This window comes from Quercus robur, chromosome 8, assembly GCF_932294415.1.
Source record: "Quercus robur chromosome 8, dhQueRobu3.1, whole genome shotgun sequence".
Taxonomy (NCBI): domain Eukaryota; kingdom Viridiplantae; phylum Streptophyta; class Magnoliopsida; order Fagales; family Fagaceae; genus Quercus; species Quercus robur.
The window spans coordinates 25471019-25589297 of record NC_065541.1 but is presented as its reverse complement, the minus strand read 5'-3'; the positions used below and the strand labels follow the sequence as shown (position 1 = coordinate 25589297).

The following is a 118279-nucleotide window of genomic DNA, read 5'->3' as shown; positions in this document are numbered from 1 at the left end:
TCTATAATTACTTACTTCATTTGTCAATTTTCTTGTGATTACAAGTATAACTATGATCTTTTTTGAATCGTGCATATCAAGCACTCAAAAACATGAGAACTAGTACATGCCCAAACAGTTTCATATTTTTACAAGCTGGCTGTTACTTGTACTGTGCAAGGACCATGGTTACTTGCAATGCATAAGCAAGGAAGTGGGAATTAACCTTGTATACTGATAACTTTTGCGGAAGCAATATAAAACAAAAATTATATTTTTCATTTAAAGATCGTTGTACCACATAACCATGGATTTTAAATAGAACAGAATTACGTACCTCTCTTAGCAACCCAAGCGTGTTACCTCCCAAGGTATTCACGTCTCTCTCTCTATTTCTTTTGAGTTTTCAGAAGACTACAGTATCACACAGTAGTTCTGATGGCCAACCACTAAATATGATATTATAAAATCTTATTTTATAGTAGACTTCTAAAACCCTAGAGAGAAATTGGACGTGGGATCCTTAGGGATCCTAATCTTCAACCGTAGGATTTTATCAATAGCCTTTTGAACGTTATTGACTTGTCTTGAAACACTTTCCAAAAATATTTCTTAATTTTCTCAACCATATTAAGAAAATATCTGAACTTCTACATATTGCAATAATGTCCATCAACACATTGCAATTGACCCCTGAAGATTAGAGAATTACAAAAAAGGTCCCATTTCATACAATTTTATATCTATGTCCTTCCACCATACTATATTCCCACAAGCCACTAGGATTGGATAAATATCATTGTCATGTCCCTAGCTTATGTGACCCTTAATTTCTTGATTTCATAATTTCTATTGGACTCCAAAATATCTTTAAAAAACTCTTTAAATATATATATATATATATATATATATATATATATACACACAATATTATATATATGAAAAACATTTTTGAAAAATGTCACCGGACGGTTTTGTTTTGAGTCCAACTTCAATATAAAAATCAACTGAATATACTATCTTCTTTAGAGACTGGTGGATCCATTGTTGAACATTTATATATTTTACTCATTACACACATAACCCAATGTGTCTGTATATAGCCTTTAAAATTGGCATCACCAGTTGACATTGTCAAAGTTATGTGCATAATAAATAAATATACACAAACCCCTCATGTTTGAGGACAATAGAAAATTTGTGATAGGACAACCTTTTAATTAACAATGATCACTCCATAAGGTGTCCTTGATCAGATCCAATTCAGTGTATGTACTTGTTACATTACACCCACTTGTTTGCTTAAAGTCACTACTTCAATGATGGAGTAAATCATCCTATCATATAGCAGCACAACAAGTGTATGTTTCAATGATAATATTCAATTAATATCCATAGCCTAGAACAATTTAATAATATATGAAAAATCATTACTCCCTGTCTTTGGTTCCTTAACCATTAACATGATTTTTCCTATAGAGGTGACATCACATGCCACATTTAAACAATGAAATATACCTATAAAAGTTATGAATGTGAAAATAGAATTTTATCATCAAATAAAAATGCATAGTATTGTTTTTTAGGGCACATAATTCTAACATATACAATTATGTGAAAAAGGTTTAAATAGCTTGAATGTGGACAAGTACATGAGCAATCCATCCACCGAAGCAAAAGCAATATAATGGGTGCCAAATGACTGTAAACCAATTTCATTTGAAGGCAGGCACGACCCTTCCTCTTGGAATTGAAGCTGCCCTGCACTCATATTCAAAAGATCAACTAACCAAATCTTGGTCTTTAATTCAATGATGCATTACAAGGCTCAATAGCAAATTCAGATATATATATATATATATATATATATATATATATGTATGTATGTATTGATGGTAATGGCCTTTGAAATTTGAAGGGTGTGGTCTAACACAAAAGTTACAGGTTTTTCAGCAAGTTATACATTTTCTTGCATAAACCAAACACTTTTGATCATAAAACAACAAAATTTACAATAATTCAAAGCTGAGCCAAAACTTTCTATATATACCAATATTCCCAAGTTCATGACTTATTTTCAGAAGTTCCTAAAATGCATGTAGCATTTAAAGTACAAACCATGTTATCCAGAAATAGGGCAATCTGAAGTGCATTTGGATACTCCTCAAATTTTACATAAATCATGTAGGCAGTATCTAGAACCAACATGTCATCAGGTCCAGGGAGGTATCTACATTATGTTGCAATGTGAAATGTCATCGAGGGGGGAGAGAGAAAGAGAGGTGAAATAAACAACCCGAGTCAAAAGATTGTAGGTTGCTAACTAGGAATCCTGAAGCCATATATTCTTTCATCAATTGTGATAACACTAATCAAGCTAAATTTCAAAAGAGGCATGTGGTAATGAGATACACACTTGAAGTCTTGTCTTCACAACCCAAAGAGGATTTGTAGCAATGGTTGTTGCAGCTCCAGCACCAGAAGCAGCTAACACATTAGCACCAATTGGAAGATGATGATTCTCATCTACAATTGAAGCACAGCCAAAAACATCACCACACACTTAATATGAAGATACAGCATAGTAATAAGTTAAAGTTATAAAAATGAGAAGGAAGTACAAATGTTCCTAGGAAAATATTTGAACATGAATATCCTTAATTTCATCAGGGAATATAATGAACTAACCATCAGAACAAAGAATGCTTTTTAGCTGCTTATATATTGTAAAATAAACCTGCAAAAGGTATCATTTGAGTTACCTTTTTTGAACCTTACGCTGTCTCGTATAATGAGGAGGAGGTCATGCATGTCCTTTGTCAGATACCTCGGGCCTAGCTTTGTGTCCATGTTTGTGCCCCCTTGTCCCACAAGGAGGTGCCTTTAATATGTGTTTCGGTCGACCTTCTGGCACTGTAGGTAACCCAACAGCTTGCTCAACCTGAACATGTGGTGGGTCGATACCCGAAGAAGGGCCAGTAGACATACTGTGGGAGGGTGGCTCCTGTTGCATCTCAGGAGGGGTTGGATCAATACCCAGGTCAAAGGATGGAATGGGTGACAACTCAAGAAATGACTGTGGGGTGGGTGGACGTATGTCAGACTCAGGACATGGATGTGGGGTGGGTGGAGGGATGGTGGGGCTAGGGGATGGATGTGGGGTGGGTGAAGAGATGGTGGGGCTAGGGGGTGGATGTGGGATGGGTGAAGGGATGGTGGGACTAGGGGATGGATGTGGGGTGGGTGAAGGGATGGTGGGGCTAAGGGATTGATGTGGGGTGAATGGAGAGGGATCGGGGGTAGGGACAACCCAAGGGGTAGCAACAAGCGGATGTTCGGCAAGAGCTGTGCTCGTGCTTGGGCTCTCAGTAGTGCTTGGCCTCTGAGTAGCCCCTGCCGCAGGAGTAGATGCATCCTCATTTGGGGCCTCAGGGTCTGGAGGTTGTACACGACCAATGTTGTACACGGCCAATCTCCTACACTGCCTTCAACACATCAATAATGTCCTTGTGGTCCTTCGTGCCCACTGGGTGACATCTCAACAAACGAAAGTATCCTTCAATTTGCACATGGAAAAACCAAGTATATTAGTAATGCAATACCAAATCAACAATGCCAATCAATAATAAAATAAATGTTGGTTCTAAATTGGTTCTGCTAGTAATAATTGCAAATTATAAGAAGACCAAGTGTTACCTTTGACTAAATTTAAATTATCTTTTCTATTAAAGATGTAGTTAGCAGATAGCATAGACAAAAATGCTAATTAAAAATTCAAATGAGTAGAAAATTAAAAAATAATAAAAATAGGAAATATGACCTTAGAGCATCTCAAATTAGATTTTTAAATCAACAAAGTTCTCTATAAGGAATCTTAAGCAGACAACAGCTTTAAAAGGGAGGTTTGATGCTAAGCAGACATTGGACCACATATATTATGTTCTCTAAACAGTGGTTTCATGCTAAAAAGTACAGTAAGATGTAGAAGACATGGAGAAGTTACCATTAGAATCACTTTAGCATCGGGGACATCAGTGAACCTCCAAGTTACCCTTCTGAACCAATCGAAGTACTCATGCTGTGGAGGCATATCACCAAGCATTCTTCATAACGCCGTTGAAGGTGATTACCCCACTCCATGATATGTACAGCATGTTTCCGCATCAATTCAACACCGACCTTCCCCCTCAAATCAATGGCATGAAGCACTGAATCAATGTCAACATCGCGGGAAATTTCTTGGATCATCCCAAATTGACGAACGACTCGATCCGGTGTATGTTTCTCTACTAGGTGGAAACATACAAGCGGCATCGTTGCCATCCACACGACCCTCCCTGCAACGCACCACGGTGAAAGGTCCTCTAATTCAACTTCATACGGTTGCCACACCACTTACAACAACCCAAAAACAAGTATGCAACACATTAGGCAACTATGTTTATATTTCAAAGTTCACCAAACGTATATCTTCTTCCTAAACATGTTAAACAAAGCATTTTCATACCTGGCCTGGCAACATTGAAGCTATTTACTCACGATACCTGTCCCCGAAGATGTGGGCGGGCCTGTTTTTATTGTTTGGGACCCACAACCACCTACAACAATCAAGAACAAGAGATCAATATCTAAAACTTTCCTACTAAGATAATGTTATGATTAAAACTATTATGTAATCACATATAACTACTAAGATATTCTTATAGATATTTACTCAATTAATAATATCACTAGAATAAGAAACAGTCCTTATAAAAAATAGAGCACATACAACCCACATGACAGTCACAAAATTAGAGTATATTAACGTAACCATATATATTGAACCTCTGTTTAAATTTTTTTAATGTTGACATAAATAATTCCTAGAAGCCTTTAAAATAAATAAATAGAATCAAGTTACGTGATTGTGGGCTTAAGTAATGATCACATAATGTATATGACGTGTATGAGGTAAAGACTTACTTCAGAGACAATGGACCTTGCACTGGAGGACCATAAGCACCCACTAACGGGCCACGCTCAACTGCTGGGCACAAATAGGAGAACCTGGCCCATGCCCAATACTGGACCAACAGTAAGCACCCACCAATCTAATTGGCGTCCTTATCGCTTGCCCTGCATAACTTTCGGTACAACCATGTAAGGCAAGCACTTCCCCAACTATACCTTCGTGGGTTACGAAGGTCTTCCAACTACTGCACCCACATTAGATGCACTCTATCGCCAGATTTGTCCATGAATATTGTGTCCCCCAGTAGCGCTAGGATGTAGCATCGTGCGTACTTATGTAGCTAATCCTCTTCAGCATTAGGCGGCAATGGATCAACAACTTGCTCCAAAAGCCGTTTAATGAAAATCCTCTAGCCAGTAAGTTGCTTATGCTCTTGATTTATAGGTTGAAAGCCAAGAACCTCCACATCCTGCAATGTGATGGTAGCCTCAACATGCGGCATGTGAAAGGTGTGAGTCTCGGACTGCCATCGCTCCACTAAGGCCATTATCTGGCCATGGTCAATCTCTTTACCCAGGGTTGATTGGAGAACTCTTCACTACAACTATGGTAGGTAAGGGACCCTAGATCTTGTATAAAACAGAACCATGGATTAACATATGACAGCAAGTGCATGTACATTGTATGAATTAAATGCGTGTAAATTCGTTAAATCTTTAGTGCTATGTTTTACTTGCCCATTCCAAATAGTTTCTGACCGATGCTTGGTTTGCAAGGTCAATACCAACTGGTCAATGGGGCCAGGCTATGCATGGTCAATCTATCTAGCATTTGTAGTAGCCATACTGCACAAGAATGATAAGCAATTAACACGTAATAGACATTATTGAAAACAAAAACAAAAACAATCTAAGAAATATTCTCAAAAAACAAAAAACCATGTTGTATACAATGGTTATCAAAGTAGAGACAATTGATGGCAAAATGAGGCAAAAGTTATTCAAAGAGTTTCTAGGTAGTTATTCTTCAGAACATGATAAAGTTCCAAAAGATAATCATTCTGGGATTCCTTTCTAATTTAAATAAGAATTTGTTCTTGGAAATCTAAGTGTCAAGAGTTTAATTACAAATTTACAAGGCTAAAAAAGACATTTCAATAAGACTTTGCAAATCATAAATTTACTGCGAATTTTTGAAGCACTCTTAATGGATCCAAGTACATGATCATGGCTAATTAGTAAATTATGCTGATTAAAATCTGCCATTGGATTCTCCTTTGCAAGAAGGCTAGTGTTTCAAAGTAAGGAGTATAAAGGCAAAAACACCGCAGCTCTCTTTTGTCAAAAATCTACTTTCAATGATCCAAGAGTGCAACTGACATTAGTACAAATGACATTGAAACCAAAATTTGAACAATTTTCAACCATAGGTCAGAATACTTTTTAAAGACCTTAAAACTAAGAAAGCCAACTTAACAAAGAAACAATAATAGAAATAACTTTTGAATGATAACACCTATAGAGACGGTAATAATGTTCTGCTCACACCAAACAGAAGAACAAGACAGCTTCCAAACTTTTAAAAACACCTTGCTCGAGGTTAAACTGGACAATCATTTGGGGAAGGGAAAAACCATCAAAGAGGAAAGAAAACTAATTTTTTTGTAGCTTTTTTGACAATGAGGAGAAAAGTTTGAAACAACTTGTAGTAGCTACCATGTAAATGTGGCTTACATAATGAGTGAGCCAAATGAAAGATGAGTACTTCACAACTTTAAATAAATACTAATCCTTTTTCACTTTGAATGAAGGCCTAATATGCACTTAGAGAGCTTACACAACAGAAAAGCAAAGCACAAACTTGAACCATCAATATTTGCATTCAATAGGTGGCAAAGAAAAAAGAAAAATCATTAATCTAGTTTACATACAACAACATAATTCTTACAGTACACACCCCTTCAGTCATTTATAATATTAGAATTGATCATACTGCGAAAATTCAAGGAGGCAAGGCTTGGTCAGAGGATGAGATCATTTATGCTATTACTTGAGATGTTAGATATAGATTGTTCTTGTGTAAGAATGTAAGAGATAGTATTAAAAACAAAGTGTTGTGTAGTTTTTGGGGGAGTTCCTTTGTCTTTTTTTTTTTTATAAGATGTAGTTTTTGTTGCAGCTTTGTTGTCTGGTCTTACTTATTCAACAAAACAAAACAAAACAAAACCATAAAAAAGAAAGTTCTAGTTGCAATATGTGGTGATGCAAACTCAATATGAGGGACTAATTCTCAATGACTTGTACTTCCATGTGAGAGTTAATTAGATACATAACATCTAGTAGTTAATGATAAGTGCTTAATGGTTCAAAATCCAAAAACACCAATACAATTTGGGACTCCTAATCATTTTACTAGGTAAAAGTCTTGTTGGCCATTGGTGCATTAATGCAATATAACAATACAAGGGATCTGCATAGTTTTGATATATTCTATTACTAAAGTGAATGTTAAGGCATCACTATTAAAGATCGGCATGGCAGTGTCTATAATCCATGCATAAGACTTGGTAAGGTCTTGGACTTGATTAAGGCATTTACTTCACTTGCTCCCACTAGAAGAAATTTTCAAAAACCCAAACAATAAAGAAGGCTTTAGGTTGAGGTTGCTAAAATATGTTCTGGTAGAATAAAGAATTAAGAGTAGTTGAGAACATTGATGACTAAAGACACACATTAAATATATAAAACTACAACCTTTGACTACTTCTATTTCCTATTTTTCTCTCTAGGATACATTCATTGGACCCTACTTCCTCAAAGATTCGAGCTCAGTTGTGGTTGGGTCAAAAATAGATACAAAATTATTATCCCTTTTGGTCTTATCTGTATTAGTTGTACAAACTACAAACGTAACCTTCACAAAAAGTACTTTGTCTTTCTGTTGTTTAAATTAAGTTTATTTTCATTATTCTTGACTAATAATCCTTTATTTGTATAGTTGTACTACAAATTAAGTTCACCTTTTTTTTTTTTTTTTTTTTTTTTTAGCTGAACATGACATGATTTACATTCATGTTAGACAATACTAATTTTAGAGAGAAAGTATATATATTACTAACATCTCTAAAATTACTAAATCAAAGTATATTTTCTCCAACAAAGGACTAAAATTAAATCCTCAATAACCTAGCAAGCCAATGTTACTGCAATTGTTAAAAAAAAAAAAAAAAAAAAAAAAGGAAACCAAAGCACACAGGTAGTGTACTAAGGGATTAAAAAGAAAAACAAAAAAAACTATAAAGCAAAGAAATTACAACTATTTAACAAAGAATTAAAAGTAAAAACACCCAAAGCATTTTGTCCACTCTAGCAAAGTTTAGAGAAAGAGCACTAAATCAGAGTAAATTTTTTCCATAAAACAACTAAAAATTAAATCCTCAGCAACCCAACAAGTATATTTTTTTTTTTTTTTTTTTTGGTAAAAACAAGTATATAAATATATATGTATCTCCAATTTCTCCATTCTTAGTAACAATTTACCATAACTGACCAAATCAAACTTAGATCAAAGTAAATTTTGATCAACAAAGCACTAAAATTAAATCCTTAGCAAATATAAACAAACCCAGAAACATAATCCGATTCCACAAACCAATTCAATCGCAAAAACAATAAAGCTTTGATCTTTTTTAACAGTTCTATTAGAAATTCAATACAGAAACCAAAATAGAAAAAAACGAATTGAAACCAAAGTTTTTTTGATTTTCCCACCGTTTCTCAGCAACCAAACGGTGAAACACACTTTGCATAAAGCGACTCACCTTTCTTTAGTTTTGAGAGACTGCGTAGACTGAAGGAACTCAAAGCTTTGTGAGTGAGAGTGGAGACTTTATCAAAGCTCTGTACACCTCGCTGTGGCTTTATCAAATCTTTCGGTGAAGGTGATGAATGTGAAATAGTGGAGACTAAGAGTGGAGACTGAGTGAGAGTGGAGAGGGTGAGTGAGAGAGGCGCTTAGAGGTTCTGTGTGAGAGTGAGAGGGTGAGTGAGAGTGTGAGACTGGTCTGTGTGAGAGAGAGGGTGAGTGAGAGTGGAAAGTTAGAGTGAGAGGCGTTAATTTTGAAAAAAACCCCTATTTGAAATCGAGTCTTAGAGACTTGGTTTCCAGGTCTTCCACGTGGATCAACCACGTCATACCAGATCGTCACGTCACATACAAATCAATGCTTAAAGGGTCAGCTTATAAATCAAGTCTTAGAGACTCAATTTCTAGGTGGACGCCACGTGGGAAAAAGCCACATCAGATCTGATCAGATCATGAAAACCGAGCCTCAAAAACTCGATTTATAAGTCCAAAATCGAGTCTTTTAGACTCGAGATGTTAGTAAGTAATATACTTTTAAAACCGTGCCTACTAACTAAATAGTTGGAAAATCATGGTTAAATTCCAATTTTGGTCCAAGTTTACACGTAAAGTCAATTTGAGACAAATTGACGTTAGGGGAAACACCAACTACATGCAGCAGTATTCCCAAGAAGGCCAACTACAATGATGGTCTGCGTAGACCCAAACCTACTTTAAAATACAAGTGTACCCATCAAACCTAAGTCTTCATTAGTCTTTGATATTCTTTTAGTAATCCACTTGCTCCTTCCATGATAAGCCAAGGGTGGTGTACATGCTCAAAGTAGTATTTGTTCCTTGCGTTCCATATGGCCCAAGCCATTACTACCCATTTTTCCAGTTCTAGTGGGTCTAGTAGCTTACGCATACGTTCAAACAGCAGGAACAAATTAATTGCAACTTTGCTGCATTTTTGGGTTCTTCCTTTAAACAAGCTCTAAACATTCCTCTCAAAAGCACACTCCCACAGCAAGTGGCTGATTGTTTCTGGTTGTTATTGGCAGATTTTGCAAGTGGCCTCCACTCTTACCCGTCGTTTGGAGAGGTTATCTCTAGTTGGCAAGCAATTTGAGCAGGCCCTCCACAGGAAGGTTCGGACCTTTAGAGGCATGTTAAGCTTCCAAATCTTACCCCAAGTTGTACTGTGGTGTTAGGCTGAGGAATGTTCCGCATTACTGTGATTCTTTAGGCAAAGAGCAACTTGATAGGCAATACGTAACGAGAATTTGTTGGTTGTATTCTCCTTCCACACTAGTACATCTCGAGAGGCAAGGTTGTTTAGCGACAAAGACAAAATCTCCTCGCATGTCTTGTGGGTAAATGTAGCAAACAGTTTTCCCCTATCCCACTGTCTAGTATCCTCATGAATTGGTTCGCATACCCTCATGTCCAGTGAAAGTTCGTTTAGGAAGGGCATGAGGCAGCCAATCATCCTTAGCTACCATAATGGACCAACCATCTCTAACCTGCCATTGTGACCCCTCCTTAATAATATCCATTGCTGCCAAGATTGAACGCTAAACAAAAGAAGGGTTGCATCCTAGTTCTGCCGTCATAAAGGAGCACCAAGGGATGTATCTTGCCTTATAGACCCTCTAGAACAAAGATTGGGTATTATAGATTAGCCTCCAAGCCTGCTTTGCTAGCATAGCCAGGTTAAAGGCATTTAGGTCCCAAAACCCCATCCCTCCTTTCTTTTTGTGGGTACACAATTTATTCTAGTTGATCCAATGCACTTTCCTCTCCTCATGGTTTCAACCCCCACCAATATTTGGCCAACAGAAAGTTGATTTTATCACAAATAGACTTTGGAAGCTTAAACAATCTCATAGAATATGTTGATATAGCTTGTGTTACAATCTTGATAAGGATTTCCCGCCCTGCCTTGGAAATAAACTTCTCCTTCCATCCCATCACATGCTTAGTTATTTTTTCTTGGAGCTCCTTGAAAGTATTCATCTTGGATTTGCCACAAGTAATCGGTAAACCAAGGTATTTTTCACAATCAGTCATTACTCTTGCCCCTAGCATCTATTGGATGGCATTTCCCACTTTCGGCTTGGTATTCTCACTGAAGAAGAGTGATGTTTTTTGTCTATTAATGGCTTGGCTCGAAGCGGCTTTATGCTTCCCCAAAAGATTAAGTAATCTCTAGCATTCCTCCATAGTTGCTCGACAAAATAAAAGGCTATCATCCGCAAGTAAGAGATGGGAGATGCACACCCCTTGTTGGCTGGACATAATGTCTTTTATACTGTGATTTGCCTCAGCTTTCCTTAAAAGAGTAGACAACCCTTCAGCACAAAGTAAAAACAGGTATGGGGAAAGTGGATCCCCCTACTTTATCCCTTGTGATGGCTTGATGAAACCTTTTGGCTCCCCATTGATCAAGACTAAATATGAATTTGTAGTAATTGTCTCCATAGCCATGTGAACCCATCTAGGATCCAAGCCAAGCTTCAACATTATCCTCTACAAAAACTCCCATTCCTCCTGGTCCTAAGCTTTGCTAATGTCTAGTTTAACTTCCATTTGCCCCTTCTTACCCTTTCTTTGATTCCTCATCCTGTGTGTTATTCAAGATATGTTGTAATTTGTATAGTTTTCTTATTTTACATATAAAATAAGTGGCGACTCCATATAATCTTGAAAAGGGAAGGTACCGAAGCCTACATCCTATTTTGAGTGTACCCCATAGGTTTTACCGCGGTCTCTCACATTTAGGATTTCTTTTAATTTTTTTTAGTAAAGTTTGTTGGGTTTGTGATTGCATAAGAATATGCATAGACCATGATCACACATCTTAATAAGTGGTGTTGTGGAGACACGCTAAAGTAAGCAAAAACACGACAGCATGACCATGCATAGATAGATTAAGGGTGTATATGAGTTGGGTTGAAAAAATCCAACCTAACCCAACCATGACCATGCATAGATAGATTAAGTGTGTATATGAGTTGGGTTGAAAAAATCCAACCTAATCCAACCCATTACAAATGGTCCAACTCAACCCAACCCAATTGGATTGGCAATTGGATTGGACCCAATGGCGGAGCCAAAAATATTTTTCCCAGAGGGGAAGTTAGATTTGACAATAATTTTTTAGCTCTCTCACTTACCCTTATCATAATTCAAAATAATTATTTAGATACAGATGTTTAGATTTTTTAATATACATAACTAAAAAGTGGTTGATAATGAATGGTATATTATTACTATTCAACAAAATCAAATAATTGCACATAAAACTTGTGTCTAGCATCTTTTGCTTGAAATTATTTATTTATATTTTATACAAACTTAATATTATTTATTAATATTTTATACCAACATAAGTACACTTTTTTGAGAACATCAATGCACAAGTACCTATAAACTATTCACATATTTAGACGCATAGCGTTTCTCATTAGAGCATCCACAGCAGATGTGCCAAATGTCAAATATTTGGCACATTTGGCACACCAAACACCAAAAAAACACCTCACAATAGATGTTTTAAATGTTGCAAATATTTGGCATTTGTGTGTCTGTACCATTGCAATGCTAAAACCAAAATAATGTTTTTTATTTGGCTTTCTCTCTCCTCTCACTTCTTTAATTGATTTTTTCTCGCTCTTTTCACATCAGATTCCCAACTCCTCCCTCAACAGAGAAAGAACAAAAAGACACACTCCACATCTTCAAACAATAAGCTCCGAGGCAAAGGTGGCCATTATCACCGAAGGCACAAGCGGCATGGGCGAGGACACGGCTCACGAGTTCGCCACTCACAGTGCACGAGCCATCGTCATTGCCGACATCCAAGACAAGAAGGGCCAAAACGCCGTTGTGTCTCGCCGTCCAGGTCTCTCCGATCTCGCTTGCCACCATCTCGTCGTGATTTGGGATTTTGGGATGGTGCTGTGGATTTGAGATTTGGGATGGTGCCGATGGGTTTGAGATTTGTGGTTGTGCCGATCTCTTTGGTTATGTTTTTTTTTTTTTTTTTTTTTTTTTTTAAATTTTTTTTTAAGGTGGCGTTGGTGGATGTGGATTTGTCTCGGTGGTGGCTGGCCGGTGTTATTGCTGTTGGTGGCCGTTGTTGTGGTAGTGGTGGATGTGCCGTTGTTGTTGTTGATGGTGATAATAGGGAGGAGATAATATATTATTTTAATGTGTAGTAAATATTATTTTAATATATAGAATTGAATGATAAAACATATGATAAAATAATGATGTAGTAAAATAATAAAGTAGGCTTTTGGTGTGTTAAAATTTTTTTTTTTCAACAGCTGCTACGGATGCTCTTAATTAAAAAGTGTTTATGTTATAAAAAAAAAAAGTGTTTATGTACTATACATGAGAGAGAGTGAGAAATCCAAAGAGAGCTCACAAAGAAATCCAAAGAGAGATAGAGATAGTGAAGAAATCCAGAGTGAGAGAGGGAGAGATACTAGTAGTGGTTGTTGGTGGTGTGTGTTGGAGGTTAGGGCCGTGGGGCAGCAGTGGGCAGCCTCCTTGTGGTCCGTAAGAATGATTTGGTTTGGATTTTTTTTTTCTCTCGTATTTACCATTTGAATTCTGGAATTGTTAAAGGAGAAAAAGGTTTTCCATTTGGAGGGGCCATGGGCTGAACTGTTGAGAATGGGCTTATGGGTATTTTTCTTTACCAATTTAATTTCTTAGGGGTTTTTCTGGACTAATTCAAAACTTTGAGGAATTATAAAATTGTAAGGCCTTTTTTGTGGGATTTTTTTTTTTTGGACTTTTTTGAGTAGTTACGGCCTAAATTCTAAAGTCGACCCTGTGGGCCCCCCCGAGGGGGGGGGGGGAATAAGTGCATTCTTCTGTAAACTTGTAATTTTATTTTATTTTATTTTAATTTTTTGTGATTTTCATACTATCTATAATGGAAAATTGAAAAAGTCAGGCCCTAGCTTAGTAGCTTTGCCAATGATTGGACCTATGGATTAGAACAATACTAATACAAATAACAACAAATTTATAACTTAATAGACCTAAGCATAACACCAAGTCAACATAAACAATTTTGTTAGTGGTTCAAAATTAATAGGATATCATACCGTTCTACTCTAACACAGTTGATAAAGAAAAGGGTAAATAATAAATTATATAATATATTTTTTAGATATATATATATATATATTAAATATAGGTGAATCAAATCGAGCTAGACAGATTTGTGAATTTACTAAATCGCACACAACCCGACTCATGTAAATTTTATTTTGACAATCCAATTCAACCTACCAATCCCTAAAAATTGATCCAACCTAGCGGGTTGTGATGGATCGGGTTAGTTTTAGAGGATTGACGGATTGAGTGCACACTCTAAATGGAATAGTGACCATATGATGAGCTTGTGATGAATACTTAATGTGGTAGGAGGATGATGAATGGCTGCAATATGATGAATGGATGTGATGCAATACAATAATAACACGTTGGATCAGCTGTGGTGTAATGCTAGAGCGTGTTGTTCAGGGCCTGGACCAGAAATACTTAGTGAGTTACGGGGAGTATATCAAATCCTTAAATGGGCTTGGACCAGAAATCTACCGCAAAAACTGGGCCCAACTCGGTTTAAACTTTTAAACTTAAAAAATGGTTGGTTTTGCTGCAAAAGTTTGAGAGATAGAGTGTCAGTGAGAGCACGTAAAGCCATTTCCTCCCTCCCTTGCTATTGAAAATTTCGAATCCACAACCGAGAGATTCTCTCAGACTCAGAGCAAGAACTTTTCGCGCCAAATCTTCATCCCTAGGGTTTCGCTGCGTCTCATCATTTACACAAATTTCTCTCCTCCTTTTCTTCGATCCAAACAAGCTCAACTAAACCAAAACAAAAATTCAGAATTTCTTTTTCTGCTTTCAGCAACAAATCTCAGAGACAGACAGAAAGAGTGTTTCAGAGGTAAAACCGCTTGAATTCTCTACTTCCTTCTAGTGCTTTCGGATTTTTTGTTTCATTGTTGATCGTACAGGAAGTTCTTGACCGTATATTCCGCCTCATTCGCAGAATTTTAAAGCTTTTTTAGTGTTTCATAATTATTTTCAGAGCTTGAAGTTCGATATTAGCTGAGAATCATAGTCAGTTCACTTGTATTTTGATCTTTTAATTTCATTTTGCTAATATTTTATTGTTCTTCCGCGAATTTAATGAATCTGGTGATCCTCGTTTTTTTGTATGAATTTTCAGAAATAATTCTGAGCATTTGATTGAGAAGCAAGGGCGTTGAATTTTCGATGCACAATTTTCTGTCAAGTTTTCAGGTATAGCTCTAAATTACAAGCATACTGACTCTATTTTACAGCACTTGGTTTCTGAGAAAATGTAGGAAAAGAAAATAGTTTGAACTCCTGAAGCATGGATTATTTGCCGTTTAGGACCTGAAAAAAAATATAAATTGCTCATTTAATAGAATACAGCTGCTCTCTGGCTGCTTTGTTGAGTCCACTTTCCCTTTTTGTTCAGTTCAGAATTGATGACGAATTTGAATGAGATTTTATATATATATATATATATCCACACCTCACTGATATTAATTTTCACATTGTCATTATAGGACAATATCCCTAACGATCTTCCCTGAATAAGGAATCTCCAGCTTGATTGATCTGAGGGCATTCTGAGGTATTTTCATGTCGATTGTTTTTCCATTGCATTCTGTTATTTATTTTAGTTCTCTTCAACTATAATTTTCTAATCTTTTAATAATAATGAAAAAATAAAAAATAAAAAATCGTAGATTGATTCAAAACCTTTTCTGGAGAAGAAAAGCAAACTGTATGCTTAGAAATTCTGCTAATGTCCACATATGTGATTCATTCAGTTTTGAGACTTATTGGTTGTGGTTTGGGTTTGTATAACCTGATAATGCTAAGGGTATAATTATTTATAGTTAGACTTGCTTTAATGAAAATTGTTACCAATGTCAGTTATAGCGGATCAAGTTTCATTGAGATAGAAAAAAGCTTTAAAAGGAATTAGTTACCTTCTAACAAGTGAGACTTTAGTTGTTATTTTCCAAAGTATGGTTGTGGAAGGCCATATGGATTGTTCTTGGGAAGATATCTTTTTGGAGAATTCATGTGTAAAGAAAGTCTTCTAGTTAAATTCTTATAATTTACATAAATAAAATTTTCCAATGTGTTCAAGTTCATATGTTTCCTCCCTTTTGTACAAGAAAGGTGAAGGCTGCAGTCATGGTTTCAACCCACGTGTATGCGTAACTTATCAATATTAATAATAAAAAAAATAAAATCAGGAAGTTCATGGATGATGTTTGTTTCTGGTCAAATTGTGTATTATAGTAACAATGGAATTTTCAGTGATAGAGGAGGCAGTACTACTTTTCATGTGAAGTTTAGTAGGGTAAAATGAAGGTGGAGACAATTTTTTCATTTAGAATTATATACAACTGTGGCATTGCATAAGATTTCAAATTCTATGCTGGCCTAGAATTTGGGGCAAAAAATTGCCATCAGAGTTCATCTTTGCTGAAGTTCTTTCCTAAAACACCTCAATACCTCATGTACTTATATGCATGCATGATTTGCAATTTCTGAATTTTCTGGTGGTATTTTGTGAGTCTTAAAATCTGTTTTTATCCTGACATTGCAAGTTATTACTGAGTTTGAGAGGCTCTAAATCTAAAATTTGTAATTTAGGCACATAATAAAAAGAAAATAAAATAAAAGAACAAAAAAAAAAAATCCAGTGACCTACTTTTTGACCAAAAACGGTCCTGCAGCAATTTGATTTTCTTGCATCTTTTTAATTTAAGTGCTCAACTGTCTAGCATTGACAGCTACAAATTTTAAATGTGTTATTGTGTCTGCTTCTATGATGAACCTTTAAGTGGATGAACACCTCCTTGTAGTTGTCACCATGGCTGTTTTATGCTGTTCCCAAGTTTGCAATCGAAGACATTGATGATTAAAGCTCGCTTTAGTGGGACATAGCTTTTGCTTTTCTTTGCTTATTTTGAAACAACACTTGCTGGCTCTCTTGTGGAACTTAGAATAGGAGGGGCATAACTTTTATTTGAAGATCTCTGCCCTGTTTTTATTTATTTATTTTAAATTCTTAACAGGTCATATGAATCCCCATATATGGCACTAACTTAAAGATTATATATGACAGTTGAAATGAGATGCAATGCGTGCTGGCGAGAACTGGAAGGGCGAGCCATTTCCACCACATGTGGTCACCTTTTATGTATCTGGATGCATAAAGAAAATTTACCTTTTGTTCTTATTCTTCCTTTTGGCACTTTTGCATAACATTTCCTTAACAGTGTAAAAGGCACGGATGATGCTAGCAAGATCCTCAGTAATGATGGAGCGTGTCCCATTTGTGACCAGGTGCTATCTAAAAGGTAATATTTTAATGTGGTTTCAATATTTTATTCTTCATAAAATCAATTGCTTAAATGAACTGGAACGCATCTGCACAGGCATAGTTACTGAATAGACTGAGTTAGGTCATCTTTAGGAATTAGTGGCCCAATCTAGATTTATTTCCCCTTAGTAACATGTTCAAGGAATTCAATGGGAACCACAACGAGCATGCTGCAATATCATTACATTTGTTATTGATAATAGAAGTACCTAGCTTATCATTAGGAGTGTCATGGACTGCTTATTCTTGTTTCCAACTTACATATGTATAATCTTATTTCCTCTTACCTTATTATGGTTTTCCACTTGTCAGTCTTATGAAACCTTTGGATATCAATCCAAATGATGAATGGACAAATGTAAGCAATCGTATCTCTGTAATTTTTTTGTCTATGTACACCTGTTTCGATCCTCTCAATCTCTTTATTCAATATTTGATGAATTCCAACCAAGCTCCTCACTCTTCCTTTTCCTTTTTCCTTGTTTACCAATTGCTCGTTGCTAATGTTTTCAACATATTCTGTTGCAGATGGCCATGGTTGGAATGTCTCCACAGATATGTATCCTTTGATCAAAATTTTCCATTAATGAGAAAGAGTTGTGTCTTGTTAAATGTTATTGAGGATATGTTGGCTATGCATCTTTCCTTGAACAAACTCAGTGATGAAAAGTTCATACAGAAGTGTGATGTTCTATATTGGGCAAAAGGAATTGGAATGGCAGTGCAAGATGAACAGAATAGTTGCTCAGTGCCGGCAGAAATGTGAAGCAATGCAAGAAAAGTTCACAGAAAAGCTGGAGCAGGTGCATACTGCATACCAGAAAATGGCTAAGAGGTGCCAAATGATGGAGCAAGAGATTGAGAGCTTGTCAAAGGACAAGCAGGAGCTCCAGGATAAATTCTCAGAGAAATCCAGGCCAGTTTATTATTACATTTTCCTTGCCCAATGTTACCAATTATTGATACTATATTTAGGTAATTTGGTATTTGACCTTATACAAAATATTATTTTAATACCAGGCAGAAGAGAAAACTAGATGAAATGTATGACCAATTGAGGGGTGAGTACGAGTCAGTCAAACGAGCAGCCATCCAACCTGCAGCCAACTTTTATTCAAGAAATGAGCCTGATTTGTTTGCTAACCCTGCCAACATGATGGATAATAGAGACCCTATCAGAAAAGGTAATTCTTTTTTTTTTTTAATAAAATTTTTTATTGTCACCAGAAAAGAAATTTTCTTACTTTTGATGAATGAAAACTGAATTGATCAAAACATACCTTAACAAGTTGCATAAGCAACAAAACAAAAACTTAGGTCCAGATTACCCAACAAAAAAAATGCCAAACTGACCCCAAAACCCAGAGCAAACCCAAGCTAAAAACAAGAAGCAGCAAAGAGCAGTTTCCACCTGGAACAAGAACAAGCAAGAAGTCAGCAAAAATGATGCTTGACCCACAACTCAAACTTTACAAATAAAACCAAGCCTAACATCAACTATCAAAGAGTAAAGACATCAAAAAGGTATCACCAAAGACTGCAGAAAACTCTATTTTGAATGGTATTTCCGGCATTCTTGTACAAGATAATCTGCCTCTTACATCAAAAGCACTTTTTGCACCAGTTGGCCTTTAGAGCATATTCTTCTCCATTGATTCTAGCATTCCTATCAGTCATAGGTGATAGATTACTCCAGACTAAGCAAAGAATGTGTGATCTCTTGTATCCATTCTGCTGCACAAACAAAATACAGCAAATACTTGAGCATCACATCTAAGTGGATTCTCTAAATGCGGCAAAGAACACCAGAAAAGAAGTTTTCTAATAATATTTGAAAATTTTCTCTTTTCATTGCATTTTTGCTTAAATATCTCGAAAATTGGTTGACTTATTTCTTGCAGATCGGTCGCTTTTCACTCCTGACACTCCAGGGCCTAGAGAGGATGTATGGCCAGCGAGACAGAATAGCTCAAACTCAGGTCCCTTTGATATCTCTGTTGGCTCACCAGTGAAACAACCAGTCATCTCAGTGGATGCTGGGACAAGAAGGGTTGCTGCTCACCCTGTTTTTGGAGCTGGAGCTAGTAACCACCCCTCAATGACTTTAAGGAACTTGATACTCTCCCCAATTAAGAGGCCTCAGCTCTCTCGTAACCGCCCTCAGATGTTCACGTAAGTGTTTGATTGCAATCTACCAAGTGTTACTTTGATACCTACTTCTGAGATTTAATGAATTCTATGTTTTATAGGTTTTAAGCCTGAAGTTGAGGGACTTGCCATTTGCCAGATCTTAGAGATGTTGGATAATCTGTTTCAATCATTGTCCTCATTTTGACCCAAAAAGGAAAAAACAAAAATTTAAAGTTGCAAAAGGAACATGAACCAGCATATAATGTTCTATTGTAATTTCTGTTTCCTTTGCTGATATGCTATGTAGAGTATTGTGAGCTTCCTTTGGGTTAAGCAGCTGCCTGTTAATTAGAAATGTTGATTGATCTCCAAACATTTGGGGAGAGTCTGGACACCGTAGGAAATAATTTGATCCCTAATCATGGGAAGCAATCTCCCTTTACAATTCTTTTTGTCAAATAAGTTCTACAACATTTTAATACTTTATGTTCCCCAGTTATTGGGGTGATATTAATGATGCACTCCATTTTGTCTAATTGTACGAGGAAAACTCTAGGGACACCCAAATTCATGTGTAACGCTCTTTTTGTTTTGAAGTAAAATATTTTTTGAAAAATGTTCTCATTTTCAGATGTTTGTTTGTAGGTAAAATGTGGTCAAAGATTAAACTTGAAAAATATTTTTTGTTGACCGAAAAATGCTTTATAAAAAGTTGTAAAATGTTTTACCTTTAAAATTTTGGTAAAATATTTTACAAAAACACAAAGGCTTCTCTCACCCTATATGGTAGCTAGGTCACCGGTCCAGTAGATTAGGCAGCTAGTTAAGCGGTCAAAGCCACTACTCTGACAATTGGTGTCAAGGGTCTAGCCATTGGAGACACCGTTTTTGCCGATAGGTGTCAGATGTTCAATAACCAAAGCCATCGTTCCAGCCACTTGTGTTGGCAATCTAGTGGTTGTTGAATCCACTGTTCCTCTAGCACTAACGGATCTAATGGTTGAGCTATCAGTTTTGGTGGTTTGCTTGAAAAATTTTACTTGTCATACTAAACAAAAGGGATTTTATTTTTTAGCTCCCTAATCATAAAAAATCCTCCCTTAAAAAAAAGGATTTTATTTTTTGTCCATGCTTCCTAGAATTCCTCTCTCATTGTCACCATCTACATCAAGCTCTAAAAGAGCAACTTAGTTGACAATTATAGCAATTTCCTTCAATGTAATTAGTCAATTCTAACTCTCTCTCTCTCTCTCTCTCTCAAGAAAATCTTCAGTATGATCCATTAGAGAGGCTCGACTACCTCAAATTAGTCAGAAATATTGTTCCCAGTTAATTTTTGTTTCTGTTTTGGATTGATATAGGTGGATTTTGCAGTTTTTCTTATTGAATCGAAGTTGTTTCAATTGGTGGTTGAGGAAGGGGGGAACTTTTTCTCCCTTAAGATTTTTGAACAGGGGAAGTATTTCATGCAATCAGTTTTTATAGGTAGGAATGCAGCACGTTGGCTAATGCAAAGCTTGGAACACACGGTGATTGGGGTCTACCCCTAAACACTTCTTCACGCTCAGGGAAGGAGACACCGCATACACAGTGCAATGGGGTTCTAACTCGTTTGAGCAATATTTGTTAGTAACAGAGTTAAAAGTTGGCGGGATGAGAAGATTGATCATTATTCCTGCAGGCAAGGCACAACAAGGTTGGAGGGCCTTTGGAATTGAATTAAGGAGAATGTTGGAACCTTTTCATTATGCGTTGGGTGGTCCAAAAGCTTTACCATACAAGTCTAAGTTGGGTTTAGAGATTCACCCTTCTCGGTCCTTTGTTGAAACGGTAAAAGCGTCTGTACAAGTAAGGAAGCATTCGCACCTGCCCTCCATTAGAGAGACAGAGAAGATTCAAGTAGTGGAGAACACAACGCTGCCTTCGAGAGACAAAGCTGGGATTCAGGTGGTGGCTTTTGAAGTTCCGGTTGATAATGTTATACCGATTGCCGTGAGTGGTGTGGAAAGGAGTCACCGTGGTATTAATGTTTGAGATGCTAAGTTTAAGGAGAAAATCCCGAAACAAAATAAATTCAGATTGAATAATTTGAATTTGAAAGATGTTGATTCTGGTAGGGAGAATCAAATTAGGAGGTCTATCTGGTTAGGGAAAGGTTTGATTGTGGAAGTAAATGAATTTGGTAAGAGGCGGGTGTCTTGGCAACGTTATAGGGGTGATAAGCAAGCTGTAAAGTGGGTGGCACGTGAGGACAATTCTGCCTAGGTTGTTATTAAGGGAATGGACAATGAGCCTTCGGAAGCCCATGCACCTTGGTTGGGTAATGTTAAGAGTTGCTCAAGCCCTCTATTGCCTAGCCCTTTTATTTTTGAGGCAGGCGCTTGCTCCAAGCATTCCCAAAATAAACCCAGCACGGGTATTACGGGCCTAATTGTTGAGAATGGTAAGTTAGAGTCAAGCACCTCCGGCCCGAGCTCAATCTTGAATGGTGTGAGTGCTAAGGTGTTCCCCGCGAGCTAGGTGTTTGATTCTCTACCACCAAGGAGGACGGCAATGGCTCCGATGGTCACCTTGGGCTCAATTTCTTCTATATCGGCACCGAAAGTTCCTGGCGGGAGTGGATCTAGCGTTTAGGTGAGCTCGAGCTGGCTTACCCAGTCCCCCCACCTTGTCGATATTGACAGCAGAAGTGGTCTAGGCTACATGCGAGCTAGGTTCATCACCCTTAGCTCCGATATGTCCTTCGTTGGAGCCGGCGGAGACGAAGGTGTTGTCTTCAAGGGACTTGATAGAAAAACTGGTGGAGAAGTCATCATCTCCGATGGCGACGAAGGATGAGGATGATGAATTATTGGGTTCGGAGGTAAAGGCGACGGTGCATGAGGCTTTTGATTGTGAGGTGGTATTTAGTTCTTCTCCCACTATTAGGGAATTGGACAGTGATTTGGACAAATCATGGGGTGATTCCAAAGAGTGGATGCTACAATTGCGGATGGTCGACAAATAGTGATTTCACTATCTCTATATCGATTTCCAAAGAGTGTGTCGGATTGCTCAGTCACTGATGTAGAAACTGTAACAGGTAATGATTCTTTTATCAATGACAGTCAGATGGTTAGCTGGGCAGAGGACTGTGATGGGTTAGTTGATTCTTTGTCTATTGTTAATGAGGCAGAGAAGGAGATGTGGGATTTTGATGAGAGGTCGATGGCTTGGGAGTGTAGTGGCAAGCCTTTAGTTGTGGTACCTTTGGCCACAGAAGTTCCTTTGGAGTTGGAGTGTAGTTCTGAGTTGGGGGTTGGGTGTAAGGAGTCGGTTAATGGTAATAATTTATCACAATGGGTAACAAATCGGATTAAGGCTTTTAGAAAATCAGTGGGCACTTCTTTGAAAGGTTTTGAGGAGCAGATTACGAGATTGCTGCTAGCTATAGAGGCCAGGAAAAAGAATAAAAAGCTTAAGGTAGTAGATGATCAAATGAAGCACAACAAGTCAAGGCAGAAAGGTCAGCGGGAGTTGAAAAATTTATTGACCTCTATGAATGTCGAGGTTGGTTCAACGAAATCAAGGAATGTAAGTAAGGAGCGGGTTGTGGTGGTTCATTAATGAATTTGAAGATTATTTCTTGGAATGTTAGAGGGCTGAATGATTGGGATAAAAGGCTTCAGGTTCGTAATATGGTCAGGAGATGGGGGCCAAATGTTATTTGTCTTCGAGAAACTAAAATGGAGTTGATAACTAGAGCTGTGATTCGCAGTTTGTGGAGGGGTCAACATGTTGATTGGTCTTATCTAGGCTTTTGTGGAGCTTCTGGAGGGGTGCTATTGATGTGGGATACACGGGTTGTGAATAAAGTGGAGGAAGCTATGGGGCGGTTTTCGGTTTCTTGTAGATTTACAAGTGTGTTAGATCAGTTTGTCTAGACGTTTACTGGCGTTTATGGTCCTAATTCTGTGAGAGACAGAAGGTTCTTATGGGAGGAATTATTTGGTTTAAACAGTTGGTGAAATGTTCCATGGTGTGTGGGTGGTGACTTTAATGTGGTAAGGTTTCCTTCCAAGCGTTCTGGTTCTACCTCTTTTACTGCTGCTATGCAGGAGTTTTCCAATTTTATTTTTGAGCAAGGCCTCATTGATGTTCCGCTTCAAGGGGGATCTTTCACTTGGTCTAATACTTGTGAAGTTGCTTCAAAGGCTAGGCTGGACATATTTTTGTTTTCTGCAGATTGGGAGGATAAGTTTCCATCTGTCTCTCGACAACACTTGCCTAGGCTGTTATTTGATCACTTCCCGATTGTTCTTGAGGGTGGTTCCTTTCAGAGAGATAGGAGGCCGTTTAGATTTGAGAATATGTGGCTTAAAGATGAGGGTTTCATGGAGAGGGTGCGATCTTGGTGGGAATCTTATAATGTCCTAGGAGCTTCGAGTTTTGTTTTGGCCAATAAATTGAAGCTCTTGAAAAATGATTTGAAGAAATGGAATGTGGAGGTTTTTGGAAATGTTGAAGAACGGGTGAGAAAATTGTGGCAAGAGCTTAGGGATTTAGAGATGATTGAGGATAGTCGAGCTTTATTGGAGGAGGAAAGGTTGGAGTTGGAGAGAGTTCGAGGTGAATTAGAAAAAGTTACTTTGATGGAGGAAATTTGTTGGAGGCATAAGTTTAGAGTCCTTTGTATTAGAGAAGGAGACATGAATACTAGATTCTTTCATTGTATAGCTAACTCTCACAGAAGATTTAATTCCATTGATCGGCTTTGGTGGATGGAGAATTGTCTTCAGATCCGGAGGCTATAGCAGGTTGTATTTCTCATTTTCATAGGTAGCTATATGCTGAAACTGTAGCTCATAGACCTTTATTAGATGATGTGGGGTTCTCTTGTATCTTGAAGGAAGATGCACTTTGGCTAGATAGGCCATTTGATGAGGAAGAGGTGTTTGAGGGTGATTAGTGATTTTAAGGGTGATAAGGCTCCTAGCCCGGATGGCTTTTCTATGGCGTTCTTTTAGTCTTGCTGGTGTATTTTGAAGGCTGAAATTATGGTAGTGTTTCAAAATTTTCATACTCAGGCTGTGTTTGAGAAGAGTCTTAATGCTTCTTTCCCAGCTCTTATTCCTAAAAAGGTGGAAGCTATGCAGATTAAGGATTTTCAGCCTATTAGCTTAGTTGGGATATAAGATTATTTCTAAGGTGTTAGCCAATCGTCTTAGAAGGGTGGCACATCGGCTTATTTCAGATTCTCAGAATGCATTTGTGAAAGGTAGACAGATATTGGACTCTTTTTTAATTGCTTCAGAATGTATTGATAGTAGATTGAAGTTAGGTGTTCTAGGAGTGTTGTGTAAGTTGGATGTGGAGAAGGCATATGACCATGTGAGTTGGGGTTTTTTAATTTATATACTTCAGCGCTGTGGGTTTTCAGAGAAATGGAGAAAGTGGATAATGTGTTTCATCTCTACCGTTAAATTCTTCATTCTGATCAATGATAGTCCTTCTAATTTTTTTGGTAGTTCTAGGGGGATTCGGCAAGGGGACCCATTGTCTCCGTTACTATTTGATATTGTTATGGAGGGTTTAATTCATATGTTGGATGTGGCTGCTACTACTAGTCAGTTCTCAGGCTTCTCTATAGGTAATACGGCAGGTAACTCGGTGATGGTGTCTCATCTTTTATTTGCTGATGACACTCTTATTTTTTGTGATGCTGATCCTACGCAAATAGCTAGTTTGAGAGCAATTCTGGCTAGATTTGAGGAGGTCTCAGGTTTAAGGATTAACTTGGGAAAATCTGAGTTGGTTCCTATAGAGGTGGTGCACAATATGGATGTTCTGGTGGGAATGTTGGGTTGTGGGCAATCCTCTCTTCCATTGAGATATTTGGGGCTACCGTTAGGAGCTAATTTTAAGGAGTTGTCAATTTAGAATCCTATTTTGGAGAAGATGGAAAGGAGATTAGCAGGGTGGAAGAGGGTGTATCTATCTAAGGGGGGTAAGGTAACTCTTATTAAAAGTACTCTTTCCTCCTTACCTACATGCTTCCTTTCCCTTTTGCCTTTACCTGGGAAGGTGGCAAATCATATGGAGAAGTTACAATGAGATTTTCTGTGGAGTGGTATTAATGGTGACTCTAAATTACACTCAGTCAGTTGGGCTCAGGTTTATAAGCCGCTGCAGGTTGGAGGGTTGGGTATTAGACGATTGAGGAGTTTTAATTCTGCCTTGTTAGGAAAATGGTTATGGAGGTATGGCATGGAGACCGATGCTCTATGGAGGAGGGTTATTGAGGTGAAATATGGGAATGATTGGGGTGGTTGGTGCACGAAAAAGGTGACCAATGCTTATGGTGTTAGTTTGTGGAGACATAGGAGTGGTTGGATGAGTTTTTCTAAACTACTTCTGTATGATGTGGAGGATGGTACTAGAGTGAAGTTTTGGAAGCATGTATGGCGTGGAGATCGTACTCTCCAAGAGGCTTTTTCGGAACTTTATTGTATTAGTAGAACAAAGGATTCTTCAGTAGCGGAGGTTATGTGTTGGTCTGGTGGGAGGATTCATTGGGATGCTAAATTTCGTTGTCCTCCACAATATTGGGAACAAGAATCCTTTGATCTGTTTATGGATATGGTCTACTCTTCAATGGTACAGGGATTGGGTCCGGATCGGGTGTGTTGGAAGCCAACAAGGAGTAGAGGTTTTGAGGTTAGAGTATTCTATCTTTCTTTCTACCCTCCTACCATCTTATCCTTCCCTTGGAAGATATTTTGGAAATTGAAGGTTCCTCCAAGGGTAGCTTTCTTTTCATGGTCTACTTCCTTAGGTAAGATTTTAACAACAGATAACCTTCGCAAACGACGTGTGCTAGTTCTTGATTGGTGCTATATGTGTAAGAATTGTGAGGAGTCAGTGGATCATCTTCTTCTTCATTGCCCCATTGCTTGTGAGTTGTGGTCGTTAGTGTTTTGTTTGTTTGGAATTCATTGGGTTATGCCTCAAAAGATTATTGAGTTGTTTGAGTCTTGGTAGGGTAAGTTTGGATCACATAGAAATATAGAGTTGTGGAGAATTGTGCCTAATTGCTTGTTATGGTGTATTTGGCGTGAAAAGAATACTAGAAGCTTTGAGGGATGTGAATGCTCTATGTTAGAGATTAAGTCTTCTTTTTTACACACTCTCCTCGATTGGAGTGTGGTCTTTTTTCATTTTTCTTATTCTTCTCTTCCTGTTTTACTTGATCGTTGTAATCTTGGTTATTGATTTATGCCCCCATAGTACATTTCCAATATACTTGGGTTGGCTGTTTTTTGTTTTTTAATAAAATTTTTGTTACTTATCAAAAAAAAAAAAAAAAAAAAAAAAAATTTTTTTGAAAATGTTTTACACAATTTTTTACCTATAATTTTACATTTAAAATATTTTATTTCAAAACAAGTAGGGCGTTAGTGTCAATTAGTGATTGGTGTACTTAAATCCACTTTTTCACTAAATACTTTTGGTGGTCTTGTGCAAGTGTTGTATTCTAATTACAAATTGACATTTAAACATATTGTAGCATACACGTAGACCGAGATTTGTTTAGAGTCCCCCCCCCCCCCCTCCTCTTTTACTTATTCATTCTCTATTTGTCCTTCCTGCTTATGTCATTTGTATCATGTAATCCCTCGTTCTTTTTCCCCCTCCGCTGTACTTTGTATTTGATAGGTAATGGTTTCTTTTTTAGGTGATTTGAACAATTTGAGTGTTGATTTTCCATCAAAACCAAGAGCCAAAAATTGGCATTTTTAGGGCTGCATACGTGATACAAATAGCGTTTAAAAAAAAAAGCAGTTTTTTCATTACGTTGGGCAGAGGGTGAATTAGGTTGGGACTGACCTAGCAAACAAACTGTAACGCTAATTAAAAAAATAAAAGAGATGTACATGAATGATCAAAAGCTTCCCAGATTATCAAATGTCTGAAATTGCAACAAATTTTCAACCAACCATCATGTGCCATCTAAAATCTAAATTCCAAAATATGTAGTTCTTATAGCAAAACAATACCCTCTTGCTATTTGAGCTAGAACTCATGGGCCCCCTTTTCTTTCTTTATTGTTTTCTTAATTTTTGTTTTTATTCCCAGCATCATATTGTTAGGGTAGGAATTTCTTCAGAAGTATCAGTAGTATATTTGTTCAATTGCATATTTCTCATACAACCAAGGTTGTCAAAATCAGGATTCTACGTAAGATCATTAAAGGTAAGTGGGATCATAGATCGTAAAATCGGATCATGAATCGTAAGATTTTACACATTTTCAGATTTAAAGTAAAAAACACATTGATAATAACTTAGTATGTTGAATAATTACGTAAATTATACACTCATCCATAAAAAAACTAAGATTTGCATCATATGATGTAATTTATATGTCATACATCGCTAAGTCTATACTAACGAAACAAATATATTTAAGTTTTGACCCAATGTATCTAAAAAGTTTATTAAATGTTTAATTAACAATCAAATACCAAATATTTATCAAAACATATAAAAAATATTTTCCAAGTTCTAAGTTCCAAATTTGAAACCCAGAATAAGTTAGCAAATGGAAACTAGCTAACTACAATATGAATATTAAGGTGAAGTGAACAATTAATTATTCCCATTCTAAGGTTTTTATAACCATTATCCTAAATTACTAATCATCATCATCTATGTAGGCATTATATATTTGTATATTAGAGCTGTAAAAGACATCAAGATACAATTTTACACTCAACTATTCAAGTTATACCACTCAGCAACAATTAAAGAGCATGCTCAAAAAAATCAATCAATCAATATACAAATATAAGCATAACTGATAAAATTATATATAAAAAAATATTCTAGTAATATTAGAACACAAATTTGTATATTGATTAAACAAATTTAACAACGTTATAGCTTAAAAGCAGCAAAGCCAACATCAAATTCTTTATTTAGAAATGATGAAGCATTCCTTCATTTTGATTACAAGTGAACTAGAAACTAGAAAACATTTGCTTAGGTTAATATAATTTTATAAAAATAAAATATAATAAAAAGTCATACTATTACAACATGAAAAAATAAAAACCCTTTATGCTTTATCAAAACAAAAAATTTATCCCATAAAAAAAAAAAAAAAAACAAAAATTTATGTTTTTGGTAGGATTCCATACAATCCTATATGATCCCACACGATCCTACGTATGATCCTATTATTTTTATGATCCTAGTGCAATCCCAAACGTTTTGGTAAGGTGAAATTGTAAAATCGTGCGATCCCACGATTCAGATCGCGATTTTGACAACCATGCACGCAATCCCATCACGTTAATGAATAGGATACCTTATAGAGACTCAAAAACTGTACAAACCAACTAGCTGCAAACACAATCTTTGGTTTTATAGCATTTGATAGATTGAAGTTTAAAACTCATGAAAGTTTGGTTGTACTATTTGATTTGTCTTAATACATTATTTGGTTCCTTCAAAAATTCCAAGTAATTGTATTGGACTGAATGCAACATTTCATGGTTCATCAACCCTACAGATTTACTGGGATTTTTTTTTTTCTGGATGGCACATTCATCAATTAAAGGAGACAATTTCATTATGAATATAAAAACTCAACATCAATAATCAAATCCATTTAACACTAAGAAAAAAAAGATTTTTTATTTTATTTTATTTTAAATTTACTAGAGTAAGAGCAAACTGAATAAATTTTCATGTCAGACATGGTAGATGTGGCAAGGCTCCAAGGTCCAGACAATGCCACAGAGATCAGCCCTAATTTACAGAAAAACAACTCAAAGTCCAGATTTCAATGTTTCCAAAAAGCAGCCTCACGTTGAAGGGGGTGCCTACTGCCTAGCCAAAGCATCTTTCCATCTCAAGAGGGAACTAAAATTGGCCCAATATTTGTCCACTAGAGGAATATTAACAGAGTCAGGACTATATACCGTACAATGGCTCCAATCATGTGAAGAAAAGCCAGATCTATCGGATTAAAACAGGTTCTCTTAGCAATCCAGGATTCTTGTAGTGCTAAGTACTTGTAGCTTAGGTCACCAACCCATGTTTTAGTCTTGCAAATGCAAATCATGTTTCTGTGTACAGTTCTGTGATAATAATTGGTGAGGCAAAAATACTTTCAGAATTGGGGCTTTAGAAGATATTTCAATGGTATCCCCATTTTGGACAGAATAGCAAACATGAGAACCATCAATGTATATCATACCCTCTTTAGAGAACCATGTGGTCTCAATATACTGATCAGATTTGATTAATCCATGCACCAAACTAGAGGCTGCTCCAGGAGAAATTGGTTCTCTTACCATATACTGGAGATCCTGAGATAAGATGGGCATCGGAAATCCACCAGCTGAGAGCATTGCAGCAGTTGAACCAGAAGCTGTTGAAACTCTGAGACCACTTGATCGACAGTTTACCAAAGGGGAAAATGGCTGGTTCTCCCTCTTAATTCTGCAGATAGACATTTCTTTTTAATTATTTTGGGAGAGAGAGAAAGGAAAAAAGGTGTTTTTTTTTTTTCCTGTGCCCCGCCCCAAACCCCTCCCCCCCCACACAAAACAATGGTACCCTTACTTGAATGAGAACCGAGAGAGTGTTGCTGGACATGGATGTGCAATTAAGATATCATTAAGAGCATATGTTGACAGCAGTTGTGACTTTACATGTACTGATATCCTTGATAATTTGGAAGGAACCTTACGACCCTCAAGGATGTCATCAAGCACCTGAAAGAAAGTACTAACATGTATGTAACATAACCAGAAATTTGCCTGTTATCAAAAGATATTTGTGCTTTATGCTGAAAAACAATGCAGAATTTTTAAAATCAGAATCTACAATCTGAGGTCCAATTCTGCCGTGAATATATTGATGACTCCAGATATTCAAATCATAGGTATAAGATGCTTTTAAGTATTAACGGAAAAAAGGTAGAAATGTTGATTCTAACTAATGAAGCATATTTATATAAGTGTCTTATCTATGGAAGTGGCATATAGGCATGAGACCTCCTCCTATAAGAGCAATGTGCAAGGTGAGGTTGTGAGTTCAAGACCTAGTGAGCAAGTTATAATAATAATAATAATAATAATTATTATTTTTACAGTGCCTTAGTGTTCGTCTTTGTTCAGGAATATATGACTTGAACACCAGACATACCTATCTCTGTGGATGCCTTAAACACCATACTGCATGCCACTGCAGTTGAACACTAACCTCCTTTGAAGCAAATTAAACTAAAAATTTGAACATACATTAAAGTTTGTATTGAAGCTTCATTATTCCCTTTAAAGCTGCTTCCAATACACTCTAAAACAAGGGAGATGAAATACCAATTATATTTCGTCAAAGCAGTGAGCTTGTCTTACCTGTTGAAAGTTGTTGACTGTTGCTGCACAAAGATGGCCTGTGCTTCTATTAGCATCAAACTCGTTGCTAAACTGTTCCACCTATGCCGAAGAAAATATGTCAAATAAAATTTCCTCTGAGATCTCTGCCCCGGAAACTGTTATCTGTTTATTTGAGAATGACAAAAAGAACCCATGGAAACACATACTTGATATGAAGGTAGCTTAAGCAGAATCAAACTAACCTCTTCAATTTGTGTGGGATCAGAATTCACTCCGACAACTGGAACTGAATCATCCATGAAATGGCTGGCCTGCAAAAGAGTGCCATCACCACCAACTGTAATAACCAGGTCCACATTACAGATAGGCTGTGATAGATTGTTACGTAATATGGGTTCCCAATCAACTGGCTTTTGTTGCAGAATATTCTGACAAAATTTTATGGTATTCATGTGCTCCTTACGCCTGTTCTCCAAGTGATGTAACATCTGCAATGTCTTCAAAAGTAACTATATCACAATGCCGAAAGAAATTGACAAAAACACTAAAATATAAGGTGAGACAAAAGAGAACATAGCTAAACCAGAAAGTTCACAAAAATCAAGCATAACATTAATCTCCTAACCACAAGTTTCTCAATCAAGAGAATGGGTATCAAGCAAGTTTTGAAACTTGATTTGAATATACATTCTTGAAGCACTGAAAATGCACCCACCACAACAAAGAAAAAAAAAAATTGCTGGTGTGCAAGCCAATATATGTCAAAACTTTAAACTGTAGAAAGTTTGGAAATGGTCATCCTCATATCACATTTTCCATAATTTAAAAATTTTAATTATTGACATGAAAGGACTATTGTTCCAGAGGCCGATTAGCATTGTGGATTGGTTCATGGGGATAATGGTTCCTCTGACCATCCAAATAAATGAAGCCTTGAAACCAAAATAAAAATAAGTAAATTTCTATGTTAGAATGAAAAAGAATGATTTTGAAGAACAACATTTTCTTAGGGGCATCGATAAAGCATATAATATATTCAGAAATAGTGGTAGAGTGGGTCTAAGAGGGCAGTTGTGATATTACTGTCTTAAATTTAGAGCACTAAATTATTGGAAGCAAAGAGATTAATTGAGTTGTTAGAACCTATCCGTTAGGTGTTGCAAGCAAATCTGGAGTCTAAGTTTCACTCAACTAGCAGGCACACAGTTCTAACAAATGGCTTTTAGGAATCAGTTTTCAAACAAATAAATACACAATTCTGATCTAGAGACAGAAAACTAGATCAAAAGGGTTTTATTTATTTATTTTTAATTTTTATTTCTTTTTTTGATAAGTAACGCTAGGTCCTATTTTTTACTAGGTAAGTAAAACAAATTTTCAAATAAAGAAGTAAAACTCATATACACGGAGAGTATATCAGAGCTTCTCCGAAAGAATTACATTCTCAAATTTAAAAGATCTAAAAAATTAAGGAAAGACATGGACTATACACTGTCTAAAACAAGATCTAATGAACTCAATAAGGGAGACTAAATTTCATGCCAAGGATGCTCAACATCATCGAAATCATACTTTTACTCTCCAAATTGTCCACATGACTTAACTTTCCAATATTTTTACATTTATGCTGGCCAAACTTCCCTTGTCAACAAACGAATTGCTGAGTCACTTTTTTTGGCATTACCCATGTGACACCAAATAATGAGAACACAAATGACCAAACCTATCTTGGCACCGAACAATGAATATCAATAATTATGCTATTGTTTATTTCAATGATAAAATTTTCTAGCAAAATGTTTTCTTCGTTTTCCAGTGTTTGTTGCTATGGAAAATATTTCCTGAAGTTAACAGAAAATAACCAAAAGAGGCAGAGAATGTTGTTTGCTTTAGAGAAGCGGAAATCACTTTCGGCCATTCCCTTATGCTCTCACCCTCCATTCCTTTGCGCCACCACCACTGCTACCACACTAACTTCAACATTACCACCACCATTGCCCACATTCTCACACTGGCTTCACTGCAGCAATCACCAACACCACCCCCCCCCCCCCCCCCCCAAAAAAAAAAAAAAAAAAAAAAAACCATCTCCACTACCACCGTGCCTACAGGAAATATTAATGATTTTACATGCAAGCCAAATGATGGAAAATGACTTCGAGATCATTGCAAGGTTGTAACCAAACTAAAGAAAACAAGTCTTGTGATACCCAGATTGTTTTGATAGATTGGATAAGTGTGAAGTGTGTGGGCAACTAGGAATGTGCTAAGACTCACATGTGGTGATTAGTAGGTCGACTAGGCTACATAAGTGATTATGAGGCAGAATTACTTTGATCAAGAATTACTATGGTTCTGTGTGGGGAGGTTGTTGTACCGATGCAGTGAATGGGCCTTATGGGGTGAGCATGTGGAAATATATAATAAAGGGATGAAGAAGTGTGGTGTGGTGATATGCCTTTAAGAGAATCTTTTCCCAAGTTATTCTAGATAGCAAGAAATAAGGAAGGTCTTAGTCATAATTTACATGGAATTTCATAATGACTCGGTTTATTGGGCTTTGAATTTTATTAAAGTGGTGCAGGATTCTCTCAACCTTTTTGGAATTGCTCTACTCTATTTCAATGCGAAGTCAAGGGGAGGATACAATCTGTTGGACGCTGGCTAGTAAGAAATGTTTTGAGGTGAGCTCTTACTATAGAGCTCTAGCCCCTGGTGGACCTGTAAAGTTTCCATGGAAGAGCATTTGGAAAACCAAGGTTTCTTTGCCTTCTTTGTTTGGGCTGCATCTTTGGGGAGAATTTTAAGAGTGCATAATCAGAGGAGGAGAAATATTATTTGGTGAGTTTTTGTTGTAAGTGTAAGAAAGACGGGGAGACGGTCCCTCATTTGCTTTTGCTTGTTCTTTTGTTAGAGAATTATGGGATATGGTTTTTGGGCTATTTTTTAGAGTTCATTTGGTGATGCCTAAGGATTTTGCAGATTTACTAGCTTGTTGGAAAGGCCAAGTTGGAAGATGTAGAAACAACACAATTTCAAAGGCTATCCCTCATTGCTTGATGTAGTGCATATGGCGAGAAAGAAATGCTGGAAATTTTGAGTGTGAACGGTTTATCTTAGAACTGGAGTTGTAGAACACCATTGGAGTTGATGTTGGTGACAGGAGCATAACCTTTTGATAACTTATTAGATTTTATGGATCATTGTAATCTTGGAACTTAATGTGCTATTCATCTCGTATACTTAAGGATTTCTTTTCACATCAATAAAAAATTTATTAATTATAAAAAAATAAAGTGATAATTAGGAGCCCTAATTGTAGATTCCCAAGTCCTTTTGGAGCATAGTGTAGATGTAGCTAGCACTTTCTCGGGTCGGGAAAAATGGTATCAGAGCTAACCTAGTAACACTATGTAGCTTGAGGGCAGGTCCTAACAAGGACATCCGGGTTTTAAATGGGAGAGAGATTGTGATATTCCATATTGTTTGAATTGGATTAGAATATGTAAGTGTATGTGTTGCATGAGCGTATGTTGAATCTCACATCGGATGCATATTAGGTTGAATTGGGTTATATAAGCAATCACAAGGAGCCTTTTTTTTGATAGATAATAAGAGTTTTATTGATGAAAAAGAACAATGTGTTTACGATTGTAAACACACTGCCCTTGAAACAGATACAGTCAAATCATAAGGAAAGACTAATAGAGTTACGGAAATCAGACAAGGCACTACAATGCGTAAGCCCCCAAATACGAGACCACTCAAACAAAGTCCTAACAAGCAAGGTCTTCAACTTATCTATAGAACTCTCAACGTCCTCAAAAGTTCGGGTATTGCGTTCCTTCCATACTAACCACATAAGGCAAGCTGGTACCAAATTCCAAACCTTTGAAGAGTAAGTTCCCAACCAATTCCTCCAAGCAAAAAGAAGAGAAACAATAGTGTCCGGCATCACCCACTGAACCCCAAACATACTAAGGACCTCACTCCACAAAGCAGATGCAAACTTACAATGGATCAAAAGGTGATCCACAGTCTCCTCATCACACCTACATAAACAACACCAGTTGACAAGGGGCAAGGTCTTCTTAACTAGATTATCAATAGTAAGAATCCCACCCCTAGCAGCAGTCCATAAAAAGAAAGAGACCCTTTTAGGTACCTTTACACACCAAATGCTCTGCCAAGGGAAAGAAACAGAAGGGGCTTTCAATAAAGCAATATAAAAGGATCGCACATCAAAAACACCATTATGATTCAATTGCCATTATAAAAGGAGCCTTGTAACTTGACTAGTTCTTTTAAAGTATAGTGCAGATGTGGAGAAGGTATTTGGCATTAAATTATACCATGTCAGTGGTATCAAAATCCAATAAGTGTGAGACATGTCAGCAAAAAATAACTAACTCATTAACAATTGAAAGATGTGTTAATGGATAGTTATTTCTGCACACGTCTCTCGTTTATTGGATTTTGATATGGATGACATGGTATCATTTAATACAAAATACTTTTTTCGCAAATGTGACAAGTGTTTCCCAGGGTTGTGACTAGTGTTTCCTAGGGTTGTGACAAAGTCATTTCTTGACAAAAATATTTTCCACAGCAACAAACTAAGTGATAATATATTCCCTTACAAAGATTATCTTTCGTTGAAATCTTTCAGGACATTGCTGTCCAAATGCTGAAAGAACCCATCCAAGACACCTTTGAAATTGAACCCCATATAGGTCCTAATGCTTTTGCTACAAGTTCTATCACTGATAAACTACCACTAGTAACAAAAGCTTAATATGTTAGGAAAGTGTGAAGTTAATCTTTATTATTCTAACACCCACTCTCATGTGTGGCCCCAGACTCTCCTTTAATAAGTGGGGTGCAAAATGTGAAATTTTAACTTTTTAAATGAGAGGTAGAGTGGAGATAATGTTCAAACTAAAGAAAACCTGCTTTGATAGCATGATAAGCTACCACTAGTCCCAACAGTTTAAGCTATAAATTTAATCATTAAATCATTACTAACAGTATTAAAAAAATAAAAAGGTTTTTATCACAATTACAGTAGTTTGTTGCCAATGAGTTGTAGCTCAAATGGCACTTCCTTCTTCTGTAAAAATGGGTGGATTGTGAGGTTGTGGCTTGTGAGTTTAAAACCCATTAGGTGCATATATATATATATATATATATATGGTTTAGAAGAAAGAATGGCCATGTGGCCCTAGGTATGTCAGATATTCCTGCCTTGCAAACTTTACAAGTAATAGTGGCCAAAACAGAGAGCTGCAGCCTGCGGATAGTCTTTAAAGAAATAATCTCTCAAGCTCCATGGATATTTCCTAAAGAGACACAAGTCTATGGTGTAATTTGATAGCCAATATATTGAGAGGAATTTTCTTTTGTTTGGGGAGGGGTTCCAAAAAAAATGCTATGAACTTAGACAGCGATTATTATTATTATTTTTTGATAAGTTAGATTGTGATTATTATTATGGGATCATCTTTCATATTCTAAAATTTGTCTCCTTCGTCTCCTCCACTCTCTACTTTTTCTTTTTCTCTCTTCATAATTATGTGTACGTCTCTTTCACCTAATCCTCCTATCATCAACCTCCTGCATCCGCCTGTATCTAAAACTCTAAACATCATCTTTGACTGTGTCTTTATCTGAACTCTAAGCTCTAAACGCTTGAGATCATGTTTTTGTGTAAACAATGCTTTTGGTTGATTGACCTTCTTGGCTGTTCACTGGTTTGGTTGACTGCTTCTTTTCTTCTTCATTTTTTTTTTTTTTTTTTTTTTTTTTTTTTTGTGTTATTTTTGCACCACATGCTGATGACTTGAAAGTTAATGTTGGCAAAAGTGAGATTGTTCTAGTAGGTCAAGTAGGGGATCTTAATGCCTTGGCTTGTGTACTTTGATGTAGGGTGGGTAGCCTGCCTATGACTTATTTAGTTATGCCACTGGGGGCTCATTGTAAGAATTCATCGATACGGAATCCAATTATCGAAAAAATGGAGAAGAGGCTTACTATAAGTTGTTGTTTGATCCTCTCATTGATGTGTTTCCTTGGAAGTGTATTTGGTGTGCAAAGGTGCCTAAATGGGTGTTTTTTTTTTTTTTTTTTTTTTTTTTATGGATTGCTAGTGGTGGGATACTCACCATTGATAATCTAGTTAAATGAGGTTAGTCTCTGGTTAATAGGTGTTGCTTGTGTTGTTGTGATGGGGAATCTATGGCTCATCTTCTACTCCACTATAAGTTTTCTCACGCTTTATGGACTGAAGTTTTTGAGGAGTTTGGGATTCAGTGGGTGATGTCAAAAATGGTTAGTTCTCTTCTTTTGCTTGGAGAAATGAGGTCAGTCCCTGGTTAATAAGTGTTGCTTGTGTCATAGTGATGGAGAATCTATGAATCATCTTCTACTCTATTGTAAGTTCTCTCAAGCTTTATGGAGTGAAGTTTTTGAGGTGTTTGAGATTCATTGGGTAATGCCGAAAATAGTTAGTTCCCTTCTTTTGCTTGGAAAAATGAGGTCAGTCCCTGGTTAATAAGTGTTGCTTTTGTCATAGTGATGGAGAATTTGTGGATTATCTTCTACTCTATTGTAAGTTTTCTCACATTTTATGGAGTGGAGTTTTTGAGGTGTTTGGGATTCAATGGGTAATGTCGAAAACGTTTAGTTCTCTTCTTTTTTGCTAGGAGAAATTGTTTTGGAAAGCATCTGTCAACTATATGGAATATGGTCCTTGCATGTTTAACGTGGTTAGTTTGGAAGGAACGTAATACTGTACCTTTGAAGACAATGAGAGACCTTTAGACCTCTTAAAATCTCATCTCTTTGGTACTTTGTTTCAATGGACTCGTATTTGGGGTTTTACACAATGTATTTCAATTTCTAAATTCTTACAATCTATTAGCTTTAGTTCTTGAAATTTTTGTATTTGTTACTTCTTTAGAGTGTTTGTCATCATGAACATGATATTTAGTTATTTTAATAAAAGTCTTATTACCTATTTAGCAATTTTTTTTTTAAAATTTATAAAAATACATTTTTACCCTCTTAACAATATCATTAATTCTTTTGTGAGTATTGTTATAGTCATAAATTTTTCTACAAGATTTTTATAAACTATTATAGTAGCAAATTCTTATTGGTTCGTATTTTGGTCCACTACTTACATTATTTTTTACTTATCAATAACCGCTTATCACATCATTAATTTATAAAAAAAGTTTGTAGTTCTAGAGTTTTCCTCATTTTAAAGACAATATATATATATATATATATATATATATATAATCTAAAACAACAAAATATAGCAGCCCAAAAAAATTAGTCCAACAACAAAAATTACCAATAATAAAACTAAAAAAAATTAGTCCTAATGAACCAATTTTACCAAACAACTTGACCCTTTAATAAAATAATTTTGTTCTCAGCCAGCATCAAAGGCAAAAAACAGTTGGTTTTGAATAGAATGCTCTTAGAAACTAAACGAGGCATGGAGATTTAGCAGTGAAGTAAAAATAGCAAGTTTGACAATTTATCAAAGAACTTGAGTACTAAGGCAAATGCCGAAGCAATAGTTGGAAAAAGAAAATGAACAAAGCATCAGACAAAGACTGAAGTGAATAAAAAGGGATGACCTGAGGGTTGGTGATCTGAGAATGAGCGTTTGTTTGGCGCAAGTCGAAGGGTTTCAACAGCAACAACAGTCGCTTCTTCGGCATCACAAATCAAATGTTGCACAACGGTGAGAGTTGCTTTGAATACATACAAATACTAATACTAATACAATTACAAATACAAATACTATCCCTATCCCTGCCCTTTCTTTTTTTGTTTGGTTCTTTTATTTTAGTTTTAGTATAATATTGAGTCCTATCTATGTGCGACCCACCGAGTTATAAGAAGCCACGCGTTAACACTGGAGTCTTTTTTTTTTTTTTTAATAAAAAACCCATGAAACTAACCCAAGTCGGACTCGGGTCCAAGTCCAATCCTATCCAAATAAGGTGTTGACCCATCCAGCCGAAACCAATCTGGGTCCAACCCATATTCAGAGATCGGGTTATGTCTCTTTTCAGGTTGTCTCACATTCCAACCCGGACCCTCCCTTCGGACTCGTCCTCGAACTCTACACACAGGTTACAGGACACTGCTTCTGCTACTACCTCTACCTCTGTAAGACCCAATTTTCCTCTTTTTTTATCATTTACTTCCATTAATCTTTTAGCTTTTTTTTTTCTTTATTGAGTTCTCATATTAATTGAATTTTGTTAATTGGATGATTGTTTGGTAGACCCACTTTTTTTTTTTTTTTTTTTAATTATTATTTTGATTTACATGCTGAATTTATGGCTGTAGAAAAATTAGGAGCTAAGATTGTGGTCCTTTGTGTTTTGTTTTGTGAATGCCTTTATCTGGGTTTTGGATTTTGTTTATGAAAATTGGAGGATAATTTGTTTTTTAAGGTTAGCAACTTAGGTAAGCATAATTTGTTTTGAGGCTTTGATCCGAATTATGAGAGGGTCTTTCCATGCGGCTTGAATGACCCATTAGTTTCATGATTTGCTTTTGATCAAGTGCAGGCAAACACATTGGTTTTTGTTCTATTCCACTTGAGATGTGTACGTCAAATTATGGTTATTAGGAAGCTTGAATTTGAAATTAGAATCGTTATTTTTTTTCTTTTTTTCTTTTTTTGGTGAAAAATTACTACCGTGTTTTGATAATATGAATTTCTGTCTTTCTTCTTCTCCTCTCTCTCTTAAATATGTTTTTCTTGTTCACAATCCGAATTTGTTCGTGGTTTATGAATCTGGAGAATCTTGTTGAAGTTCTGATCCCGTGTGTGTGTATATTTATACACTTTTTTTTTTTATTTGGCAAGTTACACTCATAGTCCTAGGTTGCCTTTTGAGCTAGAGCTCATTGACCTGTTATGTCATTATAAAATCACTTGAAGGCATGCATATTGGGTCAGGGTTAATTGGGACACTTATTTCATTTGTGATGTATGTGAAATCACACCGGTGGAGTGTAGGCTCTCTCTCTCTCTGTTTATTTTTTGGAAGGCAGGTGTTGTGTCTACCTAGCTCTAGGTGTTATGATCTAAACTCATGCTTTTTTTTTTTTTTTTTGATAAGTAAGAATGTTATATATACGAACAGCTACTCTATGCATGAAAAACATAGAGCAAACCTAGAAAATACAAGAAGAACAAAACAGAGAGAAAACAAAAAAGAAAACCAGACAACATATAATTACAAAAGAGAAAGAGAACTAAGAAAAGAAGGGAGAGAATCACTAGTCGTAAATCCCCATGCCCAAGACCAATCAAAAAGAGTCCCACTAAAAGAAGCAAGCATCTGATCACCGGAACTATCCAAATTCTCAAAAGTCCACTAATTCCGTTCCTTCCAAATACACTATAGGATGCACAACGGAACTAAGTTTCAAATCTGAGACAAATGCTTCCCCAACTAATTCCACCAGCCAAAAAGCAAATCTGGGATCGATCTAAGTATAACCCAAGACAAACCAAAATTTATTAAGGCAAAGCTCCACGACCGATGAGCCATCTCACAATGAAGAAGTAATTAGTCTACCGTCTCTCCACAATGTCGGCACATAATGCACCAGTCTACAAAATCCAATCCCCTCAATCTCAAGTTATCACCCGTTAGGATCTTATTCCAAGCTACACACCAAACAAAAAAAGAAACCCGTCTAGGTGCCTTTACTCTCCATATATCTTTCCAAGGAAAGACAATTGAGGGAGAATCCTGCAATTTGTTATAATATGACCGGATGTCAAACTCCCCATTAGGTTTCAACATCCATCTCATCCGGTCTCCAACATCCAGTGGAGGAGTATTAGCTCCCAATATACGAAGAAAATGCAGCCCTTCATCCATCTCCCAATCATTAAGTTGATGCGGGAGACGCAAGAAGATTATTATTTAGTATTATTTATGTTTGCAAGTCAATTGTATTTTTATGTTTTAGGTACTATTAGTTTATTGGGCTATTATTATTTTAATTTGGAAGTAAGGTTATTTTTGTAATAAGGCAATTAGGGTTTCCTAGCCAATTAGAACTAAGGTTTAGCAATCCTTTATAAGCAACCTATTATACTCCTTGAGAAGATAGTTGATATTTTGATGGATGAAAAAATGGCCGTTTGGTCTCTCTTTTGATTTGGTGCTGACTCCAAGTCTATCTTAGATGCTGACTCCTAGTGGTTTCTCCGCTTGGTGCTGACTCTAAGCAAGGCCAAGGTGCTGACTCTTAGGTCATATTTTTTATTTTTCCGTTATTTTAGTTTTGTTCTGGTTGTCCTGCGTCAGTTTTGGTATTAGAGCATACATTGATCGGTGTTTCTTTACATGCATACCCAAAAAAAAAAAAAAAAAAACCAAGTCTAGGCCTTCACTCTAGTCCATGTGGATGCATTGGTTTTTTCCATTGGTGTTCAAACTTCAAACAGTGAAGCTTTATTTGGTTAATGCCATGACAATCCCTTCTTTAGTGGGCCGTACTTAACAAGTAAAGTTGGCAAAAATCTTTTTGCCCAGTGAGCTATGGTAATATTAAAAGCACCTTATTTTGGATGGTTGTAATAATTATCCACGAGATTTTGTCAACTGGATGAATGGGATGAAGCAATTCTTTGAGCAAGCAAATTTTGTAGATAACGAAAAGGTTAGGTATGCCAAATTGAAGTTAAGGGGTAAAGCACAAAGGTTTTGAGAGAATCTTGAATATTTTTGCTATATGAGGTATGAACCTGCCATTAGTGTGTGGGAAGATATGAAATAAAAGTTTTGTGATGAGTATTTGTCATCATACTATCGAGCTAAGTATCTACCCCAATCTCAGTGTGGTACTTTTCAAGTTGAAGCAAATACGATAAATCCTCATCCTCATCCCATTTCATGTCCTCAAAGCACTTTTGAACAATCTATTAAGGAATTATCTACTAAGGAATTAAAGGAATTATCTATAAAGCTCATGAAAAATGTTCAAGATAGGATTGCTCAGATGAAGCAAAAGAAGACTCAAACAGATTCAATTGTGAAACCAAGGATACTTGATCACAATGAACTTATTGTTGCCCCAATAAAAGACAACATTGATGATGATATCTTGGTCATGGAGAATCCTCCAGCAACACCAAAGCCTAATGTTGACACAGACGTACATGCCTTGACAAGTGTTGCTTTAACATACGTGCAAGGAAATGAATCTATTGAAGAGCAGCAAGGTGAAAGAGATGGTGTCTAAAGAGAGTATTATGTTAGAGGGTGCACATGATGTGATATTGGAAGCTAATGAATCTGCTTTTGATCAGCCTTCCATGGTGCATGAAGACAAACAGTTTGCTAAAGTGGAGAAAGTGGATAACATAGTGCTTCCAATGGTTCAAGATAAGATTATGTTGATTCCACACATTGATTTTGTTATTCCAGAAGAGTTTGACATGGTGGAATTCAAGGTTTTTCTTTTCTCTATGCTCCTTAGGGTGATTCCAGACTTGAAGCAAGTGTTACTTGTCAGCATCCTAATCCTTCAACGCTTTAGAACTCGAGGTCGAGTTTTCTCCAATCAGAGGAGAATGATGCGGGAGACGCAAGAAGATTATTATTTAGTATTATTTATGTTTGCAAGTCAATTGTATTTTTATGTTTTAGGTCTTATTAGTTTATTGGGCTATTAGTATTTTAATTTGGAAGTAAGGTTATTTTTGTAATAAGGCAATTAGGGTTTCCTAGCGTTGAGAACTAGAGTTTAGCAATCTTTTATAAACAATCTATTGTACTCACGTCTCCTACTCACGTCTCCTTCTTGGAAAGGTATTTGGAAGGTTAAGGCTCCTACTCATGTCTCCTTCTTCGTTTGGACTGCGGCTTGGGAGAAGATTCTTACAGGAGATATTTTGCGGTATAGAGGATTCGATTTTGTAGATTGGTGCATTTTGTGCCGTTGTAATGGGGAGTCGGTGAATCATTTGCTTCTCCATTGTGACAAAGCTTATCTGTTGTGGAGCATGGTTTTTAGATCCTTTGGGATTTCTTGGGTTTTGCCAAGATCGGTTGCAGATATGCTTTTAGGTTGGTGGAGTTGGTTTGGAAAGCATTCTTCTGTTGTTTGGAATCTAGCTCCGTTGTGCCTAATGTGGTGTATTTGGAGGGAGCGTAATTGGCGTACTTTTGAGGATAGGGACAAGTCTGATGACCAGCTGCTCGCTTACTTTAGTGGCTCTCTTTTTGATTGGTCTAGGGCTTGGGGACTCACCTCTAGTGATTCTATCCTTATGTTCCTTAGTTCTCTTCTCTGTAATTAATTTGCTTTTTGTTGTCTCCGTTTGTTTTCTTTTTTCTTCTTCTCCTCTCTTTTTGTTTGTTTCCTTCTCTGTAATCTCTGTTCTGCCTTGTGTTTTCATGAGGTAGCTTTTAATATATATCTTTCTTACTTATCAAAAAAAAAAAATCTATTGTACTCTTTGAGGAGATAGTTGATATTTTGATGAATGAAAAAATGGTTGTTTGGTCTCTCTTTTGGTCTGGTGCTGACTCCAGGTCTACTCTAGGTGCTGACTCCAAGCAAGGCTGAGATGTTAACTCCTAGGTCATATATTTTATTTTTCCGTTATTTCAGTTTTATTCTGGTTGTCTTGCTTCTAGAATAAAACGAACATCCCAAATTCTTCTATCCTCCGCCCCCTGCCTTGACAAAGAAGCTTTTACAGATGCCTCCTTATCAATGGCAATACCATATAGTCTTAGGAAAGCCAATTGGAAAGGTTGATCCCCATACCACCCATCTTGCCAAAATTTCACTCTATTCCCCAACCCAACAACAAACTGACAATTTTTGCTAAAATCCTCCCATCCCATACGAATACCTATCCACGAACCACACCCATTAACTCCCCTACCTAGCTTTAAGGTCCATCCCCCCCATTCTTCCCCATATTTTGAAACTACCACTCTCCTCCATAACCAATCCTCTTCCTTCCCAAACCGCCACAACCATTTCCCCAATAAGGCCTTATTGAAAGTAGTAAGTTTTCTTATCCCCAAGCCACCGTTAGCTATAGGCACACGAACTTTATCCCATCCTACCAGATGAGTCTTGCTATCATCCCATAGAAAATCCCGTTGCAACTTTTCAATTTTATAAACCGCATAAGTAGGAATGGTGAATAGAGATAAAAAAAATAGGTAGGAAGACTAGATAACGTACTCTTGAGTAACATCAATCAACTTCCTTTAGACAAATACAACTTCTTCCAGCCGGCTAATTTCTGCTCACTTTTTTCCAAAATGGGATTCCAAATTGAAGGGAAGTTGTGCGAAGCCCCCAACGGCATGCCAAGATAAGACATAGGCAAAGTTCCAACACTACAGCCCAAAATTTCAGCCAGGGCATGCACATCATCAACCTCCCCTATTGGAACCATTTCACTCTTGTGCACATTGACCTTCAAACCTGTTACCGCCTGAAAACTGAGTAACAACAACTGAATATGAAGAATTTGCTCCACATCTGCATCACAAAATAGGATAGTATCGTTTGCAAACAATAGATGTGAAACACTTTCCCCACCACCCCTCCTACCCTCAACTTTAAAACCATGGATCAAGCCAGCTCCCTCCACTCTTCTTAACATCATACTGAACACCTCCATCAAAATCAAAAATAGCATAGGCGATAGCGGATCCCCTTGTCTTAAACCCCTTGAACTACCAAAAAAATCAACTGGAGATCTATTAATCAAAATAGAGAATTGAACTGTGGATATACAAGTACGGATCCACTTACACCACTTCACTCCAAAACCCATTCTATTCAACAAATCCAGCAAAGCCTCCCAATTCACATGATCGTAGGCCTTCTCAATATCAAGTTTACAAATAACTCTAGGAGCCCTACTCTTCCCTTGGCTATCCACACACTCATTCGCAATAAGAACCAAGTCAAGGATTTGTCTCCCACTCACAAAGCTATTCTGAGTCTCAGAAATCAATTGATCTAAAACCACTCTCAAACGATTTGCCAAAACCTTAGCCAAGATTTTATACACACTCCCCACCAAGCTAATAGGCCGGAAATCTCTAATATTATAGGCGTCATTCTTTTTAGGAATTAAAGCAATGAAGGTAGCATTAAGGGATTTTTCAAACTTACATACGTGTGATTAAATTGTGTCTTAGTCTTAGAAAAGGATTGGAAGAATTTAAATGACAGGAGAGATCTACGTCCCATTATGTAACTTGTAGGTCTAATCGACCTCCAATGCAACATAGCTCAATTAAGCCATAACGGCAACTAATTAGGTTTGGCTTGATTAGTTCCCTTTTAACTAATTTGAATTCCTGCATGTATCTTTCTTATGTCTTCTTGACATCTCTATTTTTGGTACTTCTACCTACATTACATGGATTGAAAAAAAAAAAAAAAAATTGTTTTGAAGTTCTAATATTCTTAGAGTTTATTTGCTTGTTGCTTGATGCAAATTTTATCAAGTTTAGGCACATATTATGGGTTTAGGGTAGTTGACCTTGGTCTATATCATGGATTATACATAAAAAAAAGTTGGGTAACTTCTATCAAGCTCACTTGAGGTTTTACAAAATGACACCCAACCAAAAGAAAATATTGGACAAAATGACATAACTCTATTGAGGTATGTATAAATGTGACAAAGAAGGCCATAGCTGATTTTTCTAATGAAATATTTCATTTTAAAAAAAAAAATTTCCCACCCAAACTATGGACGAAATGATACTTCCCTCTTGAGGTTTGTATTAATGAATAGGAATCTTTTCCTAAAAATGGAATATTCCATTAAGGAAGTAACAGTGAGAGAGGGATTCTAAGAAGCATGGATACGGGTACGAGTACGACATGACAATTCGGCAATTTTTGAAAACATAGGTTACGACATGGTGGCGATACGTATATTAATTAATTATTAAATGTATTTTTTATTTATTTTTGGGTGATGCCAAAATTTGTAGTTGAGCTTCTAGCTTGCTAGCAAGATCAATTTGGTCGTCAGCGGAATGGTCACATTTGGATGATTATCCCACATTGTTTGATGTGGTGCATTTGGAGAGAGAAATAGCAGAAGTTTTGAAGATTCTGAGCATTCTATGCCTGATCTCAAATTATTCTTTTTCCGAACATTTATTGGACTAGCTGACTGCCTTGAGGAATCTGTCCTTTTCTATTGTTGATTTATTAGATTTATGCAATTTTTGTAATTGATTATTTTACCCCAGTATATTTCCTGTATACCTGGGTGACTCCTTTTTTTATATATATATATTTTTGTTACTTATCCAAAAAAAAAGTGTTTTTATTTTTATATATTGTTAAGCATTTATTTTTCATAAATACATATACATATACATATATATATATATATATTGTTAAACAAATATCAATTTAAGAGCAATAATGGATACTAAAGTTACTCCATGGCTATTAAATGATGTTTTAGAATACAATTATTATTATTATTTTTTTAAATCCAATGGTGACTATTGATGACTAGATGACTTCTGCGCTGCCTCAGCCACCCCACCTCCACGCTCACCCCCAGCCAACACCACCTCCATCTCTTTTTCCCTTCCTACCACCTTCACATATTCCTTCACCCTCTCCTTTTTCTTTCTTGTTCCCACCACAGTTTCCATCACCTTTTGGTTTTCTCCCATGCCCCCATTTTTTTCCTCTACTTCAACATTGCCTATCCCACTCCCACCACCTCAGTTGTCTAACCCTTCTCTTCTTTGCCTAACTTTCCTTCACAATCACCTTCACTGCCTAGCCCTCCTTTAGTGCCTAAACCTACATTCTTATCTACTGCCCCTCTATCCCTACCAAATATTTCCACCAAACCATCCTCATACTTTATCCCACCGACATCTTTGTTTGATCATGGAAGCAGCAAGTGATCTTTTCATATTAATGCAAAAAATTTCTCTCTTTCTTTTGATGGTGGGCAGTCTGATACGTTTGCTCATGAGAGTAATGTCATGAGTTCTATTTGGGTAGGACGTAAAGGCATGGAATGGATTCTTTCTTGTTTTGCCGATATATGTGATTGGGTTCTGGGGAATGATTTCCTTTGTAAGTGACTCCAGGAAAATAATAAAAATAATAAGTTGTTGGAATTTTGTGGTAGATCGAATAAGGCTGGCCTCTTTGTGGTTATAGCGGTTTATTATGGTCGAGCTCGTCAAGGTTGTGTGATACTAGAAAGCTCTAACCGTTCTAGCTGGTCTTCGTTTCAGAAAGAGTTAGGCAATTTCTTATCCTGTGAAGAATTAAGGCTGTTGGTTGGGGTGACTCTAGAAAATGCTGGCAGTGTTGGTTTGGCAGCCAGTGGCGGCCAGAATGGGCAAAACATGCTTAATTATGGGACCAAAGGAATTCAAGGAATTTTGAAAATTTGGGAGTCAATTGGGTTGAAATGTGATTCATGGCTATTTTACCGTTAATAGTTCTGTTATAAGTGGTAGACCCACACGTGTATTTATTTTTTAAGTTGAATATTGAAAATTTGGCTCTAAGAATTTTTAAACCTTAGGATGGGAAACTCACTATCAATCCTGAAGATAGTGGAGGGTCCAATAATGAAGGTGGACCTGTGGTTTTTTCTGGGCAAGAAGAGTCTCAGTGGTCCAATACTAAAGGTGGGCTTGTTTTAACTCCTAGGCACGGTGCAACCCATCCTTCGGTTGATTCAACAAGTGATCAAGATATTCATAACTCATCAAGATATTCAATACCATAAATGGATCATTCTTTGTTTGATTCTATTTTACTACATCATTAAATTAGTCTCATTTTGGGGTTCATATATTTTGTTATGATGAATTTCCACAATGGTATAAATTGTTATGGATAAATTAATCTTTTTTTTAATTTATTTGGTGAATTTTAAAAAATTGCTTATGTTGGTTCGATGTGCCTCAAGTTTTGAATTTTGATCCTCCTGCCTTATTTGTATTTTTCTGTTTTAATTCTTGGTCAAATTATATCCTAAATGTTTGTATAAATGATAGTCCTCACATTTCTATAAATGCAATAGATAAGTCCATGCTCTCTCACATATTTACTTCCCTAACGAAATATTCACTTTTTTATCAAAATATTTCTACTCGTTTGTACAATCTCGAGGGGCCAGTTCGGCATGGGGGATTGGGTATAAGAAACTTGAGAATATTCAATCAAGCTTTATTAGAGAAATGGTTGTGGAGATATGGGACTAAGAGGGTACATCTTTGGAGGGTTATTGAGGCTAAGTATGAAAACAAATTCGGGGGGGGGGGGGGGGGGGGGTGGGGGTTGGTGTTCTCTCTCTATGGTGTGAGCCTTTGGTCTGACGGGGATGGGTCGATGTTTTCCCAGTTTCTTCAATTTGATGTGGGGGATGGTTCTAGAGTGAAGTTTTGGCATGGCGTGTGTTGTGGTGATTGCCCACCTAAGGTGGTTTTCTCGGAGTTATTTAGTATCACTCATCATAAAGAATCCATGATATATGACGTTCATAGCTTTCCATTGTGATGTTCATTTTTCTAGATTGGTCCAAGATTGGGAGTTGGAGCCTCTAGTTGCTTTTTTGGATCTTATCTATTCCAAGCCTATTAGGGGGGAGGGTACGGATAGACCCTGTTGGAGACTTGCCAAGAGCAGGGATTTTGATGTTTGTAGTTACTATCACTCCTTGTCCGCTCCTAATAGCATGTCTTTCCTGTGGATATTGCTGTGGTGTTCGAAAGTCCCACCTAAGGTGGCCTTCTTTTCTTGGGCAGGTTCTCTAGGGAAAATTTAACCCTTGACATTCTCTGGAAGAGAGGTATTATCGTTTTTGATTGGTGCTGCATGTGTAAGAGGTGTGGGGAGTTTGTGGACCACCTCTCCTACATTGTCCTATAGTTTATGAGCCGTGGACAATGGTGTTCTGTTTATTTGGGCTCCAATGGGTTATGCCAAAGAGGTTTATTTATTTGTTCGCAGCTTGGCGAGGATCTTTTGGAAGGCATAGAAATATAGCCTTTTGGGAAGGCTGTGCTACATTGCGTATCATGGTGCCTTTGGCAAGAGCTGAATGCCAGAAGTTTTGAGGGTTGTGAATGGTCTATCCTTGATGTTAAAGCCTTCTTCCTCCATACCTTGTTAGATTGGAATGTTGCTTTTCACCCTTCTCCTTGTTTTTACTCTTTTAGATTTGGTTGAGTATTTTAGTTTGAGAGTTATTTGTATTTCTCCTTAAGTACACCCCTGTTGTACCTAGTTTGATCCTTTTTTTAATAAATTTTCATTACTTATTAAAAAAAAAAAAACAAACCTTGAGGGAGAGTGTCATTTATACAAACCTCAAGGGAGGGGAGTGTCATTTCGTCCATAGTCTAGGTTTTTTATTTTATTTTATTTTAATAAAAATTTCATTTGAAAAGTCAAGAGTGGACTTATTTGTTACATTTATAGAAACCTCAAGGGGAGTATCTTTGGTAAAAAATTTGGGGGGCGTTGTTTTGATAAATCTCAAGGGAGATTGTTGTAATTTACTCTCTTTTTTTTATTTTTTTGGTAAGATACAAACACATGTTGCATATAGTGGGTTTTGAACTCATGACCTTACCCTTCACCATTCATATGAAGGGAGGATGTGCTATTTGTGCTAGAGCTCATTGGTTTCTTGTGACCTATTTGTTTTAGATTTTTTCCTTGATATTGGTAATTTTTTTTTTATTGCTTTTATTATATGTCCATGAGCAACTAAACTAACAATGTTTTTGCCTGTTAAAATTTGTCTTCCTTTAGAATAGTGTTCTAGAGTGCTTGTGTAGGTGCCTGAGTACATTACTTGTGTATAAAGGACCATGTAATTCCTATTTCTAATAAGGATTTTTTACTTATAATAAAAAAAGAAAAAAGAAAAAAGAAAAAAGAATAGTGTTTGAGTTTTTTTTTATTGGTAAGTTACACGTGCACTCAATAGATTTTGAACTTACAACCTTGTCCTCCTCCATCTACCCTTGTGGGAAGGGGAAGTGCCATTTGAGCCATAGCTCACTGGCTTGTGCTCTAGAGCACATTCTTACATTGTGATTATTTTACATTCATGTTATGATATGTATTTCTTAGTTGCCTCATTTTTAACTTCATACTCAAGCAGGATTATTTCCTTTGTTGCCTTTGGATTGATATTATTATGTTCATGCTTACTATGTTGATGTTTAATTAGTGAGGGATGGGCCTATTGTGGATGATTGGTTCTTGTGGCCATAGTGCATGCATATCATGTGTGGCGTGAAGTTATCTCGTCGTATGCATTATTGACCTTATTGATTGACAGTGGTGAGAAAGGAATGACTGCTTGTGTGCTTGTATGTTTTGACTGTGTAGACAAATTGTGGGGGAACATGGGAAGTTATTTATTGTGCGCTCAAGATCTTTTGGCATCTTGTTGGATATAAACAACTTAAGCATAGCTATAGGCCAATAGTGAAGGTCTATGACTGTGCATCCAACCTCTTTGTCAAAATTCTGCTCGTTTAAGACTTGTATGCTTACTGTTATTATGGTAACTGATAATAACCTAGAATGATCTTCTTATGCCTGCCTTATAAATGCGAAAGCCAAATATGCGTTGGCTTGTGATGAATTGATATATGAAATGTAAATAGTGTCTTTTATTTCTTCCGTGATTCTTATTTCATTTTCTGACTCTTCAAGTTTTGTGTGAACTGTACACTAAACACAGCCAGTCATAGGGGTATACTAACATGAAGTAATCCATCAAGGTGATTATTGGTGCATTTGGTTGTATAGACTATCTGTTTTCTGAAAATAGTAACATTCAGGAAGATTAGAACATAATATGATTGCCAAAAGTTTTTATTTTTTATTTTTAATCTCTTGGCTAGCTTTGATGTAGAGTGCTTTAATTGTTATAATGTATTCTTATACTAGTCGGTAGGGAAGGGATAAACAGAAATCATTAATAATAATAGGGATATTAATGCTTATATTAAGATCTTATAACTTGTAGTGGGATTGGATTTTTTGCATCTATAATTTTTAAACCATATGGCATCTCCTCCCACTGTAAATAATAAGAAGAGGGTGAGATCAAAGGTTGAATCCAATATACGTGCATGCTTGCATGAGTTGTACTTGCCTATTAATAGAAAGAAAAGGTGTAGGAGGATTGAAATTTTTGTTAATGCTTGGTACTCCCAAAATGTGGAGAGATTACAAAAGTGTTTCTTTGGTATGGCATTTGCAACTTTTTAGGTGAGAGAAGTGTTGGAAATATAAAAATTGTTGAGGACTTGTCATGAGAAACTCATGTTATTCCTGCATAACTCCTTTGGCAACAATGGCTGAAGTGATAATATGGGACATGCTTGTCGTTTAGCTGGCTGCGGCAGTGGGAATATTTTCATTATTAGAGATTACATTACATCATGCACCGTTAGATTTTTGAGCCAATGGAGTTTTTGTTTCATTTTTGATAGGTAACCTTAGAGTGAAGGAGTTTTTGTTCTCATGTAGAAAGGTGACTTGTAGGGGCTTCTGTGTGTGTTTGGTATTGGTTGGTATAACAGATTGGATTAGATATAAAACAACTTATTCCATCCTGGATTGAATTCAATTTAAAAGAATTGCTATGCTTCATTGCTGATAGTTTGTCACTAACAGTAAAATTAATGTGTGTTTGGTATAGCTTATTTTGGTGAGATAAAAATAAGCTAGGGTTGACTAAAAGCTGTACCTAAAAAGAAGTGAGACTGTAAAAGGCTGTGCCTAAAGAAAATATATTGGCTTAATTTATTAATTAGGCTGTAACAAACGCACATAGTAGGAAGTGTATCTGTAATTAATGGTGGTTCATCATTGCCATGGCAGCTGCTGGCCATTGACGGTGAATTCTAGTGGCTCATGAAGGTGGCCCGTGGTAATCCTGAGACCATAAACAGTGGCCTTAAGGTAACCACTGTTTTCAATAAAATTATTCTTACTTATATATTAAAAAATAGTTATATTAGAAATAATGAACATCTCGTACACAGGAGGCATACTAGATGTAAGAATAGCTAAATTTTAAAAGTACAATGATCTAGGAACTCCAAAAAGTTTGAGAAAGAAAACTTCCCTGGAGCTGATGACCACTAGAACAAAGTTTTTGTAAAATGCAGTTTCAAATCCGGTGTTGACCACTCTCTCCATTCAATGCTTCTGGCATTTCTCTCCCTTCAAATACACCACATAAAATAGTGAGGAATGACCTTCCAAATCTCACTATTATGACGTCACCCAAAATAACCTTGCCAAGTTGCTGGTAAATCCACCACCCTCCCTAGCATCACCCACTTAACCCTGAAAAGAGCAAAAACCATATTCTGTATCTCCTTAGCAATAGGGAAATGAAGCAGCAGATGATCCACTCTCTCCAGCCCTCTTCCACAATGAACACCAGCTCATGAGGACAATGTTGCACTTCCTCAAATTATTTGCTGAATGTATTTTTCACAATGAGGCAGCCCAAAGAAAGAATGCTGTCCTTGTTGGGACTTTAGGCCTTGTTTGGTTTGGAGGATGGAAATGTGAGGAGGACTGAAAAGTGAGAGTATAAAAAAAGATTTTATTTTTCCACCATGTATATTTGGTTGGGAGGATGGAAAAGTGGAAAGATGGAAAACTAATATAAAATTCTTTTGTTTGATTGAGAAGAAAAATGAGAGGATGGAAAAAATAGTTAGTATAATTGTACTTTTATGCCCCTATCAATAAATCATTTTTTTAAATAGTTATATAGAAAATAAGAAGAAAAGATAGAGATATAAAAGAAAGAAGGATGAAGGAAAAGAAGCAACATAATGTGGCCATGTGTGGGTTGTTGATTTGGAGAGATTGGGCATTTGTGTAATTTTCTTTTCAAGCCCCCATATCCTCTGTATTTTCTCTCCAAATTGGAGAGATTGGTTTTTGGTGGAAAACACTTGAGACCCACCATTTTCTGCCACTTACCAAATAGTGGAAAATGCAAGTTTTCTCCCCCACTTTTCCTTCCTCCTTTTCTATCCGCCCACTTTTTCCCCCAAACATTAGGCTTCCAGATGCCTTTCCAAGGGAATGTCACATCTTCTCAATGGGCTAAAACTCTATAATACAAACAAACCTCAAAACCTTTTTGAGTAGATGGTTTCCAACTTAGTTTATCATCTCCAAAACCCTGCACTTCAATGGAATTCCTACTGGACAGACTCATTGTGATATCTCAAATGATCCGCTACTAGAGCTTCCTTATCCTAGCAATTCTAAATAACTCATGGAATGACTCCCCAAGGGGTTCACCACCACACTAGGTATCAAGCTATAACTTTGTTCTTGTACCATCACCTACCTCAAACTTAATGAATTGAGAAAATTTAGTCCTCCCCTTTTGAATATACTTCCACAAACTAACCCCATACGACTCTCTGTCATCTTTCGTGCACCAACCACCCCCAATAGGTTCGTACTTTTGATCTACTACCCACCTCCACAATGCCCCCTTTCCTCACTATACTGCCACAACCGTTTCCCTAATAAAGCTTTATTAAATAAATAGAGGTTTTGAACAACTAGTTCCCCAATTTGGTATTGAGTATGAATTTTGTCCCAATTCACCAAGTGAAATTTGGATTCCTTACCCAAGCCTTTCCAAAGAAAATCTCGCTGTAATCTATTTGATTGGATACATCTGCAAGAATTGGAAACAAAGACAAAAAATATGTTAGTAAAATTGTAAGAGTACTTTTGAGCAGGGTAAGTCTACCTCCCTTTGACAAATACATCCATTTCCATTATGCTAATCTCCTCTCCATCTTCTCCAAAACAAAATTCCAAATAGTTCTTGCTTTGAATTTGGCACCCAAAGCAAGGCCTAAATATTTCATTAGGGATAAGGTTTACTCCTCTTATATCTTTTTATTGGATGTAAATTTTGAAAATATGGTATGTTGGATTGCATGTTCTTTATGTTTTTAACACGCATGTCAAATTTCGATCAAATTGGATGTTATTTATCATTCAATCAATGAACTTATTTTTTATGCATAATATTTTATCACAAAAACTTGAAATTTAAACATGTCATTGATGACATAGCTATTAATCATTGATTTTCTTGAAATTTTGCAAGCATAAAGAATATAATAAGAACATGTAATTCAGCAGTTAGATTTTTAAAATTCACATCCAATAAAAAGATATAGGAAGAGTTTTTGAGGGTTTTTCTCCAAATTAGTTTGGAGAGAAACCTTTTGAAAGAAGCTGTTTTGCATTCCAAAATATTTACCAATCCTGCCAAATTTGTCACATCTGAAATCCCCAACAGGAACCAGGTCTGATTTGCCCACATAAACTTTCAGACCCAAAATAGCTTCAAACCAAGTAAACAGAATTTTTTTTTTTTTTAATAGGTAAGTAAACAGAAATTGCAGATGCCAACTCTGTCTTGATTCAGCTTCACAGAAAATCAGTGTATCATCTGCAAATAGAAGGTGAGAAATTATGAGGTCATTGTTCTTCCTATTGTCAACTTTAAATCTGGACAAAAGACATCCTATTGCCTTATCCATCATTCTACTCAATGCCTTCATGACTATTACAAAAAGCAAAGGGAACAATGGATCACCCTGATGTAATCCTTTGGTGCTCTCCAAAAAGCCACACTGACTTCTGTTAACTAAGACAGAAGGCATACAATGGAGATGTAAAAAGAAATACATCGCCTCCATTTCTCTGGAAAACCACACCTAGGCAGTATGTGAGGAGGGAGAGTTGATTAATAAAATTATTGAATGTTTTAAGCATAGAGGCATGTTGGCTTTTGTGTGTTCATTTCGTTCTCTGCTTTGCTTCTTCTTTTCTTTCTCTGTTACTGTTTACGGATACTGTTCATACAGCCCTTGAACATCATAAAAGCTTCTCTAATTCTTCTTCTTTTCAACCCCAAATCAAGCCATTTCTTTTATCCATCAAAACCCTAAATTTCCACATACTAACTTCTACCAAATAGTTCTCAAATAACTCATCAAATCACCTTTTTATTCTTAACACAACCTCATAACCCTAAGAGATAAAAGAAAAAAAAGGTTTGCTGTTAAAATTTTGTTCCGCCAACTGCTAGACAAAATATTTCATAAGAGATAATGGTGACTAACGTAGAATTAGAGTCCTAATATAAGGATTTTTCTCAAGATTACGAACCAATCAAAGAAGACTTTGAACCATTTATGTGAAAAGGTAAATTCAATAGAAGCAGGGCTGGAAGACTTATCAGCTATGAAAGAAACTTTGGATAAGCTGGAAGTTGCTGTTTTGGCTAAAGTGTCTGGGTGGGGTCGTGTATCGGTGTGGTTTACTCTCCAAGGGTGGGTCCAAAGGGCCTTGCCTTGGTGGGGATCCACTTTATAAAAAAAAAAGAAAAACAATCTTGGTAGAATCGCAACTTATCAAGAACTTAGATATTCTAAGTAGCCTACTTCATCCCACCCTTGTTGACAAAAATTGCACCCATTACCACTTCAAAAATTGATGGATGCAGTGCCAACAACTTACTGCCGCAGCAGCCTCAATTGCATATTGGTTCAGTACCTCAAAGAGGCTGTCATATCAGAGTGGCTGAGATATCAGTGGGTTGGAGAAGAATTTTTTGTTCAAATCATAGAATGCACTGAACACCCACCCACTTCCCACACCAACCCCCCCCCCCCCCCCAAAAAAAAAAAAAAAAAAAAAAGAAGAAGAAGAAAGAAAGGAACTTTTAAAACCTTCAATGATCCTAATAAATTCCAATTACAGCTATGAAGCTTTGAAGGTCTCAGCTGGGTTGGTTGACCAAGTCTCTTGGTTAGAGTATAAAAGACCTGGCCCAAAATTTTTTATTTAGGTTTTGGGGTTGGGTTGGCTGGGTAGAGGGATTGAGGCCTTGTTCTGAAGCACTCAACATGGCTCTCTCAATGGATTGAAGAACAAGAATTGAAAAGGGAGAGAAAAAAAATTTAAAAGGATTCTACTCTACAAGAATGGACTGAAGAACAAGAATTGAATAGGGAGAGAGAGAATTTAAAAAGATTCTACTCTACAAGGTATTGAGGACATTTTCAAAATTGTCAATGACAATTGTCAAATTTAATTTTTGGTGAAACTGTCAGTGAAGATTATTAAGGAATTAACTGATTGATGGTTTGATTTTTGGTTTGCTCCTGTCAAGTATCCAGTACATCGGTTTCTCCAGCTGGATTATAAAGTGATGGATTTAGGGTAGAATTTACTCATGTGCTTTGCTTAGTCCTGCAATTTATTCTGAAGTGATTTTCTATTGTAATTTGGGTGGTTCCACCACTTGCATCTCTTTGAAATAGAGCATTCTAATCATGGGTTCATCTTTAAAGAAATTTATTGTTTTTCAAAAGAATCACAACTTCGTTGGGTTGTCAATATTCAAGGTTCATAAGATTTATGTGCTAGGAGTATTTGCTTATTTGTATCCACTTCATTGTGCAGACTTCAGTAAAACTCAAGCCTATGTGATGGAAATATCAAATGATTTAGCTGTGAAGAAACCAAAGAGGTTGACATCTGTTGTTTGGAATCACTTTGAGAGGGTCAGAAAGGCTGACATTTGTTATGCTGTTTGTATACATTGTAACAAGAGACTTAGTGGATCAAGTAATAGTGGAACGACACATCTAAGAAACCACTTGATGCGATGTCTAAAAAGATCATCAACTATTGATGTGTCTCAACTACTTGCAGCAAAGAGAAGGAAAAAAGATACGACTGTGAGCCTTGCAAATATCAGTTTTGATGAAGGACAGAGAAAAGATGACTATATTAAGCCAACAATTTTGAAATTTGATCAGGAACAGAAAAAGGATGAAATTTTTAACCTTGGAAGTGGTAGGTTTGACCAAGAGAGGAGTCGGATTGATCTTGCTCGCATGATTATAGTACATGGTTACCCATTGGCCATGGTTGACCATGTTGGATTCAAAGTATTTGTCAAGAATCTTCAGCCATTGTTTGAGGTTGTGCCAAATAGTTCTGTTGAGCAAGCTTGTATGGAAATTTATGGGAAAGAGAAACTGAAAGTGTATGAGACTATAAATAAATTGCATGGCAGAATTAACCTTTCCGTTGAAATGTGGTCTTCACCAGAAAATGTTGAGTACTTGTGTTTGACAGCACATTATATTGATGAGGGTTGGAAACTGCAGAAAAAGATTCTGAGTTTTGTCACACTTGATTCTTCTCATACTGAAGACATGCTTTCTGAAGTGATTAATAAGTGCCTGATGGACTGGGATGTTGACCGTAAGTTGTTTGCCTTGACATTTGATAATTGTTCCACGGATGATGACATCGTCATAAGAATTAAAGAACAAATCTCTCATAAAAGGCCTCTTTTGAGTACTGGTCAGTTGTATGATGTGCGATCTGCTGCACACGTTCTAAACTCAATTGTTCAAGATGCTATGGAAGCATTGCGAGAGGTGACCCAAAAGATTAGAGCAAGTGTCAAATATGTTAAAAGTTCACAGGTAACACAAGGAAAGTTTAATGAGATTTCACAAGAAGTTGGAATCAACAGTGAGAAAAAGTTGCTTTTCGATTGTCCAATTCAATGGAACTCAACATATCTCATGCTTGAAACGGCCTTAGAATACAGGGGTGCATTTTCTCTCTTGCCAGAGCACGATCCTGACTACATATCAGCTCTATCTGATACAGAGTGGGAATGGGCTAGTTCTGTTACTGGTTACTTAAAACTTTTTCTTGAAATCACTAATGTATTTTCTGGCAACAAATTCCCAACTGCGAATATGTATTTTCCTGAGGTATGTGATGTTCACATCCAATTGATAGAATGGTGCAAGAGCCCAGATAATTTTCTTAGTTCCATGGCAGTGAAGATGAAGGCCAAGTTTGATAAATATTGGAGCAAGTGCAGTTTGGCTTTGGCAGTAGCAGCAATCTTAGATCCTCGATTCAAAATGAAGTTAGTTGAATATTACTATTCTCAGATTTATGGTAGTACTGCTTTGGATCGTATCAAGGAAGTTTCTGATGGTATAAAGGAACTTTTCAATGCATACTCTATCTGCTCAACATTGGTTGATCAAGGTTCAGCTTTGCCTGGTAGCAGCTTACCTAGTACTAGTAATGACACTAGAGATAGACTAAGGGGTTTCGACAAATTTCTTCATGAGACTTCTCAGAGTCAAAATGCAATATCGGACTTGGATAAATATTTAGAGGAACCAGTATTTCCTCGTAATTGTGATTTCAACATATTGAATTGGTGGAAAGTTCATATGCCAAGGTACCCTATCCTGTCCATGATGGCACGTGACGTTCTTGGGACTCCTATGTCGACTGTGGCACCTGAGTCGGCATTTAACATTGGAGGTAGAGTGCTTGATCATTGTAGAAGTTCGTTGGATGCAAATACTCGACAGGCTTTGATATGCACACAAGATTGGCTGCGGATGGAACCAGGGGGTATGTGCACCAAATTTTAACTACGCATATTTGAATTTTACTTTGATCCATTTTAATTGGTAGTTTATTTCTATTAATCTTCTATTCTCCTGTATCAGATGTCAATTCATCCTCAAGCCTTTCTCCCCTACCGCTTCTCATTGAACCAAGTTAATTTGTCTAGGTATGTTTCTGTTGGTTTTGTAATCATGCATTCTCCCCAAAATATCTACTTTTGTGGTGTCAACTATGTAAGTGCAATCAACTTATTTTTGGTTTGATGGTATTGTCATGCAAGGTTAATGGAACCGTTCGGCTGATATGCTAGCGTCTGATTGTTTTGTTTACACTCGGGCCTTATTCTAGAAGCTCATGTGGTGTTAATCAAATCTATATTTCTTTTGAATGTTCATATGTCACAATTAGATAAATTGCTGAGTACTTTTAGTTGTTTATTAAGAAGCAATGTACATTTTATGAGAGCAATTAGATCCTTACAATTATGCTTAAATTAGAGGGACCCTCTCTCTCTCTCTCTCCAAAGAAAAGCTTCTTCACCCCTTCCATATATTTCTCCAGGTGTGAGCTCTTGCTTTCAGGATGTGTATCCTCTCCCTTTTTATTGAAACTAGTTGCGGACCTGCACATTGTGCAAGATAATTTTTTTAGGGTCGTTTTATTATTATTATTATTATGCAATTTGGACTAAATTTAATGAAGAGTAATGCATTTCATAATCATATTTATCACAACATAAATTTTTATTATTGTAGAATTGTTTTATTTAATTTTTAAAACATTAATTCTATCATAGTCGGTTGACTAATTTGTACATCTAGTCAATCGAACACATTTTGCATGTTACATATAATTCTTCATTTCCATAAAGGGGCATTTACAATCACAATGACTTACTCCAATATTTTTGCATTCTTGGTTATTTGGGATGTAAAATGTGTTTAATTCAAAAGTTGCATGTCAAACGATTTGCTTACTGTTTTGGAGCAGTTGTTTTCCATTTGGTTGATTTATAATCGATAACAATTGTTGTTTTCCCTCATCATTCAATTCATATAACAAATGTTAAATGGGGATTCTCTGGTACCAATAGTAACAGTAATCAAAGGAAATATTGTGGTCTTCTCAAAAAAAAAAAAAAAAAAAAAGAAAAAAAAAGAAAAAGAAATATTGTGGACATTGTATGCTTCTATCATAGAAGTTGGATGTCGACAATCCAATAGCACGTGGAAACATGTATGCGATTTTTAATATATAAGCATGGGTTATTTTACTTGTAACAAATGGTAAATGAGAACTTTGTACTACCGCATTGTTTGTTTTGAAGTAAAATATTTTCAAACGAAATATATTTTACATGTAAAACATTTTTAGTAAAATAATTTCAGGTATTTGGTATGACAAATAAAATTTTCAAGCAAACTATCAAAACCGACGGCTCACCACTACAGCCACTAGTGCGCGAAGTTTGGTGACTAGACTGCTAGAACCAAAAGTTAGAGTAATGGCTCATGCGACCAAACTATTGACAATCACTGTCGAAGAGGTATTTTCGGTGACTGAACTACCAACTTTGGTCAACAAAACATCTTAGGTTACTAAACATTAGGCATCGATTGTGATGCGACATCTTTGGCCATTGGATTGTCGACACTATTTGCCGATGAGGCATCTCTAGCCATCAAGCTGCCATCATCAATTGCCAATGAGGCGTATCTTGCCACCAGACCGCCAACACATCGCGAAGCAGAGTCATCTACCATTGGATTGTTGGCATTGATCACTGAAGCAAAGTCTCTAGACACTGGATTGCCGACGCCAGTCATGGAACGCAATCACCAAACACTGGACTGATGACACTTGTCGCCGAAGTAGAGTCTCTGACCATTAAACCATTGTCACCAGTCACTAGAGAGAAGTCTTCGGCCACAACCGCCATAATCGGTTTTTGGAGTGAAGTCCCCAACCACTAGATCGCCAACATTGGTCGCTGAAGCAATATCTTTGGCCATCAGACCAGTGACTTAGTGACCAGATGGGGAAGGGGAAGCCAACGTGTTTGTGGAAAATATTTTACCAAATTTTCAAAGGTAAAACATTTTACAACTTTTTATAAAGGATTTTACGGCCAACGAAAAATATTTTACAAGTTTGACTATATTTTACCTAGAAACACTTGAAAATAGGAAAATATTTTCCAGAAATATTTTACTTCAAAATAAATGGCGCAAAATTGAAATACTGTGGACAATCTTTGATTCTATAGATGTTGAAAATTAAAATTTTTTACCTTGTCTTAATGTTGCTTAAAAACTTTGGCGATTCTCTTCCAATAATTGTGAAAATTTCAAGTTGCAATTCAAAAGGTAATTCATGTTTTATGTTCTTGCTTTTATTGTGTAGTTGTATTGATTTAGGTTGTAATTTATAAAATGTATGGGATATTAAATGTAGTGTTTGTGTGCGATTTATGTAGTAGTGATTGTTGTAGTTGTTAACAATTGGTTTTACATTGTTTTAAGTTAATAAAAACCTTATATATACCTTTTTTAAATAATAAGAAAACATTTACATATATTTTTTTAATGTGAATCTTTACATATACCTTCAGTAAACTTTATACATTTCACTTCCTTAGATGCATAAAAATAGAGACTACTATTCAATAATGATAATGACTAATTAGTTTTATCATTTTTTTGTGATTTATTTATAACATTTCTTACAATTATCATATATTTATTGGCTAATGATTTGCATAACAAAAACATTAAATGAGAAGTAGAACCGTTCATTAGATTTTTAAAATTCATGGAGTATGAAGATTATAAAACATTTAATTTTATATATATATATATATATATATATATATATAAGGTAAATATGTTTTTATATAATGAGATTTTATAAATAAGGTAAAATGAAATTTCAAAAAATAGGATTTTAAAAATTTCCAACTTTATTTCTTATGTAATCTATATTTATCATTTACTATATATAATAGCAGAAGCTAAGAAAAAGTTGATTCCTATAATTAAGGAGGTGCTGCTGTGTAGGAAAAGTGACTATCTAAAATTCAGCCACGTTTAAGTTAAAAGGCGATAAATTACATTGTTTGGTAACACTACAACAGCGTTTAAAATCCTCCCATTATAAATAACAAAAAATAACGAGTTAAAATTAAAGAGTACACATAAATAGAAATAGAGAGGCGATGAAATCGAGAGAGAGACTATGAAGACACGAAGAAAGAAACAGGAAAAGAGAGAGGCGATGAAGACATGGTGAAAGAAACAAAAAAAAAAGAGAGGCAATTCGGCCTTTGCCAGTCCCCTCGCCATACTCCGACCACTAGAACTGCAGACACACAGTCTCTTCCGTTCTAATTCTCCTTTTCCTTCGACAAATTCAACCGTTCTCTCTGTCTTTCTTAAAATCAAAAACCCTAACCATTGAGTTCTCTTTCCACCAGCCCAGACTCCACCCATAAACCGCCGGGAAAAACCCCACTTAAAACATCAAGCGGTTGGAAGTAAAGCCTCAATCCCAACCAACTCAATTAAAAGGAAAAAAAAAATCAAAAACTTCCATTGCCCATGTATGCATAGTTTGCAATCAGAGAACGTCTTTCAATTTCTCTACTAGTTAGTTTTCTCTTTACTTTTCAGTTTGTGCATTAATTATGATAAGGTTTCATAATTTGGCTAGATTCTTTTTTTATTTAACTTTCTGGGTTATATTTTTTATTAAGGTATTTGAGTTGGATTTGGTTTTGTTTTGGGTATTTGGTTAAATTGATGTGTGGGTATCTATTTAATGTGTCCAATTAAAAATAGAGCAATAGATTATTCTACAAAAAAAATATATAAGCCACACGAACAGGGTAGGAGTAAAAAATGGCAATTGGGCTTTTTCCTTATCTAGGTATTTTAGAAGCATTAACGTGGATCTCTTTGAGGGATGCTATTATGATCTAGGTTTTTCGATTAGGAGTAGTTTTGTTTAATTAGTTTAAATAGATGGGTTAGATTTGGGTTTGAGAAATTTTGGTTAGAAGTTGTTTTGTTTAGGGTATCTGACTTTGCTTAAATTGGTTTTAAGTATCTAGAATCGATTTTGCCCATTTGGGTCACTTTTATTTTGAACTAGCCGCGAATTCGCGCGTTGCGCATGATAATTATTTTTATGGTAGTTTTATTAAAAAAAATTTACAATTTAAACTAATCTAATAATGAGTAATGTATTTCATAATTATATTTTTATTTATTATAGGAACAATCCAAAACACCAAAATAAGTAAACTAAAAAAAATTAATAAAACCTAACAATGATTAATTGAATCAATATTAGGATAAAATTTTGTTTTTGATAATCTATTAAGGTTATTTTCTTTGTAGAAATTATAATTTCGGCCACCCAAAACATGTTATCAAATAAACAATTATTAGCAAAATCTAATAATTAAATTTCTATACATGCATAGTTATTAAATAATAATAATAATAATAAAATTGCAAAAGTTAAAATTTGCCACCTATCCGATTATTTTCGTTTGGCTAACCTTTGCTTTTCTTTAAATAAATGGCATTATAGAGTACTTCTAATACAACTATTAAGAGTACTTTGTCCACCACAAAGAATTAGAAAATAAACAAAAATTAGTAAAATCTCATAGTTTAATATCTAAATTGAACACTATAAAAAATCATGCTATGTAACAGAATAAATACCAAATCATGCTATGTAATAGAATAATATTATATTTTTATATGCTATATTTAATTCTTTAGAACGCAATAGGATAACATTTAACAATCAAAGAGGAAAAAAAAAAAAAAAAAAAAAAACAATTTAAAAAACAAAACTAAATCACAATTTAAAAAACAAAACTAAATCACATTAACCCAAAATAGAGTTTTAAAGAATATAAAAAATTATCAACCTAAAGTAGAGATGCAAGAAAAATAAAAAAATCCACCAAAAAATTTAGAGAGAGAGAGAGAGAGAGAGAGAGAGAGAGAGAGAGAGAACCTTTTTTTTGTGAGGGAAAACTATGCATAGAATAGAAGAGATAGTGAAAAATTTATAGTAAGAAGGTGTGAATAAGAAGAGACAAAAATAAATGAAGAAGGGGAAGAGGAAGAATGATATTTGTGTAAAGGGTAGTGGGGACATGAAAAGGTAAGGGAGGGAAAAAGATTGAAGAAGTAGTGGGGAGATGAAATGATAAGGGAGAGAGAAAGGTTGGAGAAGTGTAAATATTAAAAAAAATAAATGTTAAAAACAATTATAAGAAAATTGGAAAAAAAAAAAAAAAAAAACCCTAAAGCTTGAAAGGCTTCAACGTCTTTTTTTTTTTTGCTGAAAAGGCTCACACAAAACCCTAAAGCTGAACTGAAAAGGTTTTGGGTTGGGCTTGATAGTGGAACTAAATAAAGAAGAAGTGGGCTAGATTAATTATATAGATTTATTATAGGGTGATAGTGGAAGTAAATAACTAAGTAACGGGCTGGATTTATTATAGGGTGACAGTGGAAGTAAATAAATAAATAGTGAGCTGCATTTATAGGGTTGAAAATTGTAAAAATCATTTTTAAATTGTAGGACAAATTGTATTTTAAAAAAGAAAAGAAAAATAAGAATGACATGGCAGTTGATGTGGCGCAACGTGAAAGCAGCAGCAGCATTAAACGCTACGCATTAGCTTTTAGTAATATATAGATTTGCTTTCCCATTCATATTAAGATGAAGATTTGTTCTGTCACTCAAAACACAATTCTTTAATAATCAAAACCACACCAAAGTCATATTTTAAAATTTTATGTTTTTTGGGTTTGTTGTTTCTGAATGGTCACTATCTAAAAGCCAATGGGAATCTATGAAGAAATTTTATATTGGATGCCTCTTCAGCTCGATCACTTTAGAAGTGTAAGATGTTTAATTGTCTCTATCCAACTTCACTGCTGACTTTTTTGTTTTTTATTTTTTATTTTTATAGTAGTTATCTTCAAATTTGACTCTTGGTATCTTTTCTTTTCATTCATGATTCCTTAATGTGATATCTTATAATTAGAACCGTTTTTGGCTTTAACATAGGAGAAAGTTTTAAGATTCAAATAATTGAAAACTTGCCAAATCATTTTTCTCAAACTTTGTATATTATGTTTAGAATACTTCAATTTCATATTAATTTGATAAGATTTTTTAATGTTGTTGCTGCCTATGTCTTAGCTTATGTATTATGTCTTTATATTAACTAATGAAATGTTTCAACAATTCATGTTATGGATCATGTTATAGTCACTTGGATATCCCTACAATAAATATATGTACATATACATATATATATATATATATATATATATATATATATATATATATATATATATCGGTGTATGTTCTATTATTGCTCTCAATCATGTTATGATATTAGAATCGTAATTAGATTGGTCCATGAAAGAATCATCCTTCAATTGTGTTCTTTGTGGACATCATTAACCAGAAAACCATAATTTCACTTAGAAAACATAAATTGCTATACACTCTAAACTTTCAGATTTTACAAAATAATGTTGCAGAGAAGAGATGTGTCAGAGCAGCAGTGCAGCAAATCGTATGGCAATTGTAGTGACTATTGAAAGGATGGAGGGAAGGTGTTAAAAAAAAAAAAAAAAAAAAATCAATTGGTGAACTGTTTACTGTTGATTACCATTGTGTCGTATGTGTTAAGAAAAATTAGATTGAAGATCAAGTTATTCACTTATTTGTACACAGTTATAATAAAAAAAGAAGAAGAAGTTATATGCAGTTTTGCACACAGCTTTTATTTCCTTGACTTTGGTCTATGGTACTATAAACCTTAGTAACTTTTCCACTATATTTCTGTTTCTTTTGTCTAAGTTTGTATGAGGAGGTGCTTTTTTTAAATTAAATTTGAATTATATATATATATATATATATATATCTCATATATCATATCTAATTTAATATCTAATACTCTATATAAAAGCAAAAACTTTGCCCTACAATTAAGGTTGTGTTGCCACATAGGAAAAAAAAACTTAACTAACTTTCAGCCACATTTACAATTAAAAAGTGAAACATTGTACTGTTTCGTCAGTTGTACCATTTGAAGGATAAATTTTCGACAAATGTTAAATAAAAACTCAGACGGAGAGATGAATTAGTTGGGCAGAGAGAATTTGGGTATTCTAGTTAGATTGATTTTAAATCTTTGATTTTTGTTTCTAGGTTAGATTTTGTTTTGATAAAGGTATTGGTTAGAATCTACTTTTTTAAGGATATTTGTGTCACATTTGGTTTGCTTTTGTTTAGAGTACTTGGGTTAATTGGTTTTGGGTATTTGTCAATGATGTTTTTAAAATAGATAAAAACAAACACAATCATGCCTTTCTTTTCATTTTTCTTAAGAGATGGGAATGGTGACAGTCTTAAGTTTGGAAGACTGTATATTTTTTTTTCCACGGTGATGGTTACCAATTCCTATAGATAACCATAAGTCCAAAAGGCCCATTAAACATCCTCTAGGTTTGAGTTTAATAGTAGAGTGAATTACGTCCATGGAAATAATAGTGATTTTAATGATTCAATGTGTGTGTGTGTGTGTGTGTGTATATTTTATCCTTAGTGTTTGTTTAATCCATATAATCATTGTTAAAATTAGAGATATGCACATGTCTTAATTACCGTCTTGATTTGTAGTTGATATAACATTATCATGAAATAATGTATGTAGATATTGATTTAAAGGTGATTGCTTTTGCTTTCTCTTGAAAAAATTTTCAGTGCATTGGGAGATATCTTGAACCTATTTATTCATTTCTTATTTAGTTTCTCAACTTTTTTTTCTAAATGGATTTTCTTGCCTCATAATTTTTTTAATTTTTAACTTCATCAATTGATGTATTATATGATTATACCATTTAGTTGAGTTATGATGCTAGCAATTTGCTGCTATGGAACTCATTTGACTAAAGCAAATAAAATTTGAGCTGACAACAATTTTTTCTTTTCATGTTTCCCATTTTAGGTGTATCTCTTGAATCTATTTGGTTGCATATTAATTGGAAATGTTCATAGTTCATATAATATTGCATTCATAAATCCAACATATTGGATGAGGCTTTAGAAAAATTGGAGTCATCACTGTAATGGATGATCAAATTCATGAAATATGCTCACTTAATTTTTTTGATGTAAGTTTTATTTATTTATTAGATTATTTATTTTTATGTAAGTTGTGTAAGCTTTTTGTTGTAAAATTGGTAATACCTTTAGCATTTTCCATATGTTCTTATGTTTCGATGCTTTGATTGGGGAGTTTTGTTTTATGTGCTAATATTTTGCATGGGAAATCATAGGTGAGACATCATCAATACTTTGAAGCATAGTAGAAATAATTATACATGAGGGAATATTACTATAAAACTGGTAGAAGCATATGGTAGATTAATGTTATGCTTCTATTTTGAAGCAAATAGAAAGATGTGCTTAATAGGGGTTGGGTTTGAGGATAAATTTTTTTTTTTTTTTCAAATTTCTCTGGAAGGGTACAGATTGTTGAGAATTTGTGCCTTTTTAAAAATAAATGGCAAATATTGTAGGCAAGATCACCATTGAGCAATTGTAGGCAATGAGAGTTTTAGTAGGGATGGCATTAACATAATAAGATCCTTGGTCCCTTCGTAAGTGTTTGTTTCCTATTAACTTGTTTCTTCTCTTTGTTTTGTTTATTTTTGGGATATGCTATTGGTGTTATTGAAATTGTTTTGGATATTAGGAATTGCATTCTTATGTATCAGTTAGATATGTATAGTAAGTTATGTGTAGACTAATGTTTAAATCATATGGTAAGCAAGGTGAAGTAAGTATGCTTCAATTACCTGATGTTCTTCAACCTTTTGATTTCAATTACCTTTTGGGTTGGTTTTGATTTAAACTTTTTGGCTGGGTTTTAGATTTTTGGGTTAGATTTGTATTGTTCCTTCCTTGCAAGGATGGCTTTAGGCTTGACATTTTGTATAGTGATGTAGATTGAATAAGATCTAATACAATTGATTCTATTACAATGAGAGAATACTATGCATATCAATTGTTTCAACAATTTGATATAGATGCACCTATGGAAAAAAAAATTGCAGTGGTGTTGGTGATGAATATGAGTTTAGCATGGCATAAAAAATTAAAAATGTGACGCTCTTGATGTATGCTAAACTCATTCATTTAATTATGTTTAGGTTTTATTTCATAACTCTTGCCTTCAAAGACTATTTTAACATGATTGCGATTATATTGCATTAAAGGTTAATTTGTTTGGCTCCAAGTAATTGTGAAAATGCATGTTTGTTTTATTTCAATGTAATTTGTTAGGCTCCTCCATAAATACCACCAAAGTTTGGGTTGTGATGACTGAGAGTGAAGCTGTTAACCTCGAAGCCAGCCCAAGCGAAGATCGGCACTCAAAAGGAAAATCTTTATTGAACATGCAAATCTTTGTGTTCGTAACCAGATTTCAACATACATACTTTAGAATGTATAGTAATAATAATTTTTTTTTTTTTTTTTTTGTAAATGGAAATTATGGAATTTTTTTTGATTAATTACTGCATTTTAAAATAATAAACAAATAGATTGATAGCTAACGTATCTTACACACTTTGCAACAAATTTTTTCTTTACAAATTGATTTTATTAGCCAATTTCTCTTCTACTTATTTCATACTCCAATAACTATATTCTCTCGAACCCACAACCTTTAAAAAAACTTTGAACCAATTAGTTAGAACTTATGAGATTTCGATTAACATTTTCTCTAGATCATGTGTTGATGCTAGGTTATGTCTGTCTTTGAGAAGAACACCTACACATTAACATCATTATCTGAACAACTAACCATCCACCCCCTTCCCTATTTTACCATCACATTAAGTATAATATATTAAGTTGATTGTTTTCTAATTCATAAAATGATCCCGCGCATTGTGTGGGTTAAACATTAGTATTATTATAGTAGCCGAGGACGTTTGACTATTAATTGACCTTCTAATATTTTAACATGTCATTTTTGAGGTCTCACAAATTTTCACATACCAATCTTTTTTTTTTTTTTTTTTTTTTGGACATAAAAATTTGCCTGTGTGGCTATTAATTTTGTCATAAGGTTGACCAAGTTCTATTAGGACTCAATATCCTTATCAACTTGAGGAATTCAAGTGACTAATTATTGGTCGTTGCACAATTGTTTTTGGTAAATATTATGAATGGAAAACAGTTTTTTGGGGAAAAAAAGATGAGTCTTCTTTCATTAGTAATTTTTAAAAAATATAGTTAGAATATATATTAAGTATAATCAAATTAATTTTTGTACTATTTTCAATGGGTTATATAATCATTGAAATTGAAATAATACAATGAAGGGTTTTATGATAATTTTTTTTTAATTTTATGAAATATATTTACATAAAATAAAACTCATAAAAGGAAATAATTTATTGATGATAATTCACAAAATGAGTAAAGAATCTATTGAGTATTGCAAAGGATACATATATGAACATTAAGGGACATTTCTATTCATTTTCTCGAAGAAAAAAAAAGTACTTGTGGACACTTCCAAAACTTTATTGGGTAAAGAAGAATCATGCCATAGATAGCAAAATAAATAAACAAAAAATTTTAGAAGCCTAGGAGGAATCATTACTCATTTGAAACAACTCAAAATACTCAAGGACTAAAAAAAAAAGACAAAACTTAGCTATAAAATTGGTTGTAGCCAACCTTACTCAATATCTTTTTATTGGAGTTAAATTTTGATAAATTCACCATTGGATTATATCTTCGTTTTATATTCACCATGCTTGCAAAATTTCTAAAAAATTACAGATCAATAGCTATGTCATCAATAAATTGTTTAAATTGCAAGTTTTTTAGTTTAAAATTATGCATAAATATAAACTTATAGATTATATAGTAAATAATATCTAATTGACACAAAATTTAACATGTGTATTAAGAGTGTAAAGAAAACGCAATTCAACAGTTAGATTTTCAAAATATGTAGTAATGTTTAATTTATTGAGTAAGGTTGTAACCTTAGCTTACAACCAATTTTGTAGTTAAATTTTGTCCAAAAAAAAAAAAAAAAAAGAACCATCCACTTTACACTACCATCGCAACTGTTTTAGCTTAGGAAAACAATATATGTCTCTATATCTTGTTTAATAAATGTAAAACTTCCTCTTTTTTCAGGAAAATAAAATTATATGTTTATCATAATTTAGGGAAATCCCAATGTCTTCAGAGAAAAAAAAAAAAAAAGGGAAATCCTAGTGGCTACTTAACTTGAGCATATGTGAAAAAGGCATATACAAACCACACATGATAAAGGATAAAGAAAAAGTTGCCAACCCTTTTATTTTAATATAGTTGCCTTGCCTCAATCATTAGCCCAAAACAACACAAAACTCATTCATGGATTTTTTTTGCAAGATAGCACCCATCTTCAAACAATTTCGTTAGTTAGCATAATTTCTAAACTATTTAACAAACTAACATCTCGAGTCTCTTAGACTCGAGTTTACTGTAACAACTCAAGTGTCTAAAAGTAGAGTTTCATGTGTGAAATCTTAGATTTGTGTGAAAACACAAAAGCTTGTTTAGACCAAAAAAAAAAAAAAATTACGGCTAGATTACTTTTACTTAATCAAAGTGCGAAACAAGAGTAAATGTGCGCAATGAACCGATATTACTCTAGTGCATAAACATGAACAATAAACAATAAAAGTAAAGCACAAGAGTAAGGGAAGAGAGATGTAAACACAAGATAAGATCAAGACGTGTTATCAAAGAGAAAATCGAAGAACTTGGCGAAAAACCTCTCCACGACCCTCCAAGTCGAAATCGATCCACTAGAGAATAAAGTTGGAGTACACGAATAACAAAAGACCCTCCAAGCCTAGTCTACCCAATGTAGTTGAGCCCTCCAAGCTCCTGCTACCAACGGACTTCTCGGAGTCATGTCTTCTTTAACTTTCTAGATCTTGCAATATGCCCGATTGCATCTGCCAAGCCTCACCGGCTTCTTTTGGTAAATCTCCAAAACTTCACATGCTCCAAAACACTCTCTACACTCTGAAAAGTAGTGGATTGTGTTTGGGTATAAATTTCCTCTCAAGATATGACAATGGGAGAGGGAAGTAGAAGAGACTACAATGATTTCTCACTAAGGATGAGTAGCTCTCTCTCTCAAAGATGGGTGTGTGTGCTGTAGAAAACTTATCTAGAGTTTTTCTCTTTGAATAACCTCTCATACTTTTGTGGGTAATGAGGGTATATATAGTATGGGTGAAAGGTAAGAAAGTCACTCTTAAAATCCTCCAAGCAGAAAGTTTTGTGAGTATTTTGCGGGAAGGCCTTACTTGCGAGACACTCGTAAAATTGACAACCTGGCATGACTCTTCAGCTTCCAGCATGTGCTTCTTACGTGCCCTTTTCGCGGGAACCTTTCTCACAAGCTACTTGCGAGCCAATCGCGAAACTACACTGATTCTTCATTTCATGCTCGATTCTTCACCAACTTAATACTAAACCCAATACAATAAAATCCCACAAAATACAAGGACCAAATTTAATGCAATAACAACACATTTTGTCATGGAATAAAGTCAACATAAAACATAGTTGTAAATCACAACTTTACAATCTCCCCTTTTGGCTATTCCATGACAAAACATCCTATAACAAACTCTAGAATTAAACGTGAGTTTGAGAACAATAGAAAAACTCATTCATACCTAAATCTAAAACCTATGATGAACTTGGAACAAAATACCTGTAACCTGAAACACTTGCACAAAACACATTAGACCCTCAAGGTAAATCAAGTGATAAAATGACAAGTATAATGTAACAAGTAAAAGTATGATCAATTAAACATGATGTGAAACATATGAGCAACTTGATCAAACACAAAACAGTTATATGGAAATGACCACAATGATCATATAGTAAAGTAAATGATCATTTGAACATGCAACCAAAAACACAATAGCATAAGGATGAATGCATGTCCAAAACTTAAAGACGATGCGATGAGAGCAACAAAGTATAGAAACTAAATGTAACTCAAAGCACCATAAAGAAACGAGAAAACAAGCATAAGGTAAAACAAGACAAAACAAGGTTTTCTCATAAGAGATGTCTTCTCTCCTTTAGTATATGCATATCCCCTATGGCTTTCTCCCCCTATGAAAGTGCACGAGGTAGAATTTCTTCTCCTAAGAATGTGCACATAAGTCATATAGAAATGATAATACACTCTGGTATACTTTTTAGTATACTCTCCCTCTTTTTGTCACGAATAGACAAATTAATCAAAAGGAAAGAGGGAAAAAAGAAGAAGATATGAACAAGGATAAAAGATGATGCATGAGGGGTGCAAGTTGAATGAGAAAATGAAACTCAAACAAAAGATAAAACATCTTAAAGACACAATACTACAAAGCATAAAGTAAACAAGACATGCTAAGGATGATGGAACAAAGTATAGACCAAGGCATGACATAGACACAAGAACATGTTGAATGTGCTAAAAGGTTTAAAAAGACTTAACTAGCATGAGTGAATGCAAAAAATGTCAAGTGTTAGAGTGTGTGCAGCAAAGGTGCATCTAGTATGCATGTGAGATGCATGACCAATGCATGAGCAAGCACTCGTGGGGCAAAGTGTGTAAAATACACTGATAAGGCCTTAAAATATGTACTTGTTATATATTTATGTGGGCGTTATCTCCTTATTACTATGCTTAATTTGTATAATTAAGCCATGATTTGCATTAGTCCCTATTATTTATCTTTATATAATTTCTTAAATAAGATGCTATTCATTGTGTGTAATTTTCTACTTTTAGGAAATCATGTGAGAAAGATGAGTTTACAGCAATTTGTGAGAGAATGCAGGCCAAAATAGAATTAAAGTGGAGTTAAAGGATCATACTTAAATGTTTAAGGAAGTGCAGCTGGAGTGCTTGGATCATCTACCATGATTGGAAGCTTCAAATAAGGAAAGAAATCAAAGAGGCAGAATCTGAAAAGGAAAAATCTAATTTGAGCACTGATTAGTATTTTGGGCGTATCTCTCTCCTCAAAAATCCAATTGACACAAGGCCAAATGGGTTAGAACCGTGACTTAAATTCTACAACTTTCCAATTTTGAGTTTTCTAAAATTCTCAATTTTTAAAGGCCGAAATTAACTCACAAGTTACTGCTGTAAACCTGGGTGGAAATTAAAATAGTAAAAGTTTTGTTTTCTTTGGACACTTAGACATTAGGGTTTTGGAAGGGAGGCTGTGCAGAATGAATTTTCGAGAGAAAACCTTGTATTTTCCTTTCTCTAATGACAACCTAAACTCTTTGCTAGGGCTAGCAGTTATGTTTCTTCTGTACGGTGTGAATAGTTAATGTGATTCTTTCTAGGATTTTATCAACGACATATTTGATTGTTCAATTAGATTTCTTTTGATGCATTAGTTCTTCCATACTTTCAATAAGTTCAATCATGTTTTTCTTATTATTTAGATGAGTTTCTAATAGTTTCAAATAGAAATCAGGTTTTAAAGTGAATGGGTTTTTCTGAAAACTTTTCTAATCGCATTATCAATCGAGGTTATCATGCATTCTTGAATTGTCTCAGTTCAACCGAATCATAAGTTTTTAATTGTATAAGAACAATCAATTATGAAATATATATTTTCTTAGATTACAAAGAATTTCATATTGATATAGGGAAACACCCCGATGCCCTAGGCCAGATATCTATTATTTAGTTGGCATAGTTAGCCGATATCAATCAAATCTAGGACCAAAACATTGGGAGGTTGTAAAGCATATTCTCAAGTATCTAAGGAGAATGAGAGACTATATGCTAGTTTATCGATGTGAGGATTTCAGAAAGTCCACTTCAGGTTGTGTGTTCACCTTGGGAGGTGGAGCCATAAGTTAGAGGAGTGTTAAGCAATCTTGTATTGCTGACTCCACCACAAAAGCTGGATATGTTGATGCTTGTGAAGCAACAAAGGAAGCTATTTGGCTTAAGAAATTCCTTTATTATCTTGGTGTCAAGAGAATGGAGCAAGTTCCAATCACTTTGTTCTATGACAATAGTGGAGCAGTTGCACAATCCAAAGATCCAAGGAATCACAAGAAAGGAAAGCCCATAGAAAGAAAGTATCATACTATTTGAGACATTGTGGCCCGAGGAGATGTGGTAGTAGCAAAGATTGATAGTGCAAATAATCTGGCAGATCCCTTCACCAAAGCTTTGCCCCAGAAGACTTTTGAGTCACATGTAGAGGGAATGGGAGTTAGATTAGTGCGCAATAGTCTTTAAGGGCAAGTGGGAGATTGTTAGGATTAGTGCCCTAAAATCCTATTGTATGCTATGTATGACATTATGTTCTATGTAATAAACTTGTTTCATTATTATCTAAAATAATGGTAGCATGAATGTTTGGACATTATTGTATAGTCCTTGAGATGCATAGTATGTAATTTATGTGATTTAGTCACAGAAGATATAAATCACAAATTCTTTGTAAACTTAAAATCTTAGTTCGTAGACGGTGATAAATTGGGCATTTCATCTGTGAAGACTATACCATATCAATTAAGATGATTTGCCTTGATCATAGAAGTAGAGACTTCTAGTTGATATGTTAATATGTTTTAAGTGTATAAAACATATTGAATTGGACCGCTGTGAGATTTATTATTCTATTAACAACTGTCAAATGAATAATAAATCTCACGACTTCTCATTTACATAAACTCTCAATCCTAAGGGAATAGTGAACTCGATCATGAAATGTAGATTACTTTGATATATCTGGAGTGAGATCTAGACAAACGATCAAAACCTCAGTATGTAGGGAAACCACATGTAATGTTAAAGGAACACATATTCTCAAGATGGAATTCATAGTATCTTTATAAAGATATAAAATATTCCCTTGAGATAAGTTTAATGGGATTGGTTATTCAAAGTATTAGGCCTAACCACTTTAGTAAAGAGTTGCTAAAGTTTATATTTTATGAAATTCGATTTCATAAAATATAAATGAATAATTTAAAGGATTAAACCGGGTACTTAAGGATTAAGACGAAGTAATTTTCAAAGTGACAGTTACACATTATGACTTTGTATTACTACGCATATTTTCATGAAGCGGTTAAATGTTTAATAAAGTCTTGGGATATAATTTATTAATAAGGCCTAGAGTGCAATTTAGAGTTAGAGATTTATTTGTCCCTTTTGATCCCACTCCAAGCCATACACTAAAACCCAATTGGGCTAGCCCAAAAGGCTAACCCAATTAGATAATCAATTATTTATTTAATGATAGTTATTAAATAAAGTAACAGCCAAGTGTAGAAAAATATGTATGATTGAAAAGGAGAAAGATTGAGAGTTCTTCTTAAGGGAGACACTTGGTTATTCTCTTGAAAGATTATATATAGAACTGATTGAGAGGTCACACATCTTGGGCACATTGTGGAATTGGAGTGAAGATTGAAAGGCATCTCAAGTCCAATCTTCATTTGTTTTGAATTTCATTGCATCAAGGTACGCTTTTTCATTCTTTGTTTCTAAAACTCAAATGTTACATGCTATCTCACATGAATGAAGTAAATCCGTCTATATTCCGCTGCGTGTTTTTGTATGAGATACAAAACTGTGTTTTTCCATTTGTTTTCCCAACACACATACCATAGGAGAGCAAGTTATAATTAATCCAAAATCCAATATGAGAATGTAGAGTTCTAAGTTGATGGTCTACTCCATAGTTGTCAATATCATATAATAAGCAATATGTATTGTATTGTGTACAAAATGTTTCATATCATAAGGACGTATCGAAAGTGCTCATGAATTGTATGATACATAGGTATGTATCATATGAATCGTATCTTATCGTTGAATTGTACGATACATAGACATGTGAGTTTAAAATTAATTTTTTTGTTTGTTAAAATCTATAGTTTTATTTGATTTAAACAAGTTGTTACACTTGTTTTTAACACAAAATTATTGTGGTACTTAATGGAGCCCAATAAAATAACATGTCCATGAGTTTATTTTTCAATAAAATTTGGACTACACACTTGACACTTCACTTTCATATTTACAAATTTATTTTCTATGCTATCGATAATGTTTTAAATGAAAATATAAATTTTTTTTTTGTTAGTATTTTTATATGTCTAAGTTAGAATGGCAAGAAGAAAAAATTATTAGAAAAAAAGAACAAGAAAAGAGATAGTAAATGTTGATGATGAAGAAGAAATAATTGTGCAAGATGATGACATTGATTTAAATGGAGTTGATTAGGCAAAATGGTGAAGAAACTATCATGTATTATCACTTTTGAGTTTAATCAATTTGAATTTGTATGAAATGAACATATTTGATTTATTTAGTTAGTTTTGTTAAATATTATTACATAAGTGATGATAAAATTGATCATTATTTGAATATATTTTAAATTTATAATGAATATACCTTTTATATGTATATCTTAAAAATTTTTTCCTTAATTTTTATAAATTTTATTAGGTATTTTGTTTGTATATTTTACCATACACAATACAACATGATACATGATAAAAAAATAAAAATAAAAAAATCGATTTACAATACAATTCATGTTTTGACAACTATGGTAACTAGCATGAATAAAATGCATGCTACACATTACACGTCTAGACTCTTAAGAAGAAGAAGAAACGAAAAATAAAAAAATAAAAAAGGATTACATATGGCATGTAAAAACTAACCACCTTGTATAATACTATAATGTATAGTATATGTTTTATGTATCCTTATCGGGTATAAATAACTGAATAAAGAACAACAACCAGCTTGTTGTGTATATCACTTGTGAGTCCATGAGTAACATCTTGTCTTAGCATGCATTCTAAGAGTACCAAATATGGACCGTATGCAAATATCTATTGTACTTCCCTTAATTTGAAACTCCCTTCCTATTCTTATTCTCATCTCTATAAAAACAAAAATAGCATTTTATTTATTTATCTATTCTTAGGATTCTGCAATATGCTTTTTTCAAGTGTGGAGAAGTTGGAGACTAGGGCTAAAAAATTGGTGTTGGTCAAGAGGATGAATCGATGGAAGTTCGGGATAAGTTGCACTACAATGCTCTTGATTTGGGATTATAAGAGCATTCACATATGGAATTTACAAAAAATTCTATTTTACCATCTCAAAATCCACTTTATCATTTATACCATACCATTTTTCAACACACCTAACATCCCAACTTTTATTTTCTTATACAATACATTAAAATAATATATTTACACAATAAAATATATTTATGTCTCTCTTTAATATTTGTCTCTCTCTCTCTCTCTCTCACACACACACACATCACCTCCATCACCACCGTCACCACTATGAAGACCCAAAACCCCAACGCAGTTTATCAAAAAAAAAAAAAACCAACACAGAACCAAAAAAAACCTCATTGATCCACCATTAACACAGTTTATCAAAAACCAAAAAAAAAAAAAACCCACTAATCCATCCTCAACAACACACGCTGATCCACCTAACCCACCAAGCAAACCCACTATTCCACCATCAACAACACACGCCAATCCACCTAACCACCTAACCCACCAAACTCAGCCCCAGACCCACCGTGCCACCATAACCCACAACCCACCACACCGATGCCACCACGATACACCTCCAAAACTCAGCCCCAAACCCATGGCCAAAATTGATTAGTAAACCCATGACCACCCATAACCAAATCCAATTTGCAAACCCATAATCACAGTGAATGATCATGGTGGATAATCCATGGAGCTCCGTTGGTGCTTACCCATAGGTTGATGATCACTATGGAGCTTCGTTGATGATCACGGTGGATGATCCGTGGAGCTCCATTGGTGCTTACCCATAGGTTGATGATCATGGTGGAGCTCCGTTGATTGTAGAGAAGAGGGAGAAAGAGAAGAAAGTGAGTGAGGAACAGAGAGATGAGAGACTGTGTGATGAGAGAGAAAAGAGGAATAAAATATAATATAACATTTTGGTAAAGTGCTACAGTACCATCCTACATTTAGGATGGTACTGTAGCTCTATCCCAAAAAAATTTGGAATTTTACAATTTCCCACTTCTGGATGCTGAGCTCCTTTTGGGCTTGAATGCCAAATTTTCCTTACATTTGGCATTTCGCAGGCCCAATGCGAATGCTCTAAGTGAGAGACAAAAAAGAGAGCAATATGAGGAAAAAAAAAAAGCATGATTTGACTTGTCCATAGTGAAAAAAAACTTTTGACGGGCTACATTTTAGTACATAAAATTGTTTGTTACAATATATACTGGGTTAACCTTAAACTAAAGTTATAGTACTTGCATTATAAATAAGACCAAGATTGTTTTGATTACTCTACAAACACATGGCTTTGAGGTATTTTGGTAGGATTCAAAGTGTGAAAAGATTTCAAGTATAGATGCATGCTTTGAGTTATTTTGGTAGGATTCAAAGAGTGAAAAGATTTCAAGTAAGATGAACTTTTAACTTGAGTTGGGTCCTAACATCAGTGTGAACAAGCAAAGAGGCAGTATTTCCGTTATCAACCAAAGAAAGAAGTAACTCCAAATTGTGTTAATGAGATTCACTACTCACAAGATTTTGAATTGAAAAAAAAAAATTAAAAAAAAAATTGAATATTTGGTCCAAATTGAAGTATAGGTTTATAAATGTTTTGGGTAAATTACACAAACAAATACTGAGGTTTGGGCTAGTACCAATTAAGTCCATAATATTTAAAATTTGGCCATTCTAGTCCATAAACTTAGACGACATTACAAGCTACTAGTTACTTTTTAGTGTCTCTCTCTAGCAAACCCCTCTTCTCTCTCTTACCTCTTGTCTATCTCTCTTTTTTCCTCTTCTATTCATGTGACTCTCTCACATCTCTCTATGATTTCTATTTTCTTTCTTTCTTCTTCACAATGGCATCTTGGTGTAGGTTTGCTGATTTCTCCTTTCTCTTCGTCTTTGCAGTGGTGTTGTGGTGGTGGGTTTACTTCACAGATTTCTCTTCTCTCCCTTCGGCTTTGTAGTGGTGTTGTAGTGGTGGGTTCGCGGTGGTTAGGTTTTAGATAGAATTGGTGTTAGAGGATTTGGGTTTTGTTGTGGGTTGGCTTTGGAGGTTTATGGGTTTAGGCTATGTGGGTTTCATTTTGAATCACTGGTTTTGGGTTTGGTTAATTTTGATTTGAATCACTAGTTCTGGGTTTTGGTTTGAATCACTGGTACTGGGTTTATTGGTGGCAAATGGTTACAAAGTTCTAGGTTTGTGTACTGATGCTGATGCTGATGTTGATGTTGTTGTTTTGTCGGTGGGTTTGTGGCTTTGGTTGATGGTTGATAGTCAGTGGTCATTGGGCTCCATTCAAGTTTTTTTGTTTTTTTGTTTGTTTGGTTTTTTTTTTTTTTTTTTTTGGAGAAAAGTTGTGTTCTTTCTTTCTTAAGCCAGAAAAGGAAGAGAGAGACCCAGCAAGGAGGATGAGAGAGTAGAATATCTAACAGCGTTACAAGCCATTTGGGGTTAGGGACTGATATGGTCAGTTTTTAAATGTTCTGGACTTTGTTTGTATTAACCCAAACCCCAGAGAATGTTTGTGAAATTTACCTAAAATTTTTTTTGTTTGTGCTTTTTTTTTATATATAAAATAAGAAGTAAATAAAATACATTGAGCTTCACGACTTCAATGTTTATTCTTTACTCATGTTTGGATAACTAACTTAGCTTACATGTCTATCTTTCTCTTACTCACCACCATTGCTAGTACCTTTCTTGGCTTCTTTGAGGATGAGCTCCAGGAGCCTCTCATACATTTCAATAGCAGATTCAAGCATATCAATAGCTTTACTCCTATCCTTTGCCACCACGGTCAACATATCTTCCATTTCTTGTGTTTGCTTTACCTGCAAACTCAACTCTCTACCAGTCCCAGATAAACCGAGACTCCAATTCCCAGTTGATTCATTACTTCCACTACTATCCATTCTAGCACCACGCCCAGTGGCCACCACCATATGACTAATGCTTCCCATTTCATTTTGAAGAGTCATAATGACCTGTCCTGTTACGGCTTCCCAAACCCAAACGCTTCCATCTTCTGCAGCAGAAATCAAATTCTGCCCCTCATTCATCATCACCAAAGACATGATTGCCCCACCATGCTTTTGAGCCCATTTCACAAGTTGAAGCCCTTGGCTTACAAGCTGTTTGCTTTCAACCTTCATTGTTCCCTTGTAAATAAAACCCTCTGATCCTGCAACATAGAACTCCGACTCTGTCGGGTCTAGTGCAACCCCAAAAACTGTGCATGGGAATTCCACTGTCCGCAGGTGTGTCCCGAGTAAAAGATTCCAAAACTTACATGTACAATCCAGTGAGCAGGAAATTATAATTGTAGAGTTGCAGAGTCCAATTCCACAAGTAATGGCTGTCACTGAATCAGCATGTGCAACAAACCTGTGCAATATGAAGTTGCTTGCATTCTCATCTGTTGATGAGGAGGCCCCTATAAGTTGAGAGATTGGGATAACAACCACGGTACCATCATCACCACCTGAAATGAGAAGTGATCCATCATCACTGATTTTGAGGCAAGATACAGGACTGTGGTGAGCAGGAAATGCTTTGAGTACGTTCCCTGAAGCTGAGGGGAGTGAGAGCACATGGATATTACCTGAAAGGCCACCAGCAAAGAGATAGAAACCATCAAGAGAGGCAATGAGGGGAGCAACAGGTTCAGGGAGAGGAAGGTGGTGGAAAACAGTTGAAGACCACCAGTTGTAGAGGTGAATGGAACCAGAACCTGTGGCTGAGGAGATATGAGAGGCAGCAATCAAAGTGCTGTTTCCCACAAGGGTGAGGCCTTGACGAGGTGTTTGGGTGCCGGTGAAGTGGGCTAGAAGAGCACCTGAGGATGCATCATAGGCGATAATGGGGCCATCAGGAGAGCTAGTGAGGACAATTTCATGTGAAGAAGAAGATGACATTTTCTTTTCTGGTAGGCTTGAGAATTGAGATACATTGTGAAGTGGAATGGAAGGTTGGTTTTGAGGTGGAGAAACGAGGAGGGTGTGTTTAAGGAGGGATTTCGTGTGGGTCTAGGCGTTGAAAACAAGGAACTTTTAATCTAGTTTGGCTTCTTTAAAGAAAAAGATTCTTGGAACTACATCTTGCGGGTGTTGGTTACATGAATTTGCTTCCATATTTAGACTGATGTTTGTTTGTTTATTTATTAATGGCTTTGAGATAAAACATGATTGTTGGACTGTGTGCCTTATCAATCCATCCAACGACCAATTGGTGAAGGATGAGAGGGTACAAATCTTTACCGAGTTCTGATACCATTTGTCGGACCGTATACCTTTTTGATCCATCCAACGACCAATTGGTGAAGGATGAGGGAGCACAAATCTTTTATAGCATTCGATTGCAGACCAAGCCCATTGGTATTGGAGCGAATTGTGAAATCCCTCACAATAATAATAAGAACGTCTCTGTATTTTAGCCATAGTAAATTACTGTATGTATATTACAACTGAATCACAACTGTTTGAGTAATAAATTAATTAGATTTTTATATATGGGATCTATCTTATTTTATTTTATTTTTTTGAAAACTAGGATCTATCTTATTAAATTCAAATTGATTTTCTTCTTTTTAATATAAATTTTACATTTCAAATAAAAAAGAAGATTTGGACATGTTTGGCTGGCGCCGTTTTGAAACTGCACTTTTTAAAAATACATTAAAAAAAATTTTAAAAAAATTATATAAAAAAAAAAAACCTCGCTTTGTAGATACATATAGGTTTTTCAAACAACTCACTTTCAAATCACTAAAATAAATCAAATAAAAAAAGTGTACCAAATAGACAGACAAAAGACATTAGTTACACACACCCCTTCCCAAAATTGTCAAAATCAAGATTTTATGTAAGATCGTGGGAAGTAGGTAGGATTGTAGATCGTAAGATCTTACATATTTTCAAATTTGAAGCAAAAAAACACATTGATGGTAACTTTATATGTTGAATAATCATGTAAATTATGAATTCTTCCATAAGAAAATAAAGATTTGTATCATATAATATAATTTGCATGTCCTACATCATTACGTCTATACTAACGAAACAAATATATTTAAGTTTTGATGCAATGTATTTAAAAAGTTCAGTGAATGTTAATTAGAAACCAACCAAGTACCAAAATACTAGCATAGTGTTTCCTTCGATAGTAGCTCCTAAACTCTCATTATCACCTAACATTGATAACCAAATGATCCAATAGAATTGTAACTTCATTTTCTTCATCAAAATCTGTACCATCATCTTCTAGTCGACACCCTTTGCTAACCACTCATCATTTGAAGACAAGTTCTTCAAACCGATTTCTTCTTTTGCACTTGATGGTTTAGGTATTTTCTCTTTTATCTTTAAGTTTTACATAACAAATACCAACTCATTCATTTTTGTTTTTTCTGGTTTAAATGATTTTCTCCTTTTTGAGTCTATTTAAAATTGTACCAATTTTAATAGAGAATTCTCAATTGGGAGATAATATATCAAAGTCATTTGGTCTTACTATTCCAAATGCATTTCAATTGGTAGGATCCCATATGATCCTACAATTTTTATAATTCTTGTGCGATTCTAAAAGTTTTGGTGAGGTGGGATCGTAAAATTGTGCGATCCTGCAATTTAGATTGTGATTTTGATAACCATGCTCCTTCATAACCACAAGAGAGGCAAGTAGAATTTGACTTAACAATAATCAATTAAATCATTTTGATTCTAACAATAAATATTTCTTTTGAAATGACATATGTATACAAAAAGGTAAAAATGCTGCAATGAGCTTTCAACTATGGATGCATTCAACTAGCTAGTAAGTGTAGAAGAATCAAAAGGTCAGATCTCATGAAATTACAGTAAGTATATTAGCATACCTGTACATCAAAATTTTTAACTCTCTCAATTTTTTTTTTTTTTTTTTTTTTTTTTTGTTTGGTAAAATTTTCATATTTAAAAGCACTTTGGAAAATATGTGACATCGAAGTATCCCAAGTTCCAGCAAGTCCAATTTGATGTTAAGCCCGGCCCAAATGTGCTCCTTAAAGATCAAAAGTGCAGCCCATCATTTTTTTTTTTTTTTTATCATTAATAAAAAAAAGTCAAATAGACTTTAATTAATGTCTCCTAGAATGTATCAGACTTTATGTTTTATTTCTCCTAGGCAAACAAGTATTTTATTGCGCTTCTAATTCCTAAGAGTCATTCCTAACTTTGGTTAGGCCTAAGTTTAAGTTTTATTTACTATTTTCGTTCTCCTATACTTAGAGGGTTGTTCTAAGCTTTATATAAGCCTTTTGGCTAAATTAAATAAAATCAGAGTGAATTTTCATATTAAAAGTCTTTATGCTTAAGAAGATGGATTTCTTCTTTTAAACTCTTATCCCATTAGCCTTTTGGCTAAATTAAATAAAATCAGAGTGAATTTTCATATTAAAAGTCTTTATGCTTAAGAAGATAGATTTCTTCTTTTAAACTCTTATCCCATTGGTGGAATAGATTTCTTCTTTTAAACTCTTATCCCATTGGTGGAAACTTAGGTGGCAAGTTCTGACCTTACTTCGTAACCTTAACGTACTTTCTTTCTTACTTTAGCATAGGCCTTCGTCGGGCTTTCGCCCCTTCGCCTATAGGTGGCGGCATCTTGGCTTCGCTATCGCTCATGACTTGGTATAGAGTTTGTGTAGTCATCGGCCTTCCCATTAGAGGAAAAGGCCTATGAGTGGTCGGCCTTTCGAATGCCTCCTTCCTCACTTTTCTAAGAAGCCCTTTACAACTATAATATAAAGGACAAGGGGCTGTTCACCTTTGGAAACTTAGCTACTTAAGTACTACTCAATACTAACAAGGCGAATTGGGCTCCCAGGCCGGGACGTCTAGCAGAATGCTTGGCCTCCTGCGCTGGAAGCGACACCCGAAGGGTGAGCTTCTGGTGATTCGCTTTTAGAACTAGATAATTTAATAGGCATTCAGCAATCTGAGCTGGAAGGGGGCAAGCAAATGAAGGGAGGCATTACGGGCCGACTACAAAAAGCAAAGCTTCGTAGACTCGACAAGTCGCTTATAGAGTGCCTACTACTAAGTGAAGACTTTCCACTTCATTTAATAAGGGAAGGGGGAGGGAAGCTTAGTGAGCTTTATAAGGCCGACCACTACATAAGCCTCTGGCGGAGAAAGCTCGAAGAGCTCCCCTTCATTCGTTGCTAAGCCAAGGTCCCAGGTCCTCGAGTCAGACCGTGCCTTTTCGAAGAATCCTGGACCCATAGGCATACGGCCCAGCAGGCCTTCCCTTTCTGCCGGAGCTTTATGGGCGTTGCCCCGTTCCCCAATCAGATGTTTGGATGTAAGCTATACTCCGCAAGGAGCCAAACAAGCGTATGGCCTTGCCTTGCCATTTGACTGACCTCTTTTCCCATGTGACTAGGAATGCCCAGTGACAACCTCTCAATTGTCACCACCTGGCCTCTCTTGCTACCATGGTAGCACCTAGTGTAGTCAACACAAATCGTGTTCGGGCAACGAAGCTTACGATTCACATTGGTTCATCTTGCTATGCCTTGGGCCTTTTGCTCTTCTAACGTAAAAGGTGGCCAGCCTTTCATCAAGGCCTAGGAATCTGCTGGACATTTTAGTGGCAGGATTGAATACCCACATCCAATCGAAGTTCCATTGGAGTGCCCCCCTAACATAAAGGAGGCCTATTTCTAGGTGGGTCGCTTCGTGCAAGACATTGCTTAAGACCAACGGGTCACACGACAAGTGCACGATCGACTTTGCATGCTCCATCCTTCGGCCCTTCGCCTATCGGCTTGGTAGGCAAGCTACCTTGATCCATCTTTGGCTTTGATTTGTTATGCTTAGTAGCTCCAACAAGCCCTAAAGTATCTTGCCGCCTAAAACTCCGCCAAGAAAGTGCTGCTTTACGTTTGATCCTATGTGCCCAGAGAATGCTATGCGTTCTCCACTTTCGGACCTCGAAAAGAGAGAACGTGTTTTTTCCTTTGAGTTTCTCTATCATTCGCTCCGCGAAGAAAGCGGGCTTTGTCCCAGCTACCACTATCCTTGGGAAAGCAAAAGAGCTACTGAAAGAAAGGGATGCAGCCTCCCCTTTGGCCCTTTTTTAGGAGAAGGCAGAGAAGAAAACATCCTTCATGCAAGTTTTTTTGCTTCTTGCGCCCTTACTAGTAAAGAGGCTTTTTTTCCAAGGAGGCATTCTGGTAGGAAGGCCGACCACTACATAACGCCATCAATCCAGAAGTGAAGCAAGCTACCTTTCTTTGATCCACCTTCCCGGGCAAGGAAGAGAACGAAAATAGGCCACGGATGGTGGTCGTGGTAGATTCGAGGATCTTACACAGCGGAGCGAACTCCTCTATCGTGTTGCATTTCCTCTGCTGGCATAGCTGCAACCTCTCGATCCATCATACTAGAGCGATCCAAGAAGAACGATTAGGATCATTTTTTATCCTTTCTACAATGCCCATAGACGAAGTGCTTCGTTTCAGATCAATTCTTCACTATAATCGCTTCGATCCACCCCCCGGTGAAAAACCGTAATACGCCCTGAGGAATTCCTACCAGCAGACTTCCCTGTACTCAAAGTGAATTGTCTAAGTGCTCTCCCCTCTTGGCTTTGTCTCATTGTCTATTTTGTAATCATTCAATTCCGTCCGAATTAGCTCCTACTCCTACTCCTTCTCCTTTCATCGTCGTTGGTCCTTTTGACATAAGATTCTCGGCCGCCTCCGGTCCGGTAGGAAAGAAAACTGTAGCCAGTGACTAGCTCAGCTATGGAGCTACATGTACATTGCCACGTCGAGACCCTCTTTCGAAAGTGAGATCACCATCGGATTTAAGAAGAGGGAAAGATCACTCCTAAATGCAGTCGTGATCTTATATACGATACCACCAGATGCACCTTGGTACTTCCATCTGCCAATCAAGGCTAGTGGAGCAAAAAGGGCCAAAAAATGTGAGCGCCTAGCTCGAGTCTTATTGATAGAAAAGGCCCCTTACTATAGAACAAAGCAATGAATTGAGCTTTAGAAAGCCGTTTCGCGTTAGCGCATCCGTTTTCTTGCTCATTAGCGTTTTACTAATATAGTAGAAAGGGGCAAGCCAAAACCTACTCCTAACAAGTTGCTAGATCGAAGTAGAACATTCTCCATCCACTTGCCAGCAACAGAGGGGGTTCGATTCCCGTTATATGCGATGTGGCGAAAAAGACTAATTCAACAAGATATGCCTTGCCTACATTAAGATTTAAAACTTGTCGTCTACTTTCAAGAAATCTTCAGAACAGAGAACTTACAATAATACAACGCCGCATTCTTCAAAGATTGAGGAACAAGAAGAGATCTATTAAGAGAAAGATTTATCCAAGAGAAAATCTTAACAATTACATCCAATCACAAACTACACGAAAGTTGCCCCTTTTTCACGGGAATTTACCTATCACAGAGATGCACAGAGGAACAGAACGAACTTCATATATCCCTTTTCCACTCAATCCAAAAACTAGATTGGATGTTATTCTGGTTTGTCTCCATTTTTGTGAAACTATTCCTCAAGCAAGGTAGCCGATAAGTCATCGAAGGCTTTGTGTGAATAATGGAATGGTAAGCATTACTCATTTGAAAGTATCCCACGGTGATCTAATATCTTTTCAAGAAAATGATGCGAGAATCCACGGTGAAGAAATAAGGAGATCTTTCTATATCGAAATTTCAGTTGAAAAAATCATAGGCAAATTCCTGGATCACCCGGTAAGAATGTGGAGAAGAACCAAAACAAAATGGTTCCACCTACTCAAAACTAAGAGGGGATGCTGCCTACTACTAAAATCCCGGTTTTTGCAATAGTTGCGTTCTTCTATGCAAGAAGAAGACTTAGAAAGAACAAAGAAGTTTGGATCCAAAAAAGTATGCTTAGGCAGTTCCTTTGCTGAGCACAACAGAATGAAGAGGAATTTGTATCATTTCAAATCCCTATTCTTATTGAAGAGAAGGAACGAGAAATACCGAAATATTCCTACTCGAACAAGAAGTCCTATAGTTTACAACTCTTCTTTATATAGTAATTCGACCTATTGCTTCGCGTCCCCCCATCAGTTTACTATGAAGAGAAGAATCAAAAGGATCGAACTACCTACTCATTATTCGAAGGTGAATCATAGAACACCAAAAGCTGTGGTATCTTATGGACCTAACATAGGTCACATCCCTCACGACATTAGATTGAAATATCTAAATTTCCTCTTTGGAGTGGAAACGGACATGGCCAAAACATAAAAAGATCGGTGTAGTCGCTTATAAGGACATATCTATCCGAATAGAAGATAGTCTAGATCTTGATTCTAATTGATTGCCGTTTTTTTTACAACAAGTTTTAAATCTTAATGCAAGCAAGGAAAGATCATTTTTCAATTATTACTTGCTGGGTCGGAGTGTAGATGAGCGAGCAGAGCCTAGGAAAGAGGGAAACCCGTCATGGAGTAATCGACTAGAAGTAGAAGATTGCTAGCCTGAGAGAAGGCGGCCTCTCTCAGGAAACATGGCCCAATTTTTCTTCTTTCTTTTTGATTTCGGGTTTCTTTATTTTTTCAGGGGCCCAGAATGCTAAAAGGTAGGGGAGAAGCAAGCCTAACCTTTGATCGACCTAGACACATAAAAAATTCTCAGCGTCGAAAGAGATTTGAGATTTCGTAAGTAACTCAGTGAGTGCTTTCTAAGAAGGGCTTGGCTTGGAAGAAGAAAATGAAATATGAATAACTGCACTGGTTGTAATAGATCGACTTTCATGCTAGTTCTTGCTCCAGCATGAAAGTTCCATTTCAGGGAAGGACAATGTACCAATGATACTTTCTATTTTGTCGAGCCCTGCTTTGGTCTCTGGTTTGATGGTTGTACGTGCTAAAAATCCAATACATTCTATTTTGTTTCCTATCCCAGTCTTTTGCGACACTTCAGGTTTACTTCTTTTGTTAGGTCTTGACTTCTCCGCTATGATCTTCCCAGTAGTTCATATAGGAGCTATAGCCATTTCATTCCTATTCATTGTTATGATGTTCCATATTCAAATAGCGGAGATTCACGAAGAAGTATTGCGCTATTTACCAGTGAGTGGTATTATTGGACTGATCCTTTGGTGGGAAATGTTCTTCATTTTAGATAATGAAACCATTCCATTACTACCAACCCAGAGAAATATGACCTGTCTGAGATATACGGCTTATGCCAGAAAGGTATGAAGTTGGACTAATTTGGAAACATTGGGCAATTTACTTTATACCTACTATTCCGTCTGGTTTTTGGTTCTTAGTCTTATTTTATTAGTAGCCATGATTGGGGCTATAGTACTGACTATGCATAGGACTACTAAGCTGAAAAGACAGGATGTATTCCAACAAAATGCTATTGATTTTAGGAGGACTATAATAAGGAGGACGACAGACCCACTCACGATCTACTAAAAGGAAAGTAGCTTGATTGGTTCAAATCCAATTCGTGAGATAGCTTCAAGCAGTTAAGGCAGGGAAGCCTTTAGTAAAGGGTCGGGCTAAGGACGAAGTAAACCTAAACCCTTTTCAATCAGTGGAGTGACAGTAGCAGTACCCAGCCAGTATAACTGCTTCAGGGGATCTTCTGAAGAACTTTCACCATTTGGTGTATCATCAGTAACGGTGTTGTACTCCTCTTCAGTCTCAACTGATTTCTTTATCATGGAGGGATCCACAAGATAGTTAGCATCCGAGGAAGCCTTTAGCTTTACTAACTTTTGGTAGGTCCTCTTCAAATCGTACACGGACCCTGGCCCTAGGCCTCATGATGAGCTGGGAAAGGTCGAACCCTCTTTCCGGACGACTGATGGGACTAACATACGGACTCCAGAGGTCCTGGTCGATGAGGTCCTGAATCTTATGTTTAAGGTCATAGCAATCATAAGTCCAATGTCCCCTTCCTTGCATATGGTATTCACATCGAGCATTCGGATCATACCATATCGGTAATGGACTTGGCGGAGCCTTAGGTGGCACTGAAGTAATGAGTCCTACTGAGATCAAATCTAGAAGCAACTGTGACTAAAGGAAAGGTAAAGGTTCAAACTTTCTCAGTCCTTTTATCCTAACGATGGGACGAGCTTGAGATGGCATTGTTGCTTGAGTGGAACCCCCTTCTGTGGATGCAACCTTCTTTCTTGCTGACTTTGTTGGATTTTCGCGAGCTATCATGGAAATTTATGGTAGCACCCTATCTATTTCAAACCATACACACACTTTGGTTCCTGGATCTGTTATGAGCTGTGAAAAGATTCAACCCTCTTTCTGGAAGACTGATTGCATTACTGGACGGACCAGCACCATTGTTTCCATGCGTGGGAAGCGGATTCTGCATAACGTTCAGCTTCTCTTCTTGTGATTCAAACTTCAAAAGTTCTTTGCAAAGAGATCTTGCACCTTATGTCTTAGATTGTAGCATCGATCTGTTCCCTCTTAACTTGCTTCCTATAGCCAAAAAGATAAGACGGTGCAGACCTTATACTTTCAGTAACATCGTCTTAATGTCTTCATCTTATCGTTTGCGTCAACCTAATTTTAAGTTTTATTTACTATTTTCGTTCTCTTATACTTAGAGGGTTGTTCTAAACTTTATATAAGCCTTTTGGCTAAATTAAATAAAATCAAAGTGAATTTTCATATTAAAAGTCTTTATGCTTAAGAAGATGGATTTCTTCTTTTAAACTCTTATCCCATTGGGGGAAACTTAGGTGGTGAGTTCTGGTTCTGTATCTCAATGGGTGGTGTTTCTGTATCCCATAAAGTGGTGAACCATTTATCCCTTTTATTTATTAAGTGTTTGGTTAAAACCCTTTGTACCATATTACATTCTATCCATCCTTCACCCCTTTATCAAATCAGTTTGGTTTTTCCCTTACAAATATAGTATCGGTTGGTATCAAAGCTTTGGTTCAATGGTTGGACATCATCAACATGGTAATAATGTTGAGATACATGAGAGATATCATTAAGATTTTGAAATGGATGATTTAAAGAGACAACTTTAGCAACTCCAAGAGCGTATGGAGTTTTATGAGAATCAAGGACAAGGTCCTAGACATCATGATTCAGAATCTAAAGCTATTAGCGATGATGAAAAGGAGAATCCATTTCACCATGCTCATAGTCATTCCTCCGGTGGGAGCACTCCACCTCATCCTCGTCATCTCAAAAACTTACAATGAGGGTTATGATATGAAGGTGGACATGCCAGAATTTGAGGGGAAGATACAACTTGATGATTTCGTTGATTGGCTAACTACTATTAAGTGAATATTTTATTTCAAAGATGTTCTGGAAAATTGCAAAGTAAAGATTGTTGCTATCAAGATGAGAAAACATGCTTCAATCTGGTGGGAGAATCTCAAGAGGTAACGACAACATGAAGAAAGAGATCATATTGTGAGATGGGAAAAGATGAAAAGAGAGCTCAAGAGAAAATATTTGCATGACTACAGGCAAGATGCTTTTATGAAATTTCATAATTTCAAGCTTTCTGTGGAGGAGTATACAGCAAAGTTTGATCATCTTATGATTCGATGTGATATTGTAGAATCAGAGGAGCAAATGGTAGCCCACTATCTTGGTAGGTTACATGCTGAACTCAATGATGTGGTCCAACTACATCCCTATTGGACTTACAATGTTGTTTGCAAGCTTGCTATGAAAGTGGAGTAGCAATTAAAGAAAATGCGTGGCAATAACGATTGATCTTATAATCGAGAGGGGGTTTTGAAATGAGGGAGTGGTTCCACTTCTAAGGCTGTTGCACTACCTAAGATAGCCACTATCAAGCAACCACCAAATATTGAATCTACATTAGGTTCTAATCATCCCAAAACCTTGGTACAGGTCGTAGATGTTTTAAATGTTAAGGCCTTGGACATATTTCTTATGATTATACAAATCACAAGATAGTTTCTCTTGTGGAGGAAGATACGGAAATAAAGGATGAAGATGAATCAGCACTAATCATTCATGAACATGCTGATTTCAATGAGGAGGTGATCTATGCTGATCAAGAAGAGTCACTTGTTGTTTAAAGAAGTCTCAAGGTAGCATATGTGGAAGATGAATGGCTTCAGCACAATATATTTCATACTAGATGCACTTCTCATGGAAAAGTTTGTGATGTTATCATTGATGGGGAAGTTGTGAAAATGTTGTTGCAGTAACCATGGTGGAGAAGTTGAAGTTATAAACTGAAAATCATCCTCAGCCACACAAACTCTAGTGGCTTCGCAAAGGCAATGGGGTGAAGGTATTTAGAGATGCTTAATTCAATTTTCTATTAGCAAGAATTAAAATGATTCAGTAATTTGTGATGTTGTGCCCGTGGATGCATGTCATTTATTATTTGGTAGGCCATCGTAGTATGATAGGAAGACTAGTCATGTTGGTTTCAAAAATACTTGTTAGGACATATGTGGAACTTTTTAGAACATATGTCACGTAGAATTGGTTAATCATTTGACAAAATGTACTTTACTTGTAATTGGGTAGATCTAGGATGTATTTAATACTTCAAGGAACAAGAGTTCAAGTCTAGTATTGGAGCCATGAAAGTCTATCCAAGAAACAAGTGATGAAGTGTTGTTCATTAAAGCTCGACAGATGTTTAATGTTTAATTCTCGACAGCTCTCGACAGAAGCTGTATCTATTGAGAATTACGAAATTCAGATTTCCAAATTAGTTTTTCACGCAAATCCAAGCTATTTGTATAGGGTTTCTTTTCTTACAACCCTAGACATATATAAGGATTATTTTAAGGGCCGTCCAAGGTGATACAACTTGATGCAAAGTGATTATTTACTCAAACTGTGACCAGAGACAATTTGCCTTAGTTCAACTTTCTCTTGAAGAAGCTGTTGTGTTTGTGCGACAAGGGTTTTGTAACCAAGGAGCTTCTTGATCTTCATCGTTTGGATGAACTGAAAAACTTTGCAGCCAACATCTTTCTCAAGTTGGCGTGTCAGCCACGTATTGGGATCCGTGCATTGATTGGTTAGTCACGTACTTAGAGCCATGCATTGAAAGGAGAGATTGTCACTACATTACAAGTCTAATTATGTATTGGGGTAAGGGTTCAATTGTAGGTTGGTATAAAATACCGAGATTCAATTACTTGTAACCGCTTGTTTTGATAATAGTGGATTTTTGGAAGTGGTGACCTTAAATTCACCCAATGGGGTTTTGCCTCGGTGGTTTTCCCTAAAAAAATCACTTGTGTCAAATTTATTTTTCGTTGCATTTAACGTAGTTGGTGATTTGTTTGTACTACCATGCTTATTGCATAAAATCGAATCTAATTAATTAACTTGGCTAATTAATTGATTAAGTTACCAAAGAGGTCAATACATTCTTAGCCAATCAAGTGGTATCAGAGCGGGCACACTCTGATTAGGGTTAATCTTTGCTGTGTGATCCATTGACCCCTGTTTGTCATGGATAGAAGACAATCTATAATTATCCCTCCTTTATTTGATGGCACTATCTATGCATACTAAAAAGTACGCATAAGAGTTTTCACGCAGTCCTTAGATCAGAAAGTGTGGCAAGCTATGGAGATAGGCTGGACCAAGCCAAAGGAAGTGCGGGCTGATTGGGATGATGCTAATATCAAAGCAAAAAATTTCAACATCAGAGCATTGAATGCTTTATTTAGTGCGGTCACCAATAAGGAGTTCAAGAAGATATCCTCAGCTGAAATTGCTATGGAAGCATGGACTATCCTCCAAACAACCTATGAAAGGACTAAGGCTGTCAAGGATTCAAAGTTTCAAAGGCTTACTATAAGCTTTGAAGAGATTAAGATGGAGGAGGATGAGTTATTTGATGAGTTCTATGCCAAGCTGAAGGATATAGTGAACTCTGCCTTTAATCTTGGAGAAACCATTCCCAAACCCATGGTTGTAAGGAAGGTGCTCGGATCTCTGCTTGAGAGATTTCATGCCAAGATCACCGCTATTGAGGAATAGAAGGATATTGACAAAATTCCTTTGACAGAGTTGGTTGGCAAATTGCAAACCTATGAATTGGGTTTGACTAGGATAAGGAAATCAAGCAAGAGCAAGAGCATGGCTTTAAAGGCCAAAAGCAATGATATTGATGAGTCTTTTGATGATGAAGATTCTAAAATGAAATCCTATATCACGAGGTAGTTCAAAAAGTTCATGAAGAATGCCAATGCAAACAGGTTTGATAAAGACTGTAAGCAATCCAGTTCATCTTAGCTCAAGAACCAAGACCGAGGAAAGAAGGATGCTAAGGAAGGCGATCAATACACTATTCCCTCCGAACCAAAATGCTTTAGATGTCAAGGTTTTGGACACATGAAACAAGAATGTCCAACTTATCTCAAGACTATTGGGAAAAGCAAGGCCCTTGTTGGTACCTTAAGTGACATCGAGCCTGAGGATGATTCAGATGACAATGATGACGAGGGAATCTTGAATGCCTTCACTCTACAGTTGATCCTACTAATGGGGTTTCAGAAATAGTAGACGATGAAGAGGACTTGGTGGACTCAAAGTTTGAGAAAATGGTCGATCAAGATGATAACCATACAGCTTATGAAAAATTGTGCAAAGTTTCTAAGAAGCATGAGAAACTATATAGGTTGGCCACCAAAAAGCTGAGTGATGTGGAACAAGATCAAGAAGAGCTTTCCACAAAGTTTGACGAAGCTAATCAGACTATTGGAGCACTACAGTTTGAGAACAATTTCTTGGCTTAAAAGACCAAGAAGCTTGAAGTGGAGCTATTTCAAGTTAGAGCTCAATTGGAGAGGATTTCTAGTGTAAAGCTTGATGAGATGCTTAGCCTTCAAAAATATGCTTCTGATAGAACCGGTTTAGGGTATGATTTTTCTTCTCCTAATATTTCTTCTTCTAGTACTACTGTGTTTGTCTCACCTGCTAATAATGTTAACTCTGAGAACAATGAATGTAAAATTGATATAACTAGTGAGAACATAGACAAGGGCAAATCAATTTTAGGAGCACCCCCTAAACTTAAAAAGAAAGAGACTAGAAACCCTAGGACTAAGAATGGAAATAATCAAAAGTCTAAACAGAAGAAGTAGCATCTCTTTCATCACTGTGGAGCTATAGGACATACTTGAACTAATTACTACAAGTGGTTAGCCACTCAACAAAGCAACAGTATGATCTCATCTGGAAACCAAAATCAGTTTCCATCCTCTTTTGCTCCTCTTGGAGATCTTCTTAAGGCTCTCATGTCCCTTTCGAACTTAAACGGTTTCAATTCTTCCCCCTCACCTCCGGATCAAAGGTTCGCTCAACGAAAAGGTTCTTCTGAGCTATGGAAAGAAAAAGGATCTAAGTAATTTAGTCACTTTTTCTCTCTCTCCCTCTCTTTTTGCTTATGCATTACTTGTGTGTTTTGCTTTCTTGCCTTGAGTTAGTCTAGTTTTATGCTATGATTTGTTTAACATGTTTTTGTTTGTTTGTTTGTTTGTTTGTTTGTTTGTTTTATTTATTTATTTATTTATTTATAAATAAATTGAAAAATCATAAAAATACAAAAAAAAATGTGTGTTTTGTGTAAATTGGTACCTGTGTACCTTGGATGGCCATTGAAACAAAGTTTTCTAAACTTTGTATCTTTTGTAGCTTAGATGAGCATCTCAATGCACAACTAAGCAAGTGAGCTTTGTGGCTCGTGTTTGTGATGATTATGATTAAGTAATCTCTTATACTTAACACTCATATCACTCTTATTGACGGGAAGGACTAAAAAATTCTAAGAGAAAGGCATAATTAACCATCTCACCACTAAAGCCTGTCAATCATGTAAAACATCTGTATGCTTAGGCATAGCAAAATTATGATGTTTAAGCTTAACATAATTGGGTATTTGTTTTCACTCTTTTATATGCCCATGTATGATATGCTCAAAAAGAAAAATATGCAAAGAAAATCAAAAGCAAAAAAAAAAAAAAAATTCAAAATGCTTTTAAATATGGTTGCAAGCGTGTTTCTAAGAGATGTGGGAATTATAGGATGTACCTTGAAAGTGATAGTCTCCATCAAACAGTTATGATTGAGTGTGATTTTCTCATATCTCAAATCGTCATAACATGAGACACTTACGCAATTTTGTGATGTTTTCACACACAACATGTAAATTCTTTGCTACTTTTGATACATGTGCAGGTACAATGTGATTTGGCCATCACAAGGAATACATGTGTTAATGTATACTCACTAAACTGTCTTGACTTATTTTTGAAATATAAAATTGGTTAGACTTGTTTAATGTGTGTGTGTGTTTTGGATCTTAAATGCTTTGCATTTTTTTCTTGTTGAGAGATGTTTTTGAGAGCTTAAAATGTTGATTGGATCTTTGGTTGAGTAGCTTGCTTGATTGCATTCATATCTGTGTTTTTCTCCTCTTTGAAAAACCTGCTTTTATCAAGCACGACAGCTTCTAGATAGATTGCTATCTATCGAGACCCTTGGACTTCTTTTCTCGATAGATCTTGACGCATTTTCAATCCATCAAAGCTTTCAGGAATTTGTCTCAACAGCACCTCGACAGATTTATCTGTTGAGAATTAGTGTTTGACAGAATCTCGATAGATCCTCGATCCATGGAGACGCGTTTCCCTTAAACAGCTTCAGCACGAAATCAGATTCATGTTTCTCCTATCTCTCTCGACAAAAACCTGCCCTTTCACCTCCCAAACACTCTCTACTCTCTCTAAATCTCAAACCCACTTGGATTTCGGCCTAGTATGATCATTTTTGCTCTGGTATGATCTCTCTTTCATTCATTCTTCATGCATTTCACGCATTAAGACCTAGGTTTTTGGTTTTCTTAAAAAATTTTGGGTTTTTAAAAATCTTTGAGTATTTAATAAAATTTTTGGGTTGGGTTTCGCTTATATGTTGTTATATGCTCATGCACTGCATTACATTTGCATTTTCACAATGTTTCATGCATTTAGATATGTGTTTCTATGTTGGAAACTTGTGTGCTGGTAGGATTGGATTGGGTTCAGCCTACGATGAATTTTTCTTTGCACGTCACATGCTCATAAATTGTTCATGCATACCTACCTTTTCTTTCTCATATTTGGTACTCTTTGTTGATGGTGTTTTTCTGTTTGTCTCCCTCTCTCTCTTGGATAGTCTACGCATGGCACCCATGCGCAAAACTACTCCATCCCGAAACCCTCTTCATTCTGGGGCATCATCTTTTGATCCTACTCCTCTTCATGTCAGGTTCCGTGATGAGAAGGCCTGCTAGGACTTCTCGGAGAACTTCTCCAGACGTGGTGTTCATTCGAAGTGCTGCATGATTCTATAAGAATTTTCCGATACTACTCTACCCATTGTCATTCACAGTCTGGGTTGCGAATCTTTATGTGAGATACTCGTGAGTTGTCCCTCCGTGATCATATAGGAGTCTTACTCCAATATGCATGGTTTTGATTCTTCTGTGCCTCAGTTTAGTACTTTTGTTCGAGGTACACGTATAGTAGTCACTCCAGAGCTTATCTTTGATGTGCTACATGTTCCGAGGGTATCGCATCCTGATTACCCCGATTGTCCACAACTGAGGACTGTGTCCAAAGATGAACTTCTGTCTCTCTTTTGTGAGACACCTTCTTCATGGGGTGATTGTTAAACCTCATGCTCGGGCTTTTGCAATAGGTCCGAGGTTCCTTAATATGGTGATGACATTTGTTCTCCATCCCTTGTCTCATTATATGTTAGGACATATGTGATTCACTTGTTAGGAACATATGTCACTATTTTATGTAATTGGTTAATCCTTTGACAAAATGCACTTTACTTGTATTTGGGTAGATCTACGATATGTTTAATACTTCAAGAAACTGTGTTTCAAGATTAAGTGTTGAAGATATGCAAGTCTGTCCAAGAAACAAGCTAAAGAAGTGCCTGTCATTAAAGCTCAACAGCTAGCTATCCATTGAGCTTAAGAAGCTGTTCCAGCCTCGTGGCTCGACAACTGCTTAACAACATCTCAACAGATAGGTATCTGTTGATCTTTATGAAAAATAGAATTCTAGTTCTGTTTTGACTCCAATCCGGTTTTATGTGTTTGGGCTTTCTTTTCTCACAAACCTAGACATATAAAAGGATTATTTTAAGGGCTGTCGAAATGTTCACAAGTTGCACAAGTGTTGAGCAAAGTTTGTTTAAGCAAATTGTGACCGAAGACAGAATTTAGCCTAGTTCATCGTTCTTGAAGAAGTTGCTGTGTTTGTGCACCATAGGGTTTTATAACCAAGCATCTTCTTGATCTTTATCGTTGGGATGAACTAAAGAACTTTGCAGCCAACAACCTTCTCTAGTTGGTGATTGAAGTCGCATACCGGGATCCGCGCAATTGGTTAGTCACGTACTTGGGAGTTTTGCATCAAAAGGAGAAATTGTCACTACAGAACAAGTCCAATTGGGTATTGGGGTAAGGGTTCAACTGTAGGTTGGTATAAGGTACTGGGATTCCTTTACTTGTAACCACTTGTTGTGATAATAGTGGAATTTCGAGAGTGGTGACCTTAAATCACCCGGTGGGATTTTTACCGTGTTGGTTTTCCCCATTCATAAAAAAATCACCATGTTAAATTTATTTTCCACTGCATACTTAGTTTATTGGTGATTTATTTGTTCTACCACGCATTTGCATGTTAATTAACTTAATTAATTCACTTGGCTAAATTAATTGGTTAATTTATCACAAGGGGTCAATTCGTTTTTGGCCTATCAAGTGGTATCAGAGCAGGCACACTCTTATTAGAGTTAATATTTGCTATGTTTGATCCATTAACCCCTATTTGTCATGGATAGAGGACAATCTTTAATCATACCTCCTTTATTTGATGGCACTAACTATGCATACTGAAAAGTACGCATGAGAGCTTTCTTTCAGTCTCTAGATGAGAAGGTATGGCAAGCTGTAGAGATTAGCTGGACCAAGCCAAAGGAAGCACCAGCTGACTGGGATGAAGCCAAGATCAATGCGGCAAACTTCAACAGTAAGGCATTGAATGCTTTTTTCAGTGCACTCACTAATGAGGAATTCAAGAAGATATCCTCCACTGAAACTACAAAGTAAGCTTTGACCATCCTCTAGACAACCTATGAGGGAACCAAGGCTGTCAAAGATTCGAAGCTACAAAGGCTCACTACAAGCTTCGAAGAGATTAAGATGGAGGAAGATGAGTCGTTTGATGAGTTCTATGCCAAGCTCAAGGACATAGTGAACTCAGCCTTCAATCTTGGGGAAGCCATTCCTGAACCCAAGATTGTGAGGAAAGTGCTCATATCTTTACCCGGGAAATTCCATGCAAAGATCACAGCGATCGAGGAATCGAAGGATATCGACAAGATTCCTTTGACAGAGCTGGTTGGCAATCTACAGACCTACGAGCTAGGGTTAACTAGAATTAGCAAATCGGGTAAAGGCAAGAGCATGACACTGAAGGCCAAGAGCAGTGACACGGATGAGTCTTCAGACGACGAAGATTCTAAGATGAAGTCCTACATCACCAGACAATTCAAGAAGTTCATGAAGAATGCAAATGGAAGGGCCTCAACAAGGACCATAGGCAATCTAGTTCTTCTCAATTCAAAAGCCAAGACAAAGGGAAAAAGGATGCTAGGGATGGCGATCAGTACACTGTTCCCGCAGGACCTAAGTGCTTTAGGTGTCAATGCTTCGGCCACATGAAACAGGAGTGTCCTACATATCTCAAGAGCATTGGGAAGAGCAAGGCACTTGCTGCTACCTTAAGCGACATCGAGCTTGAGGATGATTCTGACAATGAGGATGACGGAATCCTGAATGCCTTCACTGCCACTGTCAATCCTATTGAGGGGATTGTTGAAGATATGGATGAAGAAGAGGAATTGGTGGAGTCCAAGTTTGAGAAGATAGATGACCAAGATGACATCCACACAGCCTATGCAAAGTTGTAAAAATGTCTCAAAGAAGCATGAGAAGATGTATAGGTTGGCCTCCAAGAAGCTTAGTGATGTGGAACTTGAGTGAGAAGAGCTTTCCACAAAGTTTGATGAAGCTAATCAGACTATTGGAGCATTGAGGTTTGAAAATAATTTCTTGGCTAAGAAGACTAAGAAGCTTGAAGCGGAACTGTTTCAAGTCAAAGCTCAATTGGAGAGGACTTCAAGTGCAAAGCTTGATGAGATGCTCAGTCTTTAGAAATCTACTTCTGATCGAACCGGTTTAGGGTATAGTCTCTCCTCCTCTAATACTGCTTCTACTAGTACTATTGTTTGTGTTCCTCCTAGCAATAATGTTGAAATTGAGAACAATGATGTTAAAACTGATTTAACTAGTGAGAACTTAGACAAAGGTAAATCTATGTTAGGAGCACCCCCTAAGCAAGATAAGAAGGAAGCTAAAAACCCTAGGGCTAAGAAGGCTAACTCTTAAAAGCCTAAACAGAAGAAGCAGCATCTCTATCATCATTGTGGAGTTGCCGGCCATACTCGACCAAATTGCTATAAGTGGTTAGCCACTTAATAGAGCAACAGCATGATAGCATCTAGAAGCCAAAATCAACTTCAATCCTCTCTTGCTCCCCTTCGAGATCTTATCAAAGCCCTCATGTTCCTTTTGAACTTGAAAGATTTTAATTCTTCCCCCTCACCACCGGTTCAAGGGTTAATCAAAGGAAAGGTTCTTCTAGGGTGTGGAAGGAAAAGGGCTCCAAGTGATTCTATCACTTTCTCTCTTTGAGTTTTTGTTTTTGCATAACTTGTGTGTTTTGCTTTTGTTTTGAGTCAGCCTAGTTTTATACTTTGTTTTGTTTAACTTGTTTTTGTTTGTTTTTAGTTTTGTTTTGTTTTAGATATAAAAATAAATAAATAAAATTGAAAAATCAGAAAAAAAAAAATACAAAAACAGTGTGTGTTTGTGTACATTGGTACTTGTGTACTTTGGATGGCCATTGAAACAAAGTTTTCTAAACTTTGTATCTCTTGTAACTTAGATGAGCATCTCTATGCACAACTAAGCAAATGAGCTTTGTGGCTCGTGTTTGTAATGAGTAAGGTTAAGTGATCTCTTGTACTTAACACTCATATCACTCTTTTTGACAGGAAGGACTAGAAAATCCTAAGAAAAAGGCATAAATAACCATCTCACCACTGTTGCCCGCCAATCATGAAATGACATCTGTATGCTTTGGCATAGCAAAAGTGTGATGTCAATGACATTTGTGTGCTTCGGCATGGCAAAATTGGAATGTCAAATGCTTAACATAATTGAGTATTTCTTTTCTCTCTCTTATATGCCCATGCATGATTTGCTTAAAAAGAAAAATATGCAAAGAAAATAAAAAGCAAAAAGATCAAATGCTTTAAATATGATTGCAAGCGTGTATTCTAGGAGATGTGGGAGTTATAGGATGTACCTCGAAGGTGATAGTCCTCATCAAACAGTTATGACTGTGTATGAGTTAAAATGATTTTCTCATATCTCAAATCATCATAACATGTTGACACATTTGCAATCTTACAAATGTTTTTCACACACAACACGCAATATTCTTTGCTACTCTTGATACATATGTAGGTACAATGTGATTTGGCCATCACAAGGTTTTACATGTGTTAATATATGCTTACTAAACTGTCTTAACTTGTTTTTTTGAAATATAAAATTGGTTAGACGTGTTTAGTGTGTGTGTGTGTGTTTTTGGGATCATTGTTCTTAAAATTGTTGTTGAGAGATGATTTTGAGAGCTTAAAATATTGATTGGATCCTTCGATGAGTTGCATACTTGATTGCATTCATATCTGTGTTTTTCCCTCTTTGAAAAATAGTTTTTAAGCAATCTCAACACCTCCTCGATACCTCCTCGACACCTAGCTATCTGTCGAGCTCTTAAGCTTTTTCTTATTGCAATCTCGACAGATCTTTAACAGCTTGGTGGATCGATCAAGAAAGTTCCTAGACCCTTGATAGCTTCTCGATAGCTGGTGGATTGATTGAGCTTCTTTTCTTGTGTCTTTGCTTTGTTCCTCAACACCTTCTTAACAACTGCATCTGTCGACGTTGTTTTTCTCAACACCTCTCGACACCTCTATCTGGCGAGAATTACTAAGGATCTATATATATGTTCTTCGTGATCCAGTTCTCATTTCATCAATCTCTCTCAATCTGTCCGCACCTGTTCATCTCCCAAACACTCTCTCTTTCACTTCTAACCTCTTCCTCAAGCATTTTTTGAGATTAATCAAGTTTTTCTTCACTTGGAAAGCTTCGATTCTCTCATTTTCATGCATTTCATTCTTTGAAACCTAAGTTTTTGGGATTTTTGCAAAATTGGGGGTTTTTCAAAATCAAATAGGTTTTTGTGCAATTTTTGAATGGGTTTTGAAGATTCAATCTTAAAAACTTCATGCATTGCATTCCATGTGCATTATAATTGTATTTTCATGCATTTAGTTGTGTGTTATACATGTTGAACTGCTTGTGTGCTAGTAGGTTTGGATTGGGCTGAGCCTATGATGCAATTTCTTTTGCATATCACATGTTCATGTATTCCCTATGCATATGTACTCTCTTTTCAATATACTTGTTATATTTGAATTGCTTTGGGACTTTTCTAATTGTCTCTTTCTCTCCCTCTCTTTTCTGTTTATGATAGTCATATCTATGGCACCTAAGTGTAAGTCAACTCCGTCCTGGAACCCTCTTCGTTCTGAGCATCATCTTCTTCTGATCCTACTCCTTCTTCTATTTGGTTCCGTGATGAGGATGCCCGAAAGGACTTCTCGGAGAACTTTTCTCGACGAGGTGTTCATTTGGAACGCCGAGTCAGTTTGGCGGACTTCGCCGACACTGACCTACCCGATGTCATTCACAGTCGGGGTTGGGAGTTACTGTGTGACGTCCCAATCACATGTCCTTCTGTGCTGATTCAAGAGTTTTACTCCAACAGACATGGAATTGATTCTTCAGTACCTCTCTTTTCTACTCTCATTCGAGGTACGTGCATTTGTGTCACACCGTAGCTTGTTGCGGATGTGCTTCATGTTCCACAGGTAGAGCATCCTGACTACCCCAGATATGATCATCTGAGGACTATGTCTAAAGATGAAATGATCTCTGCTTTCTGTGAGCACCCTTCTGATTGAGGTGATCGTCAGTTTACACCATGTAAGGCCTTTACTAAAGGTCCTAGATTCATTAACATGGTGATGACTTTTTTTTTGCACCCACTCTTTCACTATAACTCTATCACAGAGCCTCGTGCTTAATTTTTTCTTTCTTTGTTAGAGCACCTCACTATAGATTTTTCTTCACATTTTATTCTTTCCATTATAGATGTGTTTAGGGATACGGCTACCCGTGATAAGCTCATTTTCCCTTCGACTATCATGCAGATTTTATGCCACTTTTCTATTCCTTTTCCCTCTTCTGACCATTTTTCTGTCATGTGTGCTATAGATGCCACTACCGTTAAACATAACGAGGTATAGTTTAGGTCACAGCAGTCGGATTCAGCAACTCCTCCCTCTCGTTCTGCTCCATCCACATCCGCTCCCTCCTCTTCTTCGAGCGATGTGACACTAGGGGACATCATGGTGCAGCTGCAGTGCATGGATGCTCGCCTTGATACACTCTCTACTAAGCTATAAGGTGAACGTTCGTGTCGGTCGTATTTCATGACGGCAGGCGACCGTGGGTGGCTTTGCTCCTGAGGCGGCTCCTCCACCTCCTCTAGTGGCTTCCGATTTTGAGGATGAGGATGGTGATGATGGTGATGACGATGATGCTTCTAATGATGATGATAGAGATGTTAGCTCTACCGATGAGATGTCTACTTGACACTCTTACCTTTTGTCACCCGTGACAAAAAGTGAAGTAATTTTGGGATATGAGAGTAGTCATTCTTAGGGGAAGAGTTAGTATAGGATATTTTCTTAGGGGGAGTGTTGATATTTTTGAGGGATGTAATGAGGATTACATGTATCTTTTTCTTTTCTCTATTTCAGATACATTTATTCTTGTACATGGGTCTTGTGACCATCATTGACATACATTGTAGTTATTTTCTTTATATGATAATGTATGTTTCTTTTACCTATCCTTTCATGTGTTGTTTCTTTTCTTTCTTTTTACACATGGTTCTTATTACTTATATGCAATCTATTATTTATGTTTCACACAAAAATGCCTTGATGAGTTTTGTTTAAAGTGTTTTAGAAATACAGGTTATCAAAGTCTACTTGCCATAAACTCTCTTCTTGCAAAATTTTTCAAGAGTTTGTGTTAGGATAGATTTTATTGTATTCAACAAGTGAATATGAGTTGAGTGATTTATGACTTCTCTCATATCTCATTTGTTTGTTGTGATTTTGTCACGGATTGCCAAAGGGGAAGATTGTTAGAACATATGTGATTCACTTGTTAGGAACATATGTCACTATTTTATGTAATTGGTTAATCATTTGACAAAACACACTTTACTTGTATTTGGGTAGATCTAGGATATGTTTAATACTTCAAGAAACTGTGTTTCAAGATCAAGTGTTGAAAACATGCAAATCTGTCCAAGAAACAAGCTGAAGAAGTGCCTGTCATTAAAGCTCGACAGCTAGCTATCCATCAAGCTTAAGAAGCTATTCCAGCCCCATGTCTCGACAGCTGCTTGACAGCATCTCGACAGATAGGTATCTATCGAGCTTTATGAAAAACAGAATTCTAGTTCTGTTTTGACTCCAATCCAATTTTATGTGTTTGGGCTTTCTTTTCTCACAACCCTAGACATATAAAAAGGATTATTTTAAGGGCCGTCAAAGTGTTCACAAGTTGCACAAGTGTTGAGCAAAGTTTGTTCAAGTAAATTGTGACCGGAGATAGAATTTGCCCTAGTTCATCGTTCTTGAAGAACTTGCTGTGTTTGTGCACCGTAGAGTTTTGTGACCAAGCATCTTCTTGATCTTCATCGTTAGAATGAACTGAAGAACTTTGCAGCCAACAACCTTCTCTAGTTGGTGATTGAAGTCACGTACTGGGATCCACGCAATTGGTTAGTCACATACTTGGGAGCCGTGTATCAAAAAGAGAAATTGTCACTACAAAACAAGTCCAATTGGGTATTGGGGTAAGAGTTCAACTGTAGTTTGGTATAAGGTACTAGGATTCCTTTACTTGTAACTGCTTGTTGTGATAATAGTGAAATTTCAAGAGTGGTGACCTTAAAATCACCCAGTAAGGTTTTTGCCGTGTTGGTTTTCCCCATTCGTAAACAAATCACCGTGTCAAATTTATTTTCCACTGCATACTTAGTTTATTGGTGATTTTTTTGTACTACCACGTGTTTGCATGTTAATTAATTTAATTAATTCACTTGGCTAAATTAACTGGTTAAGTTATCACAAGGGGTCAATTCGTTTTTGGCCTATCATTATAACTCCATTACAGAGCCTCGTGCTCGGTTTTTACTTTCCCTCATTGAGGACCTTACTATAGACTTTCCCTCTTATTTCATTCTCTCCCTTATAGATGTCTATAAGGATATGACAACTTGTGATAAGTTCATCTTTCCTTCTGCTATCACGAAGATCATTTGCCATGCCTCTGTCTCCTATCCCGAGTCTACTCATTTCACTATCATGGGCGCCATCAGTGCGGCGTTTGTTCAACGGAGTGAGGCCCAACTTCGACTAAAATGGCCATAGACCTAGACAGCAACTCCTCCATCCACCTTCACTCCGTCCTTTTCTTTGAGTGGTGGTGTGACTCTTAAGGTGATTATGGCATAGCTTTAGTGCATGATGCTCGCCTTGACACTCTCATTGATGAAACGAGTCAATGCACCCGTGTAGGTCGTATTGCACAACGTCAGGCTCACCTTGGTGGCTTCATTGCTTCTCCCTCTCCTTCTCCCGAGGCTTCTAAGGATGAGGATGTCGATGATGGTTCTAGTGATGATGATGAGGATTAGGATGCTAGCTCTTCCAGTGATGAGGAGATGACCACTTCTCAGTGACTTGCCCTTTGTCATTCGTGACAAAAAGGGGGAGTAGTTTTGGGTTGAGATTAGTCATGTACTTAGGGGGAGAGTTAGCATAGGACTTTTTGATAAGGGGAATGTTTATATCTTTTGAGAAATGTAGTGAGGATTTATGTATCTTTTCTTTTCTTTTCTATTTTTTTAGATACATTATCTTTTTGTATACCTGTCTTATGACCATTTAGTAATAGCAAACATTGTACTTATATATGATGCTGTTGTTATCATTTCACCTACCTCTCCATGTGTTGTTTCTTTTCTCTCTTTATACACATGTTTCTTTTCATTTCACCTATGATAAGTGTAATTTTTACATGATTTTTATTATCCTCTTATTTATTAAAACTCTAGTTTTCCTTTATTTCTTTTGATTTGATTTTTTTTATATTTATCTATTCATTTGTGCTTTGAAGGATTGAGAAGATTTCAGGTTAATTTACATCTTGTGGATGTAAATCGGTTGACTTGAAGAGTGTTTTATTTCAATGGGCCAACTGATTCAAGAAGGCAAATTGTAGAGAATTGTGATTTGCAAGCCTAGAGACATGTGAAAGGAAGAAAAAGAAAAATAAAAAGAGTTGGATTAATGCTAAGTTGATGTGATGAAGAAATAGAAGTTCAATTATGTGGAGTCTACAAGTGGGCTTGTGGTCTTTATGCATAGTTGTTAAGTGGGCCTCTTTCTTACTTAAAGAAATTGCACGTTAGAATATATAGCAGAGGTATTTCTGGGCCATTCGGGTTTATACCTTGTGAAACTCCTTAAGTCAGCGTGTGGTCCAAACATTAAAAGCTCTAGTTCCACTTGTATTAGGATAAGGCATAGTATCAGGCGGTGGGAGTAAGGATATAAATAGAGATTAGAAACCTGAAAAAAGGGCCGCATTGGAAGAATTTTCTTTGGAGTCTTTCTAAGGACAGGGTGGCTCCGCTTCATGTTGATCAACCAATTCCCATGAAACACATAAGTTTTATTTGTTTTCTTTTCTATTTGATTATGAACTAAATTTTATTTTCTAGAGCGTTGATGTAGTCTAGCAATGAACACACAATTTATATTCTGAGTTATTTTATTTTTAATATTTCCATAATTGAGTGTTTAATTCTTATTCTTAATGCTTAATATTTCTTTTTACGAATTATTGATTGATCAATTGAATGACAATGAGACCAAGAGGTGATTTGTTATTTTAGTTCTAGAATTTAACACCATTAGTTGAGCAAAAGTAGAGATGATTTACCATGATTAGTGTGATTTTTCAGAAAATTCAAAGTACGTAATGAGTCTGCAATTAATTAAATTCGCATAGAGATATGGAATTGTTAGTTGAAGATATTTTTGATATTATTCGAGAGAAGATATTGAATACCTAAGGAATTTTTAATCATCAACGGGAGATTATTAGAATTTAATAATTAGGAAGAATAAATTGTGTGGGATTTGTTAGGTGAAATCAATCGCTCTAGATCCATTCTTATCATATTTTTTTTATGCTTTTAGATTTTTACATTTCGTATTCGTAGATTTATTTTTATTAAATAATTTAATTTAATTTAGATAGTAAAACTTCCTTTTGTTTTCGATTTTTCAAATAGTAATTAATTTAGTGAATTTCGGTATTCAATAACATAGTTAATCCCTGTGGGTTCGACATTCGTTTTCTAAAAACACTTTACTACTTGTTACGATTTTGTGCGCTTGCAGATTATTTTTCGTGAACAACCTACCCTGTCAAATTTATTTTCCGCTGCATTTAACTTAGTTGGTGATTTGTTTGTGCTACCACGCTTATTGCATGAAATTGAATCTAATTAGTTAACTTGGCTAATCAATTGATTAAGTTACCAAAGGGGTTAATACATTCTTGGCCTATCAAGTGGTATCAGAGCAAGCACACTCTGATTAGGGTTAATCTTTGCTATGTGATCCATTGACCCCTCTTTGTCATGGATAGAGGACAATCTTTAATTATCCCTCCTTTATCTGATGGCACTAGCTATGCATACTGGAAAGTACGCATGAGAGTTTTCTTGCAGTCCTTAGACGAGAAAGTGTGGCAAGTTGTAGAGATAGACTGGACCAAGCCAAAGGAAGCGTCGGCTGATTGGGATGATGCTAAGATCAAAGTGGTAAAGCATTGATTGCCTTATTTAGTGCGGTCACCAATGAGGAGTTCAAGAAGATATCCTCAACTAAAACTACTAAGGAAGCATGGACTATCCTCTAGACAACCTATGAAGGGACCAAGGCTGTCAAGGATTCAAAACTTCAAAGGCTTACTACGAGCTTTGAAGAGATTAAGATGGAAGAGGATGAGTCGTTTGATGAGTTCTATGCCAAGCTGAAGGACATAGTGAACTTGCCTTTAATCTTGGAGAAATCATTCCTAAACCCAAAGTTGTAAGGAAGGTGCTTAGATCTCTGCCTAAGAGATTTCATGCCAAGATCACCGCTATTGAGGAATTGAAGGATATTGAAAAAATTCCTTTGACAGAGTTGGTTGGCAAATTGCAAACCTATGAATTGGGATTGACTAAGATAGGGAAATCAAGCAAGAGCAAGAGCATGGCTTTGAAGGCCAAAAGCAGTGATACTGATAAGTCCAAGCCCAAAGCCTAACTATGAAAATAGATAGAAAGCCCGAAGCCCAAAGCCCAAAAGACAATTTTTAACCTAATTTGGCCCAAGCTTACAAAAAGTGCATACATCGTATATGATGCATACACACCTAATCTGTGTTGTATGCACTCTTTGGACAGAAAGCCTAAAATCATACCATTTCCATTTTAATGAGATTCTAGGGCAACCATCCTAATCAACTAGCTGCCCAAATGTGTCATTGAACCCTAGCTACTCATTTCCCCTATAAATACCTCAATTTCCAACATCCAAAGTGTCAAAAAATTAAGCCTTACTAAAACTCTTCCAAAATTCCCAAAGAATACTTAAACCTAGAGTTTTAAGGCTAAAAGGTTAAAAGGGTTGAGCATTAGATTGATCTTCAAATCCTTGTTGATTTGAATGTAGTCTCTTTCTCATCCATATTTGAATTCTAGTTTGGTTCAAGCTTGAAAATACAATCATTTAGGGCATCCTATTTTACCCTAATCAAGTCTCATGACTAATCCTCCCATACACACAACTGTGGTAGTCAATTTCAGCTGAAGGGCCAGTTAAACTACATCACTGTAAGTGCTATGAAGAGGAGATGTGGATCTCTTCCATGACCCATATTCTCCTCCTTGATTCTTGTTTCTACTATGTTTCTTGTTGTTTTTAAGCCTTAATATGTTGTTTTACATGTATATATTTCATATTGTGTCTTTAATTTTGTTCATTTTTGCTGTTTGTGTCAAGAACATGTAAGAACCGTAATCTACCTCGAGATGCGAACATAGGATAAGATGCGTATGCATCCATATCCTGGCGTATGCACTTTTCATGCAGCTAGGGTTCTTGTTTTGGTTGTTCTTTGGAAATCTGCCTTGGCCTCAAGTGTGTACGCTGGTAGAAGAGTTCATATGCACCCTTTTTACTATATACGCCAATTTAGGCTCAACCAGATTTCTTGCATTTTTTGTTTCATTTATCATAAATGCCATGTTTTATTATCTTTCCTTATTTGCTTTTACCCATTTTTAATGTGTATATATTGTTTGTCTTTGTTTCCTTTCTTGTTTAACATTAATCATAAAACACCATTCTTTCCTTTTCCACCTCCAAACCATAATTCACCCTCTTTCTTCTCTCTTATCCAATCTTTAATTTTGATTCAATCTCAGTAACGCAACTAAAAGTCTTAGATATAAAATAAGGCAAAACATTTCAAACGTAAAAGACTTAAATACTTTCTAAACTTAAAGATAATAGTTAATTAGCATTTAATTCATTTAAGCCTAATTAGCTATTCAAATTTAAGGAAAGTGTTTCAAAGAAGACTTCAATACAATTAAGGTAATAGATTTGAATTTAATTGATAACATCAGAAATCAAGTCAATCAAACCCTAATTCATCAAATCTTTGTTAAGCCTTAAAAGTCATAAAGCACTTAATGTCCAATCAAGGCAACTCAGGTCTAATAAAGGGAAAGCACTCATCAATTAATGAAGCTTTCACTTCAACTAATAATCCTCCCTCATAAGACTTAAACCACCCTTTTGGGGTAAGACTCGCAACTCTATTTGGTATCCACATGCATTTGCCCGCGCACATGCATGATTGGGTATACACATGCACACACTTAGATGTTGTTGTTTTGTATCCTTGCTCTTACATGTTTATATGCTTGAATGTTTACATTCCTTTATCTCTATCATGCTAGCATGTTAATTTTGTTGCCTATCCCTATCCCTCCTTGATCACATGTCTACATCTCTTTCCATAATTGTCTCACATGACTTGTAGGCCACATCTAGGTCTAGGCGCAAACACATACTTGTGGGCTCAAGCACCCCCCACCGTGGATTGCAATGAAAGTGGTTTCCTTGTAGGAAGTATGCCTCAGCCTAGGGTGGACCAGGGAGGGTATAAATGGAGTTTCCACCTAGATTAGGTCTAGGAACCATATATATAGTGCCCTTGCAGAAAGGCTGATCTTTACCAAAGCATGTTTTTGGAGTTTTGGTGTGGGAATAAGATGATGTTAGGCACCCAACCCTACCTGACCTGTGGGTTGTCCTACATTCATTGTGATCCAAATCCTAATCCCATCAAAGGGTCCTCTAATATGTTATTCTAGACTCACACACACTCTAACATGCATCTAGCATACAACATGGCATATCATCCCATTGCAACACATAAGAAATTCCTACCATTCATCTAACAAAGCATGCATTATATCCCAAGGCAGAAAATATATAACAAGGCAGTAGGCATCTCAAGCATATTCATCATGGCATTCTATCAAGCATGTTCAATCACTCAAGCATGGCATTACAAAGTACAATCAAACCCATCATTTAAACAAATGCATGTAGATATTCATATGCATGACTTACCTTACTGCATCACAATACCTATGCATCAATACATGTTTATGTTCTTATGAATCTTCATATTGTTCATCAAAGCATGTAAATCCTAATCATCAATCTAACAATTAAACAAAGTAAAACATGTTATATTATTGACCTAGAACCTAAACATGCGAGACTTGAACTAAATAAAAGCAACATGTGATAAAACTAAACAAAACAAATAAAACATGAAGAACCCTAAAGCTGGGTTTCTAGGCATGAGCATGCGTATACATGGGGTATGTTGCTAATATGCGTACTCATGCATGAAACATGCACATGCATACACGCCTAGAAACAACAATCAAAACAAGAAAACTAATAACCTATCATGCTTCTAATATGAACACTGAACAACCTAAACTAACAATAGGTATATTAAAGTAACAAAACACGAATAAAAGCAAACAAAATACACAAAAATGAAGGAGAAAAAGTTAGACCTTTACCTCAAACACCAGAAAGAGCTTTGATTTGACCATTCCCCTTAGTCAATCTAATCAAGAACAAAACCAAGAAGGTTAGTAAGCTTAAAACTCGAAGGTCAAGACCAAAATAGGTCCCAACCAAGTAAAACTTTAACTTGAGGATGTTTTGAATAAAATTCCCTCTTGGATTCACTATTTTCTAGTGAATTCAGCGTGTTTTGGTAAAAGAGCCATTAAGGTATTTTATAGTGATCATAGAGGGGTGTAGGGCGACTCCTAATAGATGTGGGATTCACTCTACACGATTTTATGTCCAAAAAACTTTCCCTGTAGGTAATTTGAAACCTTACATGCGCACACATACTTAAAGTTTTCTTGCTTATTTTTCTCACTAAAATATCCTTCAAACTAAAGATTTAGGAGGTTGGGCCTTAAATCAACCTTGAGCTTTCAAGTGATGTTGTCATTGGGGAATGAGGGCTTGAGTTGTAACTCCAAAGAGCTACGTGGGATTCGTATGTACGAAATCCCATGGGTGTTACTTAGGAAATGAGCAACGACAGGCTTACTATCCAAAAGGCTAGTTTGCAAATTTTCAAGCAAAAAGAGAGCGACTCACTATCTTAAAGTCACTAAAAAGGAAAAAACATACATGGCCAATGACCTCAAACATCAATCAATCAAACAAGGTGTTCTTACGATCTAGAAAGTATACATATCTATGGTGTTCCTTTGTCGCTTGTCGACGCCTCGCGGCTACTATAGACCACCCATCGTGGCAACGCTAGCGCACCTACATACGTCTGCATGTGCTGTGTGGAGGAGGTGTGTCATACCTTGGGTATGAGACTGGAATATAAGTTAATTTTAAGGATATTACTTGTAAGTGAAGTCGCCACCAATCATTGGGTTTTTTTCTAAGGTGTGATTGGTCACCTAACTCTATTTGATTTTATTACCAATTCTAGGTTAAGAAAAAAGGCATTTTTCCTAATCTAATATGGATAGGAAAAAAATCTTGATTCTTGAGTTCAAAATTCTGGTTACGTATGGAGAAGGTGTTAGGCACCCCACAACGCCTGTCCGAAGATAGTCCTTTGTTTTAGTAAAACCTTAATTTTTGGACATTGGCAATTGAAAATAAGCTATTGGCATTAGCTTTCAGGTTTGGTTTCAAAATGGGTGTGGTCCCGATCGATACTTTCCAAGTGTGTTTGAAGTTGTTGCCAAATTTCCATGGCGAAAATCCGATAGCATTTCACATTATTTTCGTGGCAAAAATCCGGCAGCGCTTTGCCTTAGATGTGTCATAGCACGCCAAACACTATTCTCACCAAGCTTTCGACATGAGAATATGGCAATGGGAATGCCCCATTTTCACCGCAAAAATCTGACAAAGTTTTGCGTTTGGTGCGTTATGGCGCACCAGTAGGGTTTTGCATTTGCGTATACGGGGCGCATTGACATGCTTGTAATGTGACGAGCCGAAGCCCTTTAAAGCATTAAGCATGTTGATGTGTGTCGCATACATGGGGAAACCAATGTCACTTGGTAACATGGATCAAGACAATCACATCGTGATGATCATGCACACAATATAGCATGAATATGCACCAATGGCAATTGCCTTGAGTACATACCCATACTACAAGGTTAAGAGCTCTTATGACTAGAAAGGGTCGCTCATGTAGCCATGAGAGTCCATCATGCAAAGTGCACACACACACACACACACACACACACACACACACACACACACACACATACATACATCATGCACAATGCTATCACATAAAGTGGGAAAGTAAACTAGACATTGCCAACGTCCTAAAGGTATGGCCCAACAAGGTATAGGAAATGTAAAACAGACATTGTCATACATAAGGAACACGGCCCAAGCAAGGAGTAGGAAAATAAAAGGGGGGGGTACATGGAGGGGGACCCTAATACATGCTCTAGAGAAGAGGCTTAGAGAGAGAGAAAGAGAAGACAGCTCTGGAGCGGCTAGGCCCCCTATCTACTGATCATTGCCCTTTGCGCCTAGGAGGTTGCACCCTTCCTCCAAGTGTTCGTGCTCCATGCATGTACATGCAAAGACAAAAGAACAAGCCAGTAGACAAGCAAAGAAAAAAATGAAAGGAAAAGCATGCCAAAGACAAGTTAGAAAAAGATGCCAAACGGGGGCAAACAAACATGTGAAGCACACGAAGAGGCAAACAAACATATTATCAAACAAAAGGGGGTGTCCTAGGAGGAGATATGTAGGTTTGGATCAAGTGTCCATAGTTCCATTGGATTGGATTATGGACGACACACAGAGTCATGCATGAACATGTAGGCAATTGTACAAAAATGCAAAAAAGCAAAGAAAGCCAAACGGGCGGCGCAAAGCAAGCAAGGCAAGCATATCAACATCACACGGAGCAGAGAAAGGTGCATATCAAGCACACCAACACCATGGAGGTATATCTCACAAGTGGTTATATCCAAACAAACCCTAGGAGGGGTAGATGTGACCATACAAGCACAAGCCTACGGAGGGCACAAAGCATGGCAAAGCCTAGATCTAGAGAGGCTAACATGTAGATAAAGCATAGAAGCAAACAAGCAAACATAGACATGCATAAAGGAAATGATCAAAACCCTTTGTTATAGGCCTAGGTGTATGGATGTAGGCCTAGACCATAGGATCTAGATCTACACCCTATCGGAAGGGAAAAAAAAGCAAGAAAAAGAGATATTAAGAAATGGAAGGGCTAAAGTAGCACATGGCATAGCAACCAACATAGATCTAAGCATAGAAGCATGGCACGGAGTACATAATTACATAGATCTAAGCATAAGGACATAGATCTAAGCACTAACATGTAGATCTAAGCAAAAACATGGCAAAGAACACATAGGCACCTAGATCTAAGCATAAACATGGCAAAGAGCTTAAAATCATGTGGATCTAAGCACAAACATGAAAAGTAGACATATCCTAGCCCAAGAAGGCTAAGCCAAAAACATCAAAGCGATAAATCATGGCATGAGCAAGGAAACATGCTATAAAAACTAATAAAACATGCGAGGAAGCAAGAACATGCTAGGAAAAGCAATAAAAACATTTTATTAAGCAAAAAGAACCAAGGAGAAGCTATAAAGAGAAAGGGGTGTGGATTGTAGCTAAAAATCTATCCACACCCTTAAACCTCAAATACAAGGTATGGAACCAAGAAGAGGAAGATTGGGTGCAAGAACACTACCTTGAAGATTGTAGAGAAAAGATGAGAATCTAAGGTGTTTGAAGGTGTTTTAATGTGTTTGGGAGAGAAATTAGAGAGAGAAGAGAGAGAGAGAATCTACCCAAAAACTTCCCAGAATATATATATATTGCAAAATGAGGGGTTAGAAGTCATTTATACTGCAAAAATGACCCTTTAGCTTCTAGCGCACCTTGAAGGTGCTGCGGCAATGGGCATGCAATCCATCCACGTTAACGTTAATAAGGGTGATTCTCATCTAGTAGTGAGACAAGTCATCGCTGAGTATTAGGCAATAGAAGCAAAGCACTAGCCATACACAAAAAGAGCCCTAGACTCGATTCACCGAGTTTAATGAAATTCAAATTGACCATGTACCTAGAAGGCCCAATGTTGAGGCTAACACAATGGCCCAACTGTATTTGACATTTGAGATTTCCTAATCAAACAACTAAACAAACATTCAAAGGATGATTCCAACAGCATTCCAACACAAGGGCCACCAACCACCTTGCTGACATCAGCAACTCTGGCCTTTTCCCGGTTTAACTTCGAATGCATATTTGAAGGCCTTCCCAGACTCAGATTGAGCTGATCTTGGTGTCCTTGGAAAGCTCTATATGTCTAGTTTCCAGAACACTAAAGAGATTGAAAATCCAATGGTCGGATCAAATGTGATGGTCTCAAAAAGCATGCTAATGTGTTTTTCAAAATTTTCTAGATATCTCAACCGTTTTAACTCCGATTTTGACCCATGACTAGTAGTTGGAAAGGAAATTTGATAATCTTCACAATGGAACTATTCCCAAACTGTTCTGACAATTAGATCAAAATTAGAGTTTATGGTACCCTTAAGAGTCAACCTTAGGTCAAACTTGGTCAAAGTTGACAAAAATCACCGAGTAGCTTGGGTTTGTTGTAGAAAAATGAAAATTTTTGTTTTGGGATGATTTTGACCCAAATTTGACTTTTGGTAAACCTAGGGTTGACCGGGGGCATTTTGGTCAATTTGACCTGAAAAGGCACTTCGAGTGCTCCAACGCCCAAACAAGTTATGCCATGTCAATATAGATGTTCCTATGGCCCCATGGATAAAAGATAATATTTTTGGAATTTTCGAGGTCTAGCATGCAAAATGAGGGCGGACAAAATATAGTGTCTACATGGCTCTTTCCTCGAACTTCTCTAGGTGGCTTTTGCCTCTATCTCAATCTATTTTGTTTTAGGTGTCTTGGCTTCTAGGTGGCTTTTGCCCCTGTCTTAATCTATTCTATTCTAGGTGGATTTTGCCTCTGTCTCAATCTCTTCTATTCTGGGTGGCTTGTGCTTCTGTCTCAATCTCTTTTGTATTTTGGATGTCCATGTGTAAATGTTCAATTCCAAGAAGGATATGTACTCAAGTTATTGTGTCCTTCCGTTCTAGTGTCAAAAATTCTAAGGACTTGTGCCTGCATGTTCAATTCACGAGGGATATGTGCACAAAATTTGATGTCTTCTCATGGTCATGGTAGTACTTTTATAATCTTGATGAAAAACACACTCAAGGGGTTTACCAAACATTCTAGGCTTCCTTGGTAACTTTGATCTTCAAGGGGTGTTCTTGTGTGAATCTTGGTTCAATTGAGGATTTCTTTGTAATTTTTGGATTTCTTAAGGATTTCTATGCAAATTATGTTCTTTCTGGACTGCTCATCAACTCACTAAGGAGTGTTCCTATCATTTTTGGACTTTCTTTGGTATATGTGCAATTTCTAAATTTCCTCAACCCATTGAGGTGAATTTCTGTAATTTCTAATGTTTGGGGCAATTTTGTAATTTTTGATGACTCTCAACCCACTAAGGAAGGTTCGAGATTTTTTTGATTTTCTTCTTCTCTTGAGGTCCACTAGGGATGATTTTGGGGAATTTTCTGTAAATTTTGAGGTTTTAGGATTTTTTGGGCAACTAAAATACACGTAATTTAGCCATTGGGTGGCTTTCCCACCTCTTCATTTTCCCAACGGTTACCAACTTTTTGTTTTTCTTCTTATTACTATTCATCTTCTTCATTTCTTCATTTTCTCACTAACCCTTCAACTCCCTCTCTTTCTCTACATAAACCCATTGAAACTCCCTCATTTCTTCACTTCTCTCATTTGACTCCCAAAATTGAAAACCCCCTCTCTCAAAACTCTCTCCAAAGCCCATTGCACCAAAAACCTCCTACACCATTTCTGATGATACCTTCAATCTCACCTGCTGGATCACGGCCATAAGGCTGAACAAGTTTCCTCCACAACTCTATAGGCCAAAGAAACATCTATCTAGCAATGCATGGCTCGGATTGGTAAGTTTTTAAACTTTTCTCTTTTTCAAGTTTCGCTCTGATCTTCAGTTTTAATCTATTTCGAGACTTGTAAATGCTTGGGTTTTGTTGTGGGAAGGGTTTAGATGAAAACTTGATGTCTTAGGATGTAAGGTTGAATTTATTCAACCATCTAATTGGCTTTATTCCGTGCCAAATTTGCTTGTAATTCAGCATTTAGTAACCCTGTATTTAGGTGGGTTTGTTGTAAGGGTAGTGAGTGAGATAGAGTGAAGTTTGCTCAAGAGTGTGCAAGAAAACAGAGACTCGCGGCTGGGACTCACGGGTGACTCGCGGCTGCAAGCCGCCAGAAGCAGCACACGTGCCAAGCATGCTGGAAGATGAACAGTCATGCTAGCTGGAGCACTACAGGACAAAACAGGACAACTGGCCATACGGTTAACTCGCGACTGGATCTCGCGACTTAGTCAAGCCGCGAGGTCAAGCCGCGAGTCACCCCTGTTTTGTAAAACCTGACGTTTCACATTTCTCTCCCACTCCAGTATAAATACCCCTTTTACCCACGATTGAAAGAGAGCTTCCAGAGAGAATTTTGAGAGAGAAACCCTAAAGAAAACCAGATTGTTTCACCCACAATCTCTACCTTAGAGTCTCTTCAAATTCCTCAACTCTCTTCCTCTCCATTGTCAAATCCTTGAGAGGCATTATACCAAACCTGGTTCTCACCATCATCATCACTGTGAGACAGTTGTTTGGATTTCTGGGAAGCAGTTAGGAAGGAACCAATCTTCATTGGTTGATGCTACGGTCTAGTAGCGGAATCCAGGAAGCTAGAAAAGAAAAAGGTTCGGCGCAACCTCGTTGGAGCAAGAAGCTTGGAGGGCTTAGGTGCACTGGGTAGATTAGGCTTGGAGGGTCTATTGCTGTCCTTGTATCCCAACTGTATTTTCTAGTGGATTGTTTACCGCTTGGAGGGCGGCGGAGAGGTTTTTCGCCGAGGACTTCGGTTTCCTCTTCGATAACACATCGCGTGTTGTCTTTGTGTTTGCATCTTCCTTCCTCTCTATCTTTGCCTTTATATTATCTGCTGTGGTTTTATTTTGTTATGGCTTAGATAGTCTTTAACCAATTTCGTATTATAGCATGTGTTAAGTTTCCGCACACTAGTTGTTTGACATATTGCTTGTATTGGTTAAGTTGTATTTTGGGGGTCTAAACGTTCAAAGGTGTTTTGTACACGTTTTTGAACTTTCATAGGATATTAGGACATATGTGGAACTTGTTAGAGATATATGTTATGTAAATTGGCTAATACTTTGACAAAATGTACTTTACTTGTAATTGGTTAGATCTAGGATGTGTTTAGTACTTCAAGGAATAAGAGTTCAAGTTTAGTAATGAAGCCAGCAAATCTGTCCAAGAAACAAGTGAAAAAGTGTTGTTTATTAAAGCTCGACTGATAGCTCAACAGATCATATCTATCAAGGTTTAATGCTGATGCTTGACAGCAACTTGACAAAAGCTGTATCTATCAAGAATTACGAAATTCAGATTTCCAGATATAATTTCACGCATATCTATGTGTATTTGTGTAGAGTTTCTTTTCTCACAACCTTAGACATATATAAGGATTATTTTAAGGGCCACCAAAGGTGATGCAAGGTGATGCAACTTGATGAAATGTCATTGTGCGTGCAAATTGTGATCGGATACAAAATTTACCCTAGTTCATCATATTCTTTCTAGAAGCTACTGCGTCTTTGCGCCAAGGGTTTTGTGACCAAGGAGCTTCCTGATCTTCATTGTTAGATAAACTAAAGAACTTTGTAGCCAACATCTTCCACAATTTGGTGTGTTAGTCATATACTGGGATCCGTGCATCATTGGTTAGTCACATACTGGGATTCGTGCATTGAACGAAGAGATTGCCGCTACATCACAAGTCCAATTGGGTATTAGGGTAAGGGTTCAACTGTAGGTTGATATTAGGTACTGTGATTCCTTTTACTTGTAACCACTTGTTTTGATAATAGTGGATTCTAGGGAGTGGTGACTTTAAATTCACCCAGTGAGGTTTTGGTTCAGTGGTTTTTCCCATTCATAAACAAATCACCCATGTCAAATTTATTTTCCGTTGTCTTCAACTTAGTTGGTGATTTGTTTGTGCTACCACGCTTTCTGCATGTAATTGAATCTAATTAATTCACTTGACTAATTAATTGATTAATTCACCAAAATGGATCAATACATTCTTGGCCTATCAAGTCGTTTTAGAGCAAGCACACTCTGATTAGAGTAAATCTTTGTTGTGTGATCCATTGACCCCTATTGTCATGGCTGCAAACGACATGGAAAGATCTTTTATTTCAAATACATCTTGCTTTTCTAATCTCTATTTGATTGAGTGTTTGAGAAAATGCAAGTCTAAAAGTTATTTGAAAGCTATCTTGAGGATTATTGAAAAAGGTCTAAGTATGACAAAGAAGAAAATAGACAATCTCATAATGAAAATGTGCAGAGGAGTTCATCTAAGAAGGGTGAAACTTAAAGGTTTCCTTCTTAAATAGCAAATGAGAGAGAAAATCGTTCCTACTGATTTGTCATGCAAGCATGAAGTGTGCTTTATGATGAAATC

General features: G+C 36.3%; 7 protein-coding genes across 15 annotated transcripts; 4 read left to right on the top strand and 3 right to left on the bottom strand.

The window, feature by feature from the left end:
• The first annotated feature begins 14453 nt into the window (after positions 1–14453).
• LOC126695095 (E3 ubiquitin-protein ligase CCNB1IP1 homolog) lies at positions 14454–19906 on the top strand. Of its 8 annotated transcripts, XM_050391716.1 has the most exons (12): positions 14455–14750; positions 14856–14926; positions 15036–15109; positions 15403–15470; positions 16983–17057; positions 17137–17217; positions 17553–17598; positions 17769–17799; positions 17901–18156; positions 18261–18424; positions 19142–19412; positions 19490–19906. In XM_050391716.1, exons 5-12 carry the CDS (start codon positions 16993–16995, stop codon positions 19494–19496), a joined length of 921 nt encoding a protein of 306 aa, XP_050247673.1. In that variant the 5' UTR covers positions 14455–14750; positions 14856–14926; positions 15036–15109; positions 15403–15470; positions 16983–16992; the 3' UTR covers positions 19497–19906. The 8 variants fall into 8 exon arrangements, with proteins under 8 accessions (XP_050247674.1, XP_050247673.1, XP_050247671.1 ...); XM_050391717.1 differs by lacking the exon at positions 14856–14926 and having other exon boundaries at positions 14454–14750; positions 17901–18160; positions 18265–18424; XM_050391714.1 differs by lacking the exon at positions 14856–14926.
• A 9122-nt stretch (positions 19907–29028) lies between these two features.
• LOC126695093 (NADH kinase) lies at positions 29029–38609 on the bottom strand. Of its 2 annotated transcripts, none has more exons than XM_050391710.1 (5): positions 38406–38609; positions 30999–31253; positions 30775–30855; positions 29981–30132; positions 29029–29857 (listed from the first exon to the last, which is right to left on the bottom strand). In XM_050391710.1, the coding sequence occupies exons 1-5, from the start codon at positions 38487–38489 to the stop codon at positions 29455–29457; spliced, it is 975 nt and encodes a 324-aa protein (XP_050247667.1). In that variant the 5' UTR covers positions 38490–38609; the 3' UTR covers positions 29029–29454. The 2 variants fall into 2 exon arrangements, with proteins under 2 accessions (XP_050247667.1, XP_050247668.1); XM_050391711.1 differs by having other exon boundaries at positions 30999–31244; positions 38406–38608.
• A 153-nt stretch (positions 38610–38762) lies between these two features.
• Positions 38763–58831, top strand: LOC126695092 (zinc finger BED domain-containing protein RICESLEEPER 1-like). The gene is made up of 4 exons (XM_050391709.1): positions 38763–38943; positions 56344–58341; positions 58440–58504; positions 58619–58831. Exons 2-3 carry the CDS (start codon positions 56370–56372, stop codon positions 58493–58495), a joined length of 2028 nt encoding a protein of 675 aa, XP_050247666.1. The 5' UTR covers positions 38763–38943; positions 56344–56369; the 3' UTR covers positions 58496–58504; positions 58619–58831.
• Positions 58832–79168: 20337 nt separating this feature from the next.
• On the bottom strand, positions 79169–80463 carry LOC126696092 (protein ROOT INITIATION DEFECTIVE 3-like). The gene has a single exon (XM_050392871.1). The coding sequence runs from the start codon at positions 80461–80463 to the stop codon at positions 79222–79224; it is 1242 nt and encodes a 413-aa protein (XP_050248828.1). The 3' UTR covers positions 79169–79221.
• A 3082-nt stretch (positions 80464–83545) lies between these two features.
• On the bottom strand, positions 83546–85186 carry LOC126695091 (60S ribosomal protein L2, mitochondrial). The gene is given in 6 exon segments (XM_050391708.1): positions 83546–83735; positions 83737–83881; positions 83883–83964; positions 84310–84785; positions 84787–85087; positions 85090–85186. Coding segments are annotated over 6 exon segments (1140 nt in total). The 3' UTR covers positions 83546–83696.
• Positions 85187–85755: 569 nt separating this feature from the next.
• Positions 85756–86848, top strand: LOC126696091 (ribosomal protein S4, mitochondrial). The gene is given in 3 exon segments (XM_050392870.1): positions 85756–85786; positions 85789–86793; positions 86796–86848. Coding segments are annotated over 3 exon segments (1089 nt in total).
• An 82-nt stretch (positions 86849–86930) lies between these two features.
• LOC126693952 (NADH-ubiquinone oxidoreductase chain 6) lies at positions 86931–88053 on the top strand. The gene is given in 3 exon segments (XM_050390001.1): positions 86931–87997; positions 87999–88027; positions 88029–88053. Coding segments are annotated over 3 exon segments (654 nt in total). The 5' UTR covers positions 86931–87397.
• The last annotated feature ends 30226 nt before the right edge of the window (positions 88054–118279 follow it).

What these genes read in the sequence shown, in the direction of transcription:
- LOC126696092 (XM_050392871.1), bottom strand. Translation starts at nt 80,463, where the DNA reads ATGTCATCTTCTTCTTCACATGAAATTGTCCTCACTAGCTCTCCTGAT.
- LOC126695093 (XM_050391710.1), bottom strand. Translation starts at nt 38,489, where the DNA reads ATGCCGAAGAAGCGACTGTTGTTGCTGTTGAAACCCTTCGACTTGCGC. An exon ending in CTCAGATCACCAACCCTCAG is followed by an intron (nt 31,254 to 38,405) that starts GTCATCCCTTTT and finishes TTACTTTTGAAG; the next exon opens with ACATTGCAGATGTTACATCA. An exon ending in CTCTCTCGGTTCTCATTCAA is followed by an intron (nt 29,858 to 29,980) that starts GTAAGGGTACCA and finishes GTCTATCTGCAG; the next exon opens with AATTAAGAGGGAGAACCAGC.
- LOC126695092 (XM_050391709.1), top strand. Translation starts at nt 56,370, where the DNA reads ATGGAAATATCAAATGATTTAGCTGTGAAGAAACCAAAGAGGTTGACA. An exon ending in GCTGCGGATGGAACCAGGGG is followed by an intron (nt 58,342 to 58,439) that starts GTATGTGCACCA and finishes CTCCTGTATCAG; the next exon opens with ATGTCAATTCATCCTCAAGC.
- LOC126695095 (XM_050391712.1), top strand. Translation starts at nt 16,976, where the DNA reads ATGACAGTTGAAATGAGATGCAATGCGTGCTGGCGAGAACTGGAAGGG. An exon ending in CACATGTGGTCACCTTTTAT is followed by an intron (nt 17,058 to 17,144) that starts GTATCTGGATGC and finishes ACAGTGTAAAAG; the next exon opens with GCACGGATGATGCTAGCAAG. An exon ending in TGGAATGTCTCCACAGATAT is followed by an intron (nt 17,800 to 17,900) that starts GTATCCTTTGAT and finishes GAACAAACTCAG; the next exon opens with TGATGAAAAGTTCATACAGA.